The sequence below is a fragment of the Chanodichthys erythropterus genome, chromosome 10 (genome assembly GCF_024489055.1).
Source record: "Chanodichthys erythropterus isolate Z2021 chromosome 10, ASM2448905v1, whole genome shotgun sequence".
Taxonomy (NCBI): Eukaryota; Metazoa; Chordata; class Actinopteri; order Cypriniformes; family Xenocyprididae; genus Chanodichthys; species Chanodichthys erythropterus.
Window position 1 is genome coordinate 57,015,076 of NC_090230.1, and position 140,964 is coordinate 57,156,039.

A 140,964-nucleotide genomic window follows, 5' to 3' on the forward strand; every position below is an offset into this window, starting at 1 on the left:
AAAAGGATCTGCCGCCTTCAGTTGATTTTGATATTCTGGGTATTATCAACTGGCCTGAATTCTGAGATCGCAATAGACGTGAAGGACTATAATGCACCAAGAGCTTGCTTAGATATTGGGGAGCTAAACCATTTAGAGCTTTATAAGTAAGTAGCAAGATTTTAAAATCTATACGATGTTTAATAGGGAGCCAATGTAATGTTGACAGAACTGGGCTAATATGGTCATACTTTCTGGTTCTAGTAAGAACTCTAGCTGCCGCATTTTGGACCAACTGTAGTCTGTTTAAAAGCCGAGCAGAACAACCACCCAGTAGAGCGTTACAATAATCTAGTCTTGAGGTCATGAATGCATGAACCAACTGTTCCGCATTTGTCATTGAGAGCATATGTCGTAATTTAGATATATTTTTTAGATGGAAGAAGGCGGTTTTACAGATACTAGAAACATGACTTTCAAATGAAAGATTCCTAACTGAGGACGAAGATTTAATGGAGCACCCGTCAAGTGTTAGAGAGTATTCAAGGTTTTTTCGTGAGGAAGTTTTTGGTCCAAAGATTAGGATATCAGTTTTTTCTGAATTTAATAATAAGAAATTTCTTGTCATCCAGTTTTTAATGTCAGCTATGCATTCTGTTAGTTTTGTGAAGTTGTAGGTTTCGTCAGGGCGCGAGGAAATATAGAGCTGAGTATCGTCAGCGTAGCAGTGAAAACTAACACCATGCTTCCTAATTATCTCTCCTAAGGGCAGCATGTACAGAGTGAAAAGCAACGGTCCTAGTACTGAGCCTTGTGGTACTCCATATTGAACTTGTGATCGATACGACATCTCTTCATTAACTACTACAGACTGATAACGGTCAGATTAGTACGATTTGAACCATGCCAAAGCAATTCCACTAATGCCAATATAGTTTTCAAGTCTTTTTACAAGAATGTTGTGATCAATAATGTCAAATGTAGCACTAAGATCCAGTAACACTAATAGAGAAATACAGCCACGATCGGATGATAAGAGTAGATTGTTTGTAACTCTAACGAGAGCAGTCTCAGTACTATGGTATGGTCTAAATCCTGACTGGAAATCCTCACAGATATTATTTATTTCTAAAAAGGAGCACAGTTGTGTTGAAACTGCCTTTTCTAGTATCTTTGACAGAAAAGGTAGATTCGAGATTGGCCTGTAATTTACTAAATCTCTCGGATCTAGTTGAGGTTTTTTAATAAGAGGTTTAATAATAGCCTGCTTAAAAGTTTTTGCCACGTATCCTAGTGTTAAAGATGAATTAATTATATCAAGAAGTGGACCTACGACCTCTGGAAGCAATTCTTTCAGTTGTTTAGTCGGCATTGACTCTAACATACATGTTGTTGATTTTGATGATTTGATAAGTTTAGATAACTTATCCAAGAGATCCAAGAAGCTGTCAATCAAATACTCAATAGCCAATGAGAACACACCACTGCTAGCCCCGCCCCCGCAAGAGATTTGTGCCAGAATGGTAAACGAAAACTTCAGAAACATAAATGAAAACTCTGGGAATGCATTTGTAAGTACAGATCAGTGAAAGAAATATGACAAAACAGTTAGCAAAACATGCAGTATATTAAAAAAACAAAGTCAAACATTTTGCCTGTGATTTTTTTATTTATTTATTTTTTCAGTTTCAAAGACATTTTATTTAGTTCCAATTTATATTTTCATTAGTTTCTTAACCCTCATGTTGTGTTCGGGTCAATTTGACCCGAACACCAATTTTCTTTTTCCCGAAAATACTAGTTAATGTTATCGCTTTGGACTGAAACTTAGTGACTTTGTTCCCAAAGGGTATAACTAAATCTCAATATTTTTTTGGACATTTTCTTAATTTTTTGTGGGGGTTTTGTTACCTTGTTACACTCGTGGTGTTCCCGGTCAAAAATGACCGGCCCATAAAAAATAGCTTATAAATCACTCATTATACCATATTTTCACCCAATCTTGGATTCAATCTTTTTGTCAACTTGTTCTCTTTCAATTAGGACTGGTTTTATATTTCTGTTTGCATCTGATTAATCGTGGGCCTCATTTATCTGAGAGTAGGCATCTCATTTTTGAGTAAATTTTTTAAAATTTTTGAATAATTTTGGAAATATTAAATAAAATCTGAAGAAAATTGGTATTGTTGATCACACTAGTCTACTCTAATGTTTCACCAGGAATTTTGTTTTGAAACTTTTGTTTTGTAAAAAATATGGCACATAGTCACACTTGTGGTGTTCCCGGTCAAAAATGACCAGCCTATAAAAAATAGCTTATAAATCACTCATTATACCATATTTTCACCCAATCTTGGATTCAATCTTTTTGTCAACTTGTTCTCTTTCAATTAGGACTGGTTTTATATTTCTGTTTGCATCTGATTAATCATGGGCCTCATTTATCTGAGAGTAGGCATCTCATTTTTTGAGTAAAAAACAAATAATTTGTGGGTAAATTTGGAAATATTAAAAAAAAAATATGAAAAAAAATGGCTACTGTTGATCACACTAGTCTACTCTAATGTTTCACCAGGAATTTTGTTTTGAAACTTTTGTTTTGTAAAAAATATGGCACATAGTCACACTTGTGGTGTTCCCGGTCAAAAATGACCGGCCTATAAAAAATAGCTTATAAATCACTCATTATACCATATTTTCACCCAATCTTGGATTCAATCTTTTTATCAGCTTGTTCTCTTTCAATTAGGACTGGTTTTATATTTCTGTTTGCATCTGATTAATCATGGGCCTCATTTATCTGAGAGTAGGCATGGTCAAAAATGGTCACAATGGCCGACCATTGAAAGTGAATGGGAGAGACTGAAAATAACAGAACAATTTAGTTTTCAGGAGCATGTTCATTATTTTCATGTACATATATGAGCATATGTGCTTGCAAACATCGAGCCCTTGGACCTGTGCATGTATCGATACATTTATACACACGCTACCCAGACACACACACGTTAAAACATACAAACTTTTTGAGTATTACACACATTCTTTTCCACAGAGAGAAATTTGATCCTACCCTAACCTGCATCTAATATACATTTATCCATCTGACATTACCACACACACACACACACACACACACACACACACACACACACACACACACACACACACAAACACAAACTGGCCGTGACTGCAGTGACCCGGCTTCAAAAGAAGAAGGATTTGCTTTATAATTAAAATTTCCTGATAATTCACTCACCCCATGTCTTTCTTTCTTCAGTTGAAAGGAAAATAAGGTTGAGGAAAACTTTGCAGGATTTTACTCCATATTGTGGACTTCACTGGAGTACAACGGGTAACTTCTTCATGAGTTTGACAACACATGTGCTGCAAAAGTTCACAACGCAACCAAATACAAAAACATGCTGCAAAAGTTCACAACGCAACCAAATACAGAAATGCGCTGCAAAAATTCACAACGCAACCAAATACAAAAACATGCTGCATAAGTTCACAACGCAACCAAACACAGAAACGCGCTGCAAAAGTTCACAACGCAACCAAATACAAAAACATGCTGCAAAAGTTCACAACGCAACCAAACACAGAAATGCGCTGCAAAAATTCACAACGCAACCAAATACAAAAACATGCTGCATAAGTTCACAACGCAACCAAATACAGAAACGCGCTGCAAAAGTTCACAACGCAACCAAATACAAAAACGCGCTGCAAAAGTTCACAACGCAACCAAATACAGAAACGCGCTGCAAAAGTTCACAACGCAACCAAATACAAAAACATGCTGCATAAGTTCACAACGCAACCAAATACAGAAACGCGCTGCAAAAGTTCACAACGCAACCAAATACAGAAACGCGCTGCAAAAGTTCACAACGCAACCAAATACAGAAACGCGCTGCAAAAGTTCACAACGCAACCAAATGCAGAAACGCGCTGAAAAAGTTCACAACGCAACCAAATGCAGAAACGCGCTGAAAAAGTTCACAACGCAACCTAACACAGAAACGCGCTGCAAAAGTTCACAACGCAACCAAACACAGAAACGCGCTGCAAAAGTTCACAACGCAACCAAACACAGAAACGCGCTGCAAAAGTTCACAACGCAACCAAATACAAAAACGCGCTGCAAAAATTCACAACGCAACCAAATACAAAAACGCGCTGCAAAAGTTCACAACGCAACCAAATACAAAAACGAGCTGCAAAAGTTTACATGCACAGGTCCAAGGGCTCGATGTTTGCAAGCACATATGCTCATATGTGTACATGAAAATAATGAACATGCTCCTGAAAACTAAATTGTTCTGTTATTTTCAATCTCTCCCATTCACTTTCAATGGTCGGCCATTGTGACCATTTTGACCATGCCTACTCTCAGATAAATGAGGCCCACGATTAATCAGATGCAAACAGGATATAAAACCAGTCCTAATTGAAAGAGAACAAGTTGACAAAAAGATTGAATCCAAGATTGGGTAAAAATATGTTATAATGAGTGATTTATAAGCTATTTTTTATAGGCCGGTCATTTTTGACCGGGAACACCACAAGTGTGACTATGTGCCATATTTTTTACAAAACAAAAGTTTCAAAACAAAATTCCTGGTGAAACATTAGAGTAGACTAGTGTGATCAACAGTAGCCATTTTTTTCATATATTTTTTTTAATATTTCCAAATTTACTCATAAATTATTTGTTTTTTACTCAAAAAATGAGATGCCTACTCTCAGATAAATGAGGCCCATGATTAATCAGATGCAAACAGAAATATAAAACCAGTCCTAATTGAAAGAGAACAAGTTGACAAAAAGATTGAATCCAAGATTGGGTGAAAATATGGTATAATGAGTGATTTATAAGCTATTTTTTATAGGCCGGTCATTTTTGACCGGGAACACCACAAGTGTGACTATGTGCCATATTTTTTTACAAAACAAAAGTTTCAAAACAAAATTCCTGGTGAAACATTAGAGTAGACTAGTGTGATCAACAATACCAATTTTCTTCAGATTTTATTTAATATTTCCAAAATTATTCAAAAATTTAAAAAAAATTACTAAAAAAATGAAATGCCTACTCTCAAATAAATGAGGCCTATGATTATTCAGATCCAAATCAAAATATAAAACCAGTCCTAATTGAAAGAGAACTTGTTGACAAAAAGATTGAATCCAAGATTGGGTGAAAATATGGTATAATGAGTGATTTATATGCTTTTTTTTATGGGCCGGTCATTTTTGACCGGGAACATCACATGTGTTATAGGGTTTTGAACACAACCTGAGGGTTAAAACGTTACGTTAATTTTTATTGGCAAAAAAAAAATAATTCCATAAACATCCACATACTTTTCTAGTCTTTTCTGTAATAATAAACACTCTGGATGAATGTCTCATTGTGCCCATCATGCATCTTTCGAGTTGTACTTGCAAAAGCAGACAACTAAAAACCCAAATAGATCACTGACAAAATGAGAGAAAAGGTTTTGTGAATGTCTAACCCTTTTCTACAACACTTATTTTTCTATTTTAGGGATGGTTATTTAAAATGCATTAGCCCGTGGAAGGCACATAAAATATGCATCCGTTGGACTTTTCACCTTTTCAGAATTTATTTCTTGTATAAATCAAAGGGAAACTGAGTCTTTTATGGGTAAAAACTCATCCATGTTTCATGAGGTGCCAGAAGCAAGACCTAGATAATAGAATCCCTATCACAGGCGCTTTGTGTTCGGCTCTACCTTTCCCGAGATTCCATTACATCTCACACATTAATAGGCATGCCACATTACAGGAAGGTTTCAAGTGTGTATCACTGAGAAAATGCAATAAACAATCCACTAAGCTATTGTTTTAAGGTCCGAAGCATCTAGTTAGAATACAAGATGTTCACAATTGCTTAAATGAGCTCAGAATGACAAAAATACGTTTCTACAATATTGTAGAAAACTTATGGAGCATTACGTTATTCTACTGACACACTGGTGGAGGTATAAGCTACAGAATGATTGTGCCTATAAAGCTCAAATGGGGCACTTGACTATTTCATACTGGCACTGTGCACTGACTTTCAAAAGAATGCACTTTTAAAGGAATTTCTTTAGGTCATTTTCAGGACAAAATATGTTGAAAATATTTACATGAATTAGTTACTGCAACATGGTTTGAATACCCTGTTGAAAAATTAATTATATTATGTAACATATATATACAAATTAGCTATTAAAAGGCTAAAGATTACGACTAGAAAAGTAAAACTAGCATGGTTCTTGATTCTTGTATACTGTGACCATAAATAAGACTACTCTGCTCCTTTACAATTTAAAATCTCATCTTTGATATATTAAAAAGACACTGCTTCATTTAATATTCTGTGCAACCTCCCTTTGCCAAGATAACAAATCTCGATCCTATAATAATGAACATATGCCAAGACATCTGAGATAATTTCTCCAAACAGAATCTCTCCAAATCCTTCAGATTCAGAGGTCCATACTTGTGGATTCTTTTCTTCAGCTCATCCCACATGTATTCTATGGGGTACTGCTGTCCATGGAAAAATATTCATTCTGTGGTCAGTAAACTATTCTGTTGTTTATTTTGAGGTGTGCTTTGGATCAATTTCATGCTGGTCAGTAAGGTGTTGATTTAATATCTATTGGTACTTGATGGAGTTTACACTGTAAAACATTTTTCATAATTTTAATAGTAAAAGACTATAAATATCAAGCAGCAATCTCCCCCAGTTTCTCTTGAAGCCAATGCGGAAGTGACTTAAACTGCAATTCATTGACTGGCCGCTAGGGACAGAGCTCCAAAAGAGAGCAGAATCTCATTGATCCCCATGTTAAAACACTCCATATTGAACTTGCAACTAAAAAACTAAAACATCCGTTTGGTTTTGATTATCATCTCTATTATGTTCACGCTCACGTAACACTGCAGTTCTTCATCATAAAAAGTTTATTATCTACATGCGTTTTAAAGCCTTATCAGTCTAAATTTGTGATATATGGTTTTAAATTTAAAAAATAACACGTTACAATTTTTAACGCTCTTGCGAGGTCCACAGACCTACATAGGACATCTGACATTTCATTCAGTTGACTGATAATGAATATGATGCAGGGCAACGACTCACTGGAGTGATATAGCCTATAGAATGCAGTTAGCATGTCCATAAAATTCAAGATATGAAAGGCAAAAAGAAATTGATTTGAACCCTTTGAAGTGTACAACAACACCGGTAGCCTCAAACCCCAGAGGGTTAACTATAAACTTTACTCCCTTCTGTGCTGCCCCTCAGCCTGCTCATTGCCAAGCATGTTAGTTCCCTGCAGTGAAAAAAACATTGGCACAGCCTGCTCTACTGTGACCACCACAGGAAGACAACACCACCAATCTCAGCCGCTGTTCAAGCAGTCGGTGAAACATCACCCCTGAGACGGGCAACCTGGAGCTGGACGGGGCTGCATTGAGGCGAGATTCCCAATTCGTTGGTCACCGACGTGACGTCTTCGTTCCCTCCTTCAGAGAACAAGGGTTACATATGTACACACTGCCGACACATGTAAAAGTGAATTTTGCATAATAGGTCCCCTTTAAATGGACGAATGAAAGAGTGACTGTCAACCATTTTCAATTTAAAATATTATCTCTTAATATTAACTTCCTGGTTTGGGATGATATTTGTTCACATCACCTCTATACTTCTGTTTGTTTGATTATTTATCATCACATTTTAGCCTTTAAAAAACCAAAGAAACCAAACCCTTAAACCAACTAAAAATGATGCTAAATTATGATTACGCTGACTAAATTGATGACTTGGTGGGAGGTAATATTGGTGTTTTTGCTGCAGGAAAGTCACCTCAAGCTGCTACACCATTTTTCAATGATCGATTATGGTCATTAGTGGCACCACTGTAGAACAGAGCAAATACAAAGAGTGATGAAAGGTTAACCTTCTGGTTCTGGCCACTAGTATGCCCAAAATTCATTTCTCACTGTCAAGCGACTCGAGGTGATTTAGGCAGTAAGGCACTGATAGCGCCACAGATGGTGAAAATTTTTTATGCTGTCATTCAGTAAATGCCAGTGCTAAATGCCAATGTAATTTCAAAAGCATTTCATGATTTTCTTTTTTTTTTTTTTTTTTTTTTCTTTTCTATGAAACATTTGAGATAAATTAAATGTTTTGAGTTTACATCACCTCCTTCCATTAAGCATTGCACTTTTTTTTTTTTTTTTTTTTTTTTTTGAGGAACCCCAAGAACCTAATCCATGTTCAGAAACACTCTGTTCATTAACTAAGGCAGTGGTTCCCAAACACATTCCTGGAGGCCCAGGACATTTTGCATGTATCCTTTGTCTGACACACCTATTTTAGATCTTTGAGTCACTACAAATGAGCTGATAACCTTAATCTGGTGTGTTTGATTGAGGAGACATGCAAAATGCGCAGTGTTGGTGGGCTTCCAGGAATGTGGTTGGGAACCACTGATCTAAGTGTCAAGGCATCAGAACAGAAAGGTAATCCAACATTAGACACTTAAAGTGCAGGTCACTGCAGGTCACTATCTGCTTAATTTATTTGATCAAAAATACAGTAAAACATCAATATTTTGAAATGATTACAAATTATTGCAATTTAAAGATCTATTTTCTATTTGAATATATTGTAAAATGTTAGTTTATTCCTGTGATCAAAGCTGAATTTTCAGCATCATTACTCCAGTGTCACATGATTATTCAGAAATCATTCTAATATGCTGATTTGAGCCTGTTTTTGTTTATCACATTAAAAGTCCTGTTTGTAATTGCTGAAATTGCTGGGACAGCAATCAGGCGGCTTGGTTGCCCCCCAAACCACCACCAACCACCGCTGTCCTGCAGAGTTTAGCTCCAGCCCTGATAAAACATGCCTGTAGCCTTCTAGTAATCCTGAAGACAAGTTTTTGGGGGCTTGTCCAGGATTTGAACCTGGGACCTTTCTCACACACACACACACACACACTAGCTGATGCTTCAAATATATATGACATTATATGACTATAATGATGAGTGAGACCTTTGCATTCTTGTTGCTAATTCCAGGAAATTTAAACTAGAACACACCAAATTCAGCAATCAAAGTTCCCAAGATACAATGTAATCCTCCAATGCTACTCTGAAATATGATTCTTTTTTAACACCATTTTAAAGCATAACTGTGAGTCCATGCAGATGAATCACATGGCGTCCCTGATTGCTCTTGAAAGTGCTCCCATCTGGAGTTCCCTGACAGATGATGGAGCGTCCTGGACCACTCTGGCTCTGAAAACTCCCCTCGCTCATCAGTATAATGAGGACGATCATTTGTGAACTCATGCTGTGGCTTATGGCTGCCACCGGAGCTCTCAAGTGATTTCTGCTACAAGAACGTCCACACAGCTCATTACTTTGAATATGTCTGCATACCGCAACCAAGCCTGAGTGTCTCTGGGTAGTGAGGCAGAATAAGTAGGCTGCAATCACATTTGCTTCACCGCAGGCAAAGTGCTGTGTCATTCAGCAAAAACCAGCTTTATAAGCATTTATATGCCTGTGCTAGAGGAAGTTCAATTCAATAGCTAGAACACTGGGTTATGGGACCGTTTTTATTGTAGATTAAAGAACAAGTTCACTCAAGAATGAAAATTATGTCATTATTTACTCACCCTCATGTGGTTTCAAACTCCCTTTCCCCACCGAACAGCTCTGTTCAATATTTTTGTTTTTTTTGTTTTTTGAGGATGTCCAAAAAGGGCTAAAAACACAATAAGTGGCCCATAACCTGTGTGATATGTATTCTTATTCAAAAGTTGTTGTTTTTTTTGTTTTGTTTTTTTTTTTAAGAAAAAAATGAATACTTTTATTCTGCAATGACGCATACAATATTTTTTTTTAAAGTGACATCAATAACAAAAAAACATTTCTTTTTCAACTTTCTATTCATCAAAGAATTATGAAAAAAGTATCATGATTTTCACAACAAATATGTGTTTTCAACATTGATTATAATAAGAAATGTTTCTGATATGCAGCAAATCAGCATATTAGAATGATTTCTGAAGAATCACGTGAAACAGAAAACTTGAGCAATGATGCTGAAATAGATTCAAATAGACAACAGTTAAATTGTAATATTATTTCACAAAACCACTTTTTTTTTCCATCCAAAAAAAAAATTCAGCCTTCATGAGCATATGAGACATAACCCACACATTTAAACAGTAATCATTCTACAATAAAAAGCTATTCAAAATTGATTTATTTTAAAAATGTATCAATTTTAATTTATTTAGATATCTTATTTCATAAAAACATATGATCTACAGTACCTAATTCCAAAGAGTTGGGAGACTAATGCATTTATATTATTATATTATGAAGTGGATATCAGAAACATTATCACAATATTTGGATTTATTGAGAGTTTAGATTAAATAATAATAATAATAATAATAATAATAATAATAATAATAAACTTCATTAAAAAAAATCTGTCCCACTTTTTCATGTCACTGCCGAAACACAGAATTAGATAGAAATCAGAATTAGATTTATTGCTAAGTGTGTTTACACACACAAGGACATTGTCTTGGTGACAGAAGCTAACTGTGCAGAGATAGAATGACAACAATAGGACACATAAGTAAGTAAGTAAGTAAGTAAGTAAGTAAGTAAGTAAGTAAGTAAGTAAGTAAGTAAGTAAGTAAGTAAGTAAGTAAGTAAGAAAGAAAGAAAGAAAGAAAGAAAGAAAGAAAGAAAGAAAGAAAGAAAGAAAGTAAGTGCTGGGGTTTTCCCTCTAAAGTCCACAATCATTTGAGCGTGATCAGCTTCAGGTTGTTTTGACTGCACCAGAAAGCCAGCTATTTAGCTTCCCTTCTGTATGCAGACAAATTAAATTTTACTCAATTAGCTGAGACTGATTTTAGCCACACCCCTGACATTTTTGACCAGAAAGTAAGGCTGTGTATGAAATCGCCCCATACAACCTTAAACAGGACACTATTTGAGGGGACAGCCATTTGTAGTGGTGCCCGAAACCATAGTGGATGTTATCGAGTGCACTCATTCAATCACAATGCACTGTGACAGCGAGTGTACAAGCGATGTATGCTCAACAGCTAGATAATATCCATAATGCATTGTGAGAGTCACGTGACAAATGAATTCCCGCGTCTGACCAGAAGATGGCGCCCGCAGCTGAATCATCCATCCATCCATTTTCCAAACCGCTGGTCCAATGCGGAAACAGCGTAATATCATGGGAGGTATAAATTCCTTTTTTAATTGATTATTATACTGTTTAATTAAGGTTTATACATAATTTATATGACAGAGTTCAAAATAAATATTTTTATTACTACTGGAGCTGCCAGTTTGCTAAGTTTCAAGTAATTATTAAACAGCTAGCATAAACTAAGCAAAAGTCTTACACAAAGCTATCATATGACGTCAGAAGACGATAGTACAATATAGTACAAATGTCACATCCTCACCACATGGACTTTCAGTTTGTTTGTTTTCATTAGTCATATACTCCTCTCCTTTGTTCTGTTTTCCCACCACAATCAGTCACCATGGACACTGCACTAATCATCACAGCTCTCTGTCATTTGAGTTAATCGTCTGTGTATTTAAGTTCCTGTCTTGTAAAATTTTCTTTTCTTTTTCATGTTTTTTGTTCCATTTTCACCCCTGCTTGCACGATGGGCTTTCCACCAGTAAGACTAATGTGCCTTGAAAAGGGAGAAAGCTCCCTCGAGAAACATTTAGAAGAGTTTCGGACTCAACGCCGTCACACGTGTACAACTGTCCGGGGAGGGTCCTCGAGGGAGCTTCGCATCCTATGTGATCCTACGGATCAGCGTTCACTGATGAGGTTGCCGCCAGCCCCATTCCCCATCCAGTGCCCAGACTGAACCATCCAGACGGCGAGGATCAACGACCTGAGCCCACTGCAGGTAGCGTGACGGAGACCGCTGCGATTGATGAGCCCACGCCCACAAGAGCGACCAGGGATTACATCACTACGGAGCCTGAGCAACGCGCGCCTGACCAAGTGTGTGAGCCGGCCGAGCCATCCATCACTGAGGGAGTGTTGGTGGACTTCGAGGGTTCGGAAGTGAGCAACACCACCACTGCGCCTGCGCTCCTTCCGCCCTTGCCCTCAGAGTGGGCCATCGGCCATTCGGCCTCGCTGGACTCCCTTGGCACGTCGGTTCCACCTGGGTCAGACATCGCTTTGCCTCCACTGTAGACTTGCGGACCGTCTGCTGCTCTCTGGTCCTCCACCCCTTCGACTATGGCTTGCTGCGCCCTACCTCAGGCTCCGCCTCTTCCCTCAGTCACTCCAACTCGTCCTCAGACCTCTGCATCCCCTCCTCGACCTCGGGAGGTTGTCACTGCAGCTCCATCGTGGCTGTTAGGATCTTCACTATCTCTTCACCAGCTCAGCTCATCGGCTTTGTGGTGGACTCCATCCTCGCCATCATTGTCTACGGTCATCCCCATGGCAGACCTCATCAGTGTTCCACCATGGCTCCTACATCAATCAACATCGCCATGGGGCACTACCCTGGCTGTGGTCTGGAGAAATATCCACAGCCCCTACTCAAGGCCATTCATTGGCTCACTCCACCATTTTTCTCCACCCTTGACTCTTGTGTTCCGCCTCCTCTCGGTCGGCCATCCACCTCCAGAACCGCCTCTTGCATCATCTGCCCATTTCACAATCTCGTTGTCCTCATCACCTCCTCTCTATGGCGTGAGGATGCGCCATCCGGGAGGGGGCATTCTGTCACACACTTACCTCATGGACTTTCAGTTGTTTGTTTTCATTAGTCACACGTGCTCCTTTGTTCTGTTTTCCCACCACAATCAGTCACCATGGAGACTGCACTAATCATCACAGCTGTCTGTTATTTAAGTTAATTGTCTGTTTATATAAGTTCCTGTCTTTCCTCAGTTTGGTGTTGGGTCTCATATGTTTCTTGTGTTGTGTTGTTGTGTTCTATTCCTGCCTTCATCTGAGTTTGCCTGTTGGATTATCTAGTAAAGACTTATTAAGAGTCGTGTGAGTTCCTATACAGCCTCTAAGTTACAGGATATATAGTACAAATCATTTTATGAATTACTTTTATGATACATTTAGCACACTTTTTGTCCTTTTTGCAACTTGACATTATAAACTTCAAAATTGTTCTATTGTGTTCCACCGGGAGAAACAAAAAACAAACAAACAAACAAAAAAAACATACATACTTGGAGCATCATGAGTATGAGTACAATGACGACATAATTCTTAGAATTGAGTGAACTAGTTAACTATTAAGTTAAGGTAGTGGCACATAATAGCTTCAACACATTAGCAATCCTTTATAAGCTGCAGAAAACAAGCATAGAAACATTGTGTAATTCTAAACAGAACAGCTCAGGGAGTAGATAGCAGCGCTCGCCGTGCCCTCTGAACACCAATGACAGTGCTCATTAGAAAGAAATAATGGCGCTCCTTACATGCATTGGCCATTATTAATATGCCTTAGCTCAGGGATGTCACAGGTTAACTACTATTTCATTTCACCTTGGACGACCTCCAGCGAAACATACCTAATAACAGTGTCAGCTCCCCTGCTGACAATAGCAATTTAGCATGCCCACACTTACTACAGGGATAGCACGCTTTTAAAACACGGGAGACCTTGAGAGTTCTGCTGAAGAGACAAACACAATGACCCTCATCACACACGTGCGGTCTATCTGCACACACATTTTGGGCTCCTGGGCCTGTGCCTGAGGGCTCCCATGAACACCACAGAGGCTGGCAAGTGCCGGCTTGCGACAAAAGGCAGTTATTAAGATCACATGTCGTGGCCGAGATCAATATGAGGGTATAGGCGGGTAAATAAGAGGGAAATAAAGCAGGAGCCTGGAGCAAAGGAGCATGTAATTGCACTGGCTGTTTATGGCAGGAGGGATGTTTAGCCACACAGGCAGATTAGCAAGCGGTAGACAAAAAAGGTTACTTGATAACTGGCTACAAGATAAGATGAATTACAAAGGTTATTGGTACTAGGTGGTACTTGTAGATAAATGGTACATTTAGGATGAGTTTTGTGGCTAATTAAGCTTACTTTTAGAGCTTAGCACTAAGCTGATATTAATGCTAAGCTATATATTAGCACTTTTATTATTAGTATGTGATTTTGCTAAAATGCATTTTTACTAAAATGTCTTCTAAATTCAACAGGATTTTTTTTTGGGGGGGGGGGTGAGCTATTCTTTAAACAAATTGCAATGTTATTGAATATTTAATGTTATTAAAACTTCAACAACTTGCAAGGGACATGAATATTTTTATTATTTAGGTTTATATCGATTTGTAGCAAATAAATAAATTGTAGGCTACAATATTCTTTTATTTATGTATTTATTTTTAAATCAACCCACGCTCATTGGGAAAAAAACAAAAACAACAACAGCAACAACATAAAAAAAACATGCATATTTTGGCATTTCTGAAAAATTATATTATGTTGCTTTTTGCATGTTTTCTGTCACTTTCAAAGTGAAATCTAGTGAGTGGCATCTAAATGTGTGTTCAGATTTATGCGAAACAGATGAATTTGGAAACTTTTTATTATGTTTCTTGTTGTACATATTGCAGATGTTTTGAAATTCTCTATTGTTTTTGAAAACAATGTTCAACACTAAACCTAACTGATAGTGTTAACAAAAGCAATGGGTGAGATAGAAACATATTTCCTGAAGAAACCATGCAATTTTAGCTTGCTTCTACAAATCTTTGATTGTGACTTGGATTCATTGCAAGAATGAAATTTGTTGTGTTTTACTGCAACTATTGTTAATTTCAGATGGAAACTGTAGTGAAATGTATGTAGTGTAGTTTTGCAGAAATTTAGTTATTTTCCCAATGAGCCTGTGTTAAACAAAAGGCTTAATAGGGCAGATGAGATGATACAAAGAGTATTAAAATTACGCTTTTAGTAAAAAACGTGATCCCCATAACGGCAGGACTGGAGACACTCTGATGAAGGTCATTCATAATGATTAAAATCCAAATGATTCGAAAATGACCCAGGGGATTGTGGGTCTAGTGGCACCTCCATACATGAAAATTGCATTACCAGCCAAAGACACTGTCCAGGGACTCACACCTCCAACATTAGCACAGACAGCCCATGCCGCAAGCAATGAGCCATCAAAAGAACAATCAAAAATGACGTTAGGCAAGGCAGCACTAGCAGATAAATGGTACAGAGGGGTTTCTTGTATTGCTGATATGGAATCTTTGGCCATTTCGATATTTGATATTTGACGCTGCCCTTGAGGTTGAGAAACATGGATTGATAATTAACACCCAAGGCGATGTTTAGCAATGTGATTTCCCAAAGGAGCGCAATGGTTAGATGAGATTTTGTACCATAACAAACAACTGGATTGGTATGAAATACAGAAATACATAAGAGGTGATATTAACATATATAGTACTTTTATTGGTAGTTTTAGGTAAGGCTAGTGAAGCACTTGATCGATTGTAGTTTCTGTATCTCTTTGTCATTCTACAAAATCTGTGCCTTTTGTGTCCCCTATTACACATATGTGTAAATAATGACTTGAACAATGAATAGCAAAACTCTACACATGAAATTCCAGACTGCATGGAACCCTTTTGAAATTTCACCTGTGAAAACAATGGCAAATGTCCGCAGGTTCAGAAGCTGCTCACAGAGCAATGTTCTTGCGTTCAGTCTGCAATACTTGTTGGTTTACGAACACATGTTGTTTTTCAGCATCTCGTGCCTTGAGCTTCACATATTTTGGATGTTATGTCAAGTTTAAAGAGGACCTATTATGCCTTTTTACATTTTCAAGTGTGTAATGTTGCTTTTTGAGCATGAAAAAGTCACTTCAAAGGGAATTATTCTCGATATCAGTGCGCACTGTATCTGAACTCCCTGAAATGCCTCGATTGTAGTCTTGAAATTTCTTCTGGGAACGAACATGTCACAGTATCCATCATTTAAACTTGATGTGTTTTGTTGAGTTGATCTGGGCATTGACACTGTTTGCATGGATCGCCTCAGATCATTTACGTTTGAATAGCATGCACTGTCAGTAGGCATGTTCACATTAGTGGATAATGAGGTTACATGTGAACCACTGACATTTCTCTCTTTCTATACAGATTACATAAACAGAGAATATTTGTTTTCATTTTGAATTTCGTTTAGAGAAAGCACACCCTGTTTGTTTTCTTTATTTTACAAAAGCACAAAGATTTGTTTTGATTGTAAGTGGACACATACAAAAGTAGACCTTTTATAGTTTCAGATGATGTATTGTGTACTTTTATCTGTTTGACCATAAATGACGGAGTATTTTAAGTCTAATTTGCTGCTATGTGAAGAACATCCAGCAAAACAAGCCGGCAGTAATGTGTAATGTGCAGTTATTGTATGGTATGGTAGCGGTTGTGGCATTTCTCAAACACTCTTGAAGTGGTTAACCAATCATAACACACAGGTCCAGCCGATCAATCAACGCACATTGCGCTTTTCGGAAGGAGGGCTTCATAGTGACAGGAACTAAACAGTGGTACGTTTCCCAAAATCATTGTTAGCTAACTTTGGTTGAAAGTTCCCTTTCAAAAGCTACTCTCAATGCTGCACTTGATTTAAGCTCTATGGGGAAAATGTCTTAGTTTGACCGGTTGTGAACATGTGTGGCAAACACACCAAAGAATTTGGCTTTAAATAACCTCTGATGATGTCGTCATCGGAACGTGCACATCAGAGGCTATAATTAGATGTGTGACAGATACGCTCATCAGGTTCTTTTGTCTTCAGAACCTCACTGTATGTCGTGTTTGCTATTCAAACCTCTTCTTAAACTATCCCTTTTGCTAGGAGTTAGTTTTGTCAGGCAGGAATAAAGCGAGAGAAAACAATTGTTGCGCACAAAAAGTATTCTCGTCACTTCATAACATTAAGGTTGAACCACTGTAGTCACATGGACTATTTTAACAATGTATTTAATATGTTTTTGTGCCTCAAAACGTGTGTGGTTCAGAAACCCTCAGATTTCATAAAAAAAATATCTTAATTTGATGAACAAAGGTCTTACGAGTTTGGGACGATATTAGGGTGTGTACTTAATGACAGAAATTTCATTTTTGGGTGAACTAACCCTTTAAAGTGCTTTGCGGTCATCTCACATATCGTGAGTCGATCTGGCTGAGGAGCAGGAGACGGGTCCTTGCCTTTCTCTCATTCGCTCTTGCTGATGCACGCCTCTGTGCTTCTTCAGTGCGGACTAAGGACATAGGTTCTTTGGTCAATATCAAGTCAAATATCACGTCAAGAATCTAGTGGCTCGGATCTCGCATCTGCCAAGGCAACACACAGATTACGGGTCTGCTATTTATGTATATAATGCAAAGAAACTGAGCAGATGGGAGATTCCCTTTCTCTTGTTTCTACTCTCTCCATTTTCACTTGTCTGGTTGATATTTGGCTGCATTTAATTCTGAGAAATTATTTAATACTTAAGTCTGATTTTAGAAGTTAGATGCTTGTATAATATGGCTGTTCTTTGGCTACATTTAATTCTGAGGAAATAAATGGCAAAATAACCACCTGGAGATGGAATTTGAGGATGCCACCTCCGAGTGCTCCTCGAGTGATGATAAAATGCATGAGGAGTTACTTCATGCACAGCTGTCTAGCACAGCTGTCCCCCACATGTTGTCCATTTTAAGCACCCTGAGATATGTGACCAGTCACGGAAAGTAGGGACACAAGTTGGTTCTGGGGCATTATTCACAGATTCTGAAAGTGTAGTCTCCAAGCTTTCCAACGATGTGTAACACATGGAAATCTGATAATATTTGGAGAAGTTGTGGCCATTTGAAGGTAGGCACTCAAAAAAGCTCAAAGGGCAGAAAATGACCTAAAGATTTTGCCGTTCTCGCCCGTTCTCACCTGCTGGGAGTGACAATAGGGCTCATTTACATCTCATTTAGATAAGCCATACCCCCTGTAAAGCTGCATGGTTGCATAGCAACGACAGACGCAACGGGAAAATCGGACCGCATACTATTAATAATAAAGGATAATGTGCATTGTAAATGTCAGTAATTTATCTTTTTTGACATTAGAACTTTTTGAACAGGATTCTGTGATAACTGTATAGTCCTGGTTTAGACCTCAGTTAGTGGTTAGACCTGGTTTGAGTCAAAGGATTAAAAAAATCCTGTACATTAAACTCTTCAACACTTTTACTTTTGACTTATAACGCACATTTTATGGCTATGGATAGTACGGATACTTTATACTTTTACTTACGTAGGAATTTAATCTGATACATTTACTATTACATTAGTAAATCCTTGTTAAGAAGTAGTAACTGGCTAAAATTATTAGCGTCACATTCAATTCAAGAATAGTAAGGTTTACATGAGCTAAGTCATTCAAACCAATTAGTCATTCACCAGTCAATTCAAGCAGTTGAAGCGTTATTCAAATTAAGATGCTAACATTACCATCTAAAAGCCCATTATAGTAATGGGGGTTTTTGGCAAGTGATACGATGCTAACGATTACAATTAAAACGACAGTCCTGAGCTAGCTAATAACAATAGACACATGAGATAACGTGTAGCCTACGTGTTCTTAGAATGAACACAAAACGACAAACTTTGATGTTTATGGAAACTCACCCCATAAGAAACAGAAAAGATCTTGTTGCCTCCAATGAAATAAGTTGTTCGGGCACACTTTCTCTTTGTCGGGGTCTTCTTTGTGGATGTAACCATCTCCGAAGTTTGAACTATGCGTCTGTTTGCCTCCAAATGTCCAATAATTTGCATGTCCTGTCACTCTTTTTCCGCAGCTAAAGAATCCAGCCGTATGTTGTACTTCAAAACATTTCCGGTGTAAAGGCCACGGTTCAGCTCATCTGCGATATTCTTTGCGGATTTCCTTAATTTCCTTCCCTTCGCCTCTCTATTAATGTGCTTGGACACAGATCTCTGTGAACAGCCAGCCTCTTTTGCAATGACCTTTTGTGTCTTGCCCTCCTTGGGCAAGGTGTCAGTGGTCATCTTTTGGACAACTATCAAGTCAGCAGTCTTCCCCATGATTGTGTAGCCTACAGAACTAGACTGAGAGACCATTTAAAGGCCTTTGCAGGTGTTTTGAGTTAATTAGCTGATTAGAGTGTGGCACCAGGTGTCTTAAATATTGAACCTTTTCACAATATTCTAATTTTATGAGATGCTGAATTTGGGATTTTCCTTAGTTGTCAGTTATAATCATCAAAATTAAAAGAAATAAACATTTGAAATATATCAGTCTGTGTGTAATGAATGAATATAACATACAAGTTTCACTTTTTGAATGGAATTAGTGAAATAAATCAACTTTTTGATGATATTCTAATTATATGACCAGCACCTGTAATTGTGTTATTATCCAAGCAACCAGATAAGCATGTCTACAGTTTAGCAAACTGTGACTAACTTGATCAGCAAGAATCTTTTCATATTGTTGCTCCACCTTGGCAATAGTTGACCTGAAATGAAACTAGCTACAGAAAACAATTAATGCCAGGGTTCTCCAGTTCTGCTGTGAGGTTGACTGTTGACTGTCCTGTAGAGTTTAGCACAAACCCTAATCAAACTCGCCTGGAGTTAATCAAGGGCTATTATTAGAATTACAATTACAAGCAGGTGTGTTTGATTAAGGCCGGAACTAATGCTGCTTTCAGACAGCTCAGAATTTGGATTTTTCCCACCTCGTACTTGGAAATAACATCTGGAATGCCACTCAAAGTTGGACATTCGACCTGTGAACTCAGGGCAGATCGATCAAGCCTCTCCTTAGCGAGACGTGTCATTTGACATAACTTCCAGATGGTGGCAAGTCCTACTTTCAATGAGCATAGCATAGAGCTACTGTATGTCAAACATAAAAACAAACTTTAACATTAGACAAAGTTCATATAATCATACCTTAATTTTTGCTTTTCGTCATCTGTTTTCAAAGTAAATGGCTGCATGTTATGTTATGTTATTTTTATTGTTTTTGCAATAATTGATACAAAAACACGACATGTTCTCTGTGTTATGGTGACATTATGTGGTCAATATGATATTTGGAAAGTGACTTTTTAGTGGCTTCTTGTAAATGTAATGCCATTTTTTACAAAAATTTTGAAAACCAAGACCAAAATCAAGGCCGGTGTCGGTGAATATCAAGACATCAGCTAGTATTTCGATATTGCATTGCATAGAGAACTCAGCAATATTGGGTTTATCTCCAGTTTATTACAAAAAAATATAAAATTTAATATAATACACTACAAAAGACATTTACACAACAAAACACACAATAAAAGGTAGTAGACAAACAACTATCACATATAAACTACACTTTTCTTTGCTTTTCATTCTTTTCTCCCCTCTTTATTGGACCAAATATGATGAAATATTTAAATAATATTCATTATGCTGTTAAAATGCATTTGTAATATGCAGCCCACCAACACCATGCATATAATTTTGTATAAGAATGTTTGGAAATTATTTGATGCACTCAACATTAGTGCTACAATTATGTTAGTCAGTATAGTTATTTTAGGTGTGTTTTTCAGGGTGGTGGGTTCATTTAACAAAGATCAAATAATAGTGTAAGGTTATACAGTATGGGCAAATTGTATAACCTTGTGCTTGCCATTAAACCCTCCCAAAGTTCACAGGGCTAGAATGATTTTAATATTCAGAAACACTGTGCTAACCAGAAAGCTTCTTAATTGTAGCTACATTTGACATTTTCATGTGTGAATTAGATGTATAACTATAAATGTCAAACAAAAGGCAACTGTTTATGGCTACAACTAAAAGTTATCCAAATTTACATATTCTACGTAAACAACCTGATAATAGGGCAAACATGCTTGTAAAACATGAGCATTTGGCTTTTCATTCAACAGATATGATCAAAATATCACTACAATAAACAACAGCCACAAATTTGAAAACACTCAAGCATTTTGCAGTATTAAAGTGTGTAGGTCGGTCATGTTAAAATGTTTTCAATCTACAGTATAATGTCATAACATTTTTTTTTTTTTTTTTTCAAATCCGTGAAATCTTTTTTGCCATTATTTTGAAAATTCAATGGGGTTAAAATGTATAAATTCAAACTAAAATGATATTTAACTTAATATGATATACTGTATTGCATAAAAGATCAATTTCCAAATACATTTTTGTAACATTCATTGCAACACATATCAAATAATATTCACTCATTATAAAAAAACATAGATGTTTCAGTGCAAATCCACATAGATTCAAATTAACTGAAAATGTGTCATTAACTTTATTAAGATTTTTGATCATTATTAATTCTGATCGATGAAGCTCTGAGCACTTTCATTTGAATAATCAAGGAGCATTATGCTGCCAATTATTTGATAAGTAATTAAAAGTAATACATATCTCTACCAGAGTGGACTTAATGGACATAAACTGAACTTAAACTGACCATAAGTATAAGCAGTTATAAGATGTTTTGAGGAAATGCGTGACATATTTGAGCACTTTTTAATACAATCTTGTGGCCTTTCAGTAGTGTTAATAGGACAATAATGTGCTGTAATAAACAATTATGGACCTAAAATATGGTTAGAAATGTCCCAGTGCCTGGGAGTCCTAACATTCAACATTTCCTGTATTGTGAAACCTATAATGCTATAATGTGTTATTTAGTCGATGAACACTGACAATAATTTTGACCTCAATGTACAAAAAAAACTCATTCTACTCCTTTTGAGAAGTTATGCTGACTTCACATGCTATCGGCAAATTCCTACTTCCCACATTTCTGAAGTCATGACTTTAAGCTCAATGCGTTCAAGTGCTGGGGTGTCTGAAAGAATAAAGATCATGGATGACACCATGTTTATTCTTTCATATTAACTGGGGAAATCTTACTTAAGCCAAAATGAACTGAATATATTTAATTTTGAATAAAATGTAGAGTTCCATAAACATTCACTGCACTATAGGAATTTCAGTCAAATACATGCTATTTTTTCTCTGTGTAAAACATACAATATCCTTCAAATGGTTACTCATATATGTAAATATGCACTAATTTAAAGACAAGAAAAGGTGAAAGTAATAAAGAATAGCAGTCACAGCAGCAATCATTCTCCCCTCTGCCATGTTTAAAGTTTATGGCGCACACAACTCGGAAACTAGTATAAAGTTTCCCATTAGTAAATACAACTTGAGATGGCGTTCCTGTCCAATTTCCAACTCTAAAACTTGTATTTAAAATAATTCCGATAGCATGTGAAGGCAACATTAGAAAAGGACATGGGTGACTGACAACATTAGCATGCTAGGCTAACTACATTATTGTTTTCTCTTACTGCATGTGCATGACTCAACACTTTTGTCAAAGTTCTAAAACTCTTTTTGTTGAAGTTTGATAACCAAAAGTTGCCCAACCAAAAAAGACATTGTACTCAACAGCTTAACATTTATAACTCAGAGAAGTTCTTAACAATAAAATAAACGTTTAATCTTTCTGGCCTACTTTCTACTATTTGCAGTAAATATACACAATTTACTGCTTGATTGAACACTGAGGGATGAGTCAAAACTATTGTCAACAGTTACCGACACCTTGCCTCAGATGCAATACATAGAACTTTTTTTTTTTTTACTGTTTTTGCTAATGCAATGTATGACATAATGAACCAACTTAAAGTCAACATGAAACTATATTCGCAACCCATTTTACTACAGTAACATGATGTAATTCATTGTATCCCAATCTATCATTATTTGCTAAATTATTACATCTTGAATTTCAAAAGTTATACAGAAAACATGAAAACAGTGATCAATTGTGCACAATAAACCCGAAAACCCGAATTAAAAAGGTAAATAGGGTCCGTTCTGAGTTCATGTTGACTTTAATATCCACTATACTGTGAAAACTGAGCAAGGCAAAAGAATGGGTAGCAAAATATAGTACAGTTCACACATCAATTGTAAAACAATTTTTCATTTCCTATCTAATGAAGCACTGAGAGGCAATATAAACATTTATTGACTGGACTGAATATACATAGTATGTTAGCCCACCCGGCAACTAAATTACAGTATATCAACCCCACATGAACATGGATGGATGCATTTGAGCTCCACTTTATCTACGCAACTGTACACTATTTACACGTAAAACATCAAAACATCAGTGGAACTAAAATAAACTTGTGGTTTGAAAACGTGTCACATTTTCAAATACAAATACATTTCCTCTGTCCTTCATGACACATATATTGTGCAAAAGGAAAATTATCCTGTCCATTGCTTTGTCCTCTTATTGAAACAAGGAAGCAACAATTTAGAACAAAGTAAAATCAACATCAATCTCAAATTCTACTATTGCTTTGTTTAACACTGCCATTCGTTCTCTCAGCCCATGATATGACATCAGTCTTACTGCCTGAACATCGCCCCAGGTGAACTTGGTGTGAGAAACATCCGAGCTGAAAATTCCGGAGGTAATAATATTGTTGAATGAGGTCATGGAAAAATGCTATACATTCAGCCCAGAGACACCTGATCCCAAGTCAGTAGTCCTACCTGGAGATGTGCCACACTTTTCCAAACAACGACTCAATATTTCAGTCAAGTTTCTCCTGTGACTCTTAGTCCGGAGGCTTTGCACAAACGAACCGGTAATCGTTTGTTCATCTGTCCAGCGTTTTTTCTTCTTCTTTTTTTTTTTCCTTTAGCGTTGAATGTCATCATTAAATAGTTCTGCTCAATAAATAAGTGTCCATAGAAAGTGCTAGGCTACTATTGGAAGTTCCTCTGAGGCAGGTCTCAGATGGGCATAGTGGCGTTCATCATTTGGACTCGCATCTCCTGAATGCTGTTGAGAATCTTTTTCTGATGGCCGGCCAAAGTGATTCCAACCCTCCTAAGATCTCTGCAAAAGAACAATAAATAGCTATAAAATATATATTTTTGTCAGGGTTCATTGATAATGATTAAACATGCTGGAGTCAATCAAGGTGATTTGTAAAATTTGAATATGAAAGTATAAGAATAATGAAAGTAAAACTATTAGGTTGACCTCCCTAGTCTCCATTCATTTACACTACCATCAGTAAGATTTATTATGCTCTTATGCTCATCCATGCTGTATTTTTTTGATCAAATAATAATAAAAACAGTAATACTGTGAAATATTATTAAAATTTAAAAAGTGTTTTCTATGTGAATATATTGTAAAATTTATTCCTGAGATCAAAACTGAATTTTCAGCATCATTACTCCAGTCTTCAGGGTCACATGATCCTTCAGAACTCATCCCTATAACATCTCTAATTATTATCAATGTTGAAAACAGTTGTGCTGCTTCATATTTTTGTGGAAACTGTGATACTCTTTTTAGGATTATTTGATTAATGGAACTAATTTAATCTGAAATAAAAATAATTGTAACAATGTAGAAATATTTACTTTCACTCTTGATCAGTTTAATGCACCCCAGCTCAATAAAAGTATTAATTTCTAAAAATCCTATAATCTATAAAAATCTTATTGACCCCAAACTTTTGAATGATAGTGTATGCTGAATGGAAAATAATATTAGCTATAAAAACCTCTTTTACTGCTAAACTCTACCCTTAATTGTGGGCAGCTTACTCTGCCTAATTTGATTTTACATTTCCCCAATTACAATTCATTATTCTGTACCTTTTTAGCATCATGTAAACTGAGCTGTAACAATTAACCATTAGAAAATGCATCTAAATTCCCCAGGATCAAAACACAAAATGGAGGTTACATGAACAGGAAACAGGATCAATGACCTCCACAACAGATGACTTACTCCAAGGTCATTTGAGTGACTACTTCCAGAGAAGTGTATCCACTTTCCATGAAAAGCTCGGTGTATCGACCCATTTTTATGGCCTCTAACCATTCCTCCACTGATCTGAATACACAGCCCTCAGGGCTCCCGTGCTCCACTAATAAATTGGACACTCTGCGGGAGAGACAGGTACAGTGGTGAACAAATGGATGCATAAACCTAACATTAAAGTTCTAGGTGAAGGCTGGATACTAAAAACATTTACGGATCTGAGCTGACTCAAGTAGAGTAATGTATAAATATATTTGTTATAATACACAATAAGGTCCAAAAGTCTCAGAACACACTGAAACCATTTTTTCTTCTTCTTCACATAATCTATAAAATACAGAATGCCTTTTTTATGCTAATATAATTTTAATTAATTTGTTGAAACATTTTTTTTTTTTTTTTTGTATTACACTAATACAAATTTTCCAGAGCAGAAATTATCTCAGGGTTATGTATAACCAGTTCCCTGAGATGTCGCGTCATTGTTTTGACGCTATGGGAATGCCTTCAGTGTGAGCCGGTGTCTGAATCACATGTAGTACAAGGCAATCTACTGGCCATTGATGAAGTCAGGTCATGCTATGTTGAGTCTATAAATAAAACCTTTACGAGAGCATCACCAGATTCACTTGTCTGAAAAAGCCATGCAGGCATACTTGAAGTATGCCAACGCGACATGGTTTCTGGTTCCCGTTCTCAGGGAACTGGGTTACCTTTCGAGGGAACGTTGAAGCCGCGTCATTGTGTTGACACTATGGGATTGATAATACCCATGGTGCCATACTGAGAGGATGCCTGAACTACAGGTTGCACTTGGTGAGACATAGAACGGCCCGTTTGCTTAGTTGCTTGGAGAGACAGTTCTTTGTGGCTCTACAGAGTTCTTTCGCCGCTTCGGCTCCCCGGTATCCAATATTTTAAGCAGGTCAGACTGGTAGGCCTGTAACACCACAATGGTCGGCCTTGCCAACCAGTGCAGATGGCCTGGAAGGCAAGGCCAGCCTTTTCATTGACAAAGCCGATGCAGGAGAACAACAGCTTACAAGCATCTCTTCAATCTGAGGCATCGACTTGTACATTCAATCCCATTATAAATGAATAAAACATTGTGGACACGGGCAGAATATGGGGGATTTCCGTGACCTCGAGATTTTATTGTGAAGATTGGGAAAGAAAGGGAGTTTCCCTTTTGGTGGCTGGGCCTGACAGCTGGTAAGGAAGCAATCATCCAGTTTGCTATGGGGTGCCTCCCTCCTTTGATTGGGCCAATCGTTGTTGAGCTTGGCCACCACTTGAGTAACGACCTTGAGCAGCTCCTTGTATGATATTGCCTGCCAGCCGCACTTGAATCATAACCGCTTTCTACATCTAGCTCCTCGAAGCTAGACTGCCCAGATAGCACAGGTCCACATCCAGACTGGAAGAAAATCCATAACAAGCTTCCACGTCCAGAACGGGACCTTCAGTGTCTGTAAAATATAAAGAGCACGAGAAAGGGCTGGACCCATTTCAGGCTCTTCTAGCAGCTCCATGATCTAAGTCGACATGCTGCCTCAGCGGATGTTGGACTCGAACGATGGGGTGCAGAAAGAAAGTTTCCTTTGTAATTGAAAAGGGCAAGGTGGGATCGGAGGTTCCTCACTGTAAAACACTTCCAATGGGGGCAATCAGCTCCCTCAAGAGCTGATCCAGTGTGCTCTGCTCCCAAACAAAACACACAGAATTTGTGTCCGTCATCCCCAGGAATAGAATGGGGGTATGGTGAAACATGTGAATCTGGTGGCGCTCTCGCACAGAGACAATTTTTTTTTTTTTTTTTTTTACAGAGGGGATATTGGATATCTCTTTTTATCATGTCATAAATCAGAAAACACTGTCAGCAAAAAAAAAAAAAAAAAAAGAGTAAAATCCACATAAAAAAATACTATAGTAATTTATAGTAAATACTATAGTGTTTTTGAACCATATTATAGTAAATTGTAGCATACTGTATATATTATAGTATTTACAACACTTTGTTGAGGAATGCTACAGCATACTGTAGTATTAACTATAGTTAACTGATAAACTGTATATATAACTGATAACTGATAAACTGTAATAAATACTGTAATATACTTTAGTTTACTACAGTAAACTAGTGTATTTGTAGTATAATAAAAAAGCTTAGTACAGTTTTGGGAAAAGTAATTTGTTTATATTACTATAGTTGTTATATTACCATAGCAACTATAGAATTACCAAAACAAATTAATTAAAGTATTTTACTATAGTATGGTTCAAAAACAATATAGTATATACTACAATTTTCTATAGTATTTTTTCTTCAAAATGTGGGCTTTCCATTCATCTGAAACAGCACGTTATGAAAAGCCAAACAGCCCGAAATCTATCAATTTACCAGTGCATTTGCCTGTAGTGTTTTGCCTTAAAATTCAGAACAAATATTTATATGAAACTAAGCTTATAATTCTGCTTTCATATGCATGTTAAATTAAATTTTATTATGACTATCAATATTAATACAATCAGTGATCACTTGGCCACACTGGCTAATATTATCATCCAAGGCAAATAAAGAAAATTACGGTGCAATAACAGCTAACGAAACATTCCCAGACTCCAAATCAATTTCATATTAAACCTATACTGCATAACCCAATTACAGATAATGAAGGATTCCAACATGTAAGAATACAGAACACGTCACGTGCAGCAAATGTATTCGATGCGTATAATCACAGTAATTGGAAGTCATTTGCACACTGTCACTTCTGTTTATCTCGACATTAAATCATGAAATGTGAGTGTGTATTTGTCACAAGTGTCATTAAACCTTGATTTCCTGTGACAAGCGTGTAGCAGGGTGGTTAACCCTCGGTTATCAATGTTTCACAGACGTCACATCATTTGTGATCTCAATCACATGCTGTAAATAACAACATAATTAGCATATACTCTGATGGGAACAATAAAGAATGAGAACAAAGAAAGAATATTGAAAGGAGAGAGTTACACATGAGCAAAGTAAACAATAACGGCGGGTCGTTTACCTGTTAGATGGGTTAACGAGACTCTTCAGGCTGCTGGGATTGCGGATGAGTTTGTCCAATAAGCTGACAATCTCTTCAAATTTGGGCCGGCTGTTCCTGTCTTTCTGCCAGCAGTCCATCATGAGATGATAGAGGGCGGTCGGGCAGTCCATGGGACCCGGGAGTCTGTAGTTCTCCTCCACTGCCTTTATCACCTGAGACAACAGAAAAGATTGCAACCACTTTACATCATGTTCCATAATAAATATATGATGTGCCCCACATGTCCAAACACTGATTGTTCTGGTTCATGAATTGTTGCTGGGTACCAGCTGGTAAAGTCAACACACTTGACCTTGCTGTCTATGGCTAACGGAGGCAGCTGCCTTCCTATGTATCATCTGAAAGAGATTCATGATTTTAGTTAGCAAGGATGCATTAAATTGATCAAAAGTCATTTTTACATTTTTACAAAAACAAACAAACAAAACAATCTATTTCAAATAAATGCTGTTGTTTTTTACTTTCTATTCATCAAAGAATCCTTGAAAATAAAAGCTCCACGATTAAAATTGGAGTAAATTAGCAAATTACAATGACTTCTGAAAGCTCATGTGTACAATCTATTAAGATACAAAACTGTTATTTAATATATTTCAATATTCTGATTTTGCTGCATTTTGATTGATTACTGTATTTGATTTATTTATTTTGGTGAGCAAATTAAATCTCTCAAAAATATAATTTTTTTGACATACAGATAGTCAGACTAAGCATGTTTTTGTAATGTCTCAGTTGACATATCATATAATATTATATAATTAATGAAAATGAATAGACAGTCATGTTGTGTTACAGAGTGAATTTGATATGTCTATTAGATCAGTTTAACTTTTTTTTTTTTTTTTGTGAGATTCAAAAATTGCCAACATAAATCCAAGCTCTGAATCAAAAAAAGACCATATCTCCTCTCCTCCAAGCTAAAATAAAATCCCCCACACTCCCACATCACAAAGAGCAACACTACATCAACAGCTGCTCCCTCGCGGAAAAGACTCACAGAGAGAAAACAGAGACAGACAGACAGACAGACAGAGCGAGAGAAACACACAAGTGTCTGGCTGAGCAGAGGAAGCCGAGATCTGAGGGGAACCCTCAAGAAACTGTTAAATAAAACATCAAATAACTTTCCCTTCCCAAGTGTGTGTGAAACAGATTAATGATGGAGCACAGAACGAGATGTGAGGCACAGATGAAGCCGTCACTGGCAACTGTAAAGGAGGAAAAAAGGTCAGTCGTGCTTGATAAAACCATGACTGCTATGTGCACCTCCTTCTGGGATATGCTGGGAAAACTTAAGCATCGCCTTGTTTTTCATCTCTGCCTGCAAATATACTTGTCATCTCATACGCTGACATATGACATGCGCATCTACATAACAAAAGACAGTGAGGAGGCTGCTCCGCATGTGTTTTTCAATATCTGAAGCTGTAATGGCTTAATATATGCAAACAAAACTGAATAGCCTGTAGTAATAATAAAAAAAAAAAAAAAAAAAAAAAAAAAAAAATATATATATATATATATATATATATATATATATATATATATATATATATATATATATATATATACAAAAATACAAAAAGTTTAATGGTTGTCGTTTGTTTTGTTTTTTGTGGAAAACTGCATTAACACTTGTAGTTTTCCACAAAAATGAAGCAGCACAACTGTTTTTAGCACTGATAATAAATAAAAAATATTTCTTGACAGCAAATCAGCATATTAGAATGATTTCTGAAGTATCATGTGACACTGAAGACTGAGTAATGATGCTAAACATTGAAACTGAAAAGTTGATCACAGGAATAAATTATACTTAAAACATATTCAAATAGAAAACGATTTTGAATTGTAATTATATATATATTCAATTCAAAATTGTAATATATATAATATATATGTGGGGTATGTGCCAGTGAGATCATGTTTGTATTTAGACAGAGATGGGGAAACAATAGATGATGTTAGCTTCTGGTACGTAATGTCTAACACCTCCATTACGCCCGGCAGATTTCTGTCTGCTGAGATCTGATGCTCTTTCCGTGCAGAAAAGCCAAGAATAAAATATCTGTGGCCAAAACCTGAAACTCCCGTTTTCAACCCGAATACCCATTATCCAACATCCCCCTTGTTTCAATTCTGCTGTTCGTAAGCACATGACTTTTGACTCGACCGCAGGCAGATGTACCGCAGTGGGAGAAAGAGTTTTCTACTCCCAACCCAAGCCTAAAATCTGCATGGATCTCTGCCCACTGATGGTGTTCGATATGTCAGTTTAGCTCAGAATTTACCCTAACTTCCTGATCCATTTATAGACATCAGCATTCTATCGCTCTCATTTCCCCTAAGGCAAATCCGAGAGAGCATATGAGCCCTTAAAATGGCCATGGGAAGCAATTATTGTGGTGTAGTGTTAAAATACTGCAGGGTAAAACTGCACTTTGGCTATAAAGCTGCCCTACACAGAATCTTATTATAAATGTATACTTTATAATCTCTGGATGTAAGATAGGATTATATTTATATAAATAACAGCTACACTGAGAAGAACTGGTGTAGAAACAATTGTGGCTCAGAAATTACTATTAATGTCACAAACAGTTACAAAGAAACAGCAAGTAACACATTGAATTAAATAAAAAAATGCAACATTTTTGTTTGATACATGCTCAGAATCACTGATTAGAAACAAAAGATTTGTAAAGCTTCGAAGCTTCATGAAGCAGTGTTTTGAAATTGCCCATCACTAGATATTGTTGAATAAATTTGTTATTTTGTGTTTTTTGGCACACAAAAAGTATTCTCGTCGCTTCATAACATTAAGGTTGAACCACTGTAGACACATGAACTGTTTTAAATATGTCTTTCGCTTTCTGGGAATCTGGAAGTGTTAATTATCTTGCTGGCAATGGAGGCCTCACCGAGCCATCGGATTTTATCAAAAATATCTTCATTTGAGTTTCAAAGATGAACGAAGGTCTTATGGGTGTGGAACGACATGAGGGTGAGTAATAATGACAGCATTTTCATTTTTGGGTGAACTAACCCTGTAAGTTAGGGTGGGTGACAGCTTTGAGCATGTATAAAATCATTCAATTTTTTATTTTTTTTCTTCCTAAAAAGGTCTGTACTCACTGATTGCCCTGACTTGGTGACATGAAAAACCAAAAAATCCAAGCTTTCCTCATTAAATTACATTGTGAACTTTTAGGGTGTGATGAGATCTCGTGTTAGGATGATTTGGAAAGAATATGCCACCGCTACGTTTACATTACGCCTCCATTGTCGTTTTGCTTTGTGTTAAAAAAAAAAAAAAAAAAAAAAAAAAAAAAATTTTATTCAGTCGGATAACGGTCGCCGCGCTCCATATTTAAAGAGTTAAGGCCCTTTCACACAGGACGCGGTATGCGCTGCGCTGCGCTATGAAACCCATTTGTTTCAATGGCTTGCGCCGCGCGAGAACTGCGTCGACCAAAGCGCAGACGCAGCGGAGCGCAGCTTGCGCGCACGCCGCGGTCAAAGTTCAAAATAGTTCAACTTTTGCCGCTGCGCTCTGTGACGATTACCCGCGCGACCAATAGCAACGGGCATCCAAACAATCGGAAAGCAAAATGGACGAACAGCTATTTACTGTGTTGGAATTTCCAGAGCTATACAATACAAGTTTGCTGGTCGTATATTTACATCGGGAGAAAAGCTGTGTCATGGAGACATGACAGACATTGTCAAGAGCTGCTTTCTTTCTTCTTCTTACAAGCAGGGCTATTGCTATTGCTCACTTCTTAACACGGCCCGGGACATATACTTTACTGCTGACCGAAAGGTGGAACAACAATCAAGTGACTATGTATAAAACTCCCGCTACATGTTTGGAAAATTCCGCCTACTGTGCTCTGGCCAGCGCAGCGCAAATCGCTTTGTATCTGAAGGGCTGCGCTGAACCCAGCGGCGAGCGCAGCGCATGCCGCGTCCTGTGTGAAAGGGCCTTTACGCGCGATCGCTGAAAGTGAAACTAAACGTGCGCGCGCATTCAAACGCAATTTCAATACCCCGCATTTTGAAAGCGACTCCCTGATGAATGCAAATATCTCTCAATATGAAAGCTATTTTAGGCTGGGCAGTGTAGTTGTAACCATCTCTTAGCTCTGTATCAAAGAAAAAGTTGGTATTATTTGCTCTTAGAATATTGAGTAACACTTTACACTTATTGTAAAGTGTTACTATAAACATGAATAACTGTTTTCTCTTAATCTAACTAAACACAAACAGTAAGGTTTCATTTGTTAACATTAGTTAATGAACTGTGAAGTATCATGAACTAACAATGACTATTTTTAACATAAACAAAGAATAATAAATACTGTAGCAAATATATTGCTCATTGTTAGTTGATGTTGGTTAATACATTAATGTTAATAAATGAGACCTTATTGTAAAGTGTTACCATTTTTATTTATACTGTTTTATTTCTATGATCAGTTTGTGGAAAGGAGTTCAGTTAGGAGGTCTAAAGTTGTGGAAGCTCATAAATCATGTACAGTAAGGTCTGAAGAGACTGAAATCATACAGAAGAGAAGACAGTCCGTTGAGTTTGTGGCAAAACCTTTTACATTGCTTGAGTATTGTTGTCTTTTACTGCATATGATAATTCATACTTAGAAAGTAGAACTGCAATGATATTAATTACAAGATGATTAGTTAAAACATTTCAAATACACCTGCAGAATATTTTTTTCTAGTCATGTATTTCGCCATTGAGGATTTCTTAAAAATAGTGTGTAAAAATCTTGTCTCGTCTCGTGAACTCAATCTCGAGTCTCGTCTTGTCTTGTCTCGTCTCGTGAGATACTAGTTTTGTCACACCCCTATGAACTTTAGATGATTTGTTATAGAATTCAGGTACTGATGAAAGGAGCTCAAAGTTTCTAAATCTACTTGAAACATTACAAAAATGGCATTAATGTAAAGCTTGTACAACAGTATTTGATGAAACATGGATTTTCTCTGAAATTTCTCAACAAACCCAAGGTGTAAATTTGGGTCCCACATTGCTGTAAGAAAAAAATCTTTGTCAAATCTAAAATAGTTCTTGGTAAGAACAAGTTTCATAAGGGTAAGAAACATGACGGAGCATTCTCAGATCTCAAATCGAGGATATGCATACAGTGTTCAATGCCAACATCATGTAGAATGACAGTATACAAAGACTGAACATCAAATGATTCTAGCCAACATTGCTCTGGTATAAGTCTCAGGAAATCTCCAGTGTCTTTTTAAAAAAGATGGAAGTGTTGTCATTAGAGGTTTATGATGGTGGTCCACATATTGAGAAATCTTTTCTGTAACACTTTTAATTCCTGAAACTATAGGTCTTCCTACTGGATTTTCCAAGCGTGAACAGCTCAGAGTATGCCACGTGTTGTCATCTTGTAATTACGGTAGTTACGATATGGCGAGAATGAAGTATATGGCTTTGATTTTCTTGCAACTTTAGAGTCTAACATGTTTTGTAAGATATATATTTTAGTAACACTTTTTTTAGGGTCCAGTTCTTACTAACTTGTTGCTTATTAACATGCATATTACTGGGATATTGGCTGTTTATTAGTATAAGTAAATCTCAAATTAATGCCTTATTCTGCATGACCTTATTCTACATCCCTTAACCAAATACCCAAATACCCAAATTTAACAACTAACTTACTAACTGTTAATAAACGATAATTAGGAGTTTATTGAGGCAAAAGTCATAGTTTATAGTAAATAGTGTAATAGTAAGAATTTGACCCTATTTTAAAGTGTTAAAGTGTCTATATATTATAAAATAAAATAAAATACAGTTCCATAGACTTCTATAACTTTTTTAATTCACTTTTATCTTTTTTTTTTCTTCACATCTACAATAATCTGCCAAGTGTTTCCTTAAAAAAGAGACCAAACTTTACACAAAGTTTGTGTACCAGTATTGAAGGGGATTCAAGATTTATAACATTGGAAATAACATGTGGGACTGACAGATTTTTTTTTCAACGTTTTCGCTTACAAAGACTATATGTAGCACCAATAAGACCACATTTGAATTTAATACAGAATTTAGTACAGAATTTGATAGAATGCTAGTCTTGTTTCGACTTACATCTTGATTGCTCATCTCCCAGTATGGTCTCTCGCCGTACGACATTACTTCCCACATAACAATGCCGTAGCTCCACACATCACTGGCTGAGGTGAATTTCCTGTAGGCGATGGCCTCTGGAGCGGTCCACCTGATGGGAATCTTCCCTCCCTGCAAGACAAACCGCATGCTGAATTCCACGTCTCAGATCAGAAGCTAGTCTTGTCAAAGCATCTTAACGGGTGATTGTTGCTGGGAAAGAATGGTGTCAGGCTGTGAAAATTGACAGGAAGCATTAGGTCTGTGGACGGCTGTTGCATGCTAATCGCTAATTGAATGTCCTGGTGTTAGCGCTCTCAATTTCTTTTGGCAATGCACACACTGGAGAGACATGTCTTAATTTACTTTGTCGACAGTTCACTCACATCCACACACACATCAAACGCTTTCTTCAGTGTTACTTTGACACATCAAAACAAGAAACACAGATGACAAGGGAAAAAAAAAAAATGCTATGCTAATTATGACAGCTACCACCAAACCTCTAATTATCCTCTTTCAGAATAAGGCAGCTCCATTTTCAGGACTCAACAATAATATACATACATATATATTTATATATATGTATTATAATGGTCAGTCTATTGTGATTGGTCTACTCTGCTCTGACTAGTCAGAAGGCCCAGTCTGCTCTTCCTCAGCACTTTATACGGGCACTTGAATATCCGGAAAATCATAATAGGGGCACTTAAAAAAAAAACAATTTAAGAGTTGTAAATTCTTATGTAACTTCATTTTAGAGAAGATTTTTTTTTTTTTTTTCTGAATGCAGCTCCTGGATTGTTTTAGCAAATAATTATGCAAATCACAGCAAAAAAAAAAAAAAAAAAAAAAAGGGCTGTTAAATGCATTTTGCATGGTGCAAATTCTGAATCTTGCAGGTTAGTTTTGGGTGCTAGGTTGTGAAGGAGATGATCACATACCATCTAAAATGCAATTAATGCATTCTAAGATGGAAAAGTCCAGTTTAATACATTACTGCATTATCAGAGAGCAGCAAAGGTGTTCAGGAAATGTAGGATGCTATTGGCACTGGGTTTGAAAAGGGTTTTAAAAAAAAGGCCTGCTGGGAGGTAGCTAATAGATGCAAGGTGTAGTGGGTTAGCCAGCGTTTATGCTCTGAAGCACGTACGCGGGTTGTGTAGGCCGCCTCTGGGTCGTCCTCCAGCACTCTCGACAAGCCGAAGTCGGACACTTTACACACCAGGTTGCTGTTGACCAGGATGTTGCGGGCAGCTAGGTCACGGTGCACATAGCCCATCTCAGAGAGGTAGCGCATGCCCGAAGCAATGCCACGCAGCATGCCAACCAACTGGATGACAGTGAACTGACCATCATTCTTCTGTTGGAGCAGTAAAGACACATAATACAAATGAATTTGAGAGTAACATATCAAATTAAATGGCTAATTGTACAAACTCCATTCCAAGTAAGGTAAAACTTTATTTTATAGTGTCCCTGTTACACTTTACTTCAGAATCAGAAAGAGCTTTATTGCAAAGTGTGCTTGCACACACAAAGGATTTTCTTGGTAAAGTAAGCTTCCAGTGCACAAATATAAATACAACAACAAGATGCATAATAATATAAATAAGAATAAAAATATGAAACTTATAAGACACAGAATAGGCATATTTACAGATATGAACATATTTATAGTTAACAGTATTGTGGATAATGAATAAAAGTGAATTAACAACATATTGCACTAAACAGTGGGAGCATTTAAAGAAGAGATGCCTTGATATGCATTTAACTGTTCATACACATATAATACATATACTTTACATACAGTAATAACAGTAAATTATGCATAAATAAAAGTAACTAACACTAAACCAAACCCTATCTCTAAACATATAGTAAGTATATGAGCAAGTTATTTATAGTATAGTAAATTAATTAATATTACTCAGTAACTATTTGTGTAATTATATTGTAACAAGGACACATTCAAATAAAGTGTGACCTAAAATAATACACTGTATCTGTGTAACTATACTTTACTGGCATTTTAAAAGTTTTTCATTAAACTTCCATACATTCATAGAATGACTCTGTTAGTTGGCAAATGTCATAGCAGTGTCTGTATTGACTGTACTTCCAAAAAGCACAAAATGTACCTTCAAAAAGGTGTCAAGGGATCCATTCTCCATATATTCTGTTATTATCATCACTGGTTTACCTTGCAGAAATAAATCACATTCATTTCAGGGCATTGTTATGTATATATTATGTGACATATTGTTAAATTATAGCCCCCCCAACAAAAAAAACTTCCATGGCAGAATAATAATAATAAAATAAAGAAGAAGAACACTAAGGAGGGGTCTTCACCCGTGGCAAAGGAATATGCTATTGGCAACACTACATGTAATGAATAATAATTATTCCTACTGGGAAAGTACTGAACTGATCTTAAGCTAATCTTTGCGACTTTGAATCAATCATAATACTGAAACAAAGATAACATGCAATAATTTTCAGTAATAATGATAATCAAAAGACATTCTGGCACTCACTCTTGGTGACCACCCCCTTCAGGTGGATGATATTAGGATGGTCGAACTGGCCCATGATGCTGGCCTCGCCTAGGAAGTCCCTCCTCTGCTTCTCTGTGTAACCGGCTTTCAGAGTTTTAATGGCCACTGGGATCTCTCTCTTCCCTGGCTGCCGCAGCAAACCGCTACACACCTCACCGAACTCACCTGCAACCGGAAGGCAGAGCCATCAATGAACCGCGGCAAGAAAGAGCCAGACAATGAAACGCCTCATTGTGCTCAGGCAGATTTCCCTTGTGAAGCGACAAAGTGCAAAGCTATTGAGGTATGAACTTGCTTCGTTCTGAATGAATAAAGTCTGGCAGTGTGACACTTCCAGAGCACTATTTTAAACTGAATGTTTAGCCCAAGCCTCTTGGTTTAAGGATGCCTAGATTTGTTTTGTTTAGTTTTTTACTGGAAAAAAGGCATGTGATGAATGATGGCTATTGTCTGAACAGATTTCATAACACACAAAATGCTGTGAACAGTCAGTCCTAAAGATGAGATCTGAAAACCAAATTGGAACTTGGCGTTTCAAACCATCTCACATTTTTCTTTTAGGTGGTGTGTATTTCACATGTAACCTAATTGGAATTCTGTTCCTCAGGCCTGTTTTGTTTTACTTGTGCATAACTCACTCACCAGCTCCAATAACCCGCTCAATGGTGATACAGGAGACATCAATCTCCTTGGCAAACTCATGGACAGCCTGGTTGGGATCTTCGTATGTGTGGGGATCGATATATGTGCGGACCGCTGGGAATTTGACTGTGATGAAGAGAGAGAGGACAAGAAACAGAGAACAAGAGGAGAAAATGTTGATTCCTGGCACTTCACAGCTCTTGGGTTGGGTTATGTTTTGTAACGTAAGAAGATGCATAGAGAAATGAGAGGAGATGTTGTTTGAGGTTTCATCTCCAGAGACCATGTTTGTTCTTCCCTGCTGCGCCAAGCATAACATATTGATGGATTGCTTTAGGACTACATAATAAGAACAAGCCAAAATATGCCACACTTCTACATCCCACTGTATTATTGGGTATGTGGTTAGAGTGTTTGTAGCCTAATGGGACAATGAGGTTTTCAGGTTATGGATGGGTGTTCAAGTAAATGTAATTTTAACTCTTTCCCTGCCACTGATGGAAATTTCTGTCATTTATGAGACAACACTTTGACGCCATTAACGGAAATTTCCAGCTTTCTGTGTTTTCACTGTCATATGGTAGGGGGCACTTATCACTATCACACCTTCTGAAAGAGTACTGAATCTCCGGATCAAAACACAGGAAAAAAGGAGCAGAAACAAGCAATAAAAGCATTGCTTATGCACTATGTATTCTTTGTAAAAAACACATTTTGTTTTCAGATTAAAAAAAACAAACAAACAAACTTTTATTCTAGCTTCATGCAAAGAAAAATAAAATAAATAGATAATAATAATAATAATAATAATAATAATAATATTTTTTTAAAAAGCTGGGGGGAGAAGAGTTAATAAAGAATGTCTATGGGAAGTCATCCTTCTATTGCCAATAAATACTGATACTAATTATTATTATTATTATTATTATTATTATTATTATTATTATTATTAACAAAATGTTTTGTTGTAGTTGTTAATAACTTTGCAATTAGTAATAATACTACAACAAAACAATAATATTAATTTGTTTTCATTGTATTTACAATTATGAATTTTATTGTTGTTGTTGTTGTGTTGTATTTTTTATTTTGGTATTTTTTGTAATTTTGATATAATACTAATTAATACTAATAATATTAACATAATTACAATAATAATTACTAATAAAAATCATAATTACAATTTATAATTTATTATTGTTGTTGCTGTTATTATCAACAAAACTATCATTACCAACCATTTTTGTATGTTAATAACTTATATTAATGTGTTTTAATTGTGATTATGATTTTTATTGTTATTATTGTTAGCATTGTTGAACAAATGCAAATGATTTAAAGGGGTGGTATAATACTATTTTACAATATGTAAAATAAGTCTCTGATGTCCCCAGAGTGTGTATGTGACTTTGTCACTTTTTGAGGGTGAGCAAAAGTGCTCCATTTTTGTGTGTCCCTTTAAATACACATGAGCTGCTGCTCCTAAGCAGAGGACAGGGTTTCAAATTCTTTGATTATCATATTCTGTCATGATAATCTATAAATTGCTCATGTGGGAACTGTTGTAAGGTGCCTACAGAGCCAGAGAATATATGCTGCATGAAGAACAGATGATGATTTGGTTTATTGATGTTGACAATATTTTTATATTTTTTGTTGTAATTTTTATAAACATATTAATAATAATATTTATGACTATAATTTATTAAATAATTTATTACTATTAGCAAAACTACTACTACTTCTGCTATTATTAATAATATTAACAAAACATGTTATAGTTGTTCATAACTTTGTAATTAACAATAATAATATTATTTTTTATAATGATTATTGTTATTATTGTTGTTTTTTTTGTATTTTGTTGCTGTGATTTTGATATAATACTAATAATATTAACAATAATAATTAATACTGTTGATATTAATTGATTATTATTTCAACAACAATTATTATTATTATTAGGGCCCAAGCGAAAATTCGCGCAGGGCCCTCTTGTTCTTCTAAGGATTATTATTATTATTTTTTTTTTTTTTTTTTTTTTCCGTCTTCCGGGGCTTTTTGGGGGCCTTAACATGCTCAAAAACTCTTGAAAATTGGCACACACATTGGAATCCGCGGCCATTAGGACGCCGGAGAGGCTGGTACCCGGGCGTGGCAGGGGCTCGACAGCGCCCCTTGAAAAAAGTCTGAAAATTTGGTCCATATATTAAACATGCTTGCACGTATTAGTATGAAACTCGGTACACATATAGACCTCATCGGGCCGAACAACTTTCGCGCTCTAAGTTAATCGCCACGCCAACAGGAAGTCAGCTATTAAGGGTTGTTTGAAAAACGCATGCTCTGGAATTTGATATACTCCTCCTAGACGATTAATCCGATCGCCACCAAACTCAGTCAGCATGAAGTCAAGACACTGATGATTAAAAATTGCCAGGGGATTTTTGATATCTCGAACGGTTTGGCCGTGGCGAGGCAACAAATTTATGGCGAGAAAAAGGAAACAGGAAATGTGTTATAACGTCTTAATACATATATTGATCTTTATGAAACTTCACGAGTGTGTTCGTTATAGGAGTCTGATCACATGGATGTGACTATTGTGAGTCAAAGTTATAGCGCCACCAACTGGCAGCAGGAAGTGTATCACTTTTTGAAATGTTTTGAGATCACCCTCTTATTTTTACCTGATTTGCTTCAAACTTCATCAGTGTAATGTCAATACACAGCAGATGTAGACCTATGACAGGATTTTTGATATTTGAAATATTGTTGCCATGGCAACAGGTCAAACTGTAATAATATTCTTGAGTGTTTTTGAGGCTCTTAACATGCTTCAAATTGCATGAAACTCGACACACACATCAATATTTTCAACCAGTAGACATGGACAAAGCCATAGAAATGGGCGTGGTGGAGGGGCTCAGTAGCGCCACCTTTTGACAAAAGTGGGGGTTAGTTTTTCCTACAGTCACCAAACTCGGTACACATATTATTCTCATCAAGCCGGACAATTTTCTAATTTACATTCATTAGCTCCGACCAACAGGAAGTCAGCTATTTTGGTTTGAATGTTAATTTTTTGAAAAAACAGGCTATGAATTTTATACTACTACTCCTACAGGGTTTATCCAATTTACACCAAGCTTTTTTTAACTTGTTGCGAACACATTGAAGTTGTTTAATTGCAAACGGATTTTGGATATCTCAAACGGTTTGGCCGTGGCGAGGCAACGAATTTATGGCGAGAAAAGGGAAACAGGAAATGTGTTATAACTTCTGCATACATTGATTGATGTTTATGAAACTTCAGGAGTGTGTTGGTTGTAGTAGTCTGATCACATGGATGTAACTATTGTGAGTCAAAGTTATAGCGCCACCAAATGGCAGCAAGAAGTGTATCACTTTTAAAATGCTTTGAGATCACCCTCTTATTTTTACCTGATTTGCTTCAAACTTCATCAGTGTAATGTCAATACACAGCAGATGTAGACCTATGACAGGATTTTTGATATTTGAAATATTGTTGCCATGGCAACAGGTCAAACTGTAATAATATTCTTGAGTGTTTTTGAGGCTCTTAACATGCTTCAAATTGCATGAAACTCGACACACACATCAATATTGTCAACCAGTAGACATGGACAAAGCCATAGAAATGGGCGTGGTGGAGGGGCTCAGTAGCGCCACCTTTTGACAAAAGTGGGGGTTAGTTTTTCCTACAGTCACCAAACTCGGTACACATATTATTCTCATCAAGCCGGACAATTTTCTAATTTACATTCATTAGCTCCGACCAACAGGAAGTCAGCTATTTTGGTTTGAATGTTAATTTTTTGAAAAAACAGGCTATGAATTTTATACTACTACTCCTACAGGGTTTATCCAATTTACACCAAGCTTTTTTTAACTTGTTGCTAACACATTGAAGTTGTTTAATTGCAAACGGATTTTGGATATCTCAAACGGTTTGGCCGTGGCGAGGCAACGAATTTATGGCAAGAAAAGGGAAACAAAGTGTTATAACTTCTGCATACATTAATTGATTTTGATGAAACTTTGGCTTAGTCTTCGTTGTACAAGGCTGATCACATGGATTTGACTATTGTGATTCAAAGTCATAGCGCCACCAACTGGAAGCAGAAAATGTGTCACTTTCAGCATACATTGAGATCACCCTCTTATTTTTACCTGATTTGCTTCAAAATTCATCAGAATAATGTTAAAACTTGGCACATGTAATCCTTTGAAAATGGGCAGGGAGGAGGGGCTCTATAGCGGCACCTTGTAGTGCAGTAAATGTGGAGTGAATTTGACATAGTCCTTTGATGTTTAACCATTTTAAGTGCCTATTGCCCGCTGTGCACAGTTGCCCTGAAGCCACCGAGGTGGCGGTGCCACCGGGCTTGGGCCCGCCATCGCTGCTCGCAGCTATATTTAGGGCCCAAGCGAAAATTCGCGCAGGGCCCTCTTGTTCTTCTAAGGATTATTATTTTTTTTTTTTTTTTTCCGTCTTCCGGGGCTTTTTGGGGGCCTTAACATGCTCAAAAACTCTTGAAAATTGGCACACACATTGGAATCCGCGGCCATTAGGACGCCGGAGAGGCTGGTACCCGGGCGTGGCAGGGGGGCTCGACAGCGCCCCCTTGAAAAAAGTCTGAAAATTTGGTCCATATATTAAACATGCTTGCACGTATTAGTATGAAACTCGGTACACATATAGACCTCATCGGGCCGAACAACTTTCGCGCTCTAAGTTAATCGCCACGCCAACAGGAAGTCAGCTATTAAGGGTTGTTTGAAAAACGCATGCTCTGGAATTTGATATACTCCTCCTAGACGATTAATCCGATCGCCACCAAACTCGGTCAGCATGAAGTCAAGACACTGATGATTAAAAATTGCCAGGGGATTTTTGATATCTCGAACGGTTTGGCCGTGGCGAGGCAACGAATTTATGGCGAGAAAAAGGAAACAGGAAATGTGTTATAACGTCTTAATACATATATTGATCTTTATGAAACTTCACGAGTGTGTTCGTTATAGGAGTCTGATCACATGGATGTGACTATTGTGAGTCAAAGTTATAGCGCCACCAAATGGCAGCAAGAAGTGTATCACTTTTAAAATGCTTTGAGATCACCCTCTTATTTTTACCTGATTTGCTTCAAACTTCATCAGTGTAATGTCAATACACAGCAGATGTAGACCTATGACAGGATTTTTGATATTTGAAATATTGTTGCCATGGCAACAGGTCAAACTGTAATAATATTCTTGAGTGTTTTTGAGGCTCTTAACATGCTTCAAATTGCATGAAACTCGACACACACATCAATATTGTCAACCAGTAGACATGGACAAAGTCATAGAAATGGGCGTGGTGGAGGGGTTTTCCAGTAGCGCCACCTTTTGACAAAAGTGGGGGTTAGTTTTTCCTACAGTCACCAAACTCGGTACACATATTATTCTCATCAAGCCGGACAATTTTCTAATTTACATTCATTAGCTCCGACCAACAGGAAGTCAGCTATTTTGGTTTGAATGTTAATTTTTTGAAAAAACAGGCTATGAATTTTATACTACTACTCCTAAAGGGATTATCCAATTTACACCAAGCTTTATTTTAACTTGTTGCGAACACATTGAAGTTGTTTAATTGCAAACGGATTTTGGATATCTCAAACGGTTTGGCCGTGGCGAGGCAACGAATTTATGGCGAGAAAAGGGAAACAGGAAATGTGTTATAACTTCTGCATACATTGATTGATGTTTATGAAACTTCAGGAGTGTGTTGGTTGTAGTAGTCTGATCACATGGATGTAACTATTGTGAGTCAAAGTTATAGCGCCACCAAATGGCAGCAAGAAGTGTATCACTTTTAAAATGCTTTGAGATCACCCTCTTATTTTTACCTGATTTGCTTCAAACTTCATCAGTGTAATGTCAATACACAGCAGATGTAGACCTATGACAGGATTTTTGATATTTGAAATATTGTTGCCATGGCAACAGGTCAAACTGTAATAATATTCTTGAGTGTTTTTGAGGCTCTTAACATGCTTCAAATTGCATGAAACTCGACACACACATCAATATTGTCAACCAGTAGACATGGACAAAGCCATAGAAATGGGCGTGGTGGAGGGGCTCAGTAGCGCCACCTTTTGACAAAAGTGGGGGGGTTAGTTTTTCCTACAGTCACCAAACTCGGTACACATATTATTCTCATCAAGCCGGACAATTTTCTAATTTACATTCATTAGCTCCGACCAACAGGAAGTCGGCTATTTTGGTTTGAATGTTAATTTTTGAAAAACAGGCTATGAATTTTATACTACTACTCCTACAGGGTTTATCCAATTTACACCAAGCTTTTTTTAACTTGTTGCTAACACATTGAAGTTGTTTAATTGCAAACGGATTTTGGATATCTCAAACGGTTTGGCCGTGGCGAGGCAACGAATTTATGGCAAGAAAAGGGAAACAAAGTGTTGTAACTTCTGCATACATTAATTGATTTTGATGAAACTTTGGCTTAGTCTTCGTTGTACAAGGCTGATCACATGGATTTGACTATTGTGATTCAAAGTCATAGCGCCACCAACTGGAAGCAGAAAATGTGTCACTTTCAGCATACATTGAGATCACCCTCTTATTTTTACCTGATTTGCTTCAAAATTCATCAGAATAATGTTAAAACTTGGCACATGTAATCCTTTGAAAATGGGCAGGGAGGAGGGGCTCTATAACGGCACCTTGTAGTGCAGTAAATGTGGAGTGAATTTGACATAGTCCTTTGATGTTTAACCGTTTTAAGTGCCTATTGCCCGCTGTGCACAGTTGCCCTGAAGCCACCGGGTGGCGGTGCCACCGGGCTTGGGCCCGCCATCGCTGCTCGTTATTTTTTTTTTTTTTTCTTTTTCCGTCTTCCGGGGCTTTTTGGGGGCCTTAACATGCTCAAAAACTCTTGAAAATTGGCACACACATTGGAATCCGCGGCCATTAGGACGCCGGAGAGGCTGGTACCTGGGCGTGGCAGGGGGGCTCGACAGCGCCCCCTTGAAAAAAGTCTGAAAATTTGGTCCATATATTAAACATGCTTGCACGTATTAGTATGAAACTCGGTACACATATAGACCTCATCGGGCCGAACAACTTTCGCGCTCTAAGTTAATCGCCACGCCAACAGGAAGTCAGCTATTAAGGGTTGTTTGAAAAACGCATGCTCTGGAATTTGATATACTCCTCCTAGACGATTAATCCGATCGCCACCAAACTCGGTCAGCATGAAGTCAAGACACTGATGATTAAAAATTGCCAGGGGATTTTTGATATCTCGAACGGTTTGGCCGTGGCGAGGCAACGAATTTATGGCGAGAAAAAGGAAACAGGAAATGTGTTATAACGTCTTAATACATATATTGATCTTTATGAAACTTCACGAGTGTGTTCGTTATAGGAGTCTGATCACATGGATGTGACTATTGTGAGTCAAAGTTATAGCGCCACCAACTGGCAGCAGGAAGTGTATCACTTTTTGAAATGTTTTGAGATCACCCTCTTATTTTTACCTGATTTGCTTCAAACTTCATCAGTGTAATGTCAATACACAGCAGATGTAGACCTATGACAGGATTTTTGATATTTGAAATATTGTTGCCATGGCAACAGGTCAAACTGTAATAATATTCTTGAGTGTTTTTGAGGCTCTTAACATGCTTCAAATTGCATGAAACTCGACACACACATCAATATTGTCAACCAGTAGACATGGACAAAGCCATAGAAATGGGTGTGGTGGAGGGGCTCAGTAGCGCCACCTTTTGACAAAAGTGGGGGTGTTAGTTTTTCCTACAGTCACCAAACTCGGTACACATATTATTCTCATCAAGCTGGACAATTTTCTAATTTACATTCATTAGCTCCGACCAACAGGAAGTCAGCTATTTTGGTTTGAATGTTAATTTTTTGAAAAAACAGGCTATGAATTTTATACTACTACTCCTACAGGGTTTATCCAATTTACACCAAGCTTATTTTAACTTGTTGCGAACACATTGAAGTTGTTTAATTGCAAACGGATTTTGGATATCTCAAACGGTTTGGCCGTGGCGAGGCAACGAATTTATGGCGAGAAAAGGGAAACAGGAAATGTGTTATAACTTCTGCATACATTGATTGATGTTTATGAAACTTCAGGAGTGTGTTGGTTGTAGTAGTCTGATCACATGGATGTAACTATTGTGAGTCAAAGTTATAGCGCCACCAAATGGCAGCAAGAAGTGTATCACTTTTAAAATGCTTTGAGATCACCCTCTTATTTTTACCTGATTTGCTTCAAACTTCATCAGTGTAATGTCAATACACAGCAGATGTAGACCTATGACAGGATTTTGATATTTGAAATATTGTTGCCATGGCAACAGGTCAAACTGTAATAATATTCTTGAGTGTTTTTGAGGCTCTTAACATGCTTCAAATTGCATGAAACTCGACACACACATCAATATTGTCAACCAGTAGACATGGACAAAGCCATAGAAATGGGCGTGGTGGAGGGGCTCAGTAGCGCCACCTTTTGACAAAAGTGGGGGTTAGTTTTTCCTACAGTCACCAAACTCGGTACACATATTATTCTCATCAAGCCGGACAATTTTCTAATTTACATTCATTAGCTCCGACCAACAGGAAGTCAGCTATTTTGGTTTGAATGTTAATTTTTTGAAAACAGGCTATGAATTTTATACTACTACTCCTACAGGGTTTATCGAATTTACACCAAGCTTTTTTAACTTGTTGCTAACACATTGAAGTTGTTTAATTGCAAACAGATTTTGGATATCTCAAACGGTTTGGCCGTGGCGAGGCAACAAATTTATGGCAAGAAAAGGGAAACAAAGTGTTATAACTTCTGCATACATTAATTGATTTTGATGAAACTTGGCTTAGTCTTCGTTGTACAAGGCTGATCACATGGATTTGACTATTGTGATTCAAAGTCATAGCGCCACCAACTGGAAGCAGAAAATGTGTCACTTTCAGCATACATTGAGATCACCCTCTTATTTTTACCTGATTTGCTTCAAAATTCATCAGAATAATGTTAAAACTTGGCACATGTAATCCTTTGAAAATGGGCAGGGAGGAGGGGCTCTATAACGGCACCTTGTAGTGCAGTAAATGTGGAGTGAATTTGACATAGTCCTTTGATGTTTAACCATTTTAAGTGCCTATTGCCCGCTGTGCACAGTTGCCCTGAAGCCACCGGGGTGGCGGTGCCACCGGGCTTGGGCCCGCCATCGCTGCTCGCAGCTATATTTATTATTATTATTATTATTATTATTATCATCATCATTATTAACTGGTTGCCAATAGAATTGACAATTGTTAATACTTCTTGTAATGAATAATTGTAATTTTAATAATTTAATTTTACCAATATGTATATGTTTTTTTTCAATGTGTGTACCATAATAACACCGGATGTTTTGTGAAAAAACAAAACAAAAAAAAAAAACACCCTTTTTTTTCCCCCTCAAAGAGGAAATCCCTGGATTTAATATAAATGCATAATATAACAGCAATACAAACAACTAGAGGGCTGTGAAACTACTATCAAAACAAAAATCAGTCATGCTGAACTGCCTTGACGTCACTTTTGCCCTCACAACTGGAGCTTATGAGAGGATGAGACTAGCCTACTGAACTCTGGGTGAACCCAAATGTGTCTGTCTGTCCCTTTCTGTTAGACTTACTGTGACCATTGTGAAAGTGCATCTTCTCCTCATCTGGATCCTGCTTGGCTTTGCTGTAGCCACAACGTCTATGAAAAAGAAGACATGTGTTATTCTTTATAGAACGTTTCCTTTTTTTCTAAGCCATTTCTTAGGAAAAAAAAAAAAGCCTAAAAAATACTACTAATTGAATCTGCTTAATAAAGGAGGGGTAGTTGATACAGGGCTTGTAATGGTTTTATTTGCTTTCAGCACAGGGATACCCTAGAGAGGACTATCCAAACACACACACATGCAATATGACAGCAGTCTTAAGTGAACCCAATGCATCATTGTTTTATCTGCCATCAGAGTGTTTATGTGTGTGAACTGAATAAGTGAACATCCAGCCACAATGAACTGGAATAAACAAGGCATCCACTTTACATATATAAATGTATATGTCAATAGATTTTTTTTTTTTTTTTTTTTTTTTTTATCGCACACTTATCAATCTTATGCAATCCTCATCCATCAAAACTTTCATAGCAATAAGATGGTTTGCTTTATCCAGCTGAGAAACAGTTTTCATATCATATGGCCATACAGCGGTGGAGTTTTTTGACGTTCCGTTCAGACAAGAACATATACTCTCTTCAGATACAATGACAGAATATGACAGTGAGTTCGTGTTTTAAAGCGAAACAGACACTGGAATGAATAATTCTCTGATATATATATATATATATATATATATATATATATATATATATATATATATATATATATATATATATATATATATCAGTATAAGTTCTAAAATGCAGCACACTAGTATTTTATTATGAGTAATACCCATAGTGTGCAGTCCCATGGGATGTGGATGGCTCCAGCCCCAGGGGAGGAACACATGCTTTATACCACTAGTGCAGAGCTAATGAGTTTAAGTCTGACCAGTATGTCGACCCTGAAGCCCCGCCTCTTCCTGTGCTCCACATTCTTCTGCTGAATTAATTAGGACTCAAACTGACAAATTAAGTTACACAATCAAAATCTGTAAGACAAACTACTGTTCTGAATAGTATAAAGTTAGTTTTTTTTATGGATCAAAGGTGATGTTTTAATATTACAAAAAAAAAAAAAATCTATTTAAAATAAATGCTGTTCTTTTAAACTTTTTATTCATCAAAAATGTATCAAGGTTTACAAAATATATGTATGTGAAAAAGTCACATCATTATGAAGTGTAATATTTTAATAAGGAAGGTCCGGTGTACATTCTCAGCCATTGTCCTCGACTCAACCCAAAATCTTTGCACCATCACCTTCGAATCACTGCAGTTCTCTGACAGCTATACTAACAACCCTGTCTAGTAAGGGCTTGTTCTCCAGACAGCTTGCTGTAATAGCCCTTCTGATGGTGCCCTTGTAGCTCATTCATGAATAAGTCTTGACCTAGTAAGGCCAAGGAGGCTATTAACAACCCTGATTGCTTCCTGCAGGAGAGCGTGCTTCAAAACGATCTGTGACATGAAAGGTGACGGAAGTGTCAAGGCTGTGGTCCACATGATACTCTGATATACACTTTAAGAGTAATTGCTTGAAACCATCACACCCTTGCGGGACATCCTAACCCTTGCTTAAACAATTCCAACTTCAAGTGGCAATCTTGAGGCTTATAAGAAATTCCACCCGCTGATGTCTTTTTGAGGTCTTCTCGAGCCAATCGTCAATCTAAGTGAGGTCTTGACAGCACTGAATTAAAGGCTGTGGCTCAGTTCAAGGGTGAAGTGTGAGGAGTGACTTAAGGTTAATAACTGTATTCACTATTCTATGCCATTTTGTAGCATAAATAGTACAAGTAGTGAAAATTCCAATAAGAAAAAGTGCACTTCAATGCATTTAATTAACCGGAAAAAAAAAGAAAAAAGAAATGTGTGGAATTTTGGACTTCATGCACTCAAATGGGCTGTGAGACTCTGATACTGAATGACAAAATAGCCTTATACAATTCATACATTAGATGGTTGAGCACATAGTGCATAGTGTAAGAGAATAGTATACACTCTTTGAGGTTAGCATTGGCTAATTAGCACTGCCTAGAAGAAAGGGTTAGGGTTAGCTGACTAAATTGGATCTTCATCATTACAAATGTGTAATTACAGATATATTTAAATACATGACATACTCGTTTCAATAGAAATGACATTAAAATATATTTTAGTTTACCATAAATGCTTATCAGTATAGATTCTGGAGTACACTTCTGTTCCAAATCCTATCCTAATCCTATATCAAATACAATATAAGTAATTATGAAATTACATATTAATATATACTTAAAACCTACTTAAGTGGGTTAAAAAAGCACTCTAGTTCAGCTAATTGGATTTTATATAAATTTAAACTATAATACATCTTCATGTCCAAATGTACAATGGAAATGTTTTGCGTTCGTGGTATCTAAAATTATATCAAACATTTATGACATAAAAGTTCACGTATATTCCCTGGATGTAGAAAATGATTTTCCTGTCAATATATCTTTCAATATTTAATCTATTTTGAATAAACATAGCATTTCATAAGGGCAAACAAAGGATGAATGTATGTTTATATCTACACCTAATGCACTTCCAGTAATTACAGTAAATTGTGTGCTGCTTATTATAGATACACAGAACACGTCTCAGTGTGTTTCCTCTAGCCTGTGAGGACAATAGCATGCATTACTTTCTCATTTTAAAATGTTGTGCCTGAAAATGCAAAATAGGACAGCCTAAATGAAACAGGATATTGTTGTTGGCTCCTCGTCGAGCTCTGCCATTGTGTTTTGTGATCGTGAAAACAAATCTTCCACCATTGTTTACATTAAGAAGAGGGAGGTGCATATTTTTCCCACTGTAAAACTGTGGCAACTGATCATAGATGTAGATGCAAGTAATTTTCCCCCCATGAGGTCTTTGACTAGCTTAATGCATGACAATTAAAACTGACAGCAACACCAATTTATATGCTCAAATGTATTGATATGGATGTAAATAAAGTGATGATACTGTAAACACACACACATATATATATATATATATATATATATATATATATATATATATATATATATATATATATATATATATATATATATATATATATATATATTGCATTTTAATACAGATTAAAACATAATTTCTATGTTACTTGCATTTTTGTGACCATTAGAATCATTTCTGCATTTTAGGTGGTTTCTTTCTGATGACACTGGTTGCCCAAATAACTATTTGCCCAAGTAACTAATTATTTGTAGTATATACTATTAATGTTTGACAGCCAGAAACATTCAAAAACAAACAAACAAAAAACCTTGTGATTAGGGCTACAACTAACAATTAATCTATTGATAATTGATTAATCTGTCAGTTGTGTATACGGTTAATCATTTTTTTAAGGCACATTTTACTTGTACTGTTTTATTTTTGTAAAAAAAAAAAAAATAATAATAAATAATAATAATAATCCTGCCCACTGTTGTCCTCCAAAAAATATAAATGTAATTACTTGCGTCATATGTCTTATTTTAAAAATACATTTAATGTCCAACAACATGCTTGAGCATTAATGTATAGATCACGTTCTGCATTCTTCAATGACACTGACACAGCAAATATGCAAATAAGATTGTATATAAGGGTATAATAAGGGTTTAGGAACGTACAGCCAGCTTATGAATACCCAGTATTATTGTTTATTTATTGAAATTAATTGATAATCACTGTCAATTATTTTCATTATCAATTAGTTGTTGAAGCCTACTAGTTATCATATAAAGCAAGCCATGTTACTTAATTAAAAGCAAACACAAATCGAGAAATGTTTTTCTTTGGATTGTTCTAACCTTAAAATAAAGGTCACTGTGATTTTTCCATGACAGACATGTTCCTGGATCAACATATTTTCTTGATCCTCCAACATTCCTGTGTGAAAATTTAGTCCTAACCCTATCTCTAGCCCAAAATGTTCTCCAAACAATACAACCAAATAGGTTGTTTGTCACTTCCCTGAAATAGGACCCATAGGAGCGTTTGCTAAAGTTGTGCCCTTATCGACAACAGGACACTTTCATTTTAATGCATTATTCCCTTTTATCTGCGTCATATTCCGGGTTTCGCGTAGCTTAATTGGCAGAGCACACTGTCATTATTTTTACGCCCATTAGAGGGTGCATGACTTCAAAACGTAAATATAGGTTGTAATAAGGTGCTTGAAAAAGGACATATAGGGTCGAGTTTTTTTTTTTGGGAGGACAGTCTCCTCTAGCCTTAAACACCCATAACTTCTCCATAAAATCAGAGGGAAATGATAGGTGAATAACAGATGTAGAAACACGTAACCTTGGTTGAAACCCAAAACATGACATAAACTGTAAACTTGTCCCTCAAATGTAATTGGTTGATTGAAATGTTGTTCCAGGATCAAAAAAGATGGATCAACAATATTATTGATTTGGCTGCACTGGCACTATTAAATGAGAACTAAACTAAACTGGATGACGACATCACTGTTTTCTGAAGAACTGGTTTATAGATTAAATGAACTAATTTAAAAATTGATGGTCTTTGCAATGGAACTGAATCAACACTGAACTGACTTCAGCTGAACAATGACAGCTATTGTACAAATGAATTGAACTCTGGTTGTATCACTGAATCATTTTCCTGTTATCACTGTAAAGCTACTTTGAAACAGTCTGTATGGTATAAACACTATAGACATAAAGGTGACTTGACTTGACCTGACTTGATCCAGGAACATGTTCTTCTTCGTGTTCACCTTCGAATGAATGCTACTTGGCTTGGTGTTTTGTTGTGGTGTGTTCTTACCTGCCACTCATCAGGAAACCTGTGACCAGTGCAATGAGGATGATGCCCACAGTAACAGCTACAGCGATGATGGGCACCTGACCCTGCTCACTGGAGGCCGCTACTGCTGAAGCAGAGAGAAGAGAAACCAAAAGGAGGAAAAATTATATGTCATTGTCAATGCTTTTTGTTCTCTCACAAATGTTTTGCATTCCCTGAGAAACTTTCCCCCTGCAAACCATTTGAGTTCTTTGCAAACGAACACGTTTCTTGGGGGAACGCAAAGGTTTTTGAGAGGGAACTCATATTTTCCCCCCACCATGTCCCTTTAGGGGCTCTGCATAATTGTCACTAATTTGTTGTCAATTTGAATTTGTTCATAAATGATTCATTCAGCAAATAAATACACTGAGGGAACTACAGATTTCAATTATTAACAATCATATGGTAGTGGCCAAAATTGATTTCTATTGATATGATTATTGTCAAATATCTCTTAGCATTTATGACTCAAAAGGTCCTGTTAACTAGATTGTTTACTAATGTTAAAAAATAATCATATTACAAGTTCAAGATATGAGTGATTGCACATCAGTTCATTGAGACATTTTACATTGAGTGTACAAACAAATTCAAATTACCAAAACAAATTAGTGTTACTTGGGCAATTTTTAAGAAATAGTTGAGAGAACCTAAAAAAATTAATGCATAAAGTTGGTTGAACTTTTAGATTTTCTCAACAATTCCTTTTTACAGTGCATATACAATTTTACAATTACTATGAACATAGCTCATCAATTCATGAGGAAAAAAAAAATGCTGTTTGACTCACAGTAAGGGCTGGTTTCAAACTCAAAGCGGCGACTAAAGCCTCCGTAGCCTGCAGAGGTGCGTGCTCTGATTTGAAAGATGTATGCGGAAGAAGGTTTTAGGCCATCAACCAAAACATCTGTCTCCTTTGACTTTATGATGGTGTAGCTTGTTTCTTGATCCTATAGAGCCACCAGAAGACAAGAGAAGAGAAAAATGGTCAGAGAGGGAAAGAACCAGGGATAAAGGCCTTGCATCCCATGAGAGAATGGCAAAGTGTGTGTGTTGGGGCCAGTGGAGAGGATCGCTTTCATGGTCTTCATTGGCTTTGTTTTAAAGCCCTGTGTTAAGTGCTCCGTCCATTAGCTTTCATATGACCGGGTGTGGGGCGTCATAGCTTTTTCTTTTTCTAAGTGCATCGTATCAGTGTTTCACAGAACGGTCCAAAACACTGAGGTCATGAGGAGCTAAGGCTCATTTTCAACCGAATTCTGTCTTTAAATGGCTCAACAAAGCAGCCGGAAAATGCTGCAAGGTGAGGAGCAATCAGAGATGGTGATCGGAGAGGGGATTTAGTTTCAGGCTTTGTGAGGGTTGTCGCCAGTGGGGGGTCTGGTGAGACACTCAACGACAACCCTGCTGCTGGCAACGTCACTTCATTAGAGCAATAATTCTCTCAATGTCTAGTCAACCTCATGTTGCCGTACAAACGTATCAGTGATATACTGGTCATTCTATTCCATGCAATCACAACCAGAGCTCAGGGTTAATTTCGTTGATGAATAATTTTTGCCATAATTTTCATCAACTCCATTTTTTTAATAAAGAAATCGAGATATCTAAATAAAAATGACAAAATGACAAATAACAAAAAACTATGCCAAAACTCTATTGACATTTTCGTCAACAATTAAAAACAAGACAAAAATTTTAGGGAGGGATGGTTTGGGTAGAGATCCAGTAAGAATGATGTCCTGTGTGATAGATGCGCACATTTGAATTGTAACGTGCTGATCTACCCGGCGGGACATGAGTTGGCATACACTTGTTGCATGTCTCATAAAACATTAAAAATTGTAAATGTCTGGGAGACAGCAAAAACATGGATAAATCTGAAAAAAGTATGACGACACAAAAGAGAGCTCAATTCAGTCCGCCTTTCTATGTGCACACAGTACTGCGAGTACTGAATTGAGTTCTCTTTTCATGCTTGAATTGTCAAATGCACACAAAATTATGTCAAAATGTCCGTTTTGGTGAGTATACGTAAACAGTTGGAAGAATATAGGATATGTATCAGTGTATTGGATCCATGCATTAGTTCTTAAAGTGACAGTAGTCTAATAACCTGCTGCTGTCCATCACTTATGTTATTCAAACAACAAAAAACTTTGTTGTTCCTTTATGGCGAGAGGTCGGGTCTTGCTGGAGTGGGGTGTACTGTCACAGTCATGTTCAGTTTGTCTTAGTTTTCATGGACTTTCAGTTTGTTTTAATTCATCACATATGTTTTTTGTTCTATTTTCCCACCACAATCAGTAACCATGGACACTAATTAATAATCACAGCTGTCATTTTAGTTAATCATCTGTGTATTTAAGTTCCTGCTTTTCATCAGTTCAGTGTCCAATAACTTTTTGACAAAACACCTTATGTGTGTGTTTGTTACTGTTTTTTTTTTTCTCTACAGTAAACCATTATTTAAGTTACATTATTAACATGTTTCATTAACATTGTGTCCTTAACAAAAATTGTCATTACCGCAGCAATGATTTATTTTAATTATTAATCAGATTTTTGTTTGCAAAAATTATTTCAACACTACAGTAGAGATGATTTGCATATTAAAATAATATCTGTCATAAAAAGCTAAATATTTTATCATTGGCGTGTATGAAAACAATTGATATTTAAGGTTAGTGTCAAAATTTCCCATGGCACAAAGAAAATCCTAAAATCCCCTAATTTTAATTTTAATATCAGAATTTACAAAAATGTATAAATATTGGAAGTAATTATGTAAATGTATAAAATTTTTATAGAAATTAAAAATAAAAAAAAAAAGATATAAAATTAACATTATTGCAATGTTGTGGTAAGGACATTTTGACAAATGTAAGAAGATGTAAAATGTAAGAAGAAGAAACATGTTCCAGATTAAAATCTTAATGACTACATTCAATTTTGTGTACATTTTTATGTGTATTACAGACTGTTAAGGTTAAAACTGAAATTCATAGGGGTTTATTTATTTATTTTTAAATTTGGAAGAGTCAAAAGTGCCCATAGTTGCAGAAACACCCTCATATTACATTTCATACATTTGATGGTGACAAACATGAAGCAGGGCAACTACTCACTGTGTGATATCACACACGTGCTGTTTTTGTCCTGAATAGCACAAGAGCAAATATGATATTGATTTTATATAACAGTTCAACAACTAAGAAGTTAATATTATGTATTTTAGACACAATATTGTTTATTTTGCTCAATTTTGCTTTCAAAAATATTGCTTATCAATCCACAGCAGAACTTTTGTGAGTCTCCAAGCAGCACACAGTGGGGTTTCGTTTCTGAATAAATCTGCAATTTGAGTGAATATATTAGGTGAACCAATAATTCAATGGCCTATTCATAAAAAGATACATTAGGCTTGTTCGAGATGCATTGGCGCTTTGCAGACCGATCGCCATGACATAAAAGTACCACAAGAGCGATTCAAATGCATAAGGAGTCATATGCTCTCCAATTGCTCTCACGGTACTTTGATGTCATACGGTGACTGCATTCTCGCAGAAGAATCTTTACTTCATTCCTAAATGAATCAGCTGTTTGAACAAATCAAATGAATGAAGGACTCAATGACTTACTCATGCAGCTTTAGTTTCTTATTTAGAGCATCATTTCAATGAGAAAAAAAATAAATAAATAAAAATAATAATAAAAAAACTCATTTACCATCATGGCCATCGAAGTCTTCATTTTTATGTGTAATAAATTATATGCTGAATCAAATAAAATATTTATTTCTGCTTTTTGTAATGTCTGTTTGATGCTTTTCTCATTTAACATAATAATGACTTTAAATGTCTCAACCAAATTTGATGTGTGATTAATTTGCAATTAATCTGATTTAAAATGTCAATTGCTTGACAGCCCTAATAATATTGTTTCTTTGTTTTAAGGTGAAATGTAATCTGAACATATGCAAATGTATTCTTTAACCATGCATATTTACCTTCTCAAAATACTTGATCTCATACTCAAGTATGATGCCGTTGGGTCGGTCAGGTTCTTGCCAGGACACTGTGATGCTATTCTTCGCTGTCTTGCCTTTCTTCACCACGGTTATAGGAGACGGAGCTGGGAACAAAACAGTTACGTCTCACTTTACTATTTTTCATCAAATCAAGCAGAAAATGTATTTTCTTGCGTGATGCAGTGAAGTCCTGATGCAATGTACTGTAAATCTTATTTGAAAGTTTCTAAGTCTATATATTTGAGAGTTATTTTTGATAAGTCCATCCCCTTAGCAATTCTAATTAAATGAAATATCATATTGTGCTAATTACTTTAATGTGTTTCATACTGTTCAGAGAAAAAAAAAAAAAAAAAAAAATCAGAAAATTTCAGTGGTAGAGACAATCAAAGAGAATGTCTTTCTTCTTAACTAGTTGATTGCTTTGAAAGTGGATTCAGGCACTTTAATGTTTGTGCAACCTAATTATTGCAGATAAAATAATGCATAGCAAAATCTATCCGGATTTAACTCCTTCTCATAAAGTCCCACATATGACATCACTCTCAACACGAATTAAATTGTTTTATAGTTTATATTAAATTGTCTATAAAACAGTTTTTTACTGATACTATACTTACAATACATTAAATATTAACAGTTATATTATAGTTTTATGATTAAAATGGAGTTCAAACTTTTTTCAAAAGATTTTACTGGGAAAGTGGGATTTCTGTATCTTAAAATCACTGTAATGCACAACCTGAAATGGCTACATGTTGTCAAGGTGCAGGATGGGGAAGAGTGGGGTAGAGGATCTAAGTGCAGCAATACTTTATTATACAAAACAAGAAGATGATCCTAGAAGAGGAAGATAGCCAACAGATAAGGAGACCAACACCAAAACAGCCATGCCAATAAGTGACAAACTAAAGAGAACCATGGGGCTAGATATATACAAAAGTTCAGTGGGATTCTATACAGGATCTAACTGAAAAGTTCTATATAAAGAGAAACATCTTAAATGACTCTTGATACTTTCATGTTTAACAGTTTTTTTTTTTTTTTTCATAGTCATAAAGTATGTTGTTTACAAACTGTTTAATTCATAAAATGTAATCAAAAGTTAATTAAAACAAAATCCATGAAATTATCCCATGATGAGAACCCTTAAAAAGTTCTATATATAATGTGCCTGAGCTCAATATAGAACATATTCTTAGAACTAAAAACAAGACACAGGTGGACTAAATAAGTAGCCATAGTAACAACCAAGGAACTACTTAGTAACCTACAGTATCTGCTTGTTAAGTCATGACGTAAGGAACGCCGTTTCCGGGTCCAAGCCTCGACTCATTTCACTTAAGATTGCCATCGACGGCTGTTTATGAGCGCTATTTATTCATATTAAACATCAAACCTTTTAAAAAGTTAAACATTTTAAATAAGTTACTTACAGTCTACACGACAGTCTCTGTGCTCACAGCGTCACCGACCTTAATATTTTAACGATTTATAAAAGATGAATCATTGTCTGGCCATCTGGAATTTTGGTATGGAGATAAAGGTTATGATTATAATTTTATTTTTGTAGTATTACACCACATCGTGTGTGTATATTAGCACCATTTGTTGTTTTCTTGTGGTATGAGATAGAGCGTTAGGACCCGGAAGCACTGCCGCACAGGAACTAGAAACAGGGACCTAGCACAGGAACTATGAACACAGGGACAACACAACAAAAAGAACATCAAAACGAGTGCTGTCAATCGATTAAAAAAATAACTAATTAATTGCACATTTTTCTGTAATTAATTGCAATTAATCACACCTATTTGTTGAAAAAACTGTAAATGATTTAATGGGATGTTTATGTACTGTAATTTTACGGTAAAATACTGTTAAATGTAAAGTTTTTGGAAGTGAAGTGAAAAACCATATGACACATCACAGTTGATGTTTTTTTTTTTTCATTGAAATAACTATTACTTTTTTTTTATTTTTTTATTATGAGTCATGTACATTAGGGTTTTATGTTACATCTTATGTTGTTAAAATAATGTTTTATTTTTTTTTTTATTTTTGCATTATTTTAGAGTCGTGTTACCGTGATGTAAGATGTGCACCTTCTATATATTAGTATTTACTTCAGCTTGTGGAAGAGCTACTTGTGATGAATTTTGATTATTATGAGGTAAAAATAAATAAATAAATAAAAAGTTTATTTGGTATATATGAAATATATATTTTTATTTTAGATTTAAGGTCAGTCTTGTAAAACTACCTTTTTTTTTTACATTTATATTTATTTATTTATTTATTTATTTGTTTGTTTTTTATGAAAATGTCATTTATCTGTTTTACAGTATATGAACAAACCCTGAAGCCTACAGGTTAAAGGGATAGTTCACATAAAAATGAAAATGCTGTCATCATTTACTCACTCTCATGTTGTTTCAAACCTATATATAGAAAATTGTTTTCATCATTTAAAGCGATTACATTTCTTCAGAGTATTTGGATTAAACCACTTAGTTATTTCTTTTATGAGGTTTTTATGTACTTTTTGAAGCTTGAAAATTATGGTTCTGTGGACTTTCGATGGATGGACAGGAAAATGATGAGAAAATATTAAAAATATCTTCATTCACAATATAAATGAAAGTCTTATGGGTTTCGAACAACAGGGTGAAAAAAATGGTGACGGAATTTCATTTTTGGGTCAACTTTTCCTTTTCCTAAACTACATTATCATACAAACTGGAAAGGTCTTATTTTGTACCTAAAGTATGCGTCATATTTGGGGCCACTGTAAATTATATCATTTTGAGACAGACTTGAGACTTTAGACTGTCGTTGCACTGTAGGAATTATAAGAAAAGCTCATACTGTAAAACCCACATCCTGTGTAGAATAAACACATAAAAGTTACAGTAAACTAAAACTTTAAATTCAGTTGTCATTTTCCAAATGCTCTCTCTTCTTTCTCCCCACCTTTCCTCCATTATTACTGTATTTAGTGTCACTTATAAGAAAAAAAGCCCCTATCTGTCTATATGTGGGCCGCTGAAATCAAACCCGACTTTATATTCCTTAACAGAAGTGTCGGACTGTGTCCCAGAGATAAAACGCGTTTAAGTTATTTGGACGATCCTTCAAGCACTGATCCAATAGCTCAATAGAACCCCACCAAAGGAAAGCAAAGAAAAGTCTTTTCCCCCATCCTCTTTCTCCCAAACAAAGAGTAACTGTATCCTTTTTGCCCGGACAAAACTGTAATCATTCCTATCTTAAAAGCCTGAAATGGTATACTATGGCAACCTGATCTGCAGGCCTGCAGGGAAAGAGAGGTATTGTGGAGGGTAGATGGGCCACTTAAACGCTCTGGCAGCCTGTTAAATGTTTGACTTTCAGTCAAGCGGGAGACGCGGCCCTTTGAGTTATTGATTCTCAATAATCCTTAAGGTCAGCACAGGGAATTGTGATCTATATTGGTGATGGCACGAAACAAAAACATCAGCAGGGGATCCATCAAACAAAATAGTCATTGGGTGTGACAGAAAGTGAGAATATATATCCAAACATATAGGTAGGCCCACCCAAAAACTTTGCCTACAGAATGACTTGCAGATTTCCAAGCAATTAGAATACCTGTAATTCACATGTCATAACTTAAAGGGTTAGTTAATGAAATTTATTACTCACCCTCATGCCGTTCTACACCCGTAAGAGACCTTTGTTAATCTTCAGAACACAAATTAAGATATTTTGATTACGTCCGATGGCTCAGTGAGGCCTCTATTGCCAGCAATGGTACTTCCTCTCTCAAGATCCATAAAGGTACTAAAAACATATTTAAAACAGTTCATGTGAGTTCACTGGTTCTACCTTAATATTATAAAGTGACGAGAATATTTAAAAAAAAAAAAAAAAAAAAAAAAAAACGACTTTTCAACAATATATTGATGATCCGCTTTCAAAACACTGCTTCAGAGCTTTACGAAATGAATCAGTGATTCGGATTTCCTATCAAACAGCTAAACAGCTGAAATCACGTGACTGTGGCGCTCTGAATCACTGATTCGTTTCGTAAAGCTCCAAAGCAGTGTTTTGAAATCGGCCCATCACTATATTGTTGAAAAGCCGTTATTTTTATTTTTTGCCGCACAAAAAGTATTCTCGACACTGTATAATATTAAGGTAGAACCACTGAACTCACATGAACTGTTTTAAATATGTTTTTAGTACCTTTATGGACCTTGAGAGAGGAAGTACCATTGCTGTGAATGCAGGCCTCACGGAGCCATCAGATTTAATTAAAATATTGTAATTGTGTTTTGAAGATGAACGAAGGTCTTACAGGTGTGGAACGACATGAAGGTGAGTAATAAATGACATTATTTTCATTTTTGGGTGAACTAACCCTTTGGAAATTAGTCATGTTGCCTTGGATATTTAAGTTGAAGAGCTAAAACTCAAATGTAAGTGTAAATAAATAATTTACTTAAACTAATTTTACATAAGCACATAAAATTACTAAAACGTAAAATAAAATTTGAATGACTGAAAATATAAAAATTAAAGTAAATTCAAACTATTAATAAATATCTTAATAGTATATAAATAATGCTAAAATATTAAAATTCTGTCATAATTTTATAAAAAATTATGTAAAAAAAAAAAAAAAAAAATGTTTACCCTCATGTTGTTCCAAACCCATAAGACTTTTGTTTATATTCAGATTGAAGATATTTTTAATATTCTCTCATCATTTTTGTCCATCCATTAAAAGGCCAACCAAAATTTTCATGCAAAAGTACATGAAGGCCCCATAAAAGTAAACCATATGAAAATAGTGGTTTAATCCAAATCTTCTGAAGGAACTGTATATTTTATGAGATAAAACTGAAATAATGTTAATACACCATATTATTATTTTTTTTTTCCTCATACCTTTGTAATATACTGAAAGCCACTATAAAAACACAGATGGTAAAAATAAATTCATGAATCAAAGTTAATCACAAGTAGCTCTTCCACAAGCTGAAATATTAATATATAGAAGATTAACACAGTGTCATACACACAACACAAAACAACATCATGATAACACACACATTAAATAATGCAATAAACATCAATTTAACATTAAATATGTAACATAAAACCCTAATGTACATAACTAATGTACATAACTGATAAGAAAAAGAAAGAAAGGAAAAACACTTTCTTACACTAACACTTATTTAAACGAAAAACCATAAACTGTGAAGTGTCACACAGGGAATCCTGGGAATGTCAATTACAGTTTTTCACTGTAACTTATAAGATCACTTGATCTTTTTCACTTCCAAAAACTTTACATTTAACAGTATTTTTTGTACTGTGCATGAAATGTCCCATTGAATCAATTACAGTTTTTTAAATGCATAGAGTATTATGGACTAAGTAGATCATACTTTAATTTACCTATAAAACCCATTTGATATGCAAATCCATTTAGCAGGTTTCATCTTACAAGCTTCACTGAGTAAATTGAGAACCATCTAATAAATGTGATAAATCCTTATAGTGTTTATTTTACAGCTTGAGAATGATCTTTTCCATTTCTAAATGGCCAAAGATTCAGAACACTTGACAAACAGTGAGTTGCAAAATACTGTTAGCTATAAAATGTAAAGGTAATAAAGTCCTCAACAGTTTTGTCACCAATGACAACTCACAATGCAAAGGTCCCGCCAAAGTGCTGCCTCTCAGTTCATTAACAGATGCATTCTGCGGGAAACGTGTCTGAGGAAGTGTGATGATAGCACTCTGATTAATGCCTCCAAATGGGAAGTGTTGCCTTCATCTAGTGTGAGAATCTTCTAATTTGGAAACGCTCGAAATCTGTGCCAGCCGTAGAATCACGAAACAGCAAGAATGTCACTACTTCCACACCAAACTCATGTAGCGAACTATTTTTGTCTTTTATTTCACACAGACGAGCCGCTTTAGCTTAATCGCAGTTGTCATACAAGAATCCAGCTTAGTGTGAGCAGCATCACTTCCTGGCGTTGCCACAGTGACTCCAGGCAATATTGGTTTTTGTGTAGGCGAAATCTTCCAAGCAAATATTTGCATGTAATTTGATTGAAGTTAGCATGCCGGGATGTAGTTTTCATCTGGGTAAGAAAGGTCATCTCCTCCGCTCCGGCCCCAAATCACTGCCAACACGAAGATCTCAACAGGCCGTGTGTTTGTAAACAAGTGTTGTTTGGGGAGCCCTGCCGAGAAGCAAGATGAAAAACCTCTGGCAGAGCCGAGCGGCCCATCGGCCAAATCTAGGCCTGAGATATAAGTCCTGCCAACAGACTCTTGTGCCAGCCAGAGGCCTGGCCTGAGAACTATTAGCTACGAAATACAATCTGAACTATTTGCCAAACATTTCTGCCCTTATGTATATAAAATTACACACGCACACACACACACACACACACACCTACACACACACACACATTAAAAAAAAATTTTTTTAATATATTTTACAGTCTTCAGTGTCACATGATCCTTCAGAAATCATTCTAATATGCTGATTTGATGCTAAAGAAACATTTCTGATTATAATGTTGAAATGTTGATCTATTAGATATAGATATTATATATAGATATTACTAATTACTAATATCATAAACATAAACTTACATTTGTGCAGCTTTAAATTACTTCAGAGCTGGGGAAGCTACTTGAAACTGTAGTTTGTAGATACAAGCTACTCATAATTTAAAGTAGTCAAACTACAGTCAAGCTAATCTTTTGAAAGTGTAGCTACAGGCTACAAACAAAACATAGCTAATTACACTGAAGCTACCAAACCTATGAACCATCTAAAATTGTATGTGAGAGACATGTTAAGCATTTTCTGTTTGTTTTTATTATTAGCTTGCTTGACTATAAAGACACTAACGATTATTTTGGTAATCAAGTAATCGTTTGATTATTCTAACGATTCCTCGAGTAATCAAACGCCCCTCCCCCTCTGTGTGTTGGTACTGATGCTGAGCCAGAGACAGATGCACTCAGTGCTTGGCATTTATCATAACTATTCAGTGTTTTCAACCACATGGTGGTTATTTTAAGTTTCAGATATTTAAATACACATAAGCACTAGTAACAATACATTTAGAGTTAAAATATAAAAATGTAAAATATACACTGATGTCTAAGGAAGCAGCAATAATAATCCTTTCCTTTATAATTAAAGACGCATTATATTCGTACTATGAGTAAGGCAAGCAGCAACTATAAAGTTGCCCTGTTCTTCTCCAAATTCACCAGACACTTACATCCATCCGTATATTTCGAAGATGAATTCACGTGTTGTAAATCCAACAGCGGCATAAACAAACATGGCGGCACCCATCGCGCATATAGCTCAACTACTAACGCGATTATAAAGGTGCTTACACAACAAAACACATTCACTTACACATATGGCTTAAAATAAATTTATAATAGCAATAACACAATAAGTGACTCACGTAAAGTATCAAAAACAAGTAGTCGTATGGTTTTATTGAACAAAACTGTCAAAATGCATAATGTATTGCAGGGCAAGTAATTTCATTCAAGGGCCAGATTATAAAATCAAAAAGTTACACCTACACCTTAATAAAGACATGAATTATATATATTCCCTTGCCCACCTAATAAATATATTGCAATATAAATGGCTATTTTCAATATAAATATTCCACATTTCCACAAACCATGGTAATTTACTACAGTTAATTCATGGGAAATGTTTGTAAGGGTGGTGATTTTGGGATTTAAAAGTCTTCTATCTTTATTCATGGCACGTTTCTCCTGTTTTCCTCATCAGCCTGGGGTGAGTTTCCCGAAAGCATCGTTGGTGAACCATGGTCGTAAGTCCCATTGAACTCTATTGGTAACGACGGAACTTGCGACCATAGTTCGCTTTGGGAAACGCACCCCTGGTTGGGAATGTTGAAGCTGTTTCATCCGATTTAAAACTAAAACTAAAATTTATTCGAGGAATTGTTACAGCCCTACACCGTGTCCTAACCAGACGCAATGCGATAAGATTCTAGCGACAAGCAATTTGACTGTCCACACTAGATGTGACGCAAAAATGAGAAGCGATAAAATCAATCAAGTTCCCCAGCCAATCAGAAGAGAGTGTTGGCAGGCTCTCTCAACAAGATCACAGCAGACACAATGAAATGGGCAAGTACATAGTAAAATTCATAAATATTACACAATTTAAACATTATTTAAACTACATACGGAGTGACTGAACCAATCTTTGTCATAGAACACACTTGTTTGTTCGCATTGAGTTAACAGTTTGACCATTCTTTTGGCGATTTATTTATTTTCAAGATCTGAGGGTAATTAGCCAGTGTTGTTTTCATTACAGCTAAAACACTGGGAACACAGAATGATATTAAAACTCACATTAGATGCTTTTAACATTAAATAAAGCACATAAACAGTACCTGATATTATCATTGCCATACTTTGAGTTGCTGTTTCAGCCGATTTCTAAAATAGAATACTTGCGACGTCACGGTTTCTAAAATAGAATATGTACGTGTCGCAGTCGCGGCTGGTTAGGACAAAAACTGATTAACATGGAAAAGATACCTTTTATTGCATGTCGAGGCGTCGTGTCTACTGCAAAGCTGTAGCCTATGTGCAATGTAACGGGGTGCTACTACTTGGAATTAACATGTTAATGGAAATTAACTTTTTTATGGAAAGCTACACTATTTTAAAAATTGCTGTCAAACAATTGAAAGTTAGTTGCATCGCTTCTTTTAGTTATTTACTCCCTAATAGTGCTTGGGTCACCATCTGCAGAGACTCAAACAATCCACTAACGGATGTGCTGAGTTTAGTAAAGCACAAGTGCTCACAGCCGTTTGCCAGAAGAGCTTTTCTGAGTGGGTTTGAGAATACTTAGTGTCACAACTCTTTTCAGAATGATACGTCATGTACTCAGCTGTCAATGAGAAAATAGTCAAGGCTCACAAAATAATTCGGCAAAAAGAGCTCCACAAATGCCTCCACTCATGCGTCTGTCGACATTTATCAGAGAAAGCACTTGAAAGGCATGCCAATACAACGCGCTAATCACTTGCACCTGCAAACTATTCAGTTTGTTTTGAAATCCTGCTCATTCAAAAACACTAGAAATTAGTGAGCATTTGATCAACCTGTACAATCTGCTTCCAGTTCTAAAAATCTCCCCACTTCTGAAGTAAAAACAGAATTTATGTAATCTATGTCTTTGTAAAGATTCACATAAGCGAGCTAACATTCCACACAAGCTTTGTTGACTATGCGTGACAGCTCGCCTTGTGCTGCAGAAATTATAATTTTGCTTGTCATAATTAATAGTGTTTTAAAGAGCATAATTCCTCTGTTGATTTGAGAGTAACTTAATGAGCTGAGCAGATGTTGAAGTCGTCTCTTCAGGGGGAAATACTGTAGCCTCACAGCCCTGGTGAAATAAATTAGCACCCTAAGACTGTTTCTGTACGCCTCGTAACCGCATCTGCTGTGCTTTTGTGACAGAGATGCATCGGCATTGAAATAGGCACAAATATTACGTTAAATATTTTCTCCCTAAATTAGAATGCAGTGGTTGTATGTAAAGGTTGCAAAAAAGGCCTGAGAGTTTAGGATAATGGATTACGCAAAGTGGAAATAAATGTTTTTTGCCTTACAGCACCTGTAACACCTGTGCCTGTTATTGCATTGCAGTGCTGCAGGTCTGTATAAGCCTATTCTTCCGTATTCATACATTGATTTATAGGTCACTAGCGGTTTAGCATTGCTTTGATTGGCACAACATTCAATAGAGAAAATAAGATTTTGATTGGCCAACGCTACACAGCAAGTAGCATTTCATTTGATATCCCTGTTATCCAGAACATTGTTGTCTCTGTCTCTGATAAAATAAACATGTTTGTGTTGTAATATGAGAAGGTATTTCGGTAACACTTTAGAATAACTCACGCTATGAAGCATTAGTTAAGCATTAGTAAATAGTTAATTCATCATTTATAAAACATTAATAGACATTAGTAAGCCATTTATGAATACAGCTATAAATGCTTTGTTCTTGATTTATAAGCATATCTATAATGAGTTTAATAATTGTATTTTCATACTTTATTAATGATCAATTTATCATTTTTAAATTATGTATTACATGATTCACAAACCAGTAATTTAGGAGTTGTCAGTGGTTCATAAGATCATTTAGGAAGTGTAAGTAAATGATTAATAAAATATTTAAATGTACATTTATGCATCTTATTATTTAGACATATAGTATTAGTTACTCAGTCTGTTAATAAATGCTTTATTAACATATTCCTAGTGTCAAAACTACCTCGGTACTAACTTTAAAAATTAGAGAACAGCAGTGCAGAAGGTCACTGAACCTTTAAATCTCATTTATAAAAGCTTTACAAAGCATAAATAGTCCTCACTTTAGATGAGCTCACAAAAATAGTTAACTGACTACTTCTAAATGTTTTATAACTACCTGAATTAATCATGAATTGCAGTAGGAATATGTGTTAATAAAACATTTACTAACACACTAAGTAACTCTTACTATGTGTCTAAATAATAAGATGTATAAATGAATGTTAAAATAGTTTATTAATCATTTACTTAAACTTACTAAATGAACTACTGACAACTCCTAAATAACTGGTTTGTACATAATGTAATACTTAATTTAGAAATAATAAATTGATTATTAGTAAAGTATGAAAATACAATTATTAAACACATTATAGATATGCTTATAAATCAAGAATAAAGCAATTATAGCTGTATTTATAAACTACTTACTAATGTATATTAATGCTTTATAAGTGATTAATTAACTATTAACTAATGCTTAACTAATGATTCATAGCGTGCAGTTATTATAAAGTGTTACCGGTATTTCTTTAATAAGGCTATTGCAGGCTTATTATAACTTGATTATTTACTCAATGGCAAGGATGGAGTCATATTGAGTATAATTTATAAATTATTAGTATTTATTAGTATTTTGATTTAGCTTTTTTCAGGTTTCATTTTAATAGTTTTTCAAAAAAACTTTTCTATTTTGCTTTAATTTACTCGTATTTTGATTTTAGTAATTTAATGCTTCAACTTAAACATATTTTTTTGGAGCCCTGCAAGGTAAATTGTGTGCATAATTTACTTATTCATTCCCTTGATTTACTAAATAGTACGCAAAATTTACTACTTTGTTCCCTGGTTTTGCTAAAACGTAAGCACAATTTAGCAAATCGAGGGAACAAATTGGTAAATCGTGTGCATGATTTATAAATAGAGGGAATGAATTAGCAAATCATGTGCACAGTTTATAAATCAAAGGAACGAATTAGTAAAGTGTGTGCATGTCATGTGCGGGGCTCCGTATATTTAGTTGCTAAGGCCACACATTTTCTCTTTTTAAGTTTAATGTTTTTTCTCATTTATTTTAGCTTAATTTCAAATAAAGAAAATATATATTTTAATAGTTTTAGTTAACAATAACAACACTGACATTACACTGACAAGATAAAATTAAAACTAACCAAAATTATTTCCATCTTCAATCAAAGTTGTGAATTTAGTATTTTTTCCAATTTATTAAAATGCCCCAATTATGCTATTTTAAAGGTTCGTAATTTTGTCTCGAAGGTCTCCTGTAGGTTTACATGCATCCAATGTCAAAAAAGGCACAAAATATACATTGTAGCATCACTTCATTTCTTACTGCAAAGGCTTCCTCAGAACTTAATACACAGTGATATGAACATTAATGTCGGTGTCGGTGTTTTACTCTATCAAAGTCGATTTGCTTTTGCAGCACAGAAAACAGTGTCTTCTCGACATGTCGACAACACAAACCAAACTCTTCCAGGCCTCAGCTGATGGCGGGTAAAAGCAGACATTGTCCACGGGCAGCCAATGAAGACCATAGGCTGGAATTATGTAAATTTGGTACAAACCTACGTAGGTTCGAGCAGGAAGTAAGAATGGAATTACTGACGACTCATTTCATGCAGTTCAGAATAGCTTCTTTCATTTGGGAGACAATAACTCCATTTATCTGCACTTTGATCTTTGAAACTTTACTGACCTTTTACATTCACAAACAGCTAAATTACACACTACATGAAAGATAATATCCAAAAAAGCATAATAAGGGGACTTTAAGACACACACATAATGTACTACATAGTGGGAATATCCCAGAATGTGTTTGCTTTGAATGCTGGCCTATAAAAGATCTTCAAATGAAGCTATGCTTCAAACGAGGGAAGACAAAAGCAAGATAATGGAAAAGTGATTTTCCGTCAGTCGACACAGTGGGAGCCTGTAGGCCCCCTCAATATTTCAATAACGATTCACGCTTAGACAGTCAAGCACCTTTGTGAGCACGTCTGGTCTCAGAACTCCAGCCAAACCTCTTGCTTAGCCTCCAGCCATCCAGTTCACATAAAACATGACCGCTACTCGACACATCAACCAAACAGATTATTCCGACCGCAGAGGCAAAGCGTTCAGTATTTCGCTGCAACCTTCACTCGGCTCACGCAAAATCCTTCATTTCAAAAGTGTCCTATCAACACTAACACTTCCACAACACACACACACACACACACACACACACACACACACACACACACACACACACACACGTTTGTTTTTGTGAATTGTGGGGACTTTCCATAGACTTCAATGCATTTTACACTGAACAAACTGTACATTCTATCCCCCTACCCTGCCCCTACCCCTAAACCTAACCCTCACAGGAAACTGTGCAAACTTTTACTTTTTCACAAAAACTCATTCTATATGATTTATAAACCCATTTACATTGTGGGGACCGCTGGCTGGTCCCCACGATGTAGGTGAACTCAGGTTTATATTACATCATGGGGACATTTGGTCCCCACAATGTAATATAAACAAAAGCACAAACACACACACACACACACACACACACACACCTACACACACACACACACACCTACACACACACACACACACACATGTTTGTTTTTGTGAATTGTGGGGACTTTCCATAGACTTCAATGCATTTTACACTGAACAAACTGTACATTCTATCCCCCTACCCTGCCCCTACCCCTAAACCTAACCCTCACAGGAAACTGTGCAAACTTTTACTTTTTCACAAAAACTCATTCTATATGATTTATAAACCCATTTACATTGTGGGGACCGCTGGCTGGTCCCCACGATGTAGGTGAACTCAGGTTTATATTACATCATGGGGACATTTGGTCCCCACAATGTAATATAAACAAAAGCACACACACACACACACACACACACACACACACACACACACTCATTATGGGCACACAGGAGTCCCCACCCCACTGTCTCTGGGCAATCCCCAGCAATTACAGACCCTCTTACAGATAAAGAAGATTACGCTTCAGTGTCCATTAGGGTCATCATTATCTTAATGAAAAGTCAATGGCAGTCAGGAGAGGTGCCACTGTATTGAAAAGGTTTTAGTGCAAGTTACCCTTGTTTACCCTCCTTCTTATATATGTGAATAAGAAGTAACAGGACAACCATGAAAATTATATAAATGCCATAAAATGACTGGTCAGAGAATATAAAAAAAAAAAAAAAAACCTGCTGTTTACAGTAAATAATCTCATTGTATCATTAAAGTCAACATGAATCTATGAATAATGAAATCTTCCTTTATAAGGATTTACCCAATTTAACTATTTAAATAGTATTATTGTACACATTATTCTAAATTAAAATGTTTTCATGATCTTTCTTTAAAATGTAATAACTTTTGCCATCTCTGAAATAATTTTCCTTTTCTAATAATATAAGCAAGGTCATGTGGGTGGGGGAAATGAGATTAACCAATTCCATCACCCTGTAGAAAAGAAAAATCATTTTTAATAATGTTTAATATCTTAACTGTTTTTCTACACTCCTAAAAACATTTTTTTTTTTTTTTTTTTTTTTAGATTCTTGGTGCCTCCCCTGCATTTACACAATATACTTGGTGAAACAACCCGAAGAGACATACTGAACCGGAAAAACTTGACCCAAAAATAAAGTAAAATGGCACAATTGGCAATGGACACACACAATGGACAAATTATAACACAAGCTTTTGCTTTCCGCACCATCTTAAAAGGTCACCCCAAATGCTCAAAAGACTTACAACTTCAGCATGACTCCACTAAGTTGAGCCTTCATCCTTTATTGCGCCATTGAAAAGAGTCATGTGTTCGCGGTTGGTGTCCACCTGAGTTAATGTCATTCGCCGCCATCGCTTTTTCGATGACGCATGACTCACATTGGCCGGGAAATTATTCTATCTGTCTGCTTACTGTTCACATATATAAATGCACATATATGATTCATATCAGATTTATTTCCACATATTAATGAGGCCTGAAACCAATCTGAGAATATTGGAATCCATGTGCCACATTGGGTCATTTGAACCATGTAATGTAAATGCGGCCTTAATGTCATGTCTGGTCTGTGTTTGTGTTTTGCATTAGTGTGACTTTGAGTTAGTTTTGCACTGTTCTTAGTTCAGTTTCCTCTGTTTTCTTTGTTCATGCTCTTCTTTTGTCATGGTTTTTGATTCAACTCTTGTGTTTTACCTGTGTCTTGTTAATTATCTTGTTTAATCCCAGTGTTTCTCTGTGTATATATAGCCCTCAGTTTCAGGTGACCTTTGTCAGGTTTGTCAACATTAGATGGCAGTCCTGATCATGTTTTGCGATCAAATTTGAGGATCAAATAAATCCCCACTCTACATCACTTCCGGCTGAATATTTTGATATATGTCACACTGCACAAGAATTGCAAATGCTCTTGCAGACAGTATGAACTTTATCATGTTAGGCTTGAGCATGTAATAGGAACAATTCCAGAGGGATGAATCTACTCACCGGCTTGGTTGGTGGTGACATTGAGTGAGACATACTGGCGCAAAGGGGCAGTTAGTTCTGATACCCCATTCACAGCCTCCACCTCAAAGGTATAGTTGGTGTGAGCCAGGAGATCCACGACCATGACAGAGGTGTTTCTCAGACCCATCCGCTGTGGGAGGAATCGTACATGGCTTCCACATGGTTCATAGTTGCCCAAATCTGTACTGATCTTACTGCACTGGATATTGTATCTAACGTCTTTCCGGCCTCCTGTTTCTTCCGGGGCGCTCCACTCCAAGAAGACGCTGGTCTCGTTCACGTTGGAGATGGCGTTTCGTGGGGCGGAAGGGGGCTCTGCAAGATGATACAGTATCATGACTAAATTACAAACATTATACCAAGAATACTGCATAACGGTACACATAACGGAAGTGGCACTTACTTGTGCAGGCCATATTGGCGGGGTCTGATTCGGTCCTGAAGTATCCCTGCTCACATTGACACGAGGTGGAAGCCTCCACCTTGGTAAAACTTCTGGGAGGACATTTACTGCAGCTTTTGGTCTGAAGAGCTGATCGGTAAAAGCCCGGCTTACACACTGCAGAGATATCAAGCACAATACAGAGGTGATTACATTACTAATACGGTCGATCAATGCCTTTGTACTGCTTGTTCAGGGCTGATGAGAAAATGTAGTCATTAAAGTCAAACATCCAACAACTTCATTAAAAGAGCAGGTACTTATTTCAATAGAGAGCCGATGGTTTGAACACACAATGTTAATTAATAAGTTAAATTCTTTTTAACGCGTTAAGTATTTTAAATTAAGCGCATGCGTAAATGCCTTAACATGGACAGCCCTAGAATAAATCTTCAAACATTCACTCATGAAAGCCACAACTCTTACAGAAACATGCTCAGAGAGCATTAAACCACAATTTACATTATCAAACTGACAAGTGGGACAAATGGAATCAGTATATCTGTTTTTTGCAACTACTTAAATACTTCTCAATTCAAGACAGGTGCTTATGCACAGCAGACACCCTGTCAGCACAAAATGCATTTAGATAATGTATTGCCGTTGAGAGAGAGAGAGAGAGATAGATTATCAATGGCCTCGGCAGTCCAAAGTGCACACAAAGACATTAATTAAAGCCTCCCTGGTGTGCATTAAGAGGCAGACAGCAGAGGTGCGCTGTGAATTCAGCCCAACTGAGCCACAGCACGAACAGGCCGAGCTGAAACCGGCAGCTAATGTAGAATAATATGATATATAATATCATTCAACATTTAACTATTATGTATGGGCCATATTCAGCACTTCTGTAGTATTTTATGCTTTTCCCTATAATCCACTTAAGGCGTATGCACCAAAACCAAAAAGAGTAGCAAAGTTTTGCTACTCTGCTTTAAATGTCAATATGAAATCTGTTTTGTTTATTATAAGTGTGCATTGCAGTTTTGTCATCTGCCACTTTAAATGCTAAAGCTCATTAAAGTTAAGTGGATTCTGATTGGTTGTCAATGGTTTTTTTATCATTCATTAGCCAAAAAAAAAAAAAAAAAAAATTCCGTAAGTCATTCTAATTATATAATTCTTCTGTGTTTTTTACTGTTACAGCATTGGTGTGGCCTTTTATAGTTATAGTTATTGTCCTTTGTGTGAACAAACCTTTATACTGATATCCTGTAACTGCTTAGACTAAATTCTAATTCTAGCTTTGCAGAGTAACTAGCAAGTATTTTTGCTAAAATTTCCAAAAATACACAGGTACGGTCAATGTCTTAAAAAGGAAGCGCATATTGGCATTTGTACTTTAGGATGGTATGATATCTTTGGCCAAATTTTTCCTGTTTATCAATGACCATTTCCCCTTCATCTGTTGCCAAATGGCCTGATCTAAAAGCACGGTAAAATGGTCTCATCACTTTTTTGCTTCTGCATGAATTGCATATCCATCTTTTTCAGAGTGCCAGTGCAATGGCCTCCAGACAAGATTTGCTCAACTGTAGCCGCCTGTCTGAGGCCATAAATAGATCATCTTTGCCCCATTGGCAGCATTTAGACAAGACTACCCTCGCATGAGCTAAATGGATTGCTTGTTTTAGGTTAGCATGGTGAAAATTGTGTTCTGCAGAAGAAAGATGCATACAGGTTTGGAATGAAATCAGGGTGAGCAAATAACAGAATTTGCATTTTTATCCCTTTAAAATCACCTCATATTTGTCCTGCAGTTCTTTTAGAGCTGTGCAAACTAGAACTGTCTCTAAATTACATACATTTCTTGGTGACTTTACAATTACCATTAACATGTGTCCTGCTGGAAAAAAAAAAAAAAAAATACATAATGCATAAGGCTCTTATTATTATCTAAATGACTATGAAACATCAAGTACAGAGCAGTCACAACTTTCAAATAGTGTGTGTTTTAGACGATGTGTCATTCATGTAATAACAGCAATTTGTATGAGTTTTATATATCTAGCTTAATTCACTCATTTCATATTCTGGTGGGGAACTTAAACGGATATTCTGTCATCATTTATTCAAGTTGTTCCAAAACTGTATGAAGTTCTTTCTTCTGCTGAACACAAAAGAAGATATTTTGAAGAATGTCTGTAACCAAGCAGATGATGGACCCAAATGACTTCCAAGGTATGGGGCGAAAAATACTATGGAAGTCAGGGGCAGCCATCAAATGTTTGGTTACTGACATTCTTCAAAATATCTTATTTTGTGTTCAGCAGAAGAAAGAAGTTCATACATGTTTGGAACAACATGAGGGTGAGTATGAAATGATGAATTTTAATTATTGACAGAATGATGACAGAATTTTCATTTTTTTTTTTTTTTGTGAACTATCCCTTTAAACATAGGTGCACTGGATCAAAATTGCATTGTTGAGAGAGAAAAAAAATAAAACAGATAAGTTGCACGGGTGTATAAGTCAAAGGAGTATGTCCTTGCTAAATTGTGAATGTTTTCAAATAGCTGATTGGCCTTTGCTGATGCTGCAGCGAATGAGATAGCTTGTTCAACATTTAAATAGTCTGGTTCAACGTTTGCTGTAAGTTACTTCCACTGAAACCCTCCACCTCCCCAGCTCCACCTGTCTAGATCAGCTACGCGATTTATGAAAATTAATGGACAGTCTCTCGCGTTTGGCAAGAGATGGCCACATTATCACCAAGAGTCAGATACGACTGAAATGGTTAGTGAATGATCCTTTCTGAAGGATCATGTGACACTGAAGACTGAAGTTATGATGTTAGGGAATTACATTCAGCCTGTCGATTCAGCTACTTAATTCAAACATTTTGTCATCTGACCGTGATCCATTTAGAAGAAATGGCAAGTTGACAGATATAGCTCATGATATGGCAAATTTCGTTTTTCCACACTTCACTCAACTCCACGCTGCATAATCCCCACAAATGATATGCTGCATTATGAAACAAAAGCCTGTGTTAATGGAAACGAAACAAGTTTTGATTAAATAAAAGATTGGTGCTGGGCTGCACTAATGGAGCTTGTAGGAACCTTTGATTGCATTACAGTCGGGTCCATCGGCCACACATGTCTTTATTAAATGAACAGCTCAGGCAACAAGATTGTTCAACAATTTATCTATATAATGAAGTCACGAGACAAGTATATATTTGTTCTGACATGCTGGGCTCAAACCAGCACAGAACTGATATTTAAAAATATCTAAAAAATGCATATTTCATGAAATTGTTTCATGAGCCGTGCAGATGCCTGCTTGAAGATTAGGGGGAAAAATGCATTCTGTTTACAAAAGTGCTTCAAGCAATAATCCAATAGCTCCAAAAGGAAGGATTTGGTAGTTATGTATTATGTATTTATTTATTTTCCAAATACCTTTCCCCTTTGCAAACATTGCAGGGCTTTTTAAAGTAAGTCACTGACTGATTTACCTAGACAGAATCTTGGTCTCTTGTCATGCAACATTAGACCAGGAAACACAATACTGAAATCTTCCATCATACAGCTATTTTTTTCTTTCTTTCTTTATTTTATTTTATTTTATTTTATTTTATTTTATTTTATTTTATTTTATTTTATTTTATTTTATTTTATTTTATTTTATTTTATTTTATTTTATTTTATTTTATTTTATTTTGCTGATTGCATTCTACACACACCTATTTAGCATAGATGTCTAGCACTGAAAGCATTTGGATGTCTTTGTATTGATTTGTAAACTGAACATATAATCATATTTTTATCACACCAAGGCTTTATTGATTTGTTTTGAGCATTTATGACAAGCCTGTTAACAATAGCGAGACAATAACAAAGCAGAAAGTAAAGCATTCCCAGATGTTACTCGGGATAACAGAAACATTATATGGTTAATAATGTAATATCAGAATTAAAACAATAAAACTAGGTCATATGAGCATTATCATTTGCAGCTTTCGCACAGTTTACTATATTTAGATATGAGAAACAGTTTGTTAGGTTTCGATAACATATCATTATTTATACTTTTCTGTACTAATTATATTTAAGTGGCAAAAAATGTAATCAAATTAAATATTCTATAAAGTAATCAAACCTGAACACTAAATTATCCTTATCTAAATAGATTATATTAAGATAAGTGGAGTTTAGTGTTTGGTAATTACTGAGTTATAGAATATTTAACTTGATTTAAAGCTGCAGTAGGTAACTATATAGTTTATATAATTAAAATAACTAGCAGATAAGTAATAAGAAATGCATATAATTAATCAGAAATTATGAAATGAATGATAAAGTAATTATTAAATAAACTACACACACACACACACACACACACACATTTGTTTTTGTGAATTGTGGGGACTTTCCATAGGCCGCAATGCATTTTATACTGTACAAACCGTACTTTCTATCCCCCTACCCTACCCCTAACCCTAAACCTAACCATCACAGGAAACTGTGCACATCTTTATTTTCTTACAAAAACATCATTTAGTATTTTTATTAATTAATTTACATTGTGGGGACTGGTGGCTGGTCCCCATGATGTAGGTGAACTCAGGTTTATATTACATCCCCACAATGTAATATAAACAAAAGCACACACACACACACACACACACACACACACACACACACACACACACACACACACACACACACACACACACACACACACACACACACACACACACACACACACACACACACACACACACACACACACACACACACACACACACACACACACACACACACACACACACACACACACACACACACACACACACACACACACACACACTCATGTTTGTTTTTGTGAATTGTGGGGACTTTCCATAGACTTCAATGCATTTTACACTGAACAAACTGTACATTCTATCCCCCTACCCTGCCCCTACCCCTAAACCTAACCCTCACAGGAAACTGTGCAAACTTTTACTTTTTCACAAAAACTCATTCTATATGATTTATAAACCCATTTACATTGTGGGGACCGCTGGCTGGTCCCCACGATGTAGGTGAACTCAGGTTTATATTACATCATGGGGACATTTGGTCCCCACAATGTAATATAAACAAAAGCACAAACACACACACACACAAACACACACACACACAAACACACACACACACACACACACACACACACACACACACACACACACACACACACACACACACACACACACACACACACACACACACACACACACACACACACACACACACACACACACACTAATAAAATACAAGACAGATCAGAATCAGATACTGTACTTAAAGTGGTGGTTGATTATGACTGTGTATGTGTGTAACGTTGCTGTTAGAGCAGCAACAACATCTGCAAAGTTAGGATGCTCAAAGTTCAAAGAAAAGCAAGATATTCTCTTTTAAAGAATTCTCTGTTTAAGGAGTACAACAAACGGCTGGTAGGGACTACAACGAACTTCTTCCCGGGGTGGTGACATCACAAACCCTACAATTTACATAAACCCTGCCCCCGAGAACACGCAACAAAAGGGATGCAAATGCAATAGCGTGTCATAAAAGCAAGATTACAACATGACAAGCTATAACCATAATTACAGTTTTTTACAGACGCTAGGACACATTTCTCAATACTTAGGTCACTTTTGCAAAACTCTTCACACAGTGAGCACAACAGAAGTCTATGTGGGCTAAACTGAGGATCAGTTATCATTGCTTTGGCACAAAATGCATTCAATGACCACATCTCTCAAATTTCATGAATTCTTTTCTCACTCAGACACAACAACTGCCAAAACTCTTTGTATGTACAGACCGATTTGCACATGCTTACATACTGTTTTCAAAACTGTTAAACTTGTGTTCAAAACAATAACATAATACAAAACTCAATAAGACAGCAATTTGCTACATTCCTACAGTAATATTTTAATGAAATATATTTTAAATCTTAAAATCAAATGCTATAAAAACAATTGAATTGTATCTGTATCAGTGGATGGTGTGTATACAAATTCTTGTATTTTGGAATTATACAAAAAATATAAAAATAAATAAACGACATAAAATATTGACGAATTCTGCATCATGTCTGATTCATTCCAGTAACATATATTGCAGTGAATTATAAACAGAGATGTGTCCTTGTTTTACACAAGAAAACATTGTATAATGCTACATGTTGTTAGTGTTTTTCAGGTCATTGTTTTGTGGGTGACAGAGTGTGTTTGTCGGCTGTCAACCTTTGCTAGTGTTCTGAAAGAATGAGTTGATTTGAGACCTGAATGAAGTGTTTTGGTAGTTGTAGTGCATTTTGAATGTGAAATTAACTGCTTTGCCAAGATGAAAGTTGGTTAGGAGAACTGTGTGAAGAGTTTTGCAAAAGTGACCTAAGTATTGAGAAATGTGTCCTAGCGTCTGTAAAAAACTGTAAACTAAACTACACCTGTTCTATCTTCATGTAGCATTCTCTATCATGCCCTAGATTGTTTTTTTACAAGATGTAATATAAGTCTAAGGTGTCCCCTGAATGTGTCTGTGAAGTTTCAGCTCAAAATACCCCATAGATTTTTTTTTTATTAATTTTTTTAACTGCCTATTTTGGGGCTTCATTAACTATGCACTGATTTTTTCAGCACGGCCCCTTTAAGAGATGCGCTTCCTCTGCCACACGAGCTCTCGACTATATATACATTGCATAAACACAGTTCACACAGCTAATATAACCCTCAAATGGATCTTTACAAGATGTTCGTCATGCATGCTGTATGCATGCTTCGAATTATGTGTATTTATTTAGAGTATTTATTTAGATGGTTACGTTTGATTCTGTGTGAGTTTGAGGCTGTGCTCTGTGGCTAAAGCTAACATTACACACTGTTGGAGAGATTTATAAAGAATGAAGTTGTGTTTATGAATTATACAGACTGCAAGTGTTTAAAAATGAAAATAATGACGGCTCTTGTCTCCGTGAATACAGTAAGAAACGATGGTAACTTTAACCACATTTAACAGTACATTAGAAACATGCTGACAAAACATTTAGAAAGACAATTTACAAATATCAGTAAAAATATCATGATATCATGGATCATGTCAGTTATTATTGCTCCATTTGCCATTTTTCGCTGTTGTTCTTGCTTGCTTACTTTGTCTGTGCACAGATCCAGCCGTTAATACTGCCTTTCCTTGTCTAATGCGTCGAATGGGCTGGCATTATGCAAATATTGGGGTCATACATATTAATGATCCCGACTGTTACGTAACAGTCGGTGTTATGTTGAGATCCGAGTGTTTTCCGGAAGTCTTTTAAACAAATGAGATTTACATAAGAAGGAGGAAACAATGGTGTTTGAAACTCGTTTGAAAAATGTATGTCTTTTCCATGTACTGAACTCTTGTTATTCAACTATGCCGAGGAAAATTCAAATTCTGATTCTAGGGCACCTTTAAGATAGTTAACTCCACATCAGCCATATAAATTCATTACCATAGCTCTTGAAACTTTGCCCTCTTCTTGAAAGCAGCTCATTTGCATTTAAAGGGACGCACACAAAAACTGAGCGTTTTTGCTCACCCTCAAAAAGTGACAAATGCTATAAAAAAGGATCTGTTGGGTATTTTGAGCTAAAACTTCACATACACACGCTGGGGACATCAGAGACTTATTTTACATCTTGTAAAAGTGGCATTATATGACCCCTTTAATGACCATTGAGAGTATGTTTTATGGTGAGCTTTTCTGATATGACCCAGACATCTTTGAGAATCGATTCTTGTTACAGATATTTAGCCAATAAGCACATGTGAACACACACACACACGCACGCACGCACGCACACACACACACACACACACACACACACACACACACCTGATTGTCAGCCACCCTGTTTATCACCTCTCAATGGCTCATTCTTTTGTGAGCTCTGCTCACCAGCCTCTATTCATCACTGTCACACACACACGCACACACACACACACACACACACACACACACTTATCGCTCTTCAGCTGGGTGGTAACTCAATCATCACCTCCATGTCTCTCCAACACAAGAGAGCGAAAGACGTCACAGCAAATCTGTTTTACCTGTGAAACTAGAAAAATGGCTTCATTGTTGTCATTGGTTCACTTATTAACTGGGCTGACATGTTTTACTTTGAATGAACACGGAATATGCAACTCACTCTCAGGGCAATTGTAATTTTTTTATGTTTTGGTGAATTGGATGATAATTCGTCTCATTTGTGAATTTTAGTACGATCTGCTTACACCCAGCATACTTTTTTTTTTCTTCTAAAAATCATGAATTTTCATACAAATAAAATAGTTACAATTTGTAACTTTGCGAGATTGGGTTGGAATATAACACAGCAAATAAGAAGATATTTAATGTTAAATAAACAGTTATGTGTAATATATTATTGAACCAATGTTGGTGGAGCTCTCTTATATTATCTTATTCCTCTCTTATTAAGCATTATTCCTCAGTGTATGCTTTTTCAAAAATGTCATAACCATCATAGAGAGAGAGAAAAAAAAAAACAAAAAAAACATATCATCACTATACAGCTGCTAACACCTCCAAACATTCACATTACCCGGAATTCTACAACATCACACCAACTAACTCAAACAACCACCCACCAAACAATGACAGATGCTACATATTATCTCGTAATCCATCCAAACACAACGGCGGCCATGAAATTTCAAAATCACTCTAGTGCACTTTGGCCTTGCTGCGTCTCAAATGCGATTTGATTTCAGCATGCTTGACTGCAGCGTCTCATTGATGATGCAGGGATGATCACTACTCACAGTGGCAGGGAGTCTATCCAAAGTCGTAATGCGTTGCGCAAAAGGCTAATAGGTAATTAATATGCAGCAAACAGTGGTGGGCCTGGCAATTAACGAGCCGGCAAAGATCTCAGTATGAGCGCCTCTAAAAGATAGACATTTTGAGACAAGAAGTGTTGATTAATAAGGCTTTATATTTACCAGAGAGAGAGAGAGAGAGAGAGCTTCGATAGCAGACTTGTCCTATAATTGAAACCATGATGCTCACTATAAGATGCAAGACAGAGTAGGTTAACGCTAATTGGTTGGAGATCATTAAGATGAAAACGGCTGATAAATGCCCTGACACATAGATTTGATGGTAATTAGAACAGGAAGTTGAGTGGTTGACATGCATTTAATAAAGGGCAAAGTGAGCTAAATGTTAGAACAGATTGTCTGTTGCTTAATTGTTAACTGTTGCTCAATTAATGTTTATAACACAATAAAACTCACCACATCCCTTGTGAAAAAAGTACACTTTGGCATACTTTAAAGGTCCAGTGTGTAATATTTAGGAGGATATTGACAGAAATGCAATATAATATACATAACAATGATTTCAGTGGTGTATAAAGACCTTACATATTGAACCGTTATGTTTTTATTGCCTTAGAATGAGACATTTCTATCTACACACACCGCGGGTCCTCCTACATGTTAAGTTTTGTGGCAGCATGTATCTACAGTAGGCCTAAACGGACAAACTGCTCTACAGAGCACGTTTCGTTACTATGTTGTTGGTGTTCTTCTTCGTTGGTGTTTATAGAGGCAACTTGCATTGTCACTATGTCGTGGTAGTGACAATGGTAGTGACAATGACAATGTCGTGGTAGTTTCCTCGAGGAAACATCATAAAGGCAGGAGTATTGTTGCCATACAGTACCTCCAAAACCTTTCCTCCATTGCATGATTCCACCTAGCAACACCGATACCATTGTATATTTCACTATGTTTGAAAGATGTGTACAGAAGAGCTGCTGTGCTCTTATTGAACAAAGTCACAGATGTAATGGAACCGTTGTGGAGGGCCAAAATAATTAAACATGCTAGTCTTCCAGTTGTGAAAAGTCTGTTGTCATCAACCATGACAAACTATACAAGATGAAATGGTCGATTCTTGCATCCCGACACCCAATGTTGATGTCACCAGATGTTTACGAGTCACCACGACACCCTACGTCAAATGGATTGTGCCAAAATCATGTAGTCTGAACCTGGCATTAGATAATAGATACATTTATTTAATAGATTACTATAAAAAAGAAGAAGAAGAAGAAAAAGTAGCCTAACTCATGAATGACTAAATCTTATAAGCTAGTTATTTTTGGTTAATAAAAAAAGACTTTTTGTAAGTTCAGTTTAAATCAATCTAATATCTCAATCACGGAATTGATCAGAACATTTATTGTCTAATTAATTGGAATGTGAGCCAGAATCTCTAAATACCTTAAGATTCACATCTGAAATCTATGATATATTATTTAGAGCAGGCAGGGAAGAAAAAAACAAAAAAAAAAAAAAAACAAGGAGAAAACATAAACTTGCTTTTCCAAGAATACATTTTAAAACAAAAACAGACTGCAAAATAAATTCTAACAATGGTACCCCAGATGGCTATCGACTGTCGCCGATAAACATCCTCTTCCTATGTTTAACGTCCTGTGAGTAAACTGAATTTTAAACGAATACATTCACATAACAATATGCAAACATGATTGGCAGAGTCTAATGTTGGTCTTTGTGCTTGGCTATTGTCGAGGCCAAACTTGTGTATTTTTCCTCAATGCTCTGTTTGAATAGCGGGCGGATTTAAGTTGATTTATAGCATAGCAAATCTAAATAGCTATCTAAATTCCATTATGTCAATGACATCTAGTTGGACGTCTGCTAATACCCACAGCATGTCATCTCTAGCTGATGCCCTGCATAGGCAGGCCTGAAAACACATCAAAATTGTCATTGTTGGGTTTTGTCATTCATTGTGAGATATGAAAAGCACTTAGAAGGGATGTAGTGCGAGAAAATTTACAGCACAAAAAAAGAAATGACATTGTGAATAATCAATTAGATTATCTATATATTTGGTGCAAAGTAAGTGGAAATGGTGCAAAGTATGGTGATAATGACAGCTTTCATCCTGTCATTATCTACGCAAAATTATACACCATAAAATAAGCAGTCTGAGCACTATATAAAACTCAGACAACCCGAAATTTACAGCTTCTTACTTGAAAAATGACAAAGGAGCAGCACTTGATATTATACTTCCAATCTGACGTCAAATTAAAGTCAAAGTTCCTGCATTTAAATGACATTATAACATGGTCGGCAAAGGTTTACATAGACAGATGTAAGGTAAATTATCTTCTCTTCTAATTTTATAACTGATGAAAACAAAATGGCGATGCTAGCTTTTGTTCTAATGTCATCTTCTAAAAGTTATAAGTAGAAAAATTACAAATCTGACTCAAATGAAATGCACATTTTATCAAAACAGTAAGATGACAGCCTGAATCGAAAGTTTCCCAAATCATTGAGTCAAAGCTAAAATATCAATGTTTTACCACAATATGGATGATTTGGGGAGCTTTCAATTCAGGTTTTCATCTTTCTGATAAAATTTAATAAAAAAAAAAACTAAATAAATAAAAAGCAGTGATTAGCATTCCCCAACTGTAGGGTGCTGCTTGTAAAAGGAATAAAGGAATTGTGTGCAGGTGTTCACAGGGGATATAATAGGGACACAAATTGGACATAATTATACATAATTGGAACATTTCTGTAATTTTAGCTAATTCAGTTATTCTCAATTGGTGGGTTGCCACCCCAAAATAATGGATCACATGTCTATTCTGATCAAGGACAGCAGGACAAAAAACAATGCTAAATACAAATAATAAAGTGCAATTATTCAATATATAATCATGCACAGGATAGCCTTATCAACTCTGAAAAAGGAAGAGAAAATGCTTTCCTTTTCTTTTATCTTTGGCATCGGCACAAAATTAATTTGTAACTTGGTATTATAGCTAATACTAATACTACACTTTTTGGTGCTGTGTTTATTCCATGTGCTATCTAAATCATATTCCTGTTGTTGTTTAAGCACTTGCAAAATTGTACATGTCATGTCATATTAATTATTCGGCATATTGCATGAAAGTTGGGCTTACATAAAATACATTTCAAAAAATGCTAAAAACAGATTTTGGTACAGTGTTGAGTCCAAAGCAAAATATGGCCACACTTTATATTAGGTGTCTTTAGCTACTTATAATACTATTGTTAAGTACAATGTTCATATTGCAAAACAATATGAACTGCCAAATTTACGTGATTTCAGTAAACAAGGCTTTGTTATGCCATAAGTGTTTCGAAATTTCAATGGTTCATCACTGGGGGGCCTGACTTTGGCAGTTTGATACGCGCTCCGAACCACTGATTCGAAACAAAAGATTCGTAAAACTCTGTAGCTTCATGAAGCAGTGTTTTGAAAAACTATTCTTGTCGCTTCATAACTTTAAGGTTGAACCACTGTAGTCACATAAGGGTGAGGAATTAATGACAGAATTTTTATCTTTGGGTGAACTAACCCTTTAAGGTTAAGACAGGTTTAAGGGTGGGCTGAGGCTTAAAGAAATGGTCAACAGTGTAATTATAGATGTAACTACAGAAATTAATTACAGATGTAATTGCATGCAGGTCATTTTGAAGATACTGAAGTATACTGAAAATACTTGAAGAACATGTATGTACACAATAAGTGCACTGTATCAAATTATTAAATTATATGTTAGTACATAGTAGTTAAAGACAATATAAAAGTGAGACCCAAATAAAATTTATATAAATGTATGGAAAAAAAACAACAACATATTTTTAATATATTAATAATATATATTATAGGGCTGGGTATTGACACAATTTTCACGATTCGATTCAATTACTATTCACATGCTTTCGATTCAATTTGATTATGATTGCGACGATATGATTACAATTACAATTTCGATTTGATTCGATTCAATTACGATTTCGATTTCTTTTCAATATCGATTATTTTGGATGTAGTATTTCAGTTACAGTACATGGCAAATTTTCTAGAGGAAAAGAAATCTCTCAAGTAATGCTGTGAGCTACACATGGGAGTCAGTTGGTACTATTATAATAATACTAAAGGTTAAATTAATATACAAACACTTGTTTTTATTATAAATGAAGTTTATAATTATATAATCATATTTCTACTCAAATTCATTGTTTTGAAACAACGAATCGCGGCTGTCATGATTTATTCAAACATGCATTAAATATTGAAGAACATTAAAAATTATAATATAATATGTAATGGTGCATAGCTATATTTATCAGAATGTTGCTTTCTAGACACTTTTCTAGCTGACTAATGAGTTTATGGTAACTGAATATGTTTTTCTGAGGTAAATGTGACGTTACGTGACATTGTTTACAAGCTGTTTTATTGAAGTCTTTCCGAGGTTGAAGCTATTACACGAGACATGATACAGATTTCGGTAAGTTGTACTGTATATTTTAACATACCTTCATATGTTTAGTCATGTTTATTTCATGCTGTGACTGGTATTAAAGCGGAGAGGATGTTCACATGCGCTCCGTGCTGCCGCTTCTCTTTAACTGATGCGCTAAAGTAATCTGTCACGTCACATTAAACAGCGCCAAAACGGTATTTATTTTTTGAATCTCATAATAAGATGGACGTCATTTGAAATCTGAGACTTTGCTTCATATCAAAAGTAACAAAGCACAAAGATTATTGCGATTTATAGGATGGGAGCGCTACATATTCTACTCATTCATCAACTGAAAACAGATTAGACTAATCGATTCTTGAGATTTAAGAATTGATATAATTGATTAAAATCGAGAAATCAATATTTTTTACCTAGCCCTAATATACTATGTCAGATTAATAATAATAACCAGAGAAAACTAGATTCTGAAAAAAAAGAACAAAAATCACTGAAACATTTATGTAAACAACAAAAGCTTCTTAGTGTGTTTGAATAAGGCAAAACCTGTGCTTGATTTGCATTAGCCTGCAACTCCAAAATAACCTCCAAAGACCTTGCATTTCTTTAGTGTCAGTGCAGACCTAGTTTGCTCAAGAACAACACTTCAGTGTGCTCAGATCAATGTTCACCCACACATAATCACATCAGAAACAGTTTCCCCGTACATAACTGGCATATACAAATAATACAAATCAAGCCATGGACATGTTAGACACGTCTGACCTATAAAGCACCTGCAACTGTGAAACTCGATGTCAACTCATATTGAAATTGTGAAGTAACTGTAGGATGGTATAAACCTCACATGGTGTGCAAGAGGAAATGCTGAATTAAAAACAAACCGGTGTGGCTTCACACACAGCAGCGAGTGTGGATGGCTCTAGCTGTGTCATTTACACTTGTGTGTGTGAAGCTGGCCTTCTTTTGCCAGCAGGGCCCACAGACTGGGTGAGAAGAAGCTGTCATTTCCTGACTCTCAAAAATATCAGCGACAATTTCTGCACTGCAGTCTGCACCAGTGGGTGAAATCACAGGTATAACGGCTTACAAATGAGCCCATAAAAAACCCTATTAAATCCTCATACTGACGGCACAGGAAAATGTAGTCAATCACTATAAAATCACCATCCTACTAAAGTAGCAAGCCATTTATGAACAGTGCGTTCAAATAAATCAATCACTAATTTGGTTTCTATACTTGTATGGTATTACATGCCACAAAAGATTGTGAAATATGTCAGTTTATATGAAAAATATCAAGAACAATTCAGTCAAAATATAAAATTATATTATGATTTACTCTCCCTGATGACATTACAAACCGTATGACTTTCTTCCATGGAACACAGAATGTTCATGCTGTTCTTCTCCATTCAGGAAAAACATATAGAGTACAACAGGGCTAAAGGCACACCTTAAAAAAAAAAAAAAAAATGCTTTTCACTACTCAGTTGCAGAATATTTTTATTGAACATTGATGGAGGAACAGTTTTTGTGTGAAAATAAGTCATAAAAGTGGTTTGCTTGTTTGTTTAAAAATCATATAAATGTATGAGGAGGCAAGGTGGGCCTTTTACCCCACACATGGTGTAAAAGACTCACCAGCATGGGACAAAAGGCACAAAGTATTGATACAAATGCTTTAGCTTAAATATTGTCTAAATTTAATACTTCAAAACAATCACTCTAGCAAATATTGTACTATTTTCGGTTTATTTTGATTAAAAAATAAAATAAAAATTAAAGATTCTAAAAACATTAAATGAGATACCATAATAATTTAATATAGCTTTACAGTAGTAACAAATAATATGATATTTTTAAATATTATGGTTTCAGTATAAATATCGTGATTATTAAATTTCGAGAAAAAAGTCTAAATAAAATGTTGAGAATAAACTCATTAAATTACAAGAAAAAACTTGTTAAATTTCAAGAACAAAGTCGAGATAAAATGTTGAGAATAAACTCATTAAATTACGAGAAAAACTTGTTAAATTTTGAGAAAATTTTTTAGATAAAATGTTGAGAATAAAGTCATTAAATTACAAGAAAAAAGTCATTAGATTATGAGAACAAATTCGTTAAATTATGAGAAAAAAAGTCGTTAAATTTCGAGAAAAAAAGTTGAGATAAAATGTTGAGAATAAAGTCATTAAATTACGAGAAAAAAAGTCGTTAAATTATAAGAACAAATTTGTAATTTAATGAATTTGTTCTCGTAATTTAATGACTTTTTTCTCATAATTTAATGAGATTATTCTCAACATTTTATCTATCGTATTTATCATATTTAATGAGTTTATTCTTTTTTCTTGAAGTTTAACGAGATTTTTCTCATAATTTAATGACTTTATTCTCAACATTTTATCTCAAACTTTTTCTCGAAATTTAAGTTTTTTCTTGTAATTTAACGAGTTTATTCTCAACATTTTATTTTGACTTTTTTCTCGAAATTTAACAACTTTAATCTCGAGATGGTTTTATTTTTTTATTATTGCTTATCCCTAATCCTCTTCCATACTTCTGTATTTCATAGTCTAGTGAAAATCCCTATATATATTTTTTTAAATATCATAATATTGCAGAAAAAAAAATTACAACGGCAGATTATTTCCAACATTGTTTAGTTCGTATTTAAATAAAAATAACAGCATGAATATTCTTCAAAATTCATTATACTGTGTGTCACAAAAATAAAGAAAGTCATGTGGATTTTGAACAATATGAGGATGAATAAATGACATATTTTTGGTTCAGCTTTTCCTTTGAAAATATGTAATTTATTAATCTGTCACAGTGTATTAATAAGTTTGATATTGCCAGACAAAAAACTGTGAAAATAACATCCTCCACATTTCAATAAAACCCAGCCAGTACTTGTCTCCCAATGCTGTTGGTATGATGTTCTCTCCAAAATATCTTTGTCTTTGGTACATTTCCACAGTAGCTCAATCCCTTGGTATGTAGCAAGTGACCGGATCGAGTTTGACATTTGCAGCAGTAACGGCTGACAGGAATGAAAATAGAGAGAGATCATTGGAGATCCAGCTCTTTCTGAAAGCTTCCGCCCCGGAGAGCCCAACTGAATTCCGCAGAGAGCCAAACACCATTCCATCCTCCCCCTTCCTGTATTTCAATCCATCTTTCTCTGTGTTTTTCTCCTTCACTCACACCTCCACAGGTCTAGCAGGACAGTCTTTGCCAATTAGTTTGCTATGTCCACCAGTGTTCATTTGTATAAGCATGGCATTGCATTTTAGTGCAAATGACATGATTTCTCAGTTCAAACATGTATGATGTGGGTACTTTGAAAAAGCAGATTAATTGCCCTCAGTGCTTTAATATTTTTTCGTCAGACATCCTTTAAGGATTTTATGAAGATATGCTAGTATTACATTAAATCAAGACTCTTGATTCAAGCTAAATACTTTGTTGGTCATCTTGGTATATAAATATATTCATCAGACACTACTGGAATAAAATTTGGATTTAACACAACAGGGATGAAGTAGATTAAATTTTCGAAAAGGAATTGAAAAGGATGTGTTTGTCATACTTTCAACAGGGTTTGGTTTTAATTTACCAACTGGCCAATTGCGTGAAGATGCATTTCAGTGGCGGCGCACGTTGATATGGCCTCTCATAGTAGAAAATCAACCACTTTGCCTCAGGAAAACCTAACCTGAGGCACCTTGGCTGGCACCAAATGCTATCTGAAATACATACTGTAAGTCTATTTAAAACTGAAACTATCTTTGCTTATTAACAGGTGCTTACTGGGCATCAATCCTGAAAGAAGCTCAAAGACCAAGAAGAGGACAACAATGAACCCTCATGTGAGCACCCTTTTGAGGAAACTCATTGACTTTGAGTGGGCATCATAGTTTTTTTTGCAGCAGTAGTTGTCAGGCTCAGTTTTGAGTAGCCTTGTTCTTTTTGTAATTTTTCAAGACAACTTAGCACTACAAGATTTTTACACAATGCTGTTGCGTGTGGACTCATTATAATGTTTGAGACTGAGAGGAGCGCCTGACCCCTTTACGACATTCCTTCATCACTCTCTCCCTTGCTCTCTTATCTTGCCATGAAGGCCTCATTCCCATCCTGTCCATTACTGTTATTGTGACACAGCTAGTTGAATAGTTGAATTTTGAGACAGGTAGTTGAATTGCAAGTTTGCACAATTTATCTGCATTTTCTGCATTTTAAGATGGCTTTTATGACTAGAAAGTTGAATTTCTTGAACTCTTGAAGTTTTTTGCATCTGCTGTACATTGAAAAATATTTATTTGTTAATAAATATGCCATTGGTCTAACATTGACTTTACCTTTACTAGAGTTGTTTGTTGGGGGGAGGGGGTTAATTGTACAATGGTTGTAAATTCACAGTAAATGGAAGCTTCATCTGCATTACTTTTAAAGTGTTATTGGACAATTTTAGCATGACTTCCACAGTATACATTGTAAATTCACAGTAAATTATTGTCAACTTGTACATTACTTTCACAGTACACACTGTAAAAGTAGAGGGCCTTGTTGTAATGATGTACAGCAAAATATTGTAATTCCCCAGTAATGTACTGTAATATCACAGTAATTGCTTTGTCATTGAAGCTGTGAAGTTACCGCATACAGTTGTGCTTTTACAACAATGCATTGTAATATCACAGATATAAAAATACAGTAAATTGCTGTGAGTATATTTCACAGTATATTGCTGTAATCCTTACTGTGAAAGTCATGCAAAATGTATCCAATTATTTATTGTAAATTTACAATGAAAAATTTTGCAGTGTGGGATACGGGTAAGGTTAGGGACAGGTTTGGTGGTATGGGTAAGTTTAAGGGTGGGTTAAGGTGTAAGGAATGGGTCAACAGTGTAATTATACATGTATTTACATCTGTCTTGTCCCGCCCTACATTCCTGCCCTACATTTCTTCTTATTTCAGAAGCCGTTTCACTGGGATATATACTTCACAATAGGGAATAAAAAAGTAATGCAACTTCCATGTCATGCTGACTTTAAGGCCTTTCCTGCTGGGTAATTGCACAAAATTTAATAGGCCTACTACAATATGGTGATCTATTCTATTCTATTCTATTCTATTTGCAAGAGGAACAAATTCTCCTCTAAGCCATCAACCTCTGCATTATTTATTTTCTGTTCTGATAAAATGTCCTTGTTTATTTGACAAGCTGAATGTATTCAGTGTCTCCCTAAAGAGCCAGACAATGCCTTTCCTCTTTATCTCAGGTGACTGTCATGTTTACATTAATTTTATAATTGCTCGCACAAAACATCTGAACAGAAACAGCATTGCACATCCACACCCACAGCTCCGAATACTCATTGTACAATTATGCCTAGTGAATTGCAGCCCGTCCTCCAAACAAAAGCACTGAAAGCATTTCCGACACTTTGTCGCCTGGTCTGCTTGGCAACCTGGCCAACTGCACAAAAACCAACTCCCTCTAAAGCTTACATTGCAGAAGCAACAGACATTCCCTTGGGACAGCTCAATGGAAATTAATTCACAAAGAAATATTACACTGCTCTCAAAAAAGAATCCTTATCGCAAAGTGCCAACTCTGGCAGCAGACAAAGGAAGCAATCTGAGGATAGGAGGAAGAGGATGAAGGCGCCGTTTCATTCACAGGACACACCACCCTCCTCCAGCACTGGAGCGTGGACCCCTCTATCACTTCCTGCCTTTCCCATCCAAGCTATCATTATATCCTCTAGGCTCCAGTGGTGTGGATGGGGGTTGGGTAAAGCCATCATACCTAAGACTTAAACGACAGAGAAAACAGCACCTCATGTATAACTGTAAGGGTAATGATTAAATGGTAATCTAACTCAAAATTTTAATTCTTTTTACTATTCAACCATTTGTTGTATAAACCATATATATTCAGTAAGACAGAAAAAGGAAGAAGAACAAGAATTTTTACAGCACTCTTTTCCATACAACAACATCTCATAGTGATCTCATGTCTTTCAAGCTCCAAAAAAATAATTTAAGTATCGTAGTCCATGCAATTTGTGTTGTGCATTCTATTGCAAGTCTTCTGAAGTAATATGATAGGTTTGTCTGAGGAACAGCTTGAAATGTAAGTCACTATTTACTAACAAAGATCTAACCAAGGCTGATTTAGCCATAAGCTAACTGAAGACTAAGAATATTAGAGATGGATGACATGGTCTGTGAAACAATATTTCCAGTGGAATTTCAGCTTCTGAGATGAAACAAGACACCCCAAGATCTGCTACCCCTGTGTTTGCAACTCAAGAAAGATGTTAGAGAAAGCAAACACATGGTTCACAGGGAATCAAAATCAACAGTACTTTCATCGTCCTGCAACTTAACTTACTAAATGATGAATCACTTTAAATTTTAAAAGTTGACGATCAAAGACTGACTGTGGTTGCTACAGAAACCAAAGTCAGAATGCTGCATATATTTACCAACTTATGAAGAGAAAGGTTAATGTATTTAGAAGATCTTTGAGAGAAACATGAATTGTTTTGCAAAGCATCTAAACAATTTAGTAAAACTGAAAGAGAAAAAAAGACTGGCTATTAGTGAAAGACTGTTAAGGTTTTTTTTTTTTTTTTTTTTGTAAATGCAGAACATTGTACACTTTACTTGTTATTATTACATTTATTTTATTTTTTATTTTTTTCATCATATTGGCATTATATACCAATCAAACATAACATTATGACCACCTTCCTAATATTGTGTTGGTCCCACTTTTGCTGCCAAAACAGCCCTGACCCGTGGAGGTATGGACTCCTCTACACCCCTGAAGGTGTGCTGTGGTATCTGGCACCAAGATGTTAGCAGCAGATCCTTTAAGTCCTGTAAATTGCGATGTGGGGCCTCCATGGATCGGACTTGTTTGTTCAGCACATCCCACAGATGCTTGATTGGATTGAGATCTGGGGAATTTGGAGGCCAAGTCAACACCTTAAACTCGCTGTTGTGCTCATCAAACCATTCCTGAACCATATTTGCTTTGTGGCAGGGTGCATTATCTTGCCGAAAGAGGCCACAGTCACCAAGGAATACCGTTTCCACGAAAGGATGTACATGGTCTGCAACAATGCTTAGGTCAGTGGTATGTGTCAAAGTAACATCCACATTGATGGCAGGACCCAGGTTTCCCAGCAGAACATTGCCCAAAGCATCACTCTGCCTCCACTGTGCCTTCTTTTCACAGTGCATCTTAGTGCCATGTGTTCCCCAGGTAAGCAACACTCGCATACCCGGCCATCCACAAGAGGTAAAAGAAAACATGGTTCATCAGACCAGACTGCCTTCTTCCATTGCTCTGTGGTCCAGTTCTGATGCTCACTTGCCCACTGTTGGTGCTTTCGGTGGTCGACAGGGGTCAGCATGGGCACCCTGACTGGTCTGCTGCTATACAGCCCCATACACAACAAACTGTGATGCACTGTGTATTCTGACACCTTTCTATCATAGCCAGCATTAACTTCTTGAGCAATTTGAGCTACAGTAGCTCATCTGTTGGATCGGACAACACGCAGGTCAGCCTTTGGTCCCCACATGCATCAATGAGCCTTGGCCGCCCATCACCCTGTCGCTGGTCCACCACTGTTCCTTCCTTGGACCACGTTACATAGATACTGACCACTGCAGACCGGGAGCACCCCACAAGAGCTGCAATTTTGGAGATGCTCTGACCCAGTCGTCTACCCATCACAATTTGGCCCTTGTCAAACTCACTCAAATCCTGATTTACACTCAAAGCCCATTTTTTCCTGCTTCTAACACATCAACTTTGAGGACAACATGTTCACTTGCTGAATTATATATCCCACCCACTAACACGTGATGTGATGAAGAGATAATCAGTGTTATTCACTTTACCTGTCAGTGGTCTTAATGTTATGCCTGATCGTGTGTATAACTCATTGGCCACTAAGTCACATGGCTAATAAATCCCACCCCCACCCCCAAACTTTTTTTTTTTTTTTTTTTTTGTATTCATTTTATGGTATTTATTAGCTGTTTATATACAGGAATTATGTCTAAATTAGGCATCTTTCCAAACAATGTTCTCTTTCATTTACATCTTAGCACTGTAAAGTACATGAGCTTCCGTATTTTTTGTCTTGCCATTTTAGCATGGCAACAATTTCACTTATACTCAAAGAATGGCCATCATTTCTATAGTTAAAGAGTGAAAATGTTTTCTAAGACACTTATACAGACTGATCCATTATGGTTTGAGTATGCTGTTTCCTGGAACACATTGAACCCACCTAAAACTTTGAAACCAAAACTTTCCTGTTAAATATGAAGACATTTTCTTTGAAAGGTTATTATATTTGTGAAGCACAAGCATTTTTCTCAGACTTCACATAACTTTCGAGTTTGTTGCAATATAAGTACAGTGGGTACGGACAGGCCCGGATTAAGAACACGTTGGGCCCTGGGGCTATAGCAACACTAAGGGCCCCCTTTCATATGATTGCCATGCCACAGTATCTTGTACCACAAGATTTTTTTTTTATTATTGTTATTATTTTTATATTTTTACAAATGTCATTTTATCAAATCATTTTATATAAGCACACTAAATATTCCATGCTATTTAACATATTTTAAAATATATTTAACATATAAAATACTTAACATATTTTAAAATTGTATTGCAAATATTGCTGACACAATAATTCTTTCCTCTGATTAACACAAAATAAACTATTTTGAAGAATGTGGGTAACCAAACAGTTGATGGTCCCCAGTGATTTCCACATTATATATTTTTTTTTCCTACTATGGAAATGTAACCTAACAGCAACTGTTAGGTTACCCACATTCTTCAAAATATTTTAAGAAAGAAACTCATTCAGGTTTAAAACAACTTGAAAGGGAGTATGTGATGACAGGATTTTAATTTTTGGGGTGAACTATCCCTTTAAGGACAAGGGTCCGCATGCTAACTATTAGGATGCTGTCACTTAAAGACCTGCACGTGTCCGATTTTCTCAACTCACTTCAGACATAACCAACTGTGTTTATGTAAACCTTTTGTGTATTTGACAGTATTATAGCGCAATCAGACGCGAAACATGAAGTAGTCAGGTGCTGTTTGACAGGCTTAAGTGTGTGTGCAGTGCACGCTTTGGGTGTATGGGGTCAGAAAAAGCGCATCTCAGAACAGCACACGAATGACATGTTTAACTGGCAGGGCTTTAAAGTACATGCAAATAAAGAATTGATTGCGAATAAGTGCAGTGTCCCGTGGGTAACTCTACCGCTGTGTTAACTTGTGATGTGAATGTGTCGAGGTCGAGTTGTACGGATGCGGCACCAGAACTGCAACTGATAAAATGTGCTTCAAAGGCAGATAGTGGAGACAAGTCACTCGACATTGGTGTTCGTCAAAAAAACAGTAGGAAAGTTAATTCGGGATTTTTACACGGGTGATGATGATGAGAGAATTCAAACGGCAATAAAATCAACCGACCTGTCCCTGTAAATGTTGAAAACACCTTATACGTTTTAATGAGAAACAATTACCATCCGAATAGGTCTTAACTCATGATAAAAATAATAACTTGATGCAGCTGCTATCTCACCTTTTTCAACGTGTAAAGCACGCAGAACGGCGACGGTGTCGGTGGGTAAAGATAATTGTGAGCTGCCGCTGCACGCGGGGTCTTCCACTGGCTCGGATGTTTTATGTGAACCGAAGCAGTTAGTTAGTTTTGTAATTTTTGCTGTAAGATTAGCATCCCTTTTCACCCTTTCAAGCTTATTTTTCCTTTTTTGCGCACCACTATCACTTTTTTTTTAATCATTTTGAACACAGCGAGGCTGAACAAGCAATAAAGGCCAATTTTCTAGTCTAAATGCGATAGCATAACGCAAAGAGGCGTTTCCCGATGTCATGGCACGAATTGTAACGTGATTTTGATTGGACGGTGATTTATCAGTCAGGCACATTTTCCAATATTTTTTTCTTGTTATTTTAGGTGCGTTCACGCGGCCTTGTAATTCTTGTAGTTACGAGATTCTAGCTTGTAAAAAGCATTCACGTCCTCGTAGAGCTCGTAATTACAGCTTGTAAGCTGGTAGTTTTCTGAGAGCTCCCACATGTTCCACGTGGCCGCTGTACCACCTGACCGCTGTAGATTCATTTAGGTGTTGATAGTGGTGTCATGGAAACGCATAATTCCTAGTCCAAGGACCAAAAGGACGTGAACAGCTCCGAATATAACGTCACGTGTTGTCATGTCAAGATTTCGGTAAATACGAGGTGACGTGAACGCAGTATTTATTAGACACAAATCAACCACCTTTGACTTGTCAATCTAATTTCCTCCAGCCAATCACGGGCCCCCTCTACCCGCGGGCCCTGGGGCTTCAGCCCCACCTAGCCCTTATGTTAATCCGGCCCTGGGTACGGAAAGTATTCAGACCCCCTTCACTCTTTGTTATATTGCAGCCATTTGCTAAAATCATTTAAAGGTGCTCTCGAATGAAAAATTGAATTTATCTTGGCATAGTTAAATAACAAGAGTTCAGTACATGGAAACTCCATTGTTTCCTCCTTCTTATATAAATCTCATTTGTTTACAAGACCTCCGAAGGACAGGCGAATCTCAACATAACGCAGACTGTTACGTAACAGTCGAGGTGTACACCCCCAATATTTGCATATGCCAGCCCATGTTCCCAACATTATGAAAGGCATTACACAAGGGCAGGCAGTAATGTCTGGAGCAGCACAGCCAAATTAAAAATGGCAGATGGAGCAATAATAACTGACATGATCCATGATATCATGATATTTTTAGTGATATTTGTAAATTGTCTTTCTAAATGTTTTGTCAGCATGTTGCTAATCTACTGTTAAATGTGGTTAAAGTTACTATCGTTTCTTACTGTATTCACGGAAACAAGAGCCGTCGCTATTTTCATTTTTAAAAACTTGCAGTCTGTATAATTCTTAAAGACAACTTCATTCTTTATAAATCTCTCCAACAGTGTAGCATTAGCCGTTAGCCACGGAGCACAGCCTCAAATTCATACAGAATCAAATGTAAACAATATAACAGTATACAATACTCACATAATCCGACGCATGCATGCCGCATGCATGATGAACACTTTGTAAAGATCCATTTGAGGGTTATATTAGCTGTGTAAACTTTGTTTAGGCACTGTTTAAGGCAAGCACAAGCTCCGTGGGCGGGGAGCGTCAGCATTTAAAGGGGCCGCACAGCATAAATCGGCTCATATTTAATGATGCCCCAAAATAGGCAGTTAAAACAATTAATTAAAACAAAAAAAAATCTATCTATGGGGTATTTTGAGCTGAAACTTCACAGACACATCCAGGGGACACCTTAGACTTATATTACATCTTGTAAAAAAACGTTCAATGGCACCTTTAAGTTCTTTTTTTTCCTCATTAATGTACACACAGCACCCCATATTGACAGAAAAAACACAGAATTGTTGACATTTTTGCAGATTTATTAAAAAAGAAAAACTGAAATATCACATGATCCTAAGTATTCAGACCCTTTGCTGTGACACTCACTTCATTTGAGTCCAGCTGTGTTTCATTATACTGATTGGACTTAATTAGGAAAGCTACACACCTGTCTATATAAGACCTTACAGCTTACAGTGCATGTCAGAGCAAATGAGAATCATGAGGTCAAAGGAACTGCCTGAAGAGCTTTGAGACAGAATTGTGGCAAGGCACAGATCTGGCAAAGGTTACAAAAAAAATTCTGCTGCACTTAAGGTTTCTAGAGCACAGATGTTTGGGATGACTAGAACCCTTCCTAGAGCTGGCCGTCCGGCCAAACTGAGCTATCGGGGGAGAAGAGCCTTGGTGAGAGAGGTAAAGAAGAACCCAAAGATCACTGTGGCTGAGCTGCAGTCAGGAGATGGGAGAAAGTTGTAGAAAGTCAACCATCACTGCAGCCCTCCACCAGTCGGGGCTTTATGGCAGAGTGGCCCGACTGAAGTTTCTCCTCAGTGCAAGACACATGAAAGCCCGCATGGAGTTTGCTAAAAAACACCTGGACTACTCCAAGATGGTGAGAAATAAGATTCTCTGGTCTGATGAGACCAATATAGAACTTTTTGTCCTTAATTCTAAGCGGTATGTGTGGAGAAAACCAGGCACTGCCCATCACCTGTCCAATATAGTCCCAACAGTGAAGCATGGTGGTGACAGCATCATGCTGTGGGGGTGTTTTTCAGCTGCAGGGACAGGACGACTGGTTGGAATCGAGGGAAAGATGAATGCGGCCAAGTACAGGGATATCCTGGACGAAAACCTTCTCCAGAGTGCTCAGGACCTCAGACTGGGCCGAAGGTTTACCTTCCAACAAGACAATGACCCTAAGCACACAGCTAAAATAACGAAGGAGTGGCTTCACAACAACTCTGTGACTGTTCTTGAATGGCCCAGCCAGAGCCCTGACTTAAACCCAATTGAGCATCTCTGGAGAGACCTAAAAATGGCTGTCCACCAACGTTTAACATCCAACCTGACAGAACTGGAGAGGATCTGCAAGGAGGAATGGCAGAGGATCCCCAAATCCAGGTGTGAAAAACTTGTTGCATCTTTCCCAAAAAGACTCATGGCTGTATTAGATCAAAAGGGTGCTTCTACTAAATACTGAGCAAAGGGTCTGAACACTTAGGACCATGTGATATTTCAGTTTTTCTTTTTTAGTAAATCTGCAATAATGTCAACAATTCTGTGTTTTTCTGTCAATATGGGGTGCTGTGTGTACATTAATGAGTGGGAAAAAAAGAACTTAAATGATTTTAGCAAATGGCTGCAATATAACAAAGAGTGAAAAATTTAAGGGGGTCTGAATACTTTCTGTACCCACTGTATATAATATTGATAATGATAATAGACACAACAATGTCTGGTATGAAGTGGGCTACTATCAAGTTAGGTTGGTTGTCTTGTTCTAGTCAGTGAATAATTTGCCTGAAATTCTTACACCTTCTCATAGCTGTTACTCTACCATCCCACTTCTTCCGTTTCCTGCATGTTTAATGCTGCCTCTCACTACTGAGTCACATAAATCCTTCTGAGCATTCTGAGAAATTATATTAAATACCTGCAGTATACATGTTACCATTGTGGTAAATATACACACTACCATTATTAACATCTTAAATATAAACTCCACCTGACATAATACATGAGAAATTAAAACCGTAAAATCACTAGATTGTGAAATGAGTGTCACAGTCTACCCACGCCACACAAAGAGGTCAGGTTCTCATCAGCGTCTGTGACATTCAGAGACGCAGTTCAAGGGGAATATGTCACACATGTGCAGCATCGGCAGCGCTTGCATTTGCATAATAATGAAGATGTTCACCAACCTTGACAGGAGCCATTAACTTCCTCATGGCCTGCCTGGCACATGCACCTCCCAATGGGCACCAGCCACTCCCCCTCAGCACTGCAATGCATTCTGGGAAGTTCATCAGCCACCGAGTTGTTGACACAGGTCCCTGGCACCTCCAGAAGCTGGGAGGAATCTGCCCCGGTTATAGTATCCGGGAAGAGGGCCAAATTCCTGACAACAAAAGGACACTTTTTGTAGAAGACACGGACAGAAACGAGAGCGATACATGCGCCCAGGTCTTGGAAAGCCAGGTAGAAGCCTTTCTTGGTCAACGGACCCACATCCCTAACTTCTGTGTTTAGCTTCATGACCCTGTCTCCGAGATCAAGCTCTGTAAAGCTCTCGTCAGCCGCGATGGTGTCGATTTTGGTATATTGGCTTTCCCGAATATTCCTTCTCTCCTCGTCGTTGGTTTCATAATAATAGACATTGAAAGTCTCCTTGCACGTGCCTAGACCTCCAGGGAGACTGTTGCAGTCCCGTAGAGTGAACTTGAGCTCCACAAACACTCGCTGGGAACCTTGGGTTAATATCCAGTTCGTCTGCAACCAGTTGTTCTGGTTGTGCTCCATCACCTTACACACCTGGTACGTGTGGATGGGTGCATAGTTCTCGTCCACCTCTCCGATTTCTTCCCACTAAAACACAAGGAGAGAAAAAGCAGATTAACCTGTTAACTGTCACCCCCTTTTTGAGCATAGATGTGTAAATGCACTATTCAAACTTAAAATGTTGTACTTCATGATTGGTTTGGAATACAGACCTAAGGTTGAAAGTAAAAGCACTTAAAAAATGACAGTGTTAAATAAATATAGAAAAGTTTACTGTAAAACAAATGTATTATACTAAACACTTTTTTATCACTTTATTTTAGTGTCCTTGTTACATGTTACATGTACTTACTGTAGTAATAACAGTAAATTATGCATGATAACATGCAACTATCCCTAAACCAAACCCTAACCCTATGGTAAGTACATGTTGTTAATTAACCCTCATGTTGTGTTCGGGTCATTTTGACCCGGAGAGGATATCCCCCAAAAATCCCCGGCCTACAAAAAAATTGTTTATAATAGCTTAAGGACGCTGTAAAATAAAGTATAACCCAGAATTTATATTTTACAAAATAATTTGGACTCTAAGATTGCTATAAAATCAAAGCCACATGTCTAACCAAGTTTGTGTTCCAAATTTGAAGTTGATATATAAAAAATTTAGTTTTCTTATGAGGTTTTGTTTAGGCTCTGTATGAAAAATAGTCACTGGGTGAAATTCACATTCAATAGATTTGTTTTATGTATTCTTCTGTCACAAATTAATAATGTACATTTCTGTAGCAATATCACTTTTATTGCAAATTCCAAAACACTGTACTGAGGACTTATAATTTAGAGTATGTAAGGGCTTGTTATGCAATTGTAACACAATACTGTATGACACCCTCTGAAGAACATTGTGGCATCCATTCACACACCACAACCACCACATCTAACAAAATATGGCTGTATGTATTGCTGTCCATAGAGATGCTCAATAACAATACATCAGGTGGCAGAGAGATTGGAAAAACAATCTGCCAGCTATAATCTACGCAGTCAGGAGACTTGTAACATGGCAGTTAACAAAGCAAGACCTCGGAATGCACCCTGAGGGCTCGAGCGGCCCTTCAGCGCTCTTCAAAAGCACAGTCAATGACCAGAGAGACCCTCCCGAGGCCTCATATTACCTCTGCCTGACACTCTCTGAATATGAGCGATTGTGAGCTTTGTGGACAGTAGAAGAACTGAAGTCTGGACCACTGGGAGTCATACAGCATGTGCTAATAGTTGATTCTCGCAGTTCACACACTGAAAACACACTGGATCTTTCAGTAGGACTTACTGTTAGAAGGAGCACAAATTATGAAATTCTATGTTGGCAGTAATTTGCTTCTAATTTATTAAATTCAAAGTCATTACTGCTAGTCACTTTGTTTGAAATAGTATACTATACATAATCAATTTATGCAGTATGCGAAAAAGAAATCAATTTCAGCATACTTTAAAAAAAAAAGAGTAGTGTTTGAAATAGTAGATTTTAAAAAAAATATACTAAAAGGGGAGTTCACCCAAAAATGAAAATTATCCCATGATTTATTCACCCTCAAGCCATTCCAGGTGAATATCAGATGAACACAATCGGAGATAAGTTTAAAAAAACATCCTTAGTCCTCCAGGGTTTATAATGGTTGTGAATGGCTGCCCAGATTTTGAATTATACATCCCTCCATGGCATTGTGTACTACATCGCGGAAGCTTTTTGGATGCTTTTTGGACATACATCAAATGCGTGTGGCTGTCACGCCGGAAGTTCGTTATTTTACTTTATAAAGTAAAATAATTCTTTATAAAGTAATTTTTTATGGATGGATTTTTTTTTTTTTTTTTGTCTTCAAAATCTGGGCAGCAATTCAAGATACTTTATTTTATTGCTTCAATGCCATTATTATTGAAACTGTTTGTCATGAATACAAATGTATTTGTAATTACACATTTGTATGGAGTTGTAATTTAGTACATTTAACACATATTAACTTTAATGTAATATCAAATAATACACTACAGTTAAAAATATAATCAAATACTTTACATGTGCTTTAGTATGTTAGTCAACACATCAAAATATGTGTATTTCTGTAAAGCACATCAATATATTATTAAAACAATGATTTAAAATGTACATTAAAGTAAAACTTTTAATATGACATTATTACAAAGTGTGTGTTTTTTTTTTTCTTAAGAAACCGGGTGATGCTTTATTTTACAGTGACATCTTTACATATGTTACATGTAGTTACATGCAACTAACCCTAATCCCCTCGCCGTTTATCAAAACATGCTGTTCAGAATATTGTTCAGTTATAGGTAAATTTTAACAAGGTTTTAGCTAGGAAATCAGTGTCTGTGCTATGGAAAAGCACATTCAATAATTCAATGGTATTACGAACCGTTCAAAGAATATTCATTCAAAGCACGTAATCACCCATTCTGCAGCTAAGAAAGATACACACTGCTTTTTTTCATTCAATGTTCAATGAAATACTGTCATGAAATTATTTATATAAGCTGTTTTGTATCTTACATAAAATGCTGACATGAGCTGTATCCAATTTCATAGTCTTAGTTTAAGCACAAGCTAGACCATAAATCTGTTCCACAGTATTACTATTTTTCCCTTTTTTTTTCTTTTTTTCTTTTTTTTTTTTTTTTTATATATATATATAATCTGGCTTTTAAGACAGCATCCTAACTAAAATGAAACCTTTTAAGTGACTGATTTGGAATATGCAAATAGCTCAACTACCATGAAGACTCAACTCATTAATTCCAACAGAGTTTGGGTTAGCATGTTGCTACGCTAACACCGTAATACTATGGAAAATTTTAATTTCATTCCAGTCAGCCAAACACCCATATTACTATCTGAATTTTACTCGAGCAGAGGTGATCATATTCAGTTATAGAGCCCTTTGGTAATGCATCAGTACCACAATGATACAGAAAAGTGTGTGTCACAGATTTCTCCAATATGAGTCACTGTGGCCATGATCTGGTAAATTACATTGGCAAAGCTGCAATTTAGGGAAAGCCGCCATTTGAAATGAAACTGGGCCTGTGCGAATTCGGATCATGCAGATATCCAAGGGCGTTTGGATATTCGTTTAAAGCTCTCATGTGAAAATGCATTACTAATACCAGGCACCCCGGGACGACAACAATTCTGACACATGGATGAAGATGAATAGATAATTCTAAAAGGCCTTCATTACAAAAACACATTGAAAAAGGAGATTGCATGAGGATGCGTGTCACAGCTATGTAGTGATAGCATTAATCATTTCAAGTCAAAGACTGAAATGGCACACCTGGACATCAGCCTGTCATATTTAGTAGCCCTAGTAGTGCATGTTAATGTAGACCTTAAAAAAAAAAGAAAAAATGACATTTCCTAACCATTTTATTTGTTATATACAATATAAATCTGAAAATGAATTCCTTAATGTGATTTAAATGTTTTAATCAAAATAATAAAGTTATACTTTCTTTTAGGGTAGATTTAACGCACTGTTGCCAAATCGTTGAGAGCTGCCCTGCTGCCTATTGCCTACATCGTTAGCTGGCTTTTAAGACAGCATCCTAAATGAAATTAATCCTCTTAAGTGGCTGATTTGGAATATGCAAATACCTTAACTACCATGAAGACTAAACTCATTAATTCCAACAGAGTTTGGGTTAGATTGTTGCTGAGCTAACATTGTAATACTCTAATAAGCATAAAAGCACATAAATATCAAGAAACATAATACATTTGCAACTACATTGATCTATTTTATTAATACTATTTATTACTGAATGAAATACAAGTTTGTTTATAATCACCACTGCTACTGTTCCTATTGTGGCCATGTATTATGGGATTGCCTTCTCAATGAAGGATGTAAATAGTAAATGCAATGCAATTTTAAAATTTTGTTTAAAAAAAAAAAAAAAAAAAGGGGCTAGATTTACTAGCACGTGAGACTACCATCCCATAAAAGCACTAGTGCTAGAGCAATCTGTTAGTAATTCTGGTCCAAGGTATCATAGGAGGCAGTATAGTTATTTTTGAGTGAAAAATGTGGCTCTGTAGTGCTATCAAAGTATTGCTCTGTTCATTTGAACATTCCCAGTGCAACAATGGCTCAGCCAATAGCATGAGTTTAGGGCGGGACTAAGTTCTTGTCTGACCACTTCCAGACAAGGAGGTTTATTATTTTTGGCATTCGGTTTGGTGAATCACTTGTCCACCTTACATAATTTTTTTTTTTTTTTTTTTTATGTGAAAGTAAACTAATTTTCTATGTATGTCAAAGACTTCCTAGCTGCTATGGGTAAATAATAGGGGTGTGACGAGACAGGTATCTCACGAGACGAGACTCGAGATTGAGTTCACGAGACAAGACAAGACAAGACAAGATTTTTACACACTATTTTTAAGAAATCCTCAATGGTGAAATACATGACTAGAAAAAATATTCGGCAGGTGTATTTGAAATGTTTTAACTAATCATCTTGTAATGAATGTCATTTCAGTTCTACTTTCTGAGTATGAATTATCATATGCAGTAAAAGACAACCTAACTCAAGCACTGTAAAAGGTTTTGCCACTAACTCAACTGACTGACTTCTCTTCTGTATGATTTCAGTCTCTTCAGACGTTACTGTACATGATTTATGAGCTTCCACAACTTTAGACCTCCTAACTGAACTCCTTTCCACAAACTGATCATAGAAATAAAAACAGTATAAATAAAAATGGTAACACTTTACAATAAGGTCTCATTTATTAACATTAATGTATTAAACAACATCAACTAAGTATTTATTAATCTTTGTTTATGTTAGTTAATAAAAAATAGTCATTCATTATTAGTTCATAGTTACAGTGCATTAACTAATGTTAACAAATGTAACCTTGTTGTTTGTGCTTAATAATTTTAAGAGAAAACTGTTATTTATTTTTATGGTAACACTTTACATTAAGTACAACCATAATCGCACTCTCTCAATATTCAAAGTGCAAATAAGACCAAATTTTTCTTTGATAAAGAGCTGAGAGATGGTTACAACTACACAGCCCAGCCTAAAATAGCTTTCATATTGAGAGATAGTTGCATTCATCAGGGAGTCGCTTTCAAAATGTGAGGTATTGAAATCGCGTTTGAATGCGCCCTCGCGTTTACTTTCACTTTCAGCGATCACGTGTAACTCTGTAAATATGGAGTGGCGGCGACCGTTAACCAATTGAATTAAATGTTTTTTTTTGTTTTTTTTTTATTTAAATACAAAGCAAATGTAAGTTGAAAAATGGCAGCACACACTCTTATGTTGAAAGGTGAATAATTCGTTTTCATTTTTGTTAATAATAGAATGCATTTCCCTCTTCTTCCCCTCAGGGTACATAGATATCTTCAAAACTTTTAATATTTGCTCAACATGTTTTGTTGTTTAACATGTGTCGTTGTGTAAAATGAAAAAAAAAAAAAAAGGAATTGTATTTGAATTGTAGTCTTGGGTCTGACATTGGCCCAGTTCTGGGGTGAGGGAATAAATCCAATTAATGGCGATGAATCAAGTGGAGGTTAACAGACTGGGTTTGACTTTAAGATAGCTTAAAACCAGATGGTGCACTTAGTGCAAAGAAAAAAGAAACTACTGAAGTTCCCTTTCGATACTTCACTCGTACTGCGTATGGGGAAAGGTCTCCCTTTTTCCCCGCTGCTGAAGCCTTTTTCAATAACGCAGTGTAACTGCACCGTCATTGGTTCACTCATAGACAAGTTGTTGAACCAATGGCGGCGCGGCATAGCTGCGCGGCCTATGGCGACAAAGCGCGCGAATATTCCCGCCGAAATGGGCGGGGTATAGGGCTATATAAGCAGGCGTTTCGCCATAGGATTTCAGTGTTTTCTCCTTCAGCGACGACATCTACTTCTCTTCGCTGATCTCCGCCTGAAGCCGAAGAAGCTCGCCGCCTTCTGCTCTCGCCGCCGTCTGAAGAGGCTCCCGCAGCGGACTCGCCTGGACTCGCCGGTGGAAGAAAGCGCCGGCGCCCTCGCGGACTGCAGCTTCTAGCGCCGTCGCCGAGCCGCCGCCTCCCGCTTCCCGCTTCCGGCCGCTTCCTGTGCGTCCCCTGCCGCCATCCGGCGCGCCGCCTGAGAGCTTCATCCGCGGCTTAAACGCCGCTCTAAAAGAGCGATTTCCAGCGGTTTTCACCGCTTTAAGAGCTTCCGCGGCCCTCGCCGCTCTAAAAGAGCCACCCAATTGCCGTTTTCACGGCAGCGGCGTCTCACGATGCCCCGCCACTCATGTGGTACTTGCAGGGCCCCCTGCACGACGACGATGGACACAGCGGGTGTGTCGCTTGCCTGGGCAAGCCCCACGCAGACGGCGCGCTCGCTGGAGACTCATGCCCGCACTGCGAGTGTGTGAGTCTCGCTTCCCTGCGCTCGCGGGTCGCCTTCTTCACTGAGGGCGATCTCGCCGCTCGCGCCCTCCCGTCTCCTTCCTCCCGCGGTCCGGCGAGGAAAAGACAGCGGGGTAGAGCGACTCAGCGCCAGGAGTTGGGCGAGCTCACGCCGGCCCAGCCCCCGCGTGCCTCGCCCTCTCCTCCCAGGGAACTCTCTCCAGTTCTGTTCTCTCGCCCTGAGCAGCGTCCCTCCGCAGAAGCGAGTGACCTCGTCTCATTCGGGGGAACAGACGACGAACAAGACGACTCCATGTCTCTTGCGGCTTCCGAAGCGGAAGGATGGGCTGGCGAGCCGGAAGACCCCGCTCCACCGCCTCCCTTGGAACCCATCGAGCATGGCCAGGGCATGGATGCCGAGCTCTTCCGCATCCTGTCTAGAGCCGTTGAAGAGCTGGACCTCGAGTGGGCCCCTCCAGAGGAGCCGTCTCGCAGCCGCCTGGACGAATGGTTTCTGCCAGGCCGCCGCCAAGCACCTCGCCAGCGTTCAGCGCCCTTCTTTCCTGAGGTCCACGAAGAGCTGACGAAGTCGTGGCGCGCTCCTTACTCTGCCCGCCTCCACACTACGCACCGCTCCGCCCTCACCGCTCGTCGACGGCGCCGAGGAGAAGGGATACGAGCGCTTGCCACCCCTAGATGAAGCGGTGGCTGCTCACCTCTGTCCTCCCGCGGCTGTGGGTTGGAAGACGAAGAGGGCCCTTCCTTCCAAGCCCTGTCGGACCACCTCTACTCTGGCTGGACGGGCTTACACCTCGGCGGGCCAAGCTGCCTCTGCGCTCCACACCATGGCCATATTTCAAGCATTCCAGGCCAAACTCCTCCGCTCTCTGGATGAGTCTGGAATCGACGCGCCAGCCTTCAAAGATCTCCGCAGCGCCACGGATCTTGCCCTGCGAGCTACGAAGGCTACGGCCCAGGCCATCGGTCGTTCCATGGCCAGCCTGGTCGTGTTGGAGCGCCACCTGTGGCTCAACCTAACGGAGATCAAAGACCTAGACAAGACGGCCTTCTTAGACGCCCCGGTCTCGCCTTCTGGTCTCTTCGGGCCTGCAGTGGATGGCTTCACTGAGCGCTTTACTGCCGCGCAGAAATCGTCTCAGGCTATGAGGCATTTCTTGCCTAAGCGCTCCAGCTCCGCTTCTGCGTCTAGCCGCCCCAGGACTGCGCCGGCTCAGCAGAACAAACCAGCCCCACCTGCAACACAGGCAGCGCCGCCCCAGGAGCATCGCCAGCGCTCGCGCCCTGCGAAGCGCCCTCCCTTCCCGAGGCGCCAGGGACCCCGGCCCAGGATTGTGCTGGACCCGGTGCCTCCGAAGTCGTCCTGATTCGTCGGACAGGAAGAGGATGGGGGACCGTCCCGTTACGACCGGACCACCCCAAAAGCTCCCACGGGTAATTTCCCCTCCGCCTCGTTTATTTCCGGGCGTGGGAAACATACTCCAAGTGACAGCTGGGCCCACACCTGTTGCGCCCACTCCAAACGCCGTTTTCACGGCGGACAAATTTTTACCTCATCACAAAAAGAGCAAATTTCCTCTTCCACCCCTCGCGGTGTACGACCCTCTCAACGGCGGTCTGTCACCCAACATTATTCAACCCCTAGCCACTCGGGCCGAGGCCTGGCAGGCCATCCCCGATGTGTCAGAATGGGTCATGGGGATCGTAAACCAGGGCTACTCGCTCCAGTTTGCACGACGGCCCCCCGCTTCGCCGGGGTGCTTCAAACATCGGTCAATCCGGACGACGCTCATGTCCTCCGGGCTGAAGTCATGTCGTTGCTGGAAAAAGGAGCTGTGGAAATGGTTCCTCCGTCAGAGAGCGAGACAGGCTTTTACAGCCGCTACTTTCTGGTCCCCAAAAGGATGGCGGTCTCAGACCCATCCTAGACCTCAGGCTTTTGAATCACTCCCTCATGAGACGGAAGTTCAAAATGCTGACGCTGAAGCAGATCCTCGCGCACATTTGCCCCGAGGACTGGTTCTGCTCGCTGGACCTGAAGGATGCGTATTTTCACATCCAGATAGCCCCCCGTCACAGACGATTCTTGAGATTCGCATACGAAGGGGTGGCATACCAATATACGGTCCTGCCCTTCGGGCTGTCTCTGGCTCCCCGCACTTTCACCAAGTGCATGGACGCGGCGCTTTCCCCTCTGAGACAGATGGGAATCCGGGTTCTGAATTACCTCGACGACTGGCTCATCTTAGCCCGTTCGCGAGACGAGCTGGAACGCCACAGATCCGTGCTCCTCAGCCATCTACAATGCCTGGGTCTCAGGGTCAACTTAGCCAAGAGCTCGCTATGCCCCACTCAACGAATTTCGTTTCTGGGAGCAGTTTTCGACTCGGTCCGTATGACGGCAGTAGTCTCGCCAGAGCGCGCCCTGGCAATTCAGCAGCTCACGGCATCTGTCACGAACAAAGCCTATCTCCCTCTGAAGTTTTTCCAGAGGCTGCTAGGGCTGATGGCTTCCGCCTCCCCGGTGCTGCAGCTAGGCCTTCTTCGGATGCGGCCTCTTCAGTACTGGTTGAAGTTCCGGGTTCCTCCCAGCGCATGGCGGCACGGCCGCCTATGTCTCAAGGTCAATCGGGCCTGTCTTCTAGCCCTGAAACCTTGGATGGATCCAGTATGGTTCCAACGCGGAGTCCCCCTTACAGGCGGTCTCACGGAGACGGTGCTCTCAACAGACGCCTCCAACTTGGGCTGGGGCGCTGTGTGCGAGGGCAGACCGGCCTTCGGCTCGTGGAGCCACGAGGAAAGCCATCTACACATCAACTGTCTAGAGATGCTAGCAGTGATGAAAGCCCTTCAGTTCTTTCAGGCTTACTTGACGGGACGTCATGTTCTAGTTCGGTCAGACAGTATGACGGTGGTGTCATACCTGAACCACCAAGGCGGTCTTTCGTCCAGCCGCTTATGCGCTCTGGCGAAACGACTGCTGGAATGGGCTCTTCCGAGGCTTCAGTCGCTCAGAGCGACTCATGTTCCTGGCAGGAACAATCTGGGTGCGGACATGTTGTCACGGAGCAACATCCCCCACCGACGAGTGGATGCTCCACCCCCCAGTGGTCCTCACGATCTGGGAGTTCTTCGGGAAGGCAGAGGTAGACCTCTTCGCCTCAGAAGACAACTCTCATTGCCCAACATTTTTCTCGAAGGAAGTAGATGCTCTGGCCCACACATGGCCCAGCACGCTCCTTTATGCTTTCCCTCCGATCGCACTGATCCCCCAGGTCATCAGGCGTATCAGAGAAGACCAGCACAGAGTCCTTCTGGTGGCCCCGCTCTGGAGGAACCAGGTTTGGTCCTCAGAGCTATTCAGGCTCTCTCTAAGAGCCCCGTGGCCGATTCCCCTGAGACGGGACCTCCTCTCTCAGGCAAACAGAACAATCTGGCACCCACAGCCGCAGCTCTGGGCTCTGCACCTCTGGTCCCTCGATGGGAGCCGACTAGCCTCCCCGAGGACGTCCTAAATACCATTTCTCAGGCTAGAGCCCCATCTACGAGGCGCCTCTACGACCAGAAGTGGTCAGTCTTTGTTGATTGGTGTTCAACACGCAACATAGACCCTGTGGAGAGTGACGTATCTTCCATACTGTCTTTTCCTCCAAGAACGCTTGGAAATGGGGCGCTCCCCTTCCACGCTTAAGGTTTACGTAGCAGCCATTGCAGCGTTCCACGCTCCTATTGCTGGCCAATCGGTGGGACGAAACGGGCTCGTGATCCGTTTTTTGAGAGGTGCTAGGCGTTTGAATCCTCCTCGCCCTCTCACTATTCCCTCCTGGGACCTCTCGTTGGTCCTCAGGGCCTTGAAAGGAGCCCCATTTGAACCAATGGGTTCAGCCGACCTCAGGCCCCTAACACTAAAAACCGCTCTGCTACTAGCACTAGCATCGGTAAAGCGTGTTGGCGATTTGCAGGCCCTCTCTGTGAACCCTGCATGCCTCGAATTCGGGCCTGGTGACTCTAAGGTCGTTCTGAAACCTAGGCATGGCTACGTCCCTAAAGTGCTCTCAACTCCGTTTAGAGCTCAGGTCATCTCGCTCTCTGCTCTTCCTCCCTCGGCGGACGAACCAGAGCTGCAGCTACTCTGCCCAGTCAGGGCATTGAGGACCTACATAGACCGATCACAGTCTTTCAGACTGTCGGATCAGCTCTTTGTTTGTTTTGGCGGCCGCACCAAAGGGTCTCCGGTCTCGAAACAACGCATTTCCCGTTGGATAGTGGATGCTATTAACCTGTGCTACTCCTCACTGGGCACTAATTGCCCCATAGGAGTCAGGGCCCACTCCACTAGAGGAATGGCTTCCTCGTGGGCTTGGTCCAACGGAGTTTCCATCCAAGACATCTGTGAGGCGGCCGGCTGGTCTTCGCCGTCCACCTTTGTCAGGTTCTATCACCTCGATGTCCCGACCTTACAAGCTCGGGTCCTGTCGGTGTGATTAGCGGCTTCCAACAGGTCCCGCTTCACGCCACCATAGGAAGTATCTTCCTTCAGTGTAACCATGGGTTCGGTTAGGCTTTGCCTCCGCTTGTCCTTTTTGCCCCCCTCTGGGTGGCCAAATGCAAGCTATATCGTTCCCAGCCGTGGCACGGCGTGGTGGAATTCGTTCCCCATACGCAGTACGAGTTTAGTATCGAAAGGGGAACGTACTCGGTTACTAACGTAACCTCGGTTCCCTGAGATACGGAACGAGTACTGCGTCACTTGCCGTGCCACGAGGCTGCGGCTCAGGGTCGTCGCTTCAGTCGATTGACACTGAAATCCTATGGCGAAACGCCTGCTTATATAGCCCTATACCCCGCCCATTTCGGCGGGAATATTCGCGCGCTTTGTCGCCATAGGCCGCGCAGCTATGCCGCGCCGCCATTGGTTCAACAACTTGTCTATGAGTGAACCAATGACGGTGCAGTTACACTGCGTTATTGAAAAAGGCTTCAGCAGCGGGGAAAAAGGGAGACCTTTCCCCATACGCAGTACTCGTTCCGTATCTCAGGGAACCGAGGTTACGTTAGTAACCGAGTACGTTATTAAGCCTGAATACTGAACATTTGTTTCAAAGTTCTCTGGTATGCTTTAATTGTATGGAAAAGACTTGCATGAACAGTTCACTAAACACCCCTTGTGTTTCATTGAAGAATATCTGGAACAAGAGTGATGGTAACAAACTTGTTTGAACTTTAGGGATAGTTAATAGAAAAGTTACAATTCTGTCATCATTTATTGACTCTCCTGTCTTTCCAAATCATTGGAACATATTTGATAATGTTTGAAACATAGATTACAATATTTCTAATGAAATCTGAGAGATTTCTGTCCCTCCACTGAAAGTCTATAACACCAGTCAAGCATGTCAATCCAAGTCTTTTGAAGAGACATGATTGCTTTACATGATGAACAGATTCAATCACAAGAAACCAGGCCATCTGACCATCTAGAGTAAAGTAGACCAATCACAACAGACTGGGCCATCTAACCAACCAGAGCAGAGTAGGTTCTGGGAAAGAGGGGTTAAGACAGACCGAATCTTTTATCGAGCGATTTCAGACACAAGAGCCGATGCTGCAATGTATATTATGAGTTTTTTTTTTTTTTTTTTTTTTTTTACCTTGGATGTATGTTAACCTATTGTAGGAAACCTCCTAAACAAAATTAGGAAACCTTTAAAATAGCAAAACAGAGGCACTTTAATTTAGGCTTTTATTCTTATATAAACAGTGATCAATGCACATACTGTCATGCTCAAATTTGCTTGCTTGACACACAAGAACAAATCTCATTGGATTGTTATTAAAATACGGAGTGTCTATATAGCAAGTGCAAATAGCATGCCTTGTTTGCAGAGGCTATTTACACTCTGCCCACCACTGTCTGATTCAGCTAAATAAAATCACAAAAGAAATCCCACTGATAACAGGAGCAGTGGCATGGAGAATAAGGCAGGTTTTGGCCTTACTTAAAAGTATACACTGAATACACTAACATATACACTGAATATTTATCTGCCACTATTTGCACTAAGTATAAATATCATCTAACTAAATACTGCTATTTTCAATTAGTGTAAATAGCATCTGTCATTTAGTTCAAATAGCTGCTGCCTCAAAGATGAACAAAAGTCTAATGGGTTTTAAATGACATGAGGGTGAGTAATTTATGACATCATTTTTGGGTCAACCAACTCTTTAAAAACAGTAGTCCGTGGTGCCTGGACATCTATCCTATTATGTGTCTAACAGATCCCATGAAAAATTATATAATTTATTTTTGTTGCAGTACCTCTGTGGCTAGTTGTCAGTCCTTTCAGCATATAAATTTCTGTGAACTATCATCACTCAAACTCTCTTTCCTACCATCTCCTACTGAGTCCCTCTTTGTTTTCTCTTTCTTCCCATCTAAATCCTTCCCTCCACTATCCTGGCACACTAATTTACCAATGTTTTCAGCCCCTAAAACCCTCAATTCTCCCAGTGTGAGTTAGCATATGCTATAAGCGTGCATTTACCCATAAACCCCAATTCCCAGAGCACTTCCTCCTCAGTTGTTTACTGATACTACACCACAGAGAACGAGCAAGTACGACCCACTGACTTTCAAACAATAACCCGTCATTACCCACCAATCACCATCGCCCAGCCATCCCTGTCATTGCCGCCCAGGGTCCACAGGGGGCGGAGCCGAACATGACTGACAAGCATGGTTGAAAACAGCTCCCTGCTATGATTTTGGCTCTTTGCGTGAGAGTGTGGTGGGACATGTGAATGTGACTTTTCAGGGTGGGTGAAGGGGTTCCTCTGTTGAGCATCACATCAATGCATTTTTCCCCTTCAGTAGGAGACAGGAAAAAAAGACAGCGGTGTGAGCCAGAGGTGCCCTAGGCCTGCACAAAGCCCGGATTTAGCTGAGCTCCTGTAAACCGCTTCGTTGACTTGGCAAATCTGGTCTGTTCTGACAGCGGTTAAAGCAGCATGAAGCCAGGGTTGAAAACAAACAAACCGGGGAGAAAAGATAATCGCTGGTGTTTTGTGATGTACCTGCCAGTACAGATTGCTGATTGTATGTCCAAAAGCCCCAAAAGCCTTTGAGTTTTCAAAAAACGAGCTCATCTAACGCATTTGTGTTACCTATGTGAACCATGCAAACAAAAAATTTAGTTCAGGGCTACTTTGAGCAACACTGCATAAACAGAAACCAAACAACCAACAAAATTATGTGTTGCTTGCTGGTAAAGACAAAAATACGGTTTAACATGGAAGGGATACCTTTGATTACTCGCATTATTGTTTCAGGTCTTGTTAGGACACAATATTAGAGTGTGATGCGTAGCTTAGCAACATTCTAACATCTGGACATCAACTGTCAGTCTCCTGTGCTCTTCATATAAGGAGGTCTTTCTGTGAGGAGTTTCTGCCAATGAAGTGCATAAGTACAAAATAAGACACTTTTGTTCAGTTTCAATTAGAATGTTGCCTTAGAATATATGGAGACTCTAGTTAGATATCAAAGATGGAGATAGCAAATGAGTGAAGTTTTATGTAAGAATGCATACTAATCCTTGGGTGGTTTAGGTTTCTCTTAAAATGTTAAAACCTCAAATAACTGTCAACCAATACCTAGATAAATTAAGAGGGTATATCCGCCATATTTCTCATTCGCCATGTAAGTAACAGGCTTTACTGAGTCTCTTAAAACTGCTGAGCTGTTGCTAAATCCATCACACACTCTTGATGCTCTGTTGAATTAATATGATTGTGAGTGTAGTCAACTCTAACAGCATAACAAACATCCCAAGCCTCCCGGAAACCAGCATCTCCTCCCTAACTCACATTATTAATCCCAAATCTCCTGGGATTTTTCCAACCTTTACCACCTGCAATTTGTATGTACACCCCCTTTTGTAATGATGATCTACACAACATCACTTTCTGTGCACTTGCATACAAACCAATTATAACTTATAATGTAAAAAATATTAGGTTTATTGGCATTCACACTATATAACATTGTACAATCATTTAATAAATGTTAAATTATCTGATATTTTAACAGACTTAATCACAGGGGTCCTCTTTATGATGCAGTTTCTTGGTTTCAATTTCAGGTTTCTGTGTGGTTGTACCACACAAATTTGACTTGATGGACTACTTTTTGTCTTTTTCTTTTTGAAATTTGCATTTTTATTTATGTCATTTTTATATAAAACAATAAAAAATCACGTCATATAATTATATCACTACCTCTAAAGCTTTCTTTTTAAAAATTAATTCTTTCAATAAAGTTTTTTTTTTTTTTTTTTTTTTTCATTATGCAAGACATGTACACTCTAAAAAATAAAAACATTGGTTCAACAACAACAAAAAAATAAAAAAAATAAATAAATAAAAATAAATATATATATATATATATATATATATATATATATATATATATATATATATATATATATATATATATATATATATGTTAACATTTTCCACTAGAATTTTTAACTTAAGCCAATTGGGAGAATTACATTAATTCAAAGCAATATTTTGAGTTGATCCAACATAATGTTTTAAGTAAGGTTAAGACGTTTTTTTGCCACAATAAAAACACATTTCTAAGTAACATGAACTTAATAATTGTCAACATGAATGCAACTATTTAAGTTGATCCAACATAATGTTTTAAGTAAGGTGAAGACGCTTTTTCGACACAATAAAACTGGGCTGGGTGATATATCACATGCGATTGTCACTCTCATTTCGTCAGTAAAGTCGATTCCCTGATTACTGCTAAATCGCCATCACCTGCTTTCAAATGGAGTGGCATTTAATAGACAGAGCCGTAGATCACTGACAAGCTACGCAATATCGCGCTCATTATCGAAGGCGATTCATCTGCGATAATGAGCATGATATTGTGTGACTTGTCAGTGATCTACAGCTCTGTCTATTAAATGCCGCTCCATTTTTACTGACGAAACACGCGTGACAATCGCATGCGATATATCGCCCAGCCCTAATTTCCAAGTAACATGAACTTACCAAGCACCGCTTGTCACCATGATGGTAAATCTCCAAAAACCCACATTAACAGAAACTCTTCTAAATTAGCATAACAAAACACTAATTACTGCTAATTTAGCATTTACTCTCCGTTTCAAGTGCCATGGGCAAAGCATGATGGTAAATATAAATCACAGCCCAGTTTCACTTAACCTAAGTTGGTCTAAATTAAAAGAAGTGTTCATACAACTCAAAACAATGAAACACGTTTACAAGTCATCAGATTGTATTTTACATTAACAGAACTTAAAATTAAATACATTTTTGATCAACTGAAAATGTTAAACTATGACAAGTCATGATAGAATATCGAATCAATAGGCATAATTTCTGTCATCCAAGCTCAATAAAATAACAATTACAAGTAAAAAGTCTAACAGCATTTCAGAACTTGATTTTTTATTTCACAACAATATATATATATATATATATATATATATATATATATATATATATATATATATATATATATATATATAATGACTAAAGGTCCCCTGAATTAGTTTTTGCGAGTGTTTGTATGCCTTTCATAAAAAAAACGGTTACATTTTATTTCTATGGTCCACTTTAGACATTCTACTAAATATAAGTAACTTTGCAACTATATGCCAACCAACTCCCATTAGAGTATTAGTAGACTGCTAGGTTAGTGTTAGTAGAATAAGTTGACATGTAGTTGCATAGTAACTTTTAGTCAGTAGAATGTCTCTTGGGGAGCATAAAAATAAAGTTAGTAGATATTAAGCAGACAGTTTACTAATACTTTCAGAAACTGATATATTGAATATACAAACTACATTTTTTATGTATTTTGAATAAATTAATAGAATAAAACATTTGTATCATATTAAAGTCGTTACCTTTTAATATAGTCTGTGAGATTAACAATTTCCTACTTTTCTAAAGGCCTTTTATACCTTAATTTAAATTGAAATGGTATTGAAAAAGATGCACTTAATGAACTAGTAACATATTAGAATATCTTTATGAATAGTGTCACAAAACGAATCTGACTTAAGAATGAAAAATCAGTCAGCTTTTAAATCAACTCTTTAATCAAAACTCAATGCATATTAGCAAGACTAGTTAACATCCGAGGCTTGCTGACACAATACCCAACTGCAAGTGTCACCCTTGAGTAATTTGAACATCTAATAATGGAGCGAAAATCATTTAATCTCAATAGCCATTGAAAAGGATGTGAATAGCCCTCTGCTGTATCTGACATTGATTTATCGCTCCCCAGATTTTGCGTCATATTCAGGATATCACGGAAGGATGTTTGTATTTCCATCTCAAAGGAGGAATAATCGTCTCTCATAACAGGTGTTATGCAGCGTGCCTAGAGACTTTAGGATCTATTGTCGTCCTGTATTGTTGCATTGGAGGGCAGGTGCAGGTAAGCACAATGCAAGCGCTCTTTTTTACCATCACAACAGGAAACTGAATTAAGCTATAACAGCACACTGTCAACACTGGATGCAGGCCACGCTAGATAACAATAAAGGCCTCTAAACAGCAGCTGGGACGAGCAAGCTGATATTGAGAATAGAGAAATCACAGTGTTTGCACAGTGGTAAAGCAAATACACTTTTCTAATCAAAATCTTGAAATTCAAGTGATTGCTTAGCAGGGGCCCAAAATTGAGCACTGGATCTCTATTCTTGCATCAGCAAACTAGAACTGGGTGATGTCATGATAAGAACATGATTTTTTTTTTTTTTTTTTGGACGGGGTATAAAAACAACATGATACTGACAGATCTAAAAGTATACTGGGATATGTATTTTCCCGTTCTGTTCAAGTTTGTAGATGCTTATTCATTCAACAGCCTGTCAAATACAACCAAGATACTCAAAACCCACATTCCTTTTCTGCTGACAAACTATTTCATCTAGCTTCAGCTTTCTTCACTTTGGTATTCTATATATGCCAAACAACAGAAGAAAACAGGAAAAAAAAAAAAAAATACACACATAAACACACACACATATTTGCCCATTTGTCATTAAAATTCAACACATTGTTCTAATCAGCTGGCCCGACAGAAATAAATTACATTCTGAGTGTCACAAAGAAATTAGAACAGCAGGTTTAATGTGTCTTTGTGCCTCTTTTAGAAAAAAAGGGCTTTCCCTTCTTCTCTGTTTGTCTCTGACCTCTCGTACTCCCTCTCTCTCTCTCTGTGCTGCGGTTGCCACGTTCTATTATTTTTCACTTTGAAACTGTCTTTTCTGCCATCAAGGGAATTGGAGACCTTGAGATGTTCTCCTAAGCCAGCTCTTAACTCAAAGTGCTGAGAGACAGGAAGATGTGTGGAACTCACCCCATTCTTCGGGTAGGCGACCCACCCCAGGTCACCAATTACGGAGCGAGAGTCCAGTAAGTTCACTGCAGGAGAACAAGAAACGGGGACAAGTCAATGATCTGGAGTTGTAAACGTAATATAAAAATAACATTTATATGCAGATTGCTTTACTTCGCAGATCACATTAGTTGTCCTTTCCCACAATATCATCTTGATCTCATTAATTTTGTACTGTAGATCTAACTTTTTTTATATATATATATATATATATATATATATATATATATATATATATATATATATATATATATATATATATATATATATATATATATATATAAATTTATTTTAATTATAATTATTATCACATTAATTGTACTTCACATTAATTGTATCACACTATCTATTTCAGGGTGATCTAATTAGATTTTACAGATGTTCATTTATAAAACTTTTTTTAAATTAATTTTAATTAAATTTTTTATTACATTTGTTGCCCTTTGTCATATTATTGTCAATACAGTATACATGTACACATATTTATATTTTATTGTTGTTTTTGTTCACAACAGTATCTAGTTCATTTTGGCCATGTTCAGACTACCAACAACACTATCCAAATATGCATATCCAGATGGGTTTTTTGAATTGCGATTCCAATCAGATTTTTACAGATGCGTCTCAGCCTGGATGCTCTGGCTGCTCAAATCGGATTTAAAACTTTATTTTGCGTCACTCTTAATGCAACACAAAATGATAACGTCAAAACTGGTGACAGAAATGCTGGAAGTATTCATACAGTGTTCAAAAGGTATGTCCAAAGATTTTTGCATTTTCCTGTGAGAGAGTTCTGTACTAGGACTTAACAGTGTGCTTATTTGGAGAGCGAGATTTTTTCTGCATCAGTTCTGAAAGCCTTGTCACATACATGGGTACACCTACATCCATACCAAAGCAATCCATGCAGATAGGTTGGCTATGTCTGGACACAAATCTTATTTGATCACTTGCAAATGATAATGCTGACAGTCTGCCTAAAACATCTGATTTGAGAAAAAAATATGATTTGCCTCCAGTCTGAACATAGCCTTTGAGTCCATTTGTTTTCATAGGCATTCATAAGTAAAGTATGCATATATATAACTAGATTTATAGTGTTATAGTGTAATTAAGTGTTATGCCATTAAACATTTATATACAATACAATCACTAAATTCCATGAATGTGATAATCAATGACCCTAAAAAGAAAGCTGCACACATATAAAAGTATTTTAGATTGTCAGTTTGTTGATACTGTCATAAAATCATAAAAATTAATGAGGACTTTAGGTAACAAATGCAGCCACAAGTGTCAAAAATTTAACTGAAACTGAAAATAATATAATAATATATTTTCATATCTTATGTCTTATATCTTTTTTTTACCTCATAAAGGTAAAAATGCCCCTGAAAAATAATTCCCAGATGTATCCAGACACTTTACATCTGGATACCTACAAAATCACATTGGCTTTTTACAGTATTGAATAAAATCTGTCTGAACACTGAGGATAATCATTGAAAATACACCCTATAGGAAGTATAATAGATTATGGAGAAGTATTTGTTGTCTAATCTTTGCCCTTGGTTAAATTGAGCGCATATTCTGTGAGATGTCTATAAAACAATCCTGTCTTTTTTAGATTATTGTGCCAGTATTTGATACGCAGAGTAGGTCACAGGTCCTTTTTTTTATCTGCTGGAACCTTTTACGAATGAATACCGCCACAGCTAATTAGATGACCTTTACTTTCACAGCCTGATCAGGGCTGAATTTTAATTTGACCTTGTGTTGATCAAAGGTTGTGTGGCGAGACTATTTAGCATGTGTGAGATGACTCACAATAGCAATATCTTTTTGGCTCCAAAACAACAAGCTAACAACTAAGAAACCAATACAAATGTTGCAATGGCGCTAAAAAAAATAATAATGTGAAAGACGTAAATGGGTAAATATCGGTAGGATTTTTTTTTTGTATTATATATATATATATATATATATATATATATATATATATATATATATATATATATATATATATATATATATTTTTTTTTTTTTTTTTTTTCAAAAATCAATAAGGCCAACAGTTGGATGGGAGTGAGAGATTATTGATCTTACATGTTCATGTTATATAACCCCAAATTTGAGATTTACTCACACATTACAACAAAAAACACTAAATCAGATTTACATTTAATATGCTTTTAACACCAAATGAAATAGTCTGTGTGGCCCATTTAAAAGTCTCTAAATGAGGTCTACATGTGTTTCATTTGAATGACAGACATCGATGTGCATTGTCCTACTTAAACTGAAAAATATCCTGGGGAGAATCACATAAATCTAATTAGCATGAAGAAGTACAGTTCTGAACTAGATAAAAGAGAGGTTGTGTCCATCCTTAGGCAAATACAAGTATTGAAAGAGGTGCAATAATGGAAAACTAACTTTGGGAGGGAAAGAATACACATTTTAAAAGTGAACAAAAAACATAAACCATGAAAGAAAGATTCTCAAGAAATACTGATTAGCACGGGACATTTTCTTGCAGAATATTTAATGCAAATATTCTGATGTTTTGTCTTTCTGCTTTGGAATAGTCAAGGTTAAGCTGTCCAAATTCACCGGCTGAAATTGTTAATTTAAAGTGTTTTTAAAGCACGCTGCCCTACAGATTACAGTTCACCGCAGGTCACAGCTCTCCAAATCGACAGGTTCGTTCAAATTCTAGCATACAGTACTTGCAGCTATTGTGATTTTCAAGTGGCCGTTGTCCTTCCGCGTCTGCCGGGCCATTGTGCCAGTCTGTGTAGGCACCCGTGCGCCCTCCCCCCATCCTGCTCTCATTTTTATTGTGCCATCATCAGCGTACAATCAATCAACTCATCCCCACACTTGTCATTGCACTATCCATATGCTGACTTCTGCTCATTAGAATATTTACATATTCTATAGTCCGAGCACTTCAGCCCGAGTGATAAATTGGAACACATTAATTTTAGTTGCAGATAATTTGCTGACATTTCCCACGGTAACAGCGGGTGAAATCTTTTTTTATGTTTGCTAGTTAAAATGTCCAAAAGCTTGAAAGGGTTTCATGCAAATATACTGTTGTATCCTGGGAAATAAAGCTGTAAAATATGGAATAGTGCCTGTTGTTCTCTGACCACTACAAAGCAAATTTATGGAACTTTGATGCACGCAGTGTCTGTGTTTCCTTTGTCTCTACGTTTCTAATGCAAATTCACCATCCCACGTGTACACTTCAGCTATCACAAAAAAAGACATAATATTTTTACAAAAAGTGTCATTGTGGTCCAATGCAATATACATTTTAGAGCTATTTGATCTTTCTAGTACAATTTTAACCTCTTATATAAAAAACCTTCATTAAGTGCCTCATCTTTGTCTCCATGCACTGTAGAAATCATACTGGATAGGTATTCTTTTTCATTCTGCATTTAATATCTGAGTCCTAAAGAACATGCTACAGGTCTTTAAAATAGAGTATTGAATCTACATTAATAATTTCACTGTATAGTGCTTTCATTCTGATTATCTTTTAATTGATGTTCTTATTGAACAACACAATTCACAAAATCTTTAAAGGGCTCCATTGAACACTTTATGACTTCTATCCATGTGCAGTAGTGAACTGAGATGTTTAAATAACACCTGGCTGGGTGTTATCACTGTAACTGTAATCAGTGATGTTCAGAAACTTCTGCTCCAATAAACAGTGTGGTGTGAAATCAGTGCTGTCTTTATGGACTATATATTACAAAATGCTTCACATAAGACATAACATTTCAACCTGTGTATATAAACTTTCTGTTGCCATCTAGCCTCCTATACCATAAAATACAGAGCAAGACCCATAAAACAGGTTCTGGAGAAGATCTAATGGGTGTTCGATGCATTTATACTATTTCATGTGTAAATTGTGAACCCTTATAATGTCCTGTATTTATTGTAATATATGGTGTACGATATGTACAGGTTCTATATAAAGCCAGAGCGTTTTGACCGTTTGATACCATTGAAGAACCTTGTTAAGTTCTACAAATAACTTTTAAAATTATTTTCTGGTTATTTAGAAAGGATTGTACAAATCTGAGGAACCTTTAATGAATAAACACTTTTTTGTTTTTCATTCTTTTTGTTTCATAAAACACTTTTGTTTTAGTCTCCAAACAGCCATACAACAACCCATTTTGGGGGTTGCTAAATGGTTGTTTGGAGACTAAAACAAACAAACAAACAAAAAAATGGATCCGAAAATGGCTCTGAGCAAGAAGAGTGTTATTTGCTGAACCCCTGAAGAACCTTTACTTCCAGAACTATATTCTATTTGCGGAATCCAGTGACCGTCAACCATCACATCCCTGCAAATACCACCTTTCCCAGATCCCATGTCTTACCTTCATTACTAGGAATGCAGAAAGTCCTGAACGCGCCGAGACTGAAGACGCAAATCCAGGCGATGTAACTCCACCGTGAACGCATACTCATCGACTGAAGAAATGTGTCGAATGAATGAATGTACCGAAATCACATCAGCACTGAAGCGATCCTGAGAGAGTTACAGAGGACATGAGGACCGCTGACCGTAGACACGCAGGAATAAAAACACATTTGAGCGTAGAGAAGCGGCGCTCACGTTGCGGTGAGTGTTGAAGCGCTCCGGTTTGAGACTCACGGAGCTGTCAGACACCCACACAGCCGACAGCATGAGGAGGAGGAGTAAACGATTACAGCTCTCCAATAGACATCAATGACTGCTCATGACATGAGACTCATCTAGACTAATGAAGGTGTAAGTCAGACGAATAATATAAAAAAAAAGACATCTATGTGCACATTGTGTCGAAAATATAATAGACTATTGATCGACAGTGACTGATACATAGCAATTTCCCTAACGATATCCAATAAAGAAACACTTAAGATTAAGCCTTTCTATCTATCTATCTATCTATCTATCTATCTATCTATCTATCTATCTATCTATCTATCTATCTATCTATCTATCTATCTATCTATCTATCTATCTATCTATCTATCTATCTATCTATCTATCTATCTATCTATCTATCTATCTATCATCTATCTATCTATCTGTCTACAGTTGCAAGAAAAAGTATGTGAACCACTTGCAGAATCTGTGAAAATGTTAACAATTTTAACAAAGGGAGATAATACAAAATCCATGTTATTTTTTATTTACTGTCCTGAGTAAGATATTTTACATAAAAGAAGTTTACGTATAATAAATAAATAAATAAATAAATAAAAATAGCTGAATTTATTAAAATAACCCCATTCATAAGTATGTGAACCATTGATTCTTAATACTGGTTACCTGGATGATCTATAACTGTTTTGTTTGTTTGTTTGTTTGTTTGTTTTGTGATGGTTGTTCATGAGTCTCTTGTTTGTCCTGAGCAGTTAAACTGAGCTCTGTTCTTCAGAAAAAAAAATCTCCAGGTCCTGCAGATTCTTCAGTTTCCCAGCATTTTTTGCACATTTGAACCCTTTCCAGCAGTGACTGAATGATTTTGAGATCCGACTTTTCGCACTGAGGACAATTGAGGGACTCAAACACAACTTTTAAAAAAAGGTTCAAACATTCACTGATGCTCCAGAAAAAAACATGATGCATTAATAGATGGGGGGTGAAAACATTTAGAATTTGAAGATCAAGTTAAATGGTATTTTATTTGTCTTCCGGAAAACATGCAAGTATCTTCTGTTGCTCCTGAAGGGTAGTCTACTAAATGAAAAAAAAAAAAATAATAATAATATATATATATATATATATATATATATATATATATATATATATATATATATATATATATATATATATATATATATATATATATATATATATTCAAGCAAAATAAGAAAAAGTTGGACCTCGTCATCCTGTTCAAACGTTTTCACCCCCCCACTCTTAATGCATTGGGTTTCCTTCTGAGGCATCAGTGAATGTTTGAACCTTTTTTAATAGTTGTGTTTGAGTTGTCTTCCATGTGAAAAAGATGGATCTCAAAATCATTCAGTCACTGCTGTAAAGGGTTCAAATATGCAAAAGATGGTGGAAAACTGAAGAATTTTTGGCACCTGGAGATTTTTTTCTGATGAACAGAGCTCGGTTTAACTGCTCAGAATAAACAAGGGACTCATGAACAACCATCACAAAAAAAAAAAAAGTCGTAGATCATCCAGGTCACCACACACAGTATTTAGAATCAATGGTTCACAAACTTTTAAACTGGGTCATTTGAATAAATTCAGCTTTTTTTTTTTTTTTTTTTTTTGATTATATGTGAACATCTTTTATGTAAAATATCTTACTCAGGACAGTACTAAATAAAAACTAATTTTAATCTACTTTTTAGTTCTACAAACAACTATTTTCTGGTTAGAAAACCATTAGTGGTGATGTATCTATAATGTGGACATACAATTCTATATGAACAATTGGAATGCTAATTACATTAATTGTTTAAATAATGGCCTTACTGTAATTTTGTAAAGAAAAACACTAACAATATAGCATAGTAATTTGCACTAAAACTATAACTATTCTTTTAAAGCAACAAGCTTTTGCAAAATAATAATATAAAGATTTCCAAAAGCAAGTCTGTGATTTAAGCTCACATGGCTTTTTTATCTGTAGCTCTATTTTTCACCGCATTCTTAAAATCCAAATTTAAGCCGAAGCAGCACTTCCACCCACAAGATAAATGCGGCTCGATGACTGCAGCTCTATCTCTTTCATCTGCATGATTATACATATTCCCGTGCCGTGCCCTCCTGAAACATCCCACGCTCCTCAACGTCCTCATTCACCCGACACTCTGAGAAATTCAGCAGCCAACATCAGGCTCAGATCCTGAGTTCAAAATGACAAACTAAAGAACAACAACGATGGGCTTGTCTTCAGATGTTACCTTAACAGGGAATGAAAGAATTGAGTTAAACAAACTTATCCATTACAGCATCATTGTCTCTGTTGCAAGTAACATCACACAATCATGGTCAGGTCCAGATGCTAAATGTCTAGATAAAGAACAGAGCACAATAAAAACAAGACCCGGACACCTGCAAAAGTATTTAAATCTGTTTAAATGTGCTAAAGACACATCTATCTAATCTAATATGTTATGCTCTGCATCACTGAGTCATTGATAAGTGGTTGATATAAGGTGCTTACTGGCCAAAAGTCACCTCAAAGTCTCATGTCTGCCCTTCAATGTACGTTTAAGGGCAACTATTATGGCATTTGAATGGTTCCACCAAGACACAAATTTGAAAAGCTACCGAGCTACAGTATGTCATGGTCTTTAAAATAAGGGATTGATGTAATATGATAATAATAGTTATATCTGCCTGTCAAAAATTGTAATTATGACCCCAAGTATGATCAGTAACACTTCCCTGAGCAAGCAAAACTAATGTGGAAAACAAACTGGAAAGAGTTTTGAAGTTTGATTGTTAAAATACACAAATAATTATTGGAGTACTGCATTCACAGATTTCATGTGGGCCTAGTTATATCACATTTAAAATTTCACTCTGAAGGGTAGTGTTGGGTCTAAATCCACCTTGTCCAATTGAAAAAAGTCCAAAGTTTTTGATTGTGATTTGTATTCAATACTCAGAATATTTTCAGAGTCCAAAATGTCAGAGTCTGTGTCAAGTTTGAGTCCACCCGAGTGTGTCCAAGTTCAAGTTCACTCATAATTGCAATCTGAAACTGAGTCCAAATACCCCAACTCTACTGAAGAGGCTACAGCTCCTGAATTAAAAAGTGAACTGGACTTGTCATAGATTTCTCAAAGACCAACCTAAAAACAGCAGGGTCTTTGCCACCACACTCAGAGCGGAGGCTTGGTTTAGGCAGACACAGCTGAGCTGTCAGTACTGATAATCGTGTCCTGGCATTAAAGAGAGAGAGGACTTGGACAAAAGTACAGGAAGAGGAACAATCTGAGAGTCAGCACACATTCTCAGAACAGCTCACTGGTGCTTTATGGGATGCAGAGGGTTACTCAGAAGCCATTGGGTAGAAATACAAAGTATAATATGGTTAGACATAAGAGGACACTTCACATAACCATTTACACACTAAACAACCTGACACACTGATAACATTAACAGGCTTTATTATGACTCTCTGAAATATGTGATTCTGATCTGGTCAATCCCCTCATGAAAAAGACATACACTTTAGCATACGTTTAAAAAGATTACTTATTATGGAAATAATTTACTTTAAAAGAATATATGGTAACACTTTATTTTAAAGTCACATAGTTACATGTTACATGTACTTACTATAGTAATAACAGTACATTTTGCATAATTACAAGTAGTTTTTTATTTTTGTTTGTTTTTGTTTTTAATATATGCTTATATAGTTTATATTAACCCTTTCATGCATAGAGGTCACTACAGTGGACAGCTATTTAAAAAAAATAATAAAATAAATTCTTGCATATGCATGAATTTTGATGGCATAGTTGCACATCAACCACTACAGTGGACACTAGTGCATCATCCTATATACTGCGACCAAGTGGCAAGTTGTATGTGGATTTTTTTTTTTTTTTTTTTTCTCCAAACAAAGATGGCTGACAGCCAGTCAGAAATGCCAAGTTGTTCTGGAATATCCATCCACACCTTCTATACTAGGAGAGTCTTGCAGGTAAATAAAATAAATAAATGTATGCATGTGTCACAAACTGCTCTGAGACTTGGGTTAGGAGATTCAAATGCAGCTTAATTGAGGGTAAAACATAATCGTAATCCATAAAACAGGAACAAGGTCAAAACCACAGAGCAAAATAATCAAGATAATAACAAAGTTCAAGGTACAGGCAAACAGGGAAATCCAGGGAAATAGGCAGAAAATCAAAACCAAAACACAGGTAACCAGAGGGACAGCGCTCAGAAATGCAGTGTTACACTTACAAGACTTCGCAAAGAATGACTAAAAACACACGGCTTATAAAGGCAGAGTTAACAGGGTAATGAAACACAGTTGAAAGTAATGAAGCATAATGAGTCCACGCCCCGGAAGGCGTGACCTCTTGCCAAAAAGAGACCATCCAAGGAGGGAGGATGGGTGCCTAGGTGTAGTGGCAGGTAACAGGCAGGTGACCAGGGTGGCACACATATTGGAAGCCTCCAGGGTGGCACCGGCAATACAGGGTGCCAGGGAGGTGCTGGTAGCTCAGGGAGCTTGGGAGGTGCTGGCAATACTGGGAGCCAGCAGGGTGGTGCTGAAGCCAAGTCTCAGACTCTGTGGCCAGGGACCATAGTTTTATTTCAAATAATTAAAACCAAACTAAAATTGGGTTTAGTTTTCATTTTAGTTAATTATAATAACCCTGACTCTCCCTGAAGTGAATCAAGCTGATGCTCTTCCTGTTTCTTTCAAATGACTGTTCACTCCAGATGTCACACTTTAAGGTGCAAACTCTGAGTTGACAGAGAATGTCTATAGAGAGCACTGAGAAACAGTTGAACATGATCTAAACAGGACTGAATTTTTTTGGTTTTGTCAATGCTAAACCTACTCTGAAACTCTGAGTTTGTTCAACTAGCTTTGGGTTACACTTTATTTCAATGGTCCCTTTTAGACTTTCTGTTAACCATAACCATAAGCACAACTACGCAACTGCATGTCAACTAAGGGTGCACTCACACCAGGCGATCTGAACTGTGCCTGAGCGCATTTGATCCCCAAAGTCTGGTTCGATTGACCAGTGTGATTGCTCCGTAACATGCTCGGGTGCAGTTCGTTTTACCGTCCCTGGCCTGCTTGGAAGATGTGGACCAGAGCACGGTTCAGTTGGGCTTGGGCGCAGTACGCATGTAGTGTGATTGCTAACCACACCGGAGCACTGAACAGCTTCTACACTTGTGTGCACTACTGTCATCATTGTGACAGCAAACATCTTCTATTACTACTTTGACAGTACATTTTTCAACTGCCTCCAGAATAATCTTCTGATACTTGCAGCACAATCATCACTATTAGTGAAAGTGCTTTTCTTTCTTAAAAACAAAATCAAGCCAGGGTACAAGGAAACTGTCCCTAGCGTGAGTACACCCTTACTCTCATTAGAATATTAGTTAGGGTTAGGGTTAGTAGAATAAATTGACATGTAGTTGCAAAGTTACTTATAGTCAGTAAAATGTCTGTTGGTGTTGGTGAGCATCAAAATAAAGTGTTTGCAGATATTAAGCTGGCAGTCTACTAATACTCTAATGAGAGTAAGTTATTTCAAGTTAGTAGAAAGTCTAAAGTGGATCATCAAAAGAAAGTGTTACCTAGCTTTTGTGTAACAGGCCACAAATGCATAAAGCAATATTAATGTTCTGATTACTATGTAATTCTCATTTGTAACCTTGGCGAGTGGCATTGAAGTTGCTATTTGTACAGTTCACTTTCTTTGTGTCTCTTTTCTACAAAAATGAAGCACACTCAGTCACTGGTCACTGGCCACTGCCAGATTTTTTCCCCCTTCTTTTCAAAGAGCTTGACAGTGTGACAGTGACGAATAGCAGTGATTGATCACCTCATTGTTACTCATGATTTCATTAACAATGAAAACAAAAGCAGTTTGGAAGCTTTCACATCCTTCCATTTCTAAAGGTGATTTGGTCTTTCAATTAAACTGAGAGGATTACTTAATAAAATTACTTTAAAACAAGATTTTTAGATGTTTTTAAAGACAATGTGAATGTTGCTTGACTGGAAATTTAACTATAACAATGATTACTATATCAGCAACTATATTAATGAACAATAACATTCTGTTTATTGTAAGCATGCTGTAGTTTTGTCATCTGCCACTGCTTGAGCTCTTTAAGGTTGTGTGAATTCTGATTGGCTGTCAATGTTTTAATATTTTTTTGTCAGCCGAAAAAAAAAAAAAAAATGAACTGAAAAAAATTCCAATTATGTTGTTCCGATATTGTGTCATTATCATTGTAGTTGTGGTGTGCACTTCCCTATTCTCATATAATTCAAATAGTTATTAAAACTGTATAGTTATTTATCATTACACTTATCATATTTGATGTGAATGGGCTTGTTTATAAAGCTTCCACCCTCCAGTCTTTATTTTATTGACTCAGATACTCAATTTATAGAATATTTTCAACAAGAAAGCATACACTGTCTCGTAAAACGACTGCGGAATGAAATGGACTGGGTGTCAAAGAAGGTTAAATATGGTGCTGGTTCCTTCACTGTGGCTTAAATGATGATGAAACATTTTTCGTTAACACTTTACAATAAGGTTCATTAGTTAATATTAGTTAACTACACTAGTTAACATGAACTAATAATGAACTGCTCTTCTACAGCATTTATAAATCTTGTTAATGTTAATTTCAACATTTACTAATACATTATCAAAATCAAGAGTTGTATTTGTTAACATTAGTTTTTCAAAGTTGCAAATAAAATTAAAGATTATTGAAAAATGTTTTAAAAGAAAATACTATTTCAGTCTTTCTACTTTAAAATTGTACGTTTAATTCAATGTGTTACCATTTCTTTGAAGTTAATTGCAAAATTTACTAGCAATTTCTGAGTGAACATTGTTTCTATATTTTTTTTGTTTGTTTTATGTATTTGCAATATTAATACATTAGGTTAAATTAATTTGGTTTCGAAGAGACCATCCTGCATTTCGTCTGCACCTTAGCATCGTGTTTACCATTCTGTAGGATCTCAATGAGAACGCAATGAGTGTCTCCTCAGAGAAAACATCCCTGAGTAATAAACATGCTTGCCTAAAAAAATCTACTGAAAATCTTCCTTACAAAATAAATACTATGTTATGCTTCAAGCTGACCTCATTACAGTCAACGAGTCTTCACATGAATCTCAAAATATACTGAAATAGGTATTGAGAGTAATCCACCGCAGCATGTTTTTAAGCCAGTCCTTGAGCATGTTGGAGGCTCCTGAGGTAACACTGTGAAACTCAAGCATATGGTGAGTGTGTGAGCTGCATACGAGCAGACCAGACGTCTGCTACATTGCATCTCTCTATGACACCTCTGCCAGCTGCAATTCACTCAAATAGAAAGAAGATATGCTGAATGCAGACTTTTTATTATTTAATTGCATAATTTGATTCTTTGTTACAAGTTAACCCTCAGATGCTCTGGTTATCAGATGCAATTTCCAAAATCCCACTTGCTGTCTGGATTATGGGTGAAAGGCTTAACCCCCCATGGTGAGGTTCGGCTGACATGTTCCTATGACGTTATATAACACCAATGCTAGCAATGCTAGTGATCTTTTATCACAGTCAAACCCCATGACTTCAGACTCTTTTGATATTTGTGCTATTAGGTTTCCTCTATTCAGTTTAAGATATGTCTTTATATCTTTCAACTCTTCTGCAGAATTTCACTTTCAAAATAGGACCATTGTCTGTTGTCAATAGGGTAGCAAAATATGAAGCAAACCAAGAAGGATTATGTTAGTCAATGTGACAAATCCAAACAACCAACATCAAACCCATTGCAAAAATCTGCATGGAGAAATCTTTTACCCTCATGTGGAATTCTGGATTGCATAGATTTTAACCACTCTCGCTTAAGCTACCATAATTTGTCTGACACATATTTTGCAATAAACTTACATACCTTATAATTTGCATTGGTGACATTTGTTTGGATTGGTACTTGGCACAAATGTTCTTTTTCAAACTGCACTGTAAAAAAGTAAAAAAAAAAAAAAAAAAAAACTGCTGTGGTTGCAGAACTTTACCATAAAAAATATGGTATCAATGTTTTAGGTTTTACAGGAAAACACTTAGTTTGCTGTCTATTTTACAGTTCAAAACTGTATAATTTGAAGGTTTAAAAAAATCATCTAAATTTACGGTAAAAAAAAAAAAAAACATATTTCATTAACTGATATGATGTTATTTTACCAATCTATTGAAGTACTAATATCTGTTTTGTACCTTTGTAATACACCAACAACCACCAAACACAGTGGTGATGAGAGTCACATGATGAATCAAAGCTCATCACAAGCAGTTTTTCCACAAGCTGAGAAGGACAATACTAATATATAGAAGGTGCACACAGTGTCATTCACACAGACACTAAACACCATCATGATAACACATGTGAAATTTTAAAAATGCAATAAACATTAACCAACATTAAATGTAACATAAAACCCTAATGTACATAACTGATTAGAAAAGCTAAGAAGAAAGTTATTTCAATGAAAATACATCAGATGTGAAGTGATATTTTACTGTAAAATTACATTAAATGTATTATTAGATCTATTACAGTTATTCACCATATATATTATGGAAACTTTCTGTAAACCAGTTAACTGTTTTTCACTAATTTTTACAGTCTTTTACTATTAAAATCACATTCATTTTTTACAGTGAATCAAATCACCATCAGTCAGACTCAGCAGTAGTTGTATATTATACCATTGTTCCTGATTTTATTGATTCAATTCACATATTTGTAAAGCGCTTTTCACAATACATATGTTTTTAAAGCAGCTTTACAAAAAATGCATGCTTATACATTACAATTTAGAGTGATCTTTTATCATAGGTGACTGTTTCCAAGTAATGTCCATATGTCAGAAATATAGAGTTTTAAGATAATTCAAATCATGCAGGTAGATAACATCATGTATTCATTTAAACAGAAACAATGAGCTCAATAAAGCAATTAGGACAAGTTGTGATCATAGTGATTACAATATATCGAACAGTTGGCAGTGGTGCAGAGTTGGCATCCTCACAAGTCCTCACAGGAGTTGGCGTCATCTTTTCACAGGTGTTGATTCATTTGAAATCTTCGTAAGAGGCTGGATCCAAACTGGAGCTGGTGTAATCTCTAGTTACTGAACAGAAAAGCAAATGGAAAACAATTAGCATAGCTGCTGTTCATAACGTTTTAAGCAATACATAGTCATGTGCATTTGATCTGATATAACTAGAGTGCAAGGTTATGAGATGAGATGTATTAAATGAATGTTTGGCTAAAGAGATGTGTCTTTAATCTAGATTATTTTCAATTATTTAAATTCAATAAGGGTTTGATATTTTTTTCTCTCTCAAAATCATATTTCTTTTTTATACAAATCAAATAGAATGAAGCAAAATCGCCATCTTGTAATATAGTTGTTTTCTCATGAGATCAGGTTATGATTTAGGTTGTTATTGAGCTTCTTCTATGCATTATTGCAGTAACACCATCTAAAGAAAGAACACATGTAATTACTTTACAATATTACTATTTGTTTAGTTATTCCAAGCAGAGTTTACATTTTCATCGCAATGTGTTAAGAATGTTTTCCTTCAGCCAAAAAGTTCTTTCCTACTGAATGACTGCAATTTACATTTACGTTCATGCCGTTTCAATTCAGCAGCTATTATGAATGACTTCTCGACTTGTCCCACTTTATATTGAGTCTCTATAACTACTATGTACTAACATTTAAATTAATCATTTGATAGAATGTATTGTGTATATGCATGTATTTACCTTGTACTTATATTTAAAAATGCCTGCATGTAATTACATCTACCCCTTGCACATTAACCCAGCCTTCCCCTACCACCAAACCTGTCTCTAACCATACTCGTATCCCACCTCAATAGCAGCAAAAGTGTTTTGAAACACAACATAAAGACAACAAGTACATTGTACTTAAAGGGTTAGTTCACCCAAAAATGAAAATTTATTACTCACCGTTATGTCGTTCCACACCCGTAAGACCTTCGTTCATCTTCGGAACACAAATTAAGACATTTCTGATGAAATCCGATGGCTCAGTGAGGTCTGCATTGCCAGCAAGATAATTAACACTTTCAATGCCCCGAAAGCTACTAAAGATGTATTCAAAACAGTTCATGTGACTGTAGTGGTTCAACCTTAATGTTATGAAGTGACGAGAATACTTTTTGTGCTCCAAAAAAACGAAATAACGACTTTATTCAACAGTATCTAGTGATGGGCGATTTCAAAACACTGTTTCATGAAGCTTTCTTGAATCTTTTGTTTCGAATTAGTGGTTCGGAGAGCGTATCAAACTGCCAAAGTCACGTGATTTCAGTAAATGAGGCTTTGTTACATCATAAGTGTTTCGAAATTTCAACAGTTCACCACTCGGGGGCGTGACTTTAGCAGCTTGATACACGCTCCGAATGCGCACACTGATTCGAAACAAAAGATTTGTAAAGCTTCGAAGCTTCATGAAGCAGTGCCAGACTTATTTAACATCAGGGTCACTCAGAGCTTCATTATTTCAAAACAATGTCAGGAAGAAGTTCTGTCTTTAATTAAAACCATCATAAACAGCACATGTTGGGGTGGAAATGAATAATAAATCTTGACAGCACTCAGTGTGTTATCTTTGGACTAGTGGCTGTGAATAATCATATGTGACACACATATGCATTTTGTCACAAAGACACAGAGAAATTCTCTATGCAATGTGCTGCAATTATTGCATCATTATATATATTATTGCATTAAGATTTTCAAAATGTAGCTATAAAGTTCATTCATCGTGGATGTGAGAAGATATTTGCATATTATCCCAATCTATCAACTGATAATTACTCAGAAATGTGTCTGGGGTTGCTGTTAAATACTGAGGAGGGTTGGTTTGGGCCATGAACTGCCAGGCCCAGCTGTCTGAACCACAAATCTTCTTAGTCCAAAGGGAGGGGGAGGAGAAGAGTGGGTTGTTAAAATTGCAAGCCCGTCTGTTACCGTGCATGTGCGAGTATCTCAAACAGAAACATCCCTCTCTCCATAGTACGCAGAAAAATGGTTATACTCTGATTTATACTCTAATCCTCTGACACACTGACAGTGGCACTTAATGTAGTTTGGGGCTGCAAAGAAAAACCACCAACATTTTGATCCTGGTTACAGTGGTCGGTCTATGTTTTCCTGCTAGATAACCTGAGGTTACAACTGAGTGTGGCTGTTGAGGTTGCACATGCAAACGACACTTCTAATCACACAACCCACAACACTGATTGGACCTCAGGGATTTAGGAAAGTAACATGAGGGGACTTAGCTGATGAGTGTATTCATCACTTGCTTTGCATAGCGGTTCATCCTGTCAAAATACTTACAATGTCATTAGTGCTGTGTGGTGAACTTCTGAAATGAGGAGGCAATGTTCCCTCTCTGCACTTGGAATGTTTTTTTGTTTTTTTTTTGTTTAGTTCCATCTGATGTTTACATGTTTTTTGGATTAAAGGCATTTGGAATACCATTGTTTTTAAACATAGTTGGGACAACAAACAAGAAACAATTTTTGTTGATGTTATAGCAATGTATAATAATATAATAACTGCATTATAATATTGTATAACAATTATATTTCGTTTCTATTAAGATCCTACTGTTAGGAGTGCCGAAGTCATGTGATTTCAGTAAACGAGGCTTTGTTTTCGCGTTCCGAAGCACTGATTCGAAACAAAAGATTTGTAAAGCTTTGAAGCAGTGTTTTGAAATCAGCCATTACTAGATTTTGTTGAAAAGTCATTATTATTATTATTTTTTTATTTATTTATTTTTTGTCGCACAAAAATTATTCTTGTTACTTTATAATATTAAGGCAGAACCACTGTAGTCTTAAATATGTCTTTCGTAGCTTTCTGGATCTTGAGAGGTTCAGTGACATTGCTGGCAACAGAGGCCTCACTGAGCCATTGGATTTCATCAAACATATCTTAATTTATGTTCCTAAGATGAACAAAGGCCTTATGGGTGTAGAACGACATGAGGGTGAGTAATAAATGACATAATTGTCATTTTTGGGTGAACTAACCCTTGTTGAATATTAAAAAATAGTATATGAAACAGTACAAATTTATGCAAAAATGAGGTTTCAAACAGTAGCATTCTACATTTTTAGATTTAGATTTGTTTACACTTTATTTAGAAATTAGTTGCTAACAATAATTAACTTTGCAACTCTGCAGCTACATGTCAAATAACTTTCATTAATTTGTAACTACATGTCAATTAACTCTCATTAGAGTATTAGTAGGCTGAAGTATACTGTTAGGTTTGAATAAATTGACATGTAGGCCTACTTGCAAATTTACTCATAGTTAGTGCAATGTATGTTGGGAAGCTTCAAAATAAAGTGTTAGCAGATATTAAGCAGACAGTCTACTAATACTCTAATGAGAATCAGTTGACATATAGTTGCAAAGTTACGTAATTAAGTTAAGTAATTAGGGTTAGTTGCTTAAAAAATATGCATAATTTATTGTTATTACTATTGTAAGTGCATGTAAATAGTGTAACAAGGACACTGTAAAATAAGGCGTTACCTTAATAACTATTAATTGTGCATAATTACATGCAACTCACCCCTTACCCAAACCCTAATCTAACCCTAACCCTAAAGTAAGTACTTGTAGTTAATTAATATTACTTGGTAATTAAGGTAACCATTAAAATAAAGTAACCATTATTACTATAGTGTAACAAGGTAACAATGACACTGTAAAATAAAGGGTTACCTTATTTCCTTTCTGTAATAATATTATCATAATAACATTAGATATCCAAGATCTTGAAATCATGTCTTATGGTATACCCGAGTTCTAAGTCATTATTTGTTTGATCATGCGATTATGTCATTTTTTGTGTTGCGTAATTTTTGTATACAATTTTAATGTGTTACACTTTCTAAAATAAGCAAACTCAGAGATTACTTCAATTGAAAAGCAAAATGCTGTGTTCATGCTGCGTAATTGCTATTTTTGTGACACTGGCAAAGGATCTGGCTGCACTTGGCAGGCCAAGGGCAATTAAAACTTGAAAGAGCAAAAAAGAAAGGGAGATGGAGAAAAAAATGCCATGGTTTCCTACTGCCAAAGCCTGCCACATCTAGTTAACAGCTGAGCTAAATAGCTTTGTTAGGTGTTTTTTACCCCAAAGAGACAGCTCATCAGTGCTGGCATTTATGAAACCGGAGGAAAACTGCAGACTGCTCTGTGTGAAAAAAAGACAATGCTCCCCAGTCTATAACAATGCACAGCCTCATCTCCATAATCCCCCTCGTCCTGATCGCAGGAAGAGAGAGAGAGAAGTTACAGCACGCACACAGACCCTGGCTGGCTGTGTCATCGCTGACAGCTTTATTAAAAGCGAAGGGCTGAATTGCTGTGTGTTCACCAGCTTTGCCATTTGGACTAGCACAGAATTGTGGGAGTGTGATGTCAATTGACCCCAATGCACACACAGGACATCAAAGGCAGTTTCCCCCCCATGCGACTGCTGGGTTTCACAGTGAAGTGATTAGCCCAGCGCATACGGCCAGAATCCTGTTACACAGATCTAAAGTTCAGCTGCAGGGCTCCATCCAAAAATTAGATAGACTTTATTGTCTGTGGAATGAGATATTTGGTGCAGGAAATTAAACAATATGGATGTACAGAATTAAAATTTTTATTTTATTTTATAGGCAGTACTTTTGTAAATTGTTTTTGAGCATTGTCAAACACATATACAGTCGTGGCCAACAAATAGAATAATAATATAAGCAAACATACAGTACTTATAGCTATAGTTGTACTAAGGTTACAAGGTGGGGTAGAAGAAAGTATTTCAACCCTATAAATCCTACAGTTTCATATTTGATATGCAAATTTCTAAGGCCTCTAAATATATACAACTTCTAAATAAAACTTTGCTAAATAAATAAATAAATAAATAAAACTGTTCTACACAATGTACCACATCTGATTGATAGTTTACAATTGTTTTTTAACCAAGAAAAAAAGGTCTAATTATTTTAGTATAATTGTAAAAACATTAACCTTCAGGTCAAGGCTGATGTGTCTTTTTACTGTGAAATATTTGTTGATTTTTAAAGATAAGATTATCTTTATATTCTTATGTTTACTTTATATTCGGTAACACTTTAGTGCAGTGAACACATATAAACTATCAACTATGACTTTTTGCTCAATAAACTCCTAATTTACTGCTTATTAATAGTCAGTAAGGTAGTAGTTAAGTTTAGGTATTGGGATTAAGAATGTAGATTAAGGTCATGCAGAATAAGGCATTGATATGTGCTTAATAAGTACTAATAAATAGCCAATATTCTAGCAATATGCATGCTAATAAGCAACTAGTTAAAATACCCTAACATAAAGTGTTACCTTATATTCTTATATCCTTATATCTTTGTATTGTACTGCAGTCCCCCCGATATGTATGTACAGTATGTATGTATGAGAGAGAGAGAGAGAGAGAGAAAGTTTGATCAGAAAACTAAGCATTGAGTATCTGATTGAGAAATATTATTAAGAGAAGTAGAGAGACATTGATAATTATATGCATTTATTCTGTTGTTATAAAGATCTCATTGATTTACATTACAAGTTATCAGGAATTCATTTTACCTTCTGACCATAATAAATGTCAGCAACTGCACCAAATTGCACATTTTTGCTTATTTTGAATAAATAATAATAATAATAATAATAATAATAATAATAATAATAATAATAATATAATAAAATTTGGGTGTTTTTTCCCTCCATAAGTATGAGCTCTATATTCCCATATACTATATTGTCATTAAAACCTGATTTATCAAATGTGTTACTCAACAAAAAACTTTTGTTTTTAGATTTTTTTTTTCTCTAGATTTTGTCTAAAGATTCATTAAACTGTACTATTAAAAAAAAAAAAAAAAAAAAAGTATTGAACATTTTTCTGACTATACTTTCATATGTCATGCTGGTAATATATATATATGTATATATATATATATATATATATATATATATATATATATATATATATATATATATATATATATATATATATATATAAACAGTTTTCATTTAATTTCATTATGTTTTCATAAGGTAACAATTTTAATTATAAGGTAACTGATATTAATAGGTAACAATAAATAAACAAATAAAATAAATAAATAGATAAAAAGAGTCTAAATAAACTCTAAATGTATTTATTTATTTATTGCTTAAAAAGTATGCTTGCACCATCCTTTTTTAAAATAAATGGTTTGATATTCTGTTATCTAATGCTATCTGAAATCCAATTTGCACAGACTGGTTAAAATGCTTCACTTGGTCTGTAATGAATGGAAATTGGGTGAAATTCCTCCTTGAAGTCCAATGAGGCGTGCAAACGACTCTCTGCACTACAGTCACATATGAAAAAGGTCAGTATCTGCATTCAAAGCTTCTTAAAATAGGACAGCTGATTTATGATTAGACATTCATACATATTACAGATGCTATTAGCTGAAAAAATACAAGTGACTTCTGAAAGAGCTCGTCTGCAAGGTCGGTTATGGCTATTTGCATCTGTCTATCATCAGAGGTGTGTGATTGCATCGTATGTCCTTTGCTTCATGCGCTAATGACCACTACAGACTTCTTATCTGTCAAATAACTCACAAAATCGCTGATAGCGAGCTCAACTTTTGCCTTCAAATCATCCATTACCTCATAGTGTATCATTGGGGAGGGGGGTGTTTTCATTCTGAAGGGCTCTCTGACCTCTAAAGTAGACATGCTGATAAATGTAGCTTTAGGAGGAAACTTTGAACTTGTCCTGCAGGCAGAAAAAAAGAAAGAAAGGAAAAAAAGATTACAAAGAGCAAAAATTGCTTTGGTGTGCCACAGACAAAAAAAAGGTAAGCAGTAAAATCTGCTTTATAAGCTTATAAGAAATGGATAAAGTCTCTTTTACCATAACATGTTTATAAATATAAATATATAATTTTGTAATGAGGTAGGCAACCAGTTACAGTAAAAGAGTGCTCTCCACTTTGCTATGTGACCGTATCCATTTCAAGGGACTAATTTGTTTATGAAAACAATTATTTCATCATATAATACACTCCCGGTCATCAGACTGTCTGAGTGCATGTCGATATGGAGACGATTGTTATCATCTTGTAAACGCTATAAGAGTAATCTGATCATGATAAACTGATACTTCCTCTGTTTTTATGGCTTGATTTTCTGGGAGGCACTGCAAACACGATGTACCGTACAAATAAGGTTGTACTATTAAGATATTGTACACCTTACCATATTTCCAAGATGACACAAATACTTTGACTGTAAAATTGTGTAAGAATATAGCTGTGGTCATCAGAACTTTGCAAGTACAGTGGCTGTAAAGATAAACACTATCGTTCAAATGTCTGGGGTTGGTAAGATTTGTAATTTTTTAAAAAAAGTCTTTACATTCACCAAAGCTGCATTTATTTAATTAAAAATACAGTGAATCAGTAATATTAAGAAATCCTATTACAATTTAAAATAATTGTTTTCTGTTTGAATATATTTTAAAATGTAATTTATTTCAGTGAATTTTCAGCATCATTACTCCAGTCTTCAGTGTCACATGATCCTTTAGAAATAATTCTAATATTTGCTGCTCAAGAAACTGATCATTATCAATACTGAAAAATATATTGTGCTATCACACTGAAAAATATGTCATAAATATGTCATAGTACAATGTCAATTTACAATTGTCATAGTAAACATAAACCAGACATGGGACTCTTTATCACAGAACACATGCAATATCAATACCACATTGTCCTGTGCAAAGGTTGGCACATTCAATATAGATAAGAATGAAAACATGTCCTCAACATTAACGAGGTGAAGGAAAGAACAAACCAGGGGTCCTTGACAACAAAGTCCAGGTGTGCAAACAATGGACCACCACTATGCAATGCATGAGAAAGATATTGTGTTTATTCCCAACAATCAAGCAGACTAACCTCTTGTGTTTTTCACCTGTGAAACACATTACTTCACTTCCATTGGTGGAGAGCTTGTTTCTAAGGGCAGTTCCTGTGGACTTTGAGCCCCTGGGAACAGCTGCACTCCACTGAGTGTTTGTCAGACAGACAGAGAGAGAGAGAGTGAAATTACCATTAGTGTAAGAAAGGTCAGTATGTCCTTCTGACCTTTCAGCTCTTAATGGACTACTAGAATATTACCATCCGTTATTACAGCTGAAACATAGACATCTTAAATAGATGAATAAACTGTGATTTTAAAACAAACTACATGTTATTGCAAACCCAGGGGTTGGGTTGTTTATCATACATAACATGACCCATTGTATGTCTCTGTCAAAATCGTTCTTTGAATATTTTTATGCTTTTTTTCCTTAAAGATTCTGAATCTCTGACAGTAGGATCTTCCATAGGTTTTTGCATTTATTCTGGACATAAACCGCTTTTAGACAGAGGAATCTGATTAAATGAATACAGTTACTCATGTTTTGTATTTAAAATATGTAATGCTGTTACATTCATTACTCCTCAATCCAGCTGACATGACTGTTTTACACGGCATTTAAGCATGGGTTTGTCTGGCATATCAATACCATAAAAAGTGACAAAACTGACAACTCATGGGGGAAAAACAAACAAAATAATATATGTTTTTTATTTTTTTATTTTGTTCAAATACATAGATTTTGAATATTTGTACATAAAACACAAAAGAAATACATAATATATACAGGTGTATATATACAGGAAATATATATATATATATATATAAAGATATTTACTTTCATCTGAAAAGAGGACTTTGGACCACTGAGCAACAGTCCAGTTATATATATATATATATATGCATTATTGGGTCTGGTGTCTCTCATCTTCTTCTTGACAATACCTTATAGATTCTCTATGGGGTTAAGGTCAGGCGAGTTTGCTGGCCAATCAAGTACAGTAACACCATGGTCACTGAACCAGCTTTTGGTACCTTTGTCAGTCTGGGCAGGTGCCAATGAAATCTGCATCTCCATAAAGCTTGTCAGCAGAAGGAAGCATTAAGTGCTCTAAAATTTCCTGGTAGATGGCTGCATTGACTGTGGACTTCAGAAAACACAGTGGACCAACACCAGCAGATGACATGGCAGCCCAAATCATCACTGACTGTGGAAACTTCACACTGGACTTCAAGCAACATGGTTTTTGTGCCTCTCCACTCTTCCTCCAGATTATGTGACCTTGATTTCCAAATAAAATGCAAAATTTACTTTCATCTGAAAAGAGGACTTTGGACCACTTATTGTCCAGTTATTTTTCTCCTTAGCCCAGGTAAGATGCTTCTGACATTGTCTTGGTACGTGGTATGTGACAGTTGTAGCCCATTTCCTGAAGACGTCTGTGTGCGGTGGCTCTTGATGCACTGACTCCAGCTTCAGTCCACTCCTTTTGAAGCTCTCCTAAGTTCTTAAATCGGCTTTGCCTGGCAATCTTCTCAAGCCTACGGTCATTCCTTTCACTTGTACACCTTTTCTTACCCCACTTTTTCCTTCCAGTCAACTTTCCATAAATATGCTTTGGCACAGCACTCTGGGAACAGCCAGCTCTTTCAGCAGTGACCCTCTGTGGGTTACCCTCATTGTAGAGGGTCTTGATGATCGTCTTCTGGACAACTGTCAAGTCAGCAGACTTCCCCATGACTGCTGTTGGGATTACTGACCTAAACCCAGTATTTATACCCTGATAATGGTAATTTAATAGAACTTGAAATTAAATATTCTAATAATTTGAGATACTGATTTTTTGTTTTATTTTGATGAGTAGCAAGCTGTAATCATCAAAATGAAAACAAAAAAGACTAAAAATATTTTAATTTATGTCTAATAAATCTAGAATATATTTAAGTTTAACTTTTTGAATTCAAAAAACTTTTTCAAGATATTCTTCTGTATTGAGATGCACCTGTATACAATATATAAAGATGTGTTACTTGTTTTTTCTTTGTAGTTATATGTGAAATTTACTAACAATTTCTGGTTTAAAAAAAAATAAACAAAAAAATCTAATCAAATCCTAGCTTTTTTTTTTTTTTTTTTTTATTCAGTGTACATCCACCCAACAACTTTGAAATACATTTTTGGTTCAGTGAAGAACCACTTTTTTAGTGTGAAGAACATTTTAATATTATAAAGAATAATAATATTTTAATTATAAATAATCTTTCCAAAGGTGTCAAAAGGTTCTTTTTGAAAACATAATCTGCTTTTCCACCGTCAGGCCGAACGGTTCTAAGAATG

At 36.7% G+C, this 140,964-nt stretch overlaps 1 protein-coding gene across 3 annotated transcripts; it reads right to left on the reverse strand.

Moving 5' to 3' along the window:
* Nucleotides 1-20,382: 20,382 nt before the first annotated feature.
* Nucleotides 20,383-121,545, reverse strand: LOC137028927 (ephrin type-A receptor 5). 3 transcript variants are annotated; one of them, XM_067398335.1, is made up of 17 exons: nt 121,238-121,545; nt 116,790-116,854; nt 98,346-99,009; nt 71,500-71,655; nt 71,076-71,411; nt 56,089-56,213; nt 52,870-53,029; nt 52,059-52,164; nt 47,224-47,291; nt 37,463-37,588; nt 36,800-36,985; nt 36,401-36,462; nt 35,410-35,619; nt 34,239-34,388; nt 28,061-28,254; nt 24,975-25,130; nt 20,383-24,065 (listed from the first exon to the last, which is right to left on the reverse strand). In XM_067398335.1, the coding sequence occupies exons 1-17, from the start codon at nt 121,326-121,328 to the stop codon at nt 23,960-23,962; spliced, it is 2,961 nt and encodes a 986-aa protein (XP_067254436.1). In that variant the 5' UTR covers nt 121,329-121,545; the 3' UTR covers nt 20,383-23,959. The 3 variants fall into 3 exon arrangements, 2 of the variants coding, with proteins under 2 accessions (XP_067254436.1, XP_067254437.1); XM_067398336.1 differs by having other exon boundaries at nt 52,059-52,161; nt 121,238-121,544; XR_010896218.1 differs by lacking the exon at nt 20,383-24,065 and adding an exon at nt 27,844-27,936 and having other exon boundaries at nt 25,000-25,130.
* Nucleotides 121,546-140,964: the final 19,419 nt, after the last annotated feature.

Coding starts and splice junctions, on each gene's coding strand:
- LOC137028927 (XM_067398335.1), bottom strand. CDS start 121,328: ATGAGTATGCGTTCACGGTGGAGTTACATCGCCTGGATTTGCGTCTTC. Junction 28,255..34,238: donor GGGAGATGAGCAATCAAGAT/GTAAGTCGAAAC, acceptor CTGTTGTCTCAG/GTGATAAAGGCAGTGGAGGA. Junction 24,066..24,974: donor GTCACTCAAATGACCTTGGA/GTAAGTCATCTG, acceptor GTTCTTTTGCAG/AGATCTTAGGAGGGTTGGAA.